This window comes from Tenrec ecaudatus, chromosome 8 (assembly GCF_050624435.1).
Source record: "Tenrec ecaudatus isolate mTenEca1 chromosome 8, mTenEca1.hap1, whole genome shotgun sequence".
Classification (NCBI taxonomy): domain Eukaryota; kingdom Metazoa; phylum Chordata; class Mammalia; order Afrosoricida; family Tenrecidae; genus Tenrec; species Tenrec ecaudatus.
In genome coordinates this window covers 5,168,719-5,292,950 of record NC_134537.1, presented here as the reverse complement: position 1 = coordinate 5,292,950, position 124,232 = coordinate 5,168,719, and the positions used below count along the sequence as shown (strand labels likewise).

At 42.4% G+C, this 124,232-nt stretch overlaps 2 protein-coding genes across 3 annotated transcripts; one reads left to right on the top strand and one right to left on the bottom strand.

Moving 5' to 3' along the window:
- Positions 1-13,178: 13,178 nt before the first annotated feature.
- EIF2A (eukaryotic translation initiation factor 2A) lies at positions 13,179-47,895 on the bottom strand. 2 transcript variants are annotated; one of them, XM_075555933.1, is made up of 14 exons: positions 47,755-47,895; positions 41,356-41,425; positions 38,074-38,148; positions 32,140-32,258; positions 30,792-30,891; positions 30,343-30,425; positions 28,247-28,320; positions 28,018-28,162; positions 27,698-27,814; positions 23,665-24,236; positions 17,741-17,854; positions 16,252-16,380; positions 14,324-14,389; positions 13,179-13,590 (listed from the first exon to the last, which is right to left on the bottom strand). In XM_075555933.1, exons 1-14 carry the CDS (start codon positions 47,780-47,782, stop codon positions 13,525-13,527), a joined length of 1,758 nt encoding a protein of 585 aa, XP_075412048.1. In that variant the 5' UTR covers positions 47,783-47,895; the 3' UTR covers positions 13,179-13,524. The 2 variants fall into 2 exon arrangements, with proteins under 2 accessions (XP_075412048.1, XP_075412049.1); XM_075555934.1 differs by lacking the exon at positions 47,755-47,895 and adding an exon at positions 47,350-47,447.
- A 203-nt stretch (positions 47,896-48,098) lies between these two features.
- Positions 48,099-50,232, top strand: SERP1 (stress associated endoplasmic reticulum protein 1). The gene is made up of 3 exons (XM_075555935.1): positions 48,099-48,548; positions 48,775-48,850; positions 49,947-50,232. Exons 1-3 carry the CDS (start codon positions 48,465-48,467, stop codon positions 49,985-49,987), a joined length of 201 nt encoding a protein of 66 aa, XP_075412050.1. The 5' UTR covers positions 48,099-48,464; the 3' UTR covers positions 49,988-50,232.
- The last annotated feature ends 74,000 nt before the right edge of the window (positions 50,233-124,232 follow it).

The following is a 124,232-nucleotide window of genomic DNA, read 5'->3' as shown; positions in this document are numbered from 1 at the left end:
AACATCTACTTGAGCCGTTATCAGCTTTTCTTCCTCCCTCCAGAACCCTTAATAAATTATATTTTTTCACATCATACACCATCTGCTGTATACCTTCCCCACATTTCTGTTCATCCTCACTGGGTGGTGTGTGTAGTGTGGTTACACATCCATCATTGCTATTGGTTCTCATTTTCTCCCCTCCCCCTATCTTCATGGTGTTGCTATTCCCATTCCTGTTTCTGAGGGGTTTATCTGTCCTGGCTTCTGTATGTCGTAAGCACTTACCTGTACCAATGTGCATACTCTGGTCTAGCAGGATTTGTGAGGTAGAACTGGGGTCATAATAGTGGGGGGAGGAAGCATGAAAGAACTTGAGGGACGTTGTGTGTTTTGTTGGTGTTTACTAAGTCTCCTTAAGCCTTGCTGTGTGTTTTCTCAGCTGGGACTTGTTTGCTTGCCTAGGTTTACATGACTCATCTTAAAATTGGCATTCTGCTTCAGCTTTTAACCAAAGTAATTCTCAACTTGAGGGGAGAGCTCCGATGTCATGTTGTTTTGTGCATATGTGGTGGGGTGCAAGAGTACATATACACAAGCTTAATATATATTAGAGGACCTTTGGTGGTATAGTGGCCTTTTTTCATGTCCTAGAATAAGCCTGGGAAATACTGTTGTGTTTTGAGACTTTTGAGTCAGAATTCAGGCCTTGGAGTGAAGTAATTCTATTTTTACAAAGAACCTGGACTCCCTTTTTGCCAATACTTAAATCCTTTTAATCCTTTCATTACTCCCCCACCTTTTCCCATGTGTGTTCTTGGAACATGTAGGATGAGTGATTTAGAGCTCTGTTACTGTACTGTGAACTCAATCTCAGAACAGAGGAATTAGCCAGTCAGAAAATAAGAATGTGTGTTCATTTTCCAAATTCTAAGGGGCTATTTTAAGAGATGTACAAGAGCATTGGTTGAAAACTCATTAATGATAAAATGACTCAATATAACTAAAACTTTACCTATTTAAATTTTCTATTAATATGAAGCAGTATTAACGGATTGGATATCTTGTCAGTGGATTTTTTTTGGATCACGTTTGAGAATCTAATTCATTCTTTGAATACTGTGGCTTCCAGGGGAAAGTTGGATTTTCCAAACCACATGATCTCACAAAAGGCTGATGCTCTCGCACATCTCCGATAACTCCTGCCAAGTAAAGACTTCCTGGGAAGTCACGTCACCTAAACTTCCTTCCTATTTTGTAGTTAGCCTAACTGTGTGCCACAGTTTTGTGCCCTACCCCAGCATTCTTCAAAGTGTGTATTCATGACTTTACATTGTTCTAGAACACACATTGTCTATAACATTTGGCCGAAATAACCACCCAAGACTGTTCTGACCACAGGATAATTAAGGCATCTAATTAAGCATCATAAATGCTACTCTTATTGCTTTACCTAGTTACTATAGTAGACATTTATATTTTGTGATTATATGGTTTTTATTTATTAAGATAATTTCAATTGTTTGGATTTGTAACTTGTTCTTTTTAAACACATCTACTTATCCACAAGCTTAAATTTTACCTTTTTAACTTAATGCCTTTTCCAATTATTATATGCCTTCTTTGCTTTAAAATGTATGTCATATTCAATTAGTAAAATGTAACATTTTAGGGCTGTGAGCCCAGGTAAAATGATTTATTGTATCTAGGCAACTACATGACAACCACCTAAGAACTGGAGTTAAAGGTAGGAGGGTGGGGGAGGGAGGGAGAAAAGCAGAGCTGATACCAAGAGCTCAAGCAGAAAGAAAATGCTTTGAACATGATGATGGCAACATATACACACATGTGATTGATACAACTGATGATGGATTGTTAAAGGAGCTGTAAGAGCCCCCAACAAGATGATGGGGGGTAAAAAAAGGACTGAGGTAAATATATATTTTAAATTATTTATTTTAATTTTTTTGATAACAAGATTTTAAACGTGTATGCAAATTTAGTGGATGTTTTTCATTAAGTTGGGTAAAAAGGCTGGTGAATCACCACCAAATGTCATATGAGTGCAATACTATCTACTAAAATAATAATGGGGTTATAGTCTTAAGTAGACATAATGCCTTATATCAAGTTTGATTTATAGTGATCAGTTCAATTGTAAAGAATCAACATCTAAAACACACAAAAATGACCAAAAGTATCCTTCAAAAAAGAGTTTTGTCAACTCATAGTGACCCTATAAAGCAGTGGCTCTCAACCTTCCTCATGCTGTGACCCTTTTTTCCCCCATTTTAAATTAAAAAAAAATTCTATTAGGGACTCATATAACTCATCACAATCCATACATATTAATCAATTGTGCAAAGCACATCTACACATTCTTTGCCCTCATCATTTTCAAAGCATTTGCTCTCTACTTAAGCCCTTTGCATCAGGTCCTTTTTTCCCCCTCCCTCCCTGCTCCCCTCTCCCTCATGAGCTCTTGATAATTTATAAATTTTGTCACATCTTGCCTTGTCTGACATCTCCCTTCACCCCCTTTTCTGTTGTCCAATCCCCAGGGAGGTCACATGTAGATCCTTGTAATCGGTTCCCTTTTTCCAACCCATTCACCCCCTACCCTCCCAGTCAGTCAGAGTGTGATGTAGCACCGATGAAGAATACAGCTTTCCTCCAGTTCCTAAATGCTTACACACACCCACACACTACCATGATCCGAATTCTACCTTGCAAGTCTGGATAGAGCAGAGGTTGTACACTGGTGCAGATAGGAGCTGGAGGCACAGGGAATCCAGGGCGGATGATCCCTTCAGGACCAGGGGTGTGAGTGGCTGTGACCCTTTAATACAGTTCCTCATGCTGTGGTGACCCCCCCCCCATGCATAACATTATTTTTATTGCTACTTCATCACTGTAATTTTGCTAGTGTTATGAATAGTAATGTAAGTATCTGATATGCAGGTCTCGACCCACAGGTTGAGCACCGCTGCTAGAAAGGGTCTCTGAGGCTTTGTAAATCGTTATGGAACCTATAAAGGGCTTCTGAGATGAGGGTTTGAACTTGAACCTTGAGACTAGCAGACCAAATGTACCCAGAACAGCAGCATGATTCCTTGAAAGGTACCTTAGAAATCTCCTAAATTCTTTCTACCGAACTTTTCTTTCATTCAAAACGGCTTTATTTTTCCCCCAATTACAAATTTTTCAAAGGAAACCCCATTTTAGTCTTTTGTACTAATTTTTAAAAATCAATTTGACAGCACCTAACAACAATCAACTTTAACAGTTCTATTAGCACTTTATTCACATGTGAGACAATTCAATCATACCAAGAATTTGCTGTGGGGGACCACACCCGAATGGGTCCAAGGGCCGGTTGTGTAATGGAGGGGTAAATTAGAGATATCAGACAAGATAAAGCATGCAAGGGCTCACCTTTCCAATGATGATGGGAACCAGAATAAGACGGAACTTTATTAACGCACAGATTTATACAATCTTACGCAAGCCAACCACAGTAAGCACGTACTGTAAAGGTGAAACTGAGGTACAGGGAGGACAGACAGACATAACTGACAGGACAAGGGAGAGCAGAAACAGAAATAGCTTTATTATGGGGAGCTCCAGAAAAGGTTCTGTGACTTCAGCATCTGGGGGTGCGGGTTTTTTAAAGGGGTGGTGAGGAATGTAGGGCAATTGTGGCAATTAGTATATGGGGTCTGGAAACTGAGAATTGCATGTCCCCTCCTTATGGCTTTCTTCAAACCCAGAACATCTGGTTTCACTGGTTATCTTATCTGGCGCCATCTGCTGCTGACCTTAAGGGATCTGCAGGGAAGCATGGCCCTGATATGCTTCAGTTTAGTGGAAACATACATATTAGGAAAGGGTTGTACAAGAGGCATGCATGCAACAAGAATGGGACAAGTAAGGGGGGTCCACGCAATAGGAAGGGGAAGAGGCATACATGTGACAGACTAGTCATGTAACAGTACAGCAGGCTCTAGAGTCAAGATGGCAGCCTAATCTTGGTTGTTCCTGAGTTGACTTTGAGCTCTTCTCCAGGGAAACAATCTATTATTCTTTTCAGAAGGGAGTGGGCTGTACTTAGGGTGGATTGCCTATTGTACAATAGGGTCTGATTGCTTTTGGTGGCAGACAGCCTTCAAGCAGTTGACCTTCAAGAGTCTGTAGTAAAGGACCATGTGTTTGCAAACAGCATCATTGCAGGGGGACATCATGGGGACTAACTTTTACTTTGGAGAATGTGAGTGGGACGCAGTTCCAACCCAAGAAAGGGAAGGTTCCCTCCACAAGAGCCCTGGCCTCCCAGGCTCCTTAAGGTATGAGTGTTGACTTTGTCCACATACACTCTTCTGGGTTTTGTTTCCCACAAGCTGCCGACTTTATTTTTCAGTTCTTCAATGTAATGTTTTCATGGACTCACCTCAGCACTAATCACCATTCTAAAAAACGCTACGGAAAAAGAACTTCCATTTTCTAACAGGTTCGTTTGCAGACCACAGGAGATACAGCTAGGGAACACAAAAGAACAGGAATGATGATGGTGGCAAGGGGATAAAGAGGGTCCATTCAAGGAGTTTGGTGAAGAAAGAGCAGTAACCTAAATTACTAAAATGATAAGCTATATCCAAGTGAACATCTTTTTCTATTTTTTTAATTTCTAATTTTGCATCAAATGATATAATTTCCCTATATCCTGTCCTTTGTCACCCTCTACTGGCCATGGGAGGCCTTTGCTTTTAACTTAAATATAAATTTGAAACACACACCAACCCATTGCTACCTAGCCGATTTTGACTTATAGCGACCCCTCTGGGCAGCGTGGAACAACTCCACAGCATTTTCGAGACCATTTCAGTCTTCCACTGTGGCAGAAAGCCTCATCTTTCTCCCGAAAAGCAGCTAGTCAGTCACGATGCCTGTGTTCGTTAGATACCATCGAATTGGTTCCGACTCAGCAACACTATGTAGAACAGAAGGAAATACTGCCCAGTCCTGTCCCATCTTCTCAACTATTCTTGTTTGAGCTCATTGCTGCAGCTGCCTTCCATGTTTTCTCTGCACCTCTAATTTCCAAGCACGATGTCCTTCTCCAGGGCCTTCTGATAACATGTCCACAGTTATGGGACACAAAGTTTTGCCATCCTTTCCTCTAAGGAACATTCTGGATGTATTTCTTCCAAAACAGAGCAGTTTTCTTTTGGTAGTCCATGGTACTTTCAATATTCTTCGCCAACACTGTATTTCCAATGCACCAATTCTTCTTTGGCCTTCATTATTTATTGTCTACCTTTCACATCCATACGAGATTACTAAAAATACTATGGCTTCAGTCAAGTGCACCTTTGTCCTCAAAGAAACATCCTTGCTTTTCAACGCTTTAAAGCGGTCTTGTGCAACAGATTTACCTAATGCAATGCATTTTTAGCATTGATTGTGGGTCCAGGGAAGACAAAATCCTTGACAACTTCAATCTTCTGTTAATCATGTTTGTTACCCATTGGTCCAGTTCTGAAGATTTTGGTCTTCTTTCCTTTGAATCGTAACCCCTACTGAAGGCTGCTTACTCTTTGATCTTCATCACCAAGTGCTACATGTCGTCCTCACTCTCAGTAGAGTTGTATGAGACCCATACTGAAGGTTGTTACTAAGCCTTCCTTCAGTCCTGATGCTGTTCTTCATATAATCCAGCTTCTCTATTTACTCCCCAAACAGATTGAATAAGTATGGTGAAGGATAGAACCCTCAAACACACACCTTTCTGGATTTTAAACCATGCAGTATTCCCATGTTCTGTTTCCCAAAGTGCCCCATAACCCATGTACAGCTTCTCTATGAGCACAATGAAAAGTTCTGGAATTCCCATTTTTCTCAAGTCTATCCATAGTTCGTCATGGTCCACAAAGTCCAATACCTTGGCATAGTCAATGAAACACAGTAAACATCTTGTATTCTCTGCATCCAGTCAAGACCTACCTGCTATCAGCAACAAAAGCCCTTGTTCCACTTCCTCTTCTGATCTAGCCCGAACCTCTGTCAGTGTACTGTTGTAACCTCTGCAACTGTTGTTGGATGATCCTTCAGCAAAATTTTATTTGCATGTGGTATTAACGATGTTGCTTTATAATTTGAACATTCTATGGTGTCTTTATTTGGAATGAGTACAAATATGGATCTCTTCTAGTCAGCTGGCCAAGTCATCAACCTTCCAAATTTCTTGACATAGCACTCTCCCCCCTGCCCCCAGAAGAATGCACTTCAGAGGACAGCACTGAAGCTACAGCTTGGGGCGAGGGACACGTCTGATCAGAGCACACAGGAGCAAACAAAGCGGGAAGAAAAGAGTGGAGCACATCCTGACCAACCAAACCCAGAGGACAATATTCCTGCTCAGAGCAGCCAATGCACAGAGAGGACCGGCCACACCATGAGACACAGACACAGCGTCCCTCACTGAACACTACGGGGCCAACACTGGAGACAGAGTGCGGGAATTGTGCCCAATCTGACCCCATCACATTGAGGCGAAACACTAAGGGCGTGCAACAGAGCAGCAAGGGGAGCAAAGCAATGAAGTCCCTGAGAGCTACCAAAAATAGACTTTGGGGCCAGATGTGGCACCTCAACAGACTCCCCTGGAAAACACTCTTAAAGGTCAACAAACAGACCTGGAAGTAGTCATAGGCTTTTCTTTTGTTGTTGTTTTGCTATCCTATTTGGTGCTTATTATTGTCTCTGCATGTCTATCTGGATAAGATACGTGGGATAAACAATCTGGAGGAGAAAACAACGGGAATGACAGTTCTGGGGGGACATGGGATGGGGGAAGCAGGGGAAAGGAAGTGGGTGTTAGCAAACCCAGGGACAAATGAACAAGTGATCTAAAATAGATGGTGAGGAGGGGGTAGGATGCCTTGTAGGGCTTAATCAAGGGCAATGTAACCAAGAGGAATTTCTGAAGCCTGAATGAAGGCCGAACTTGGTAATAGGATAAGAGGCATGTACATATGTAAATATATTTATATTTAATGAAAGGGAAATAGATCTATGAATTTATATTTAAGTATTAAGACATTGGGCTTTTACTCAGGCACTCCCTCAACACAAGAGCATTTTGTTTTAATAACCTGATCTTCTGTGATGCCCACCTTCCCAACACAATCGCTGAAGACAAAATGGCTGCATAAGCAAATGTGGTGAACAAAGTTGATGATGCCCAGCTATCAAAAGATATAGCATCTAGGGTCTTAAAGGACTGAGGACAAACAAGCAGTCACTTAGCTGAAAAGCAACAAAGCCCACATGGAAGAAGCACACCAGCTTGTGTGATCATGAGATATCAACAGGATCAGGCATCAAAGACTCAGAACAAAAAAATCTTATCATTGTGATGAGGGGAAGTGCAGAGTGAAGACCCAAAGCCCATCTGTAGACAACTGTACATTCCCTTACAGAAGGGTTGCGGGTAGGAAATGAGACAGTCAGGGTGCAGTATAGCACCAATTAAACATACAACTTTCCTCTAGTTCTTTAATGCTTCCACCTCCCAACCCCCTACTATCATGATGCCAATTTATCTTACAAATCTGGCTAGACCAGAGCATATACACTGGTACAGATAAAAGCTGGAAACACAGGGAATCCAGGACAGATAAACTCCTCAGGACCAATAATGAGAGTACAGATACCAGGAGGGGAAGGGGGAGGTAGGGGAAGAAAGGCAGAACTGATCACAATGATTGACATATAGCCCCCTCCCAGGGGGGTGGAAAGCAGAAAAGTGGGTGAAGGGACACAGTGGTTGTGTAAGATATGAAAAAAAGATAAATTATCAAGGGTTCATGATAATTTATCAGAAAGGAGGGAGGGTGGGGGTAAATGAGCTGATACCAAAGGCTCAAGTAGAAAATGTTTTGAAAATGATGGCAACATATATACAAATGTGCTTGGCACAATGGATGTACACATTGTGTTAAGAATTGTAAGAGCCCCCTCCAAAAAATGATTTAAATATATCTATATATCTTGGCATAGACAAGTAAATGCTTCCCTCTTGTTAAAATATTTCAATTGGTATTCCATCAAGGCTGGATCTTTGATTTTGGTTAATGTTTTCATTGTAGTTTAGACTGCTTCCTTCAGTGCCCTTGGTTCTTGCTCATACACTACCTCTTCAAATGGTGGAATGTCAAATTAATTTCCTTTGAACAGCCACTTTGTGTATTTTTCCATCTTATTATGATGTTTCCTGCATCATTCAATATACTCAAGGTTTGAATTTTTTTTTTTGAGTTCTTTCAGTTTAAGAGATGCTACCCATGTTCTTCCTTTTTGGTTTTCCAATTCTACATCTTTGTATATTTCATTGTAATAATTTTATCTTCGCGAGCTGCCCATTGGAACATTCTGTTCAACTCTCTGGCTCCAATTCTTCCATTTGCCTTAGCTACTTTACAATTAAGAGCAAGTTTCAGAAACTCTTCCAACATTCACTTTGATCTTTTCTTTTTAATGACCTTTTGATTCCTTTATGTATGATGTTCTTGGTACCATCCCAGAGCTCACCGGGTCCTCTGCATTAGTGTGCAAGGCCGCAGTCCTATTCTCGAGGTGTTCTCGAAAACTGGGTGGGATATACTTAGTCATATTTCGACTTGCACAGACTGTTTTTCAATTTCTTCGGCTTCAACCTGCACTTCCACATGAGCAGTTGATGGTCTGCTTCGCAGTTGGCCTCGTGGCCTAGTTTTAGCAGCTGATACTGCGCTTCACCATCATTTCTTCCCACAGTCAATTTCATTTCTATGTAATACACCTGAAGTCTGAGTAAGAGTTGCCTTTTGTGTTGTTGAAAATAGGTATCTGCGATGAAGTTGTTGGTCTTGCAAAATTCTATTGTGCAATCTCCAAATTTGTTTCTCTCAGGATCCAGGCTATACTACTATGATCCTATTCCTTACTTTGTTCCCACCTTTTGTATTCCAATCACCAATAATTATCAATGCATCTTGATTACGTTTTATCAATTTTGGACTGAAGATTTTGGTAGAACTCTTCAATTTCTGCATCTTTTAAGTTTGACTAATAATTGTATCAATTGGATTTCCTTGTAGGGGGATTGATATTATCAACAGACAGCACTGTACTTTCAACCTCATTCCTCAATTGTGTCATTCCTAGCATAGTAAACAAGCTATGGTTTGACAATAGACATTTTACTTTTATTCATGCTACAATCCAACAAGAGTCAGCAGGGGGACCTGGCTGTTGGTGGGAACTCAGAGACCATCAGGACACTGGTATCTTACCCTTGGACTTCAAGGTCCACAGGACAGGGCAGAGGCATGTCATTCTTGCTCAGAAATGACACGCCTCATTCCTGATGCAAATTAAACAAACCTAGCCAAACAACAACAAAACAGTTGTCCTTGAGTTGATTCTGATTCAAAAAGATTATTCCTAGATTTGGTTTATTTTCCATATTTGATAGTATCGAATGACTCAGAAAGCAGGAACTTGCAGTGAGCTTGTTCTTCTATTCTGACTTCTTTCCAGATCAAAACCAAATACTTGCTAAATGATTTGCTAAGATTGCAATAGCAATGGTGTCAGTTATTCCTACCGTATTTTACTTTTGTTGTTCATTTCCTCTGGATACTAAGTATTTTCACAACTGGGTGAACCTATAAACTGCGTTAAGAGCGCACTTGAATTCCATTTTTCTAACTATTTCAAGTAATTCACCAAGAAACATTCTAAAAATGACCACCAAACTGAGCATCGAGGGAACAAATTGCCCAGAACAGCCTACCTAATCCTAAGACATACTTACACATTTTGCCTGTGTGTGTTTAACTAAAGGTTCGTGGCCTTGAATGTGTTTCAATGTGGAGCTGGTTTACATCACCTTATTTCCATCAAATGGATCACTGTGAAGTCATCGTACATTTAAAAAGGGTGACATACTGATATGGAATGAACTATGTACTCCAAAGATACAAAATAGTGTGTACAACATGCTGCCATTTTTGAATGTATAATTGAACACACATAATTTTGGATCTTCAGAAAAATAGACAAGAAATTGATAGTAATTGTACCCTCTAGAACAGTACTTTCCACTGCATGGTCCCTTGCACTGTTTGAATTATATTAAGTGATGTGCATGCACTTTCTTTTTATAAATAAGGATATTTTTACGTGTTATCAAAGGATAATCTTAGTTAAAAAACAAAAAACAAGCAAATAGAAGTAAAGGAAAAAAAACCCAAAATAAATTCAGTAAAACTATAAATTGATAAATGTGAAAAGTACATTAACTCATCTACTCTCCATCTTATGACTTGTTTCTCCAGTACCCCACTCCCAAGGTACTTTAAAGAAGCAAATCCACAGAACTCATATGTGAAAGAGTTTTATATAAAGGCTATGTGCACATCAAGAAAATAGCCCAACCCAGTGCTGCTCAAGACCACAAGTCCAACATTAACCCATATGTCCGACATCAATTCACAAAGTCCTCCTTCATCTCACAAAACACACACAATGACGCCCACTTCAGGAGGAAAGCCGAATCAGTGTGTTAAGCATCTCAGCACATGCTGGGGTCTCCACATGGCTGCTCCAGCACCCAGGGCTGCACTGGGGTAGGTCCAAGTGGCTTCTCCTCGGAGATGTCTTGCAGGAAGTGAGCCTTGCAAGCTGAAGCAGGAAACTGGTTAAGGCAGCTGGCACCCTGGTCTGACCACCAGAAAGCAAGAGACCCGAGAACTAGAAAGGCAAGGCTCACTGAGCCATTCATCCCTTCCCCCTTCAATTAACCCATATGTGTTTATCAGCCAGGTTGACACAATAAAGTTTAACTATCTCACTAATAAAAAGAAATGTACACAGTGAGGAATATTATTTCCGCCTTCTCAATTTGACAATTCAAAAGCCGCACAGCATCCAATGTTTATAGGTTTAGAGGTGGAAGTATACACCGTGAGTGATTTGGCTGTATCTTTTCAAGAGTATTTAAATGTACACAGTCCATGATCAGCAGATACTCACAGAAATCTATCCTTGAGAAACACTAAGTTGAGTCTGTAAGGAGATCAAGAGTACTTCACGAAGTTCATGGGAATTGTTTTCCCATGGACACTTTGACATCCTTAGTATCTCGGAATACGGAAGTGGTATATTACCCTTGGGTTTGATTGCTAGCGTTTGAATCTATCATTTTCTAGCTTTGTGATATTGGCAAATTTCGTCATTCTATACTTTGGGTTGATTTTTCATTTTTATAGCCTTGGTTTCTTCATTTAGAGTGCAACACTACTTCTATTTACCTAATGGGGTTGGGCTCCCACTGTTTCTCTACCAGCCTGTCAAACTGTGGTGGCTTGTGTGTTGCTGTGATGCTGGAAGCCAGGCCACCAGCAGGGTCGCCATGGTCTGACTAGGAACCAGAGAAAGGAATCGGCTGTCCACTTGGTGGGATTAGCCAGAGCAAACCTTATGAGCAGCAGTGGAACTTCAACTGACAGACAGACCGCCAGAAGATGAACAAGTCAGGATGAAAGACACGCAAGCAAGACCCGTGAAGAGCTGCGTCCTCAAAGTTCAGTAGACCTTCATGGCCTGGGTGGGGCAAAGTCTTTGGACCTTCACGTTGGCATGACTCCCAAGGAGGAAAACCAGCTGCAGACATTCTTTAATAACCAGAATGTGTAAAGTACAAGGTATTAATCTAGGAAGAATGGAAGGTAGCTAACAGGAAACCGAACATATAAATACCCTAGACATTAGTGAGCTGAAATGAGCTGCTACAGATCACTTTGAATCAGGCGATCATGTAGTTTCCTATGCCAGGAACACAGAGAAGTCTAGAGAAATGGTGGTGACTTGAATCACCTCCTCTCGTAAGATGGTGACACAAGATACGTACATGTACACCTCACCGGAACCCTGTCTCATTAGTAAAATGAACAATTCATTCCAAAATGGGACCACAGACATAGGATTAGAGTGTAGGATTTACAACAAATCACAAAATGAAGCCGTATCATTAGCAGGGTCATGTAAGTATCCACAGTGAGTGTGGTGAGCCATCACACACAGAGGCACTGACCCTAAAATAATTAAAGCAATACTCGCACTGTATATATTTTAACGCACTATGTCTTTTACCACCTCTTATTGAAAGTTTTGGGACCTCAGCCAACTCCATTATCTGTTTGTTTCTCATGATGCTTCTAGTTCTTTCTCTCACTGAGCAATTTAAGCATTAACTCTGGAAAAAGAAGCCCTCTACTGGGGCAAACCATATGTGCTTAACTAGTAATCGAAAGGTCGACAGTTTGAACCCCACCAGTGGGACCCTGAAAGAAAAACATAGCGACCTGTTTCCATACAGTGTGCAGCAAGAAAAGCAAATCTGTGGAGCGGAGCTGTACTCTAACACAGGGTCATCAGGACTTCGCATCTAGCTACTTGACAGCAACAGGCTTGGATTTGGGATTTTTATATCCATGCAAGTGAAATAAAATTTCTAATACAACCTGATGCAAAAAAAAATTGTAAAAGACTCCAAAACCAAATTTAAATCAGTTCTAACAGCAGTCATGTGTCTTACATCTTTTTAGCCCCAAGAAGAGACAAAATAAAGACTTGATTATAACAATGTAACCATATTTCATTCATTCTTAAATTACTAGGTTTGATATAGCAAAATGTTTTTTCATCTTCTATTTTTAATGTCATTATTTACTTCAGAACTAATCAGAAAAACTTTATTTCAAATATTAAAGAATATAAACAATTTAATACTTTTAACATAATCTGATTTCAAAGCTTTTCTTTAAAATTTGACAAAAGTCACAGAATAATGTTTTAGAATTGCAAAAGACATATTGTCTATTGAAATGGAAACTTCCCAACTCACCTGGTAAATAAACAACTCATCACTGTTAAGTCAATTCCCGTTGCTAGGAATCCTCCAGGAAAGTGCAGAACTGCCCCGGCGGGTTTCAGAGGCTGTACTCCTTTCCAGAAGCGGAAAGTCTCATTTTCCTCCTGCAGAGTGGCTGCTGGTTTCCAACTGCAGACCTTACAGTTAACAGCCCAAACGAAACCCCCTGTGCCACCAGGGCTAAAGGAACTCTTTTTTATTTATGGATGTAAAGCAACAACAATTACACTTAAAATGCCTTTATTTATGGTGAATCCTGGTTTCTTACCGGAGAAACAACCACCGTCCACCACCAACAGAAAACCAAGGCCACAAGTCTTCCAATCTGTCAAGTTCATCTAAAAAATTCATGTCTCTTTCTATATCACGAATGAACATGATATATAGGATGTTAGGGAAATCAATTTAGTAGACATTATTAAATAATTCGACATATGTCAAATCCCTGTGAAATGGTTAAAATTATAGATGATCAATAAGTGTGAGCATACAGCTCATGTAAGACAGAGGGTTTAACAAGAGATGTATTTGCTTTGAATTCTGGTAGCCAACTTCCTTTCTGGGACTCATTAAATACCTAATTCCAAATCTTCCAGTTCTTGGAGGAGGGCTTTCTCCTTCTGAATTTTTTCCATCTAGAAAAATAAAAAATACAGTTATTAAATAGGAAATGAAATAATTCCATGTTTCTGGATCTAAGAAAAATATGTCTGACATTTTATCACACCATTGGTAACACATTTTAAAAAATCTAATTGCTCTCTATGAATCCAGGTGGCAAAAGCGAGTAGCAATCTTGCTGCATTTATTGGGGACCACTAACTTTTCATGTGGGCTAAAGCAGCGGTTCTCAAACTGTGGGTCACAACTCCTGTGGGGGTTGTGTGTCAAATGACCCTTTCACAGTGGTAACCCGATCCATCACAGTAGCAAAATTATAGCGATGAAGTAGCAACGAAAATAATTTTATGGTTGGTGGGGGGGCTGTAACCACAACATGAAGAACTGTATTCAAGTGTCATGGCGTGAGGATAGTTGAGAACCCCTGGCTAATGGTTCTTAGGAAAGAAAGAGGAAAGGGACAAACAGGGCAGAGGGAGGGAGGGAGGGAGGGAGGGAGGGAGGGAGGGAGTCTTGTCTAACTGAAGAGCGGGCCATCATTCCAAGCAGCAATGGCATTAGTACTCAGCACAGGGCAACAAGTGTTTCATTTCCCCAGGATCCGCAGTTTCTTCCCTTTAACCCTTCTGCTTCATGAATAAAAACCTTAAAATAGAACATGGCATTTGGCTTTCCAGTGCTCACAATGAAAAGGAGAGGGATGGTGGTGGCCAGAAGCCCAAATGAACAACGCAGACAAGACAGTACCTGGTTTTTTTCTAGTTGTTTTCCAGTTGCTGCTTGTTCTTTCAGTTGTTCAATTGCTTTCAGTTTCTGCAAACATCAAGTTGAGGTTTATTTTAGACTGTGTATTTCCAAAATCACAGGAATGCATAACCAGGATAAGGAGACTAAATGACCTAGCATCTGTATCAAGAATGGTCTGAAAACCTATATAATTAGTGTTATTCCTGTAACTTATTTTCATGGGGACTTTTTAGAGTCTGTAGAAAAACTTCATTAACTTCTCATTCCATTTTCTATAAAATTTATGAAGCATCCTTATATATTTTATAAGTAAAATAAAACAAAAATCAAAACACACCCATATATAAACCAAAAAATCCACTGCCATTGAGTCAAGTAAGATTTCTGAAACTACAAATCTTTGGGAGAGCAGACATCTTCATCTTTCTCCCTTGGGAGTGGCTGGTGGGCTTGAAGTACTGACCGTGTGTCTAGAAGCCCTGTCCTTAACCCATGTCACCACCATGGCTCCTATATACACAACAAATTCTCACTCATCAACTATCCTGTTTCCTGACATTCCTTGTTGATGACAGGAGTATAAGACTGTTCAGCTACTATGTCTATGCCTGTCAGTATAGAAGGATGAGGTTTGAGGCTGTGATGGCTATGGGTCAATTTGGCTGGACCATGATTTTCAGTGGTCCTGCACAGTTCTGTAATGATATAATAAAGTTGATGTAATAATGTGATTTGACAGCTATCGACAAGTGCAATTCAAAAAAGTTTGTGGAGAAATTCTATTTTCTTTTAATTTCATCTTACCACAAGCTTCCTGAAGTGCTCTCGTAATGATGCCATCATCTCCCAGTTTGTGATCTAACATGATTACCCTCCGATTTAGCACAATGCTACTTTTGGCATGACATCCTGATCTTTGAAACCTAATGAGGTCAATAAGCAAGTACTGAGTGTATACCTACCAGGGGATTTCAAAAACGTCATGGAAAACTGAATTAAAAGATAATGAAGATGTTCCAACACTATTTTTTAAGGCTTTATTACACATATGTCATACTTGGATGGGGTCTTTATTTCAAAGGAAACTTGGCACTGCCATCTGAGATGGCTCTAGATCAGCGGTTCTCAACCTGTGGGTTGCGACCCCTTTGGGGGGTGGGGTGGTCGAACAACCCTTTCCCAGGGATCGTCTAATACATCCTGCACATCAGATGTGTACCCGACGATCTGTAACAGTAGCAAACTTACAGTGATGAAGTAGCAATGAAAATAATGTTACGGTTGGGGGTCACCACAACAAGAGGAACTGTATTAGAGGGTGGCGGCATTGGGAAGGTGGAGAACCACTGCCCTACGTAGAATGGTAGAAAGAGGCAGGCAGGACTAGAAGGGCTGTTTTAATCCCCAGAGTTACCATCTTTGGGTCAATAAATGATTTTTGTCTCTGCTTCTTCATCTTCTAATTCGGGATAAATTTCACCCTCCTGATGCTACATGGAGTGCCTAATGAAATACTAACATGTTCACCATATTTCTGTTAAAACTCAGTAAGACAAGATAATCATAATTTATGAATGATGAAGGGTTCATGAGGGAGGGGGAGTGCGAAGGGAGGGGAAAATGAGCAGCAGATATTAAGGGCTCAAGCAGAGGGCAAATGTTTTGAGAAAGATGATGGCAACAAATGTACATATGATCTTGATACAATGGATGTATGTATGGATCGTGATAAGAATTGTATGAGCCCCCAATAAAATGATTTTTTAAAAATCAGTAAGAAAAAGACACCATGTAAGTGAACAGAACAAAACTCAGTGCCATTCTTAAGTTACAGTATTTCACAGTGAAAAACTAACAATGAAACTGTTACATACAAGCTTTGTGTAATTCTCATTTACTTAAAAAAAAAAAAAAAAAACACATCTCACCTTCTTTAGGTTCTTAATTTTTTTGTCCACCTCAGGGTCTCCAGAGATTGACTGAGGGGCAGGGTTTCGTGGTGTGTTCTCCGGAACAGGAGGAGCTGCCGGATCTGGACTCTTGTCACTTCTTGCTTCCTAAAGAAAAACAAAAAAGTAATGCAGTTTTCTAACGTGAAAATGCTGAATTACTTCAACCATCATAACTCTCGTGCAAAGTGCAAAAACCAAGCATTTCATTTTACAGCTTATACTACAGAAAGGATCTGAACGGAAGGGCTCATGAATGTCACACATTCCCATGATAGGTATATAAAATCCAAAGTATAATGAGTTACCCCAAAGATATATAACAAAAGGTAGAACTGTCATCAGGAGCACTGTGCTAGATCTAGAATTTAAAGTAATCAAGTAAGTAATAAAACGAAAAGTATATGAAAGACACAAAAGGACCTTAGCAGGGTAAGCTAGATTTCCGTCCCAGCTAACAGGGTTTTAGATAGATAATAGGGCTTTTCAGATCTTAAAGCACTGTTCTATGGTCAACTTTTAAAGACAAGCCTTAAAAGCCAGATGGTATCGACGCATTTCTCTTCTCTGTAGCAGGGCCAGGCCACCAGAGGGCACCACCTACCCAGACAAAAGAACTTGTTTTGCTTTCATACAAATCTGTTATGAGTAGATTATTTTACTTACAATGACCACACCTACCCAGCCTCTTTAAAGATATTTTTGGCGATTAAATATATTAACTACAATGATTTTTTTAAATCTCACATTTCAGAAGCATGTGGCTACATGATGCAATTCTAGACCTTGAAATGGCTCAGTGCCTACCCAAATACATCAGCAGCCTTGTACTGTCCAAATTCAAGCACTGCCAGCAAGCCTGTATGGATGGAATAGCCATCTACTGCCAGATTCCTACTGTAGCTCGTCTGAATTTCAAGCATGCCACCATGGCCCCACCAACCAGAGCTCCAGGACAGCTATCACACTGCTACCAGGAGGCCAAACTATCACTATTTCTTTATCAACTTTTGCCTAGGTCTGGTTTTCCAACTGCATAACCAAAAACTGACTTTAGAAGAAGTGTCCATTTGGATACTTCTGATGTGTAGATGCCCAGAAGAATAATGTCCTACAATGATAAAATACTGAGGTGACAAAATAGCTTTGTCACTGTCAGTTGCAACCTCTCCAAATAAATGCACTTTAAAGAAGCGGACCATGCCATTCCACAGAGGACCCAGCAACAGGGGAGGCAGCAAGTCATCTGCAACGACTCCACCATGCCACTCCAGCCTCCGATTTTCAGGTTGGGATTGGATTCCGCACTCCAACACACATGCAGTACCAACTAGTGAGTCACAGGCAACCATACAGAAGGCAGCAATCAAGCGCCCAGGGCCCCGGCTCCTGGCATTTGAAGGCTTAAAGGAGAACCTAACTGGCCTGTTTGCACATGTGTTGTTTTGAAGAGATCATATCCACATACCTGTTTTGCAGCTTTCTTAGCCTCGTGCCTTCGTTGGTTTTTAAGGGCTGTTTTTGATAAGGGCTTATCACTTCCAGACTGTGGTTTCATATTCTGAGGTGGTTCTTCCTCATGCTACAGAAAATAGAAAAGAAATGATTTTGAAACGTGAGTCCATGCTTTTAAAGACATCCCACTTTTGGGTAGTATGGTATCATTTTAGGCACAGAATAGTTTAACACTTTTATTGGTAGTGACATACTCCACGTGTCAGGTTGGGTTTAACAAGGATCTTCCCACAAACTGACCGTTCAGCTCACAGAGTGGGGAAGCCCATTTCCTTCAGTTTACTCAAACCATGGACTTTCTTTAGTACCGCTACGGCCACAGTACTCTTAGGAAGTTAGATAACAATGGCATCTCATGATGTCTTTTTGGATTTGAAGAATGCCGGAAATTTGTTTCCTCACATTTCTTTGTTTGATGTAGAACAGACTCATTGGGAAGACAGGCATCTTTCACCTCTTTTAAATTTCCATCAGCTAGCATGTTAGGTAACTGTATTTGTTGAACATCTGTTTTGCACATAAATATACAAATATTCTCTGAACAGACTTTTCTCTAAGACTATGCTTTGGCTGAAAAGGTTTCTGTTCATGAGAATGTCTTTAAAAAATGGTAAATTCATGAAAAGCTATACAAAGAGAAAGAATCAGTTACAAAAAAACAAACAAACAAACAAGTTACAAGTCTGTCCCACACTCATGAGTGTCATGTGGTCAGTAACAAGACTTTTATTCTGAACAAAAAAATGGAAGGAAAAACTCCACATGACCACTGGGGGTCATGAGCTTTGCTGGCTTTCAAGCTCCATGCCTCCATGCACAATTCAAGGGTTTCAGCTGTTAGTGGATTTCGTTTCTTTGGTATACCAGTGGTTACTAAAACAGCAGTGACGGACACATTTCAAAAGTGAAGGATTTTCTGAAAGCTAAAAAATACTTTTTAAAAGACTTAAATTCTTATTTATAAAAAATTAATTTTCAAAGGAGCCCTCGTGGCCTAATGAGCTATGTGCTGGACAGCTAACCACAAGGTCAGTGGTTTGAAACCACGAACCATTCTGAGATTGAAAGATGAAGTTTCTGTTCCCATACAGAGTTACAGTCTCCAAAACCCATTGGGGCAGTTTTACCCTGACTTACACGGTTGCTGTGAGTCAGAATTGACTTGATGGCAGTGGTTTTTTTAAAAAGAAAAAAAAAATTAATATTCTTCAGAGTTGAATCCCAAAATCATTTCCCCTTCCTTCTATGCAACCCTTCTCTGTGAAGTTATCTAACCACACTGTCCTTCCTTTAGTCATCTTGTCACAGGGTTCTCTGGTCAGCTTTGCCCTTCCACTATGTTCAACAGTGGTTCTCAACCTTCCTGGTGGCCTGACCCTTTAATCTCCCTGGCGGTCTAATTATGTCAGTAGTTTTATACCCAAAGTGGTACATTATTTTGCATAAAATTTGTTGTTTTATATTGTAGGCCTGCAATTCTTAAGAAATTACTCAATTTAATCTCTCTAGTAGACATTCCAGCTATGATAAACTTTAATACACAACTCTGCGAGTAATTCTAAGTCACTGTCGCTGTCATTTACCTGGTCTAAACCTCCTTTTGTGCTAAAGTGACATTTTGATGTCACGGGAAAAAAATTTCCAGGCAAAATTTTTTTCCAAATGACATAAGGGCAGGCAGGGCACTGGAGAAGATCTAGGGACAATATGAGGTGCTTTGCTTTGATATAATGTAATCCTCACAGGTTACACTGTATCACTGTTTGTATGTGTGTCTATGTCTCTTTTAGACTTGCAGTTTTGAATTTCCCGCCCAGTTCCGCCCAGCAGGCACTGCCCGCAGGGAACAGACTGCTCTTTGATCATTCTTTGATCACAGCAGAGGACACTGCTGGACCGGGGAGCAGATAAGGGACTTCTCTGCAGTGTAAGCACAAATGTGGCTTGGGGTTACCGCTTCTGACAGTTAACATTTACCCCAAGCCACACTCGCGATTACCATCAGGAAGGTTAATACAGTTCCTCACGTTGTGACGACCCCTGAACCACAAAATTATTTCCATTGCTACTTCATCACTGTCATTTTGCTACTGTGATGAATCAATCAGGCGACTCCTGTGAAAGGGTCATTTGACCCCCAAAGGGGTCACGACCCACAGGTATAGAACCGTTGAGGTATGAAGTGAGCCCTCGAAGAAGTTAGAACAAGGAATCCCCCAGGCAACAGGAGCTAAGCAGGAGTGAGGCGGGTTTAAGGTCTCTGTAGGAGGGGAGGCTGAGGAGCAACATAGAGACTGGGAGGCAGAGAGGAGGGGTAGGAGTAGAGCAGAGTGCTTTGGGGCAGGAAGCTGGTTCCAGAGTGGCGTGTTCTCAGGGCATTCATCCAGTAAAGGAGCTCTAACACTTGCTAGAGTAGGGCAGAGGCCACGTGTCCACATGGCTGAGAGACATGCTTGCCCCTGCGGCTGAGAAGATGTGCTGTGGACAAGAGAGCTGTATCCTTAACCTACCAGCTTCTTCCCTAATAAGCCCCACAACTGTGAGTGTTACACTAGCTCTGTGTGGTCACTGCGGCGGCTAAGAGCACCCTGTGGAGAAGCACAGTACTGTGGGCAGGTGGCTGGTGTCAGAACAAAACGCAGCTGGAGAAGCGTCCTCCCTGGGCAAACATGGAGCTGGAGTCGCCTACTCTCTGCTGGAGCCTTAGCAGGTAGGCCGGGGTCCTGCGCCCTATCTTCACAAACTGGTCAAATATGATTAGTGATTCTGTATGATCATATACCATGAGTACAAGTAAACATACAGGAGAAATCATAGCTGTTAAAAAGTTGATTTTAATAAATTCTTACCTAATTTTATAATTTTCAAAATACTGTATATACTCATGTACAAGCAGTGTTCCAGCACATTTTAATGCAGTTAAAAAAAAAATCATTTTCTTGGGTGCTTGTACAACTCATCACAATCCACACATCTATCCATTGTCTCAAGCACATTTGTACATATGTAGCCATTTCAATTTCAAAGCATTTCCTTTCTACTTGAGCCCTTGGTATCAGCTCCTCATTTTCCCCCCTGCCTCCCCACCTTTCCCTCGTGAACCCTTGATAACTTATTAATTTTTTTCTTTACATCTTGCACTGTCCAATGTCACCCTTTAACCCCTTGTTTGTTGTCCATCCCCCTGGGAAGGGGTTATAGTTAGGTTTTAATGCAGTTTTTTGTGATAAAATTAGGTGCCTCGGCTGATATTCGGGTCGGCTTATACTCGAATACATAGGCACCTTCTTTCTAGATTAACTCCCTCCTCTGTCCCCCTAAACAAACTTGTTTTATTACCAGAGAATAAAACCATACAATAACCCACAAAGTTTTCCAGTGCCATCTGCACAGATTTAGAAATCAGGGTGGGTTGAGTTACTTGTTTTACCTTTCATAAGGAAAACAATTAAGTGTTCTTTTCTGCACTAAGGACAAAGATCATAAATGGGGTTTGTCACGTATCTTTACTAAATAATGCACATGGCAAAAATGCTTAAACAGAACCTTTCAATAGGAGTCACCCATTACAGTGTGCTCACAGAGGAGGAGGGTCAACTGGCTATTTATTTACTTGTAGGAGCGAGGCGTTGTGGAGGTAGGCCGAAGACGATCTATTCTTTAATAAGGCATCTTGGAAATATTACCTACTTATAACTGCTACGTGGTCACCTTTCCAATGAGAGCAACACTCCTCCATTATAACACAATTATAGAAACCGAAGACATTAATAAACACCATCCTCTGAGCTCTGAATGGTTAGCATTTTAAGACAACGGTCTTCAACCTGTGGGTTGCAACCCTTTTTTTTGGGTCGGGGGCGTCAAATGACCTTTTCACAGGGGTCACCTGATTCATAACAGTAAAGAAGTACCAACGAAAATAATTTTATGACTGGGGGATCTCCACAACATGATGAACTGTATTTAAAGGGTCTTTACGAAGGTTGAGAACCACTGTTTTTTAAAAAAAAAAATTATTTATAATCATTTTATTAGGGGCTCATACAACTCTTATCTTAATCCATACATACATCAATTGTGTAAAGCATATCTGTACATTCGTTGCCCTCATCATTCTCAAAACATTTGCTCTCCACTTAAGCCCCTGGTATCAGGTCCTCATTTTTCCCCCTCCCTCCCCGTTCCCCCCTACCTCATGAATCCTTGATAATTTATAAATTATTATTTGTCATATCTTACAATGTAAAATGTCTCCCTTCACCCACCTTTCTGTTGTCTGTCCCCCAGGGAGGTCACATGTAAATCCTTGTAATCGGAGAACCACTGTTTTAAGAGCAAGGCTAGCCCCTTTTAAATAACAAAAAAAGGAAGCTTCTGGTCTTAGTCTACAATATGAAGTTACACCATCCCGACACGATCACTGAAGACCAAGAGGGTGCATAAGCAAATGTGGTGAAGAAAGCTGATGGTGGCCGGCTATCAAAAAATATAGTGTCTGGGGCCTTAAAGGCTTGAAAATAAACAAGCAGGCATCTAGCCGAAAAGCAACAAAGCCCACATGGAAGAAGCACATCAGCCTGTGTGACCATGAGGTGTCGAAAGGATCAGGTATCGGGCATCAACGACCCAGAACAAAAAAATTTTATCATTGTGAATGAAGGGGTGTGTAGAGTGGAGACCCAAAGCCCATCTGTAGGCAACTGGACATCCCCTTACAGAAGGGTCATGGGGAGGAGATGAGCCAGTCAGGGTGCAGTACAGCAACGATGAAACATACAACTGTCCTCTAGTTCTTAAATGCTTCCTCCCTGCTACTATCATGACCCCAATTCCACCTTACAAATCTGGCTAGACCAGAGGATGCACACTGGTACAGGTAAGAGTTGGAAATAATGGGAATTCAGGGCAGATAAACCCCTCAGGGCCAATAATGAGAACAGCCATACCAGGAGGGTAAGGGGAAAAAGGTGGGGGAGGAAAGGGGAACTGATCACAAGGATCTACATATAACCCCCTTCCCGGGGGATAGACAACAGAAAAATGGGTGATGGGAGACATGGGTCAGTGTAAGGCATGAAAAAACAGTAATAATTTATAAATTATCAAGGGTTCGTGAGGGAGGGTGGGGGAGGGAGGGGAAAAAACCTGAGGAACTGAAATCAAGGGCTCAAGTAGAAAGAAAATGTTTTAAGAATGATGATGGCAACAAATGTACAAATGTGCTTGACATAATGGATGTATGGATTGTGATGAGTTATACAAGCCTCCAATAAAATGATCATAAAAAAAAGTTTTGGAAAGATAATAAAAACTCCCCCAAAACTCTTACAAGCAAGGAATTGATAGCCTAAGGACTATAAATATTTTATTTGACTAATACAGTTTTTTTTTACAAGCTTAGAGATTTCGCATTCAATGATCAGAGTGGTTTGGTCTTGAAGAATCAAAGATTTGGGCAATCTGGGCCTAACATCCCCTTTGGCAGCAATCCTTTGAGGTTGCTCTACCACTTTCGATGGGGCATAAGATCCCCCTTCACCACTCATTCTGCGCTACTCACACTGCTGGGCGCACCTGGGAGCACAGAGCACAGTCTGGGCCCTACTGGGACAGCACACTAGCTTTTCCACAGTTTTGAAAACGTGAATCGTCTTCAGTTAACTACCTTTTCATCCTAACAGTAAGAGCTGGTCTTTATCTTTAACAGTAGGTCCTAGAAGATTTGTGGCCCTCCGTTGATATTCCAGTAAGGTATTATGTAACTTAAGAAAACACACACACACACACACACACACACACACACACACACACACACGAGAACTTCACACATGGACAAACCTTGTTTTTCTACTAAAGTATGAAAACTTTACTTACCAGTTTAGAACTAGTGACGGGTTTATTTCTCAAGGCTGGGGGTCTGTAAGCTGTTGCAACTTTGGGTTCCTCACTGGGCACTTCACTTGGAACTGCTTGGTAAACTATTGCTTTTGCTGGAAATATTCCATCTAAAAATGGCTGCCAAGAAACCTGCCACATTTCCGCACTGGATGGCACCTCATACTTGTGCAAGACAGAGCCAGTGTAATGCCACACCTTGTAGCCATTATTAACTCGCAGCCTGGGAGCACACGTAGCCGTTAAAATGTGCTCACCATCTGCACACCAGGCAAAATATGTAGAGTCAGAGGCCACTGGCTTAGAAATAAGTTTGTAGTTTTTAACATCCCACACTTCCATTTGTCCTCGCAGATTTCCAAATCCAGCCAATACTAATATATGTCCATGAGGGCTGTAGTAAGCAGCATTACGGGGACCCGTTCCAAAGTCAAACACCGGATCACATTTCAGGTTGAAAATTGTTGCTTTGGCAGGCATAAAACCGTATACAGCACAAAACTCAGTAGAACTAGAATTCCAAACTACATCGTAAATGGGGCCATTTTTTGCTAGAAAAAGAATACAAAATCCAAGTAAGCAATCAATTATACAAATGTACTTTCCAGCATGTTATAAACACATAGCAGTCAAACAGTAAGAAATTAAAACACTTTAAAATATTCTTACATGACATATTTATTAAGAAACAAATTAGTTTTTATTGGAAACAATACTATCTGCACATAATAAAAACACCAACTCTATTAAAAAAGTAAGTCCCTCTACACAAGGAAAATTCTATTATACTTCTTGTACACTTTTTAGTTTCATTATTGAAACTAAGTATCTCAAACAAATAAAATAGAAAAATTTGTAGACTGCTTGTTATTGTTGGTTTCTTTTATTCTTTTTCAATTCCATTACAAACCTTGCTGCACACCTGGGTGCACAGGACTACATCTGTGCAGAGCTGCAAGGTTACAAAGTATGTTATTTACTTAAGAATATGTCATCACATTCCATGATGCTCACCTTCCCTACACAGTCCCTGAAGACAAAGCGCGTGAATAAGCAAATGTGGTGAAGAAAGCTGATGGTGCCCGGCTATCAAAAGATATAGCATCTGGGGTCTTAAAGGCTTGAAGGTAAACAAGCGGCCATCTAGCTCAGAAGCAACAAAGCCCACATGGAAGAAGCACACCAGCCTGTGTGATCATGAGGTGCCAAAGGGATCAGGGATCATCAGAACAAAAAATCATATTGTGAATGAGGGGGAGTGTGGAGTGGAGAACCAAAGCCCATCTGTAGGCAACTGAACATCCCCTTAGGATCGTGGGGAAAAGATGAGCCAGTCAGGGGGCAGTGTAGCAACGATGAAACACATAACTGTCCTTTAGTTCCTAAATGCTTCCTCCCCACCCACTATCATGATCCCAATTCTACCTTACAAATCTGCCTAGACCAGCAGATGTACACTGGTACAGAAAGGAACTGGAAACACGGGGAATCCAGAGCGGATGATCCCTTCAGGACCAGTGGTGAGAGTAGCAATACCAGGAGGGTGGAGGAAGGTGAGGTGGAAAGGGGGAACCAATGACAAGGATCTACATATAACTTCCTCCCTGGAGGACGGACAACAGGAAAGTGGGTGAAGGGAGATGCTTTACATTGTAAGATATGACAAATAATAATTTATAAATTACCAAGGGTTCATGAGGGAAGTGGGAGCGGGGAGGGAGGGGGAAAAATGTGGAGCTGATGCCAGGGGCTTAAGTGGAGAGCAAATGTTTTGAGAATGATGAGGGCAATGAATGTACAAATGTGTTTTACACAATTTATGTATGTATGGATTGTGATAAGTTGTATGTGCCGCTAATAAAATGATTTTTTTAAAAATGAGATGCATTTGAACTTTAAAGAGAATAAGGATGTCTTTGAGAATTAAAGGAAAATGGAGATTAAAAAAACAACACATGCCATCAAAATGCCGTCCACAGAAACCGTGCCAGTTTACGCCCTCCTACCAACGATTTTCTGTGAACACAGGTTTCCCCTCACTCTGACCACACCGCAGTCATTTTTACGCTTGCCAACTATGGAGTCAGACAGTCCAGGTTTTCCCTTCTAGTTCTTTAATTACTCTATAAACTAAGCACTTGGAAATAAGGCACGCTCTTTTCTTGTCTCGTGACTACTCTTTCTTATGATTGGTCTTTTATTTCATTAACTTGATAAAGAAAACCTGTCCTTTCTTAGTACCCTCCCTTTTTAGTTTACTTAACGAATGGACTCATTTTTTGCCCCCAGAACAGAAATTTATAATTTTTATATTTTCTAATTTATAATTCTTTCCTCTTACTTCTGTGTCTTCTGTATTGTTTAGTTTTTTCCTACTCTTTGATAGAAAAAAATCTTCCATATTTTCTTCTAGTTCAATTGTAGTTTTGAAGTATAAGTTTTTGGCTTATTTGTTATTTAGTGAAGCGATACATACCAATTTTTGGATCCAAATGAGAAACAGCCAGCTGCCCATGACTACTACTTTCCTAATGATTCAAATGCTGAATCTACGATATAGCAGTGCCTATAGAAATATGGAGCTCTTTCTGAACTCTGTTCTGTTTCGATTTATCTGTCTACCCCAAGCCAAAATCAAACTGCCTTAATAACAGTAATTTTAATATATGATAGGGTCACTATGAGTTGCAAAGTTTAGCTTTTTAGTTTGGTAGTTTAATAATTTCCCAACACTGGGATTTTTGCAAGTTTCCAAATATTCTTGCTAGTTTCAATATCAATTTCAGAACCAGCACACACACACACACACACACACACACAGACACACACACATTTTAAAGAAAGATTTTTGTTGCAATGTTTTTTAGATTAGGATGGAAAGAGAGGATGTCGTTCTTTCTGGCGTTTTAAAGTCAAGGACATGGTTTGTCCCTCAGGAAAGCTTTCCTTTCATAGGTCTGATGTAATTCTTGTGTTTGTTAAGGATTGAACTGTGTCTCCACATAATATGCATTGTAAATCCTAATCCCCAGAACTATGGTTATAATCCCATGTGGGTTTTCTTTGTAACACTAAAAGGTAGAAAGAGTGCCAGGTAGGAATAGAGAAGCAAGCAGAGATGGGGTAAGTCAGTCGCCAAGACACATAAATAGCACTGAGAACAGAAGACACAGGACCCTCCTCCAGAGGGCTCTGAATTCAGACTTCTAGCCTGTTAAGCGATGAGACAACAAATCCGTCATAGATTTTGGGGGAGTATTTCTTTTGATCGGGTTCACAGACTAGGTCTTTCAGAATGGCAAATAACAATGGAGAGAAAGTCTTCCTTGTTTCTGGTTTCAATAAGAACACATTTTTTGTAAGAAAGTTTAACTTATTTTTGTACAGTCAAGTTAAAATAAAAAATTAGGGACACACCAGAATCTTTTATGTTTTAATTTAGCTCATCCATACAAGTGAAGTCGTAACATTCTCGTAATATCCTGAAGTTCTGAAGACAGTGCTAAATTTGGGACAGCAGCCTGCTGTCGTAAGTTATATAAAGCCCAGGAGAGCTCATGAAAAAAGACTTCATTTCTTCAAGTCTATTCCAACTCACAGCAAACTACAGGACCGAGTAACACTGGTCCTTGGGGGTCCTGAGACTTTACATCTTTCAGCCTCATCTTTCTCCCCAAGAATGGCTGGTGGGTTTAAGTCGCTCGTCATGTGGTTAGCGACTCAATACACTATCCAGTATGCTACCAGGACCCCTAAAGCAATGGAATTGCCTCATTCAACAAGCTTCCCACTAAAATTATAGCACGACTCAGTTACCTAACTGGATTCTGTCCAAATAAATGATGTCTACAGATTATATCAAGTTCCTCATTTAAGAGCACTTTTATCTTGCAGGTCATTTAAAATACGTGAATTCAATCACTCAATGAAGAAGATCCGTTTACACTGTATTGACGGAGCAGAACTGATATGATTATTGTTTCTATCCTAGGAAGATGGCTGGCATACTTACGTAATTGTACAACGGCACTTTCTCCATTTGTTGCAATATAGTGCAGTGTTTGCTCCCCATAGTAGGACGCTCCGGTCTTGTCAACTTCTGTACTCGCTATTACCAACACAGCAGTAGCTAGGACAGTAACAAACTGCATTAGATTTAAAGAACAGATTAACCTAATAGTGACTTACGAGAAACATCGAAAACATACTGGCCCTTCCGAATTTCCATTAGCTCACAAACCCAGACACTCTTTTACACTGGCCCAGACACAGCAAAAGTTAAGTCTAAATTAACACTAAACAAAATAAGGTGCAAAATATCTTTTTTCATACCTTTTTTATTCCACAGCATTGTAACTTTATCAGCCTTAAAAAAGCTTTTGTTCGCTAAAGCAGCATGAGGTCCACCAAAGTTGGGGTACTGATAGAGTCTAACAAATGAAGGTGCACCTTTACTTCCTGGAACATAGACAGCCACCTACAGTACATATACATAAGTCAAAACTCAGGGAAGAGTTTAATTTCACAGCCTTCCCACGAGCAAACAAAATACAGCAGTTACCTTGTATGGCTGGGGTCCAGGGGATAACACAAAATCATTAATTTTTTGCAAATGCAGTTTATTTGCAATTGTATCTAAAAAATAAAAAAGAATGCTGTTAGGTTGATGAGAGAAGACCGCTAGAAGGATGCATTGAGTATCGACAGTTAACACAGCTACACATGAATATTGCTCACAGCATAGGTGAGGCAGGTAACAGACAATAACTGCAATGGATTTAAACTTATCAGCTGTGTCTAAATCTATGCATTCATAAGCTAATAAGGGGCAATTGAGAAACATTAAATTACAACCAGCAAAGGAAAGAATATCTATATCTAGTGTGTTTCGTATACAAATAGGAGTCGTGCTAATGCTGTTGGGTAAACGCTGGAGTGCCACCCACAGGCTGGTGATTCAAGTTTACCAGATGCTCTGCGGGGGAACGATGAGGCTATTCGCTTCCGTAAAAATATGCAGCCGTCGAAGCCCTACACAGGGTCGCCATGAGTCAGAATAAACTCAATGGCAGTAGGCCTGGGTCTTTTCCTGTTCAAATATACTTCTATGTAACCAAATAGTGGTAGGGGAAATTTCTTCTTATATTGTACCCTTGCCCTCACCAAACCTCACCAAAAATAAGCCTAAAGCTGTCATCCATCTAGAAAATTACATCCATCTAGAAAATTACAAGGGACAGGCGAACATACTGGATTACCATATGGGATCCAATAAACCAGCAAAATGAAATTCACTGCCACTGAGTCAATCAATGCCAGCTCACAGCACCCCCTCTGGTGGATGGTATGAATTTCAAACTGCTGACCTAGCAGCTAGCAGCCCAAAGCGTAAGCACTAGGCTACCAAGGCCCCCTCCCTCAGGACACAATCCACAGTTTACACAGGAGAATACAAAAGGCAACCAACATTATTCTTAAATAATTAAACTGCAAGGGGGTGGTGTGGCTGAAGAGGAGATAATATATAAAAGACAAATCAAGAAAGGGCAATGCTTAGGGCCTTATGAGATCCTGAATTAGATAAAGACAAAGCACCATTGCAATTATTCGAAATTTGAACAGTGACCAGAATTTTGGCACGAACAGTGATCACATATTTAATTTAAACACAGGATAATGATCTGTGATAATGGTACATAGCTAAATTTCAAAAATCAAGAGCCCTAATCCTCAGGAATATAAACTAAAAATATATATATTTTAAAAATCATTTTATTGGGGGCTCACACAATTCTTATCACAATCCATACATACATCCATTGTATCAAGCACATTTGTACATTTGTTGCCATCATCATTCTCAAAACATTTGCTCTCCACTTAAGCCCCTGGCTGCTTGATGAGGGCAATGAATGTACAGATGTGCTTTACACAATTGATGTATGTATGGATTGTGATAAGAGTTGTATGAGCCCCTAATAAAATGTTTAAAAAAAAAAAAAGAAAAAAATATCAGTTGCTCATTTTCCCCTTCCCTACCCACGTCTAAACGAAAATATTTCAGAGTAAAATGATATGCCGTTTCGGACTTGTTTCAGCATATTGAGAAAGACAAACTGGAACATATGGGTAGAGTAGGATCCACCCTAGGCAAATGGAGTTAGGATGAGGTCTGTTTTTATGTTTGAAATCCTCCACACACAAAAAAGCAAATTTAATTGCAAAAACTTCAAAATTGTTTGCAACAGAATGTCCAGGACAATTAAAATTTAAAAAGCATTCCCTGGCATTACTTGAGTGGTCGTTATCAAGTGATAAGATATAGAAGGAGCCCTGATGACACAGTGGCTACACGCTAGGCTGCCAATTGCAAGATCAGTGGTTAGAAACTACCAGCTCCTCGGAGGGAGAAAGACAGGGCTTTCTACTCCCGTAAACGTTACAAGTCTAAGAAACCCACAGGGGCTATAGAGGTGCTATTAGTCAGCAACAATTCAATGGTAGTAAGATTATAGAAGTATGGAAATGAATTAATAGAAGCAATCAATGATTGACAAATTAACACCACTTAAAAGAATCCCATGATGCTATGTAAGGTAATATAACAATAGACATTTATAATAAACAATAAAAACGATTCCATAAATCTTTCCATACTAAAATCATTGTTTTCAAAGAAGTGAACTTCATTGTTAACATTTCTGGCACAAATAACTTCATCTTCTGACCAAGATGGGCACCTGAAAAGTAAGCATATAAAAAAATGTCAATAGAGGATTTAATATCACATTTCAATATGTTTAACTATTGTGCTATTAAAGAAAAGTACTTATAAATATGATGTTAAGGCCATTACTATTGACAATCTTAGTGTGGATAGCAGAAAAATATTGTTTCTGTCCATTCAAATATCAAGTAAAAGAAACAATTAAAAAAAATCCATTAGCCTACAAGATGATTCCACATACAGTAAATATTCTTAAAGAACCAGCTTTTGGTCTGGCCATTATTTTTGAGATTACTATCGAAACAAACAAACTATACTATACAATGATAATTAAAGTATAATATCTTATTCATAATAAAAATTTAAATAATAAATCTACCAATTTTGCATTTTTTTCTGGATGAAAGATTTCAAGCACGTTCCAGTTTTCATGTCATAAAGTTGTAGATTGGGTGCTCCCGCTGTGCCATCTTTCGAAGCTGTAATAAAAACATTTTTTGTTGTTGCAGTAATTGTTTCTTAACACCTGTAAAAAGATCTCACTCCTAGAAAAGATTTGAACAAGATTATAAAAATCAAGTAAAAGGGTTGCTTTAAGTCAACTTTCCCCTTCAAGTAATCACCCACTACTAAAGTCATGCCAACTAGTGATAACAGAGATCCATTATCTCTAAAATGAGTTCCCTATCACGGACTCGTTGCTGTCAAATGGGTTAAATGTCTTTAAATATCTTATCATGAAAGCTTGTCTTATATGTTAACACCCCCCCCAAAAAAAGTGCTCAATAAAACCACTCATGAATCTCAATGTCCTTTTATTAGTATGAACAAAAAATCCATTAGAAACCATGTCTCTTCAAAAAATCCAAGAAATTTATCTTTTATCAATTGAATTAGTATCACAGTCAATTTAACAATATCCATTACCATTAGAAAATGTTTCTTAAAAATAAGCTTATACTAGTTCTCAATATTTCATTATTCAGTTATGAAGCACAGCTACATAAAATAAAATTTAATTATTCGTGTATGCAAAATTCTTAAAATATTTAAAACATGAAATTATAATGGTATGTGACTTATCTGTCAATGAAACTGTTATAAGATACAAAAAAAACTGTTATAAGAAAACAAAACATTCATATACACATAACAACAAAAACCCACCCAAAATTCCATCTAATGTGCTAAGTTTTTTTCATGTGTTGTTAAAAGCGGCACATTTTGTATCCTCTGTTGTGCCCCACACATCTCTTAAGATGCTGTGTCTATTACACTTTGTCCTTCACTCACAGTCATTGTGTCACACACTCATTTTTAAAAGGTCATTATAGACCTTTCTTATCTACTTGTTATTTTTTCTAAATTTCCCCTTGAGGTTTCCCTTTTCCTCTATCTCATAATGGATCTTTGCACTGATGTATTATAAGTCTCACAGACAGCGTTTACTATCACAATAGACTAACCGCTTGCTAACAATATCCATTACCATTAGAAAATGTTTCTTAAAAATAAGCTTATACTAGTTCTCAATATTTCATTATTCAGTCATGAAGCACAGCTACATAAAATAAAATTTAATTATTCATGTATGCAAAATTCTTTTTAAAATATTTAAAACATGAAATTATAAATGGTATGTGACTTATCTTATTCATTCATAGGTTTTCTTTTAGTGAAGTTAATTGGCCCTCTTTGAATATTTTTTATAATAGCAAAATACTTACTAGTATACGGCTGCCACGTTGCCAAGACAGTGTTTTTGGGGGAGAACTCAAGGCAAACTGTCTTTGGGAGGTCGAAGGAGTGCAGCAGTCTCTTGTTAGTGACACTGATAATATTTACTCTGGTTTCAAAAGAAATTACTTCAGCAGTGAAATACTGTTTTATAACAGACAACAGCAACCAAAACATTCATACTTCTTTTCCAATACAAACTACGGTGAAGTGTTTGTTTTTCACAAAACCCAGTTTTCAGGTTGTTTTATAAAATGTTAATGAAGTACTCAGAGAAGGTCACATGGAAAAGGACTGAGCAGTTTTGAGCAAAGGGAGCAACAGCAGCTGGGACACACTGTTATACTTTATATACAAGGACACCTGTGATACACGTACTATGTCAACAAGGAGACTTCCACTTCACATACATCTTTAATTTAACTCTCACAGTAGTGTCACAAGATATGTATGGGGCTGAGTAAAAACGGAATGCTATGAAATCAGACATGTTTATTTAAAAAATCACAATGTGAAGCCAGTATTTTTGACATATCCTCCATCTAGCTCTATCCACTTCTCTGTCCCATCTTCATAAGCCTTCCTCTGAGCCCTGGTGTGCAGGGGCGGGCTGCTGACCGCGATCAGCAGTTCAAAACCACTGGCGTGTCAGTGGGACAAAGATAAGGCTTTCTACATCTGTAAAGAGTTAGCAGTCTTGGAACCAACGTAATAGCAGCGAGTTTGGTTTCGGTTCTGAAATCCTGTTATGCACCAACCACTAAAGCCAGTAGCCAGCCATGAAGAGACTGAAGAATTCTACCGCCAGTCTGAAGCGGACCAGTAGTTGGAAAATGTGGCCTTGGCCACAGTAACAACAAAGGAAAAGCTCAGTATCATCAGCCAAACAAGGCCATGGGTGGCTCTGCAATAGACCAGGTTACAGCTGATGAAAATGAAAAAAGCCCATGAGAGCCAAAGGAGAGAGACGGGCTTTCTACTTCTGCAAAGTTTCCACCTCAGAAATGCAGAGGGGCAGTTCCACCTCTTCTGCAGGGTCACTGTGAGTCCACGTGGACTCAATGGCAATCAGTTTGTTTCTTTAATGAGTCAAAAACCAACTCTGCGTATAGTCCACCTGAATTCTGAAGGCATTTCAAGGACAGATGTGACACTGAACACTAATGACCAAAGCTCAGACAGGCTGTGGGTGACGCCAAGAATATCATGTGTGGAAAAGCAAAATGCCACCAAATTGGATGTCAGAAGAGACACTGAAGCTTGGTTTTGAATACAGAGTAGCTAAAGCAAGTATGAGAAATGATGAGGTTAAAGAGCCAAAGAACAGAGAATTTCAAAAGTCAGCTTGAGGAAACAAGGCAGAACATAATTATGAAACATGCAAAGACCTGGAGTTAGAAAACCCAAAGGGAAGAATATGTCCAGCATATCTCAAGTTGAAAAATCTGAGGAAAAAGCTGAAGCAAACTGAAGGATTCTAAATATTGAACGATACAGGAAAGATCAATAGAAGTTGGAAGGAATTGTCATTCTTCAAAAAGCCATTGATGAATGTTCAACCACTTCAAGAGGCAGTCTTTGCAGAACCTCTCAATAGAAAGCTTGATTAACAGTCTGACCTGGTGGAACGAGCTCCTAATGCAGTACTAGTCAACATTGTTGTCCTTTCAGGAAGTTGATGGACGTCCAGAATGAGGTTTGTCATCAATCGACAGTTCACCTTTTTTGAAATAAGAAACCTACTTGGACACTCCTTGTTCCCCCACAGCACTGTCCTTCCAAGCTGGGTTCAACATCAGTTTCTGCGGCATTTTTCCCAAGCAGGAAACTAAATTTCACAGCCGCACACTGTTCTCTTAAATTGGCCATCACAAAAAAACAAAGTTCCAGCGAAGCTGCTTTTACTAAAAAATTCACTGTGACCAAAAAGAACCTTCTCAGGTGAGACTACTGGGTGCACTAACTCAGAGCGAGCTGCTCGATGCTGGCCTAGTGGGAAAAATGTTTACTAAGAAAGCTCTGCCCAGTGGAGCTTGTTCCCGTTATGGGGGAGAGACCCCTCATATATGAAGACTGCAGCATCAGGACTGGAGGAAGGCTCACCACCAAAACCTGAGATATGCTTACTGAAAAGCAAGGAAGACCTGAAGTACTTACCGATGAAGGTTAAAGAGTATAATGTTCAGTATGGATTATAACTCAATGAGAAGTAAACAGATATCCTTACGACTAGACATGTTAAGTGGCAGTGGCAGTCAAGAAATCAAGCAATGTATTCCAGTAACCAAATCTGCTACACAAGACCTCTTTAAATGTGAAAGAGCACGGAAGCCACTGAGGTGTGCCTGGCTCAACCCAAGGTAGGTTCAGCCCTCTCAGATGCATGTGACTGATGGCCAAGAGGAAAGACTGGAGGCACTGAATTATGGTGGGGGCGAAGACTACAGAAAGTACTGTGGATAGCCAGAAAAACAAACAAATCTGCGTTGGAGGAAGTGTAGTCAGGACAACGTTTAACAGTGAGGATGGCGAGATTTCTTACTAACTATAGTCAAGTTTTCAGTAGCTACAACCATGGGCTCAAATCTGACAATGTGAGGATGGCACAGGACCGGGCAGTGCTTCGTTCTGTTGTATGCAAGGTTGTTACGACATGGAGCCAATTCAATAGCACCTCACCACCACCAGCCTCTCCTGAAGAATCCTGTGCTGTTGTTTTTACACTACGTCACAGTAAGGTTTGGCAGCCAGAAACTCAAATATTGTTCCTTTTAAGTGTTCTTTGAATTTGGGGAACAAAAAGAACTATCAGGGTTAGGGTGGATAAGGCTTCCCAATGAAATTCTCACAGGACAGCCTCACCACCCTTCAAGGATGAGCGGAAAACCAGATTATGGCTGATGTAGTTACAATTCATCTCTTATCAGTGATCTCCCCTTTGTTCTAGTTTTTTAATATTTTCTACTTTCTTTTCAATTGAGGGTATTTTGATTTATTGTTGTGGTTGGTTGCTTTTATTTTGGTGGGGGGATATGATTTTCTGTAAACGCAATCCAAGACAGAAGTAAATTTATAAAAACAGTAACTGGATTAATGGTTTCATGGGGGTATGGCAGGAGAGGTTGAAGGAAAATGGGGAGCCAATCCCAATGAGTACAAGAAAGAAGAACATTCTAATATTGATTGTGGTAAGGATTGTACAACTCTTCTTAATATGATAAGCTATTGAATTGTATGATATGTTGACTATTTGCCAATAAAACTTTTTAAAGTGAGAGTTTAGATATTGTCATGATGGAGAAAAATTTCTTCACATAACTCCCCTGGTCTTTCTTTACACCAACAAGCTTGCTGTTTTCTAAAAACTTCTTCCTAATAAGCTCCCAGGAATTTCCTGCATCCTTCCAGAAAGTCAATCAAGATTATCCCTTTGGAATCCCATGAAACAGTTGATATCACATTCCAAACTGGCCTCTCTGCCTTGGATTTAACTGGAGCTGCAAAAGCTACCAGGAGGCACTGCCATAAATGAATCCTCTTTGGGAAGCACCCTAACAAGATGAAAGACTGACTGAACCTGGCTACAGCTATCCACTGGTCACAGACACACATTTAAACATGTTTTCCTTGGGATCAACCTGTGAATATATGAACTAAAACCCCGGTAAACACTAAAACCAAACCCATTGCCATCAGGTTGATTCCTATTCAGAGTGACCTTACAGAAGTAATGCAGTCTACTTCTGTCAAGATAAACCGCTGGCCCATGAGCTGGTTCCAACTCATAGTGACCCTACAGGACAGAGTAGGACCAGCCTCCTAAGTTCTCCAGACTGTACATCTTTCTGCAGCACAGCGGCTGGTAGGCTCAAAGTGCCAACATTGTAGCTAGCATCTGAGCGCTTTAACCTCTGTGCCCCCAGAGCTCATTTCTGTAAAGATTAGTAGCCTTGGAAAATGTATGGTAGTTCTACTCTGTCCTATAAGGTTGCTATGAGTCAGAATTCAATCAGTGGTAATAAGTTTCTTTGCTTTAATTATAGAAATTGTGAAAAAAAAACGCAATTGTGAAACAGACTTAGAAATATTATGACCCTTGTCTAAGATGATAATATTGGCAAATTGTCCTCATTGGGTTAAAAGAAAGTAACTATCTAATTCAAGAAATTGTTTAAATCTGTAGTATTCAAGTTTGAGGACATCAATGTTAGGACAAGTGGCAACTGGGAGGAGTGATTAGTACATGTTGCTTAAACAGACACGCCTCACATTCTACACAACTTACTGTAAGCTACATGGTTTACGATCAAAGAGAACCTTGTTTTTTGCTGTGTTGTTAGCAACTAATACAGCGGTTCTCAACCTGTGGGTCACGACTCGTTTGGGGGGTAGGGGGTAAATGACCCTTTCACGGGGATCGCCCAATTCATAATGGTAGCAAAATTATAGTGATGAAGTAGCAACAGAAATAATTTTATAGTTTTTTTGGGGGGGTCACTACCACATAAGGAACTGTATGAAAGGGTCACGGCATTAGGAAGGCTGAGGACCACTGCTCTAACAGTTACTCCTAAGTTTAATGAAAGGTTTTTATTTCTAACATACCCCCCCCCCCACACACATACCATAGTACTTCAGAAAGTCAAGGAAAATGGCATTAAAATATAAAAATTTTCCAAAACTTCTGAAGTTTACACACACACACACACACACACACACACACACAAAACTTTAATAGGAGTAAAATCAGTTACAGTTTCTCACCAAAGACAGCAATTACTGTACATCTCACTCACTTGTCCTCTGAATAATATGTACCTTTATGGTCACCACATTTTAAGAACCACATGCCAAAGCCAAGGACAGAAAGAAATATCAACTACAATGATGGGCACAGCAAATGGTGATATATTAAAAAGATCACAAGCCAAGTCAAAAGAGAAGGTAAATATGGATATGAATGAAGTGTCATTGTTAATAATAACTGACTAAGCGAAAGCACTTAAACAAGTTCAGCTATTTAAATAACAGATACTTCAAAAGATTATTAGCAATAACAAGAAATATGGTATATTACATGAGAGCTGGGATCAACACTTGTCTGTTAGGACTGCACAGAAAACCCAATAGAATTCAATAACTTTAAAAATGTTTATTTTAATTATGACATTTTCATTATAAAAGTATATTCTGAAAACTATAGCCAGAAAAAGCATAATCAAATAACTGCATATATTCTTTTAAAGCTTATTTTTTAAAAATCATGTGTTTAATCCAAACGGATCTGATGTTGAAAAACTTCACATTACTACTGGGTAGAGAAGTACAATTAAAAAGTACTTTTCAAAGTAATATAAGCCACTTTTTTCCTTGCGAGAAAGATGAAATGCTCTAGTCTCATACAAAGTTATGAGCTCTACCTTGTCCAAATGGGGTCACTATGAGTCAGTATTGACTCAATGGCAGTGAATTGTTGTGTTTTTTAAGAATATACTAAACGTTCTTTTGAATAATCTATCATGAGATGCTGTACATTTACATCCAACAGTAACAGCCTCAGCCTAGTTAGTTAACAATGAAGATACAAGTACCTAAATCAAAGGTAAACAAAGAGAATGACTCAGTGTTAGTACAGAAACTAAGACACTCTAGAGAGCACTATTTAACACAATCTTTCAACTTGTTCACAGGAAAAAGAGAACACTTCATTCCCCCCCTTTCTACCTAACTAGCTACCTCAAGTCCTAGTGCAGAAACAGACACTGATAATGTTGGAGGCATTCCGTGGGCTTTGCACTATAGCTACACCAAGCTATTACAAGACAGACTTTATTAATGATATTCAAATACACATTACTCAAATGTCAGAATTTCATTCCCGTAAGATACACACGAAATATAACATCGTATAGATGAACACTCACTTTTCTCCGTTGCCCCAGGCGAACAAGGTCCCATCTTTACTAAAGGTATAGACTTTACAATTTTTCCCGGATTCCCTGAAAATGATGAGAACAAAAAAGTTTAAATTAGTATGCATTAATCCTTCACACACACACACACAAAGATGATAATATTCACGATCTTACCACAAAGAGTTTACATAAACTAAAAAGAAAAAATTCAAAGTGCCTTACTGTCCTTCTTAGGAGCCTTCAGTCAGCCCCGACCCACAGAGACCCTGTCACAACAATGAAACACGCCTGTCCTCTGCCATGCTCAGTGCGCAGTCTGTCAAGACGGAGTCACTCAGAATGCAGGGCACAACCACTGGAAAGGAGCTGTAAACTTATACCACCAGAGCCATCTGAAGAAAGATTCAGTCCTTTTGGGCGAATAACTAGTTATGTGAAAATCTGACAGGGTAAGTAAGCGTGCAAGTTACCAGCTGAGCCTGAGAAGGCGGAAGGGTTTCAGCACAGAAATGCACTAGGCCACCGGCATAACCAAATAATAATGGGAAGAATCTCTTCGTGGGGCCAACAAGTGGCCCTGGAGCTGAATGACAAAGACCTCCCATTAATTTCTCTTGTATAGAGAAAGAGAAACATTGGCAATAATAGGAGCATCTTGACATTAAAGAAAGGTTGATGTGCACACTGTTGATGTATCAGGTGATGGCCAGGCCTAGGCAAAGCACTGCTCAGTGTCAGTGCACTCGGACCAGACTATGGATGGCCTTGGCTTTGGGTGGAGACATTGGTACTTGGGTCCTGAGGAACAGGATTGGAGGTGTGGGGAATACAAGAATCCATTTTCCTATAGAAAAGAGCCCTCTATTTAGGAAATGGTAAAGGAGGGGAATGGGGAAAAAGGGGGGTGGGGAGAGAGCAAGCTATGAAGAGGGCTGATAAGTTGTTTAAGCTGTTGAGTGCTAAAATTCTCTGATCTGTAAACTTCTGGTTTGCAGGCTATGGACAAGAGTGGAAGCCCAAATTCCATTTCCACGTCCACACGTAGATTAAACCTCTGGTGGATCTCACAAAGTCGATTACAGTAGATCTAACTAAAAACTCACCACAGCCGAGTCGATGTCGACGCATAGTGGTTAAGTTAAAATGTAATATTTTACTTAATCTCCCCTCTGACTCATTTAAAAGCGGTTTCAGTTAAACAAACAAACAAAGTGAAGGAGAGATTCAAGAGGATTAAGCCTCTGGTAAATTCTCTCTGAGCTTGTCTCCATATTTGTAGTTACAATATCAGATTAGAACTTCATGGTTAAGAAAAACTTGAAATTTTAAACAACAAACTGGCCTTGAGAACCGACCAGTCTATCTCCCGTAAGCTAGACACTCTCTTAAAGATGACACCTGTGTTTCTGCAGTCACACAGTAAGGGTATCCTGTACATGTGATCTGCTGTTGGTATAAAGTTACCTAAACATTTCTCTCTCTCATTTAAACAGCCGCAGCCATTGTTTCTATCTTATACTGTGCAATTCATTTCTGAACAAAGGGCCAATATTTCCTTATCAAGTTCCATCCTTTTGGCTTTGACCTATCATTTCTGCCTACTGAAATTCACTTAAATCTTGATTTTTTTTCTTTTAAAACATGGGTCATTCCTCACAGATCTATATAATGTATAAATTATAAAACAATTTCTAAGCTGGCATCTAAATTAGTGTTGCTAAATGTGGACCAAACAGCCCCTTGGGGAGCACTGGAATGATCTGGCAGAGGGTTACAGAGGAAGCAAACGCAGATACCTTCACTGTATTCTGGATTATGGACTATAGTACAAAAGTTTTAATTCCCAGTGGAGATCTAAATGTTTTTGTTTTTTCTGAAGTTAGTAGTAGACCAAATAAATTTGGGAAACAATGACTTAAATTATTTATAGGAATTCTGAACCTTTTTGAGGTTAAAAATAAACTCAATCATCTGAATTCACAGCCCTTAGCTAATGACCGAGAATCAGCAAAAACAAGACCCTAGATGAGATGCCAATGGTTCACACCTAACAATTGTGAGGATGGAGCAGGACCAGGCATAAGGTTGCTGAGTCAGATCTATCTATCTATCTATCTATCTATCTATCTATCTATCTATCTATCTATCTATCTATCTATCCATCCATCCATCCATCTATCCCCCACCCACCCATCCATCCATCCATACACACCCCATCTATCTACACCCCCACCTATCTATCTATCCATCCATCCATCCCCATCTATCCATCTACACACACACACACACACACACACACACACACACACAGCAATAACAACTACCAATGACCACTCTCACTATCATCACCCAACCCCAAGATGCTCTTGTTTCTCAGATATTTTAGTCAAGTCAGGTTTATAGTTTTACTATTCTGATGTGTCGAGAAATTATATTGAGTAAAGAATGTCAACTTGAAGGAATTTGTTTTCAGCAAGCTTGATTCTAATAACCACCCTCTTATCTTAATGCTTATACGATGTCCTTTCAAAAACTCATTTAGGCAATTGGGAAACTAGCTGATCAGTTCCTTTTCTTTTTCCAGAACATAAAAACACAACAATAATTTACGATGTATTATGTAGTTCTCTAAAGGCATCCTCATGGAGTAGTGGACTACACATTTGGCTGCTAACTGCAATGTACAGTTTGTGGTATTTACATAATCTGTTGTCAATTTAAGACTTAAGAGTGAAGGGGTGGAGTTTAGCCTGTCAATCAGGTTGCAGCCTGACTCATTAGGAAGCACTAAGGAGATAGATTGCTGGTGGCTGGACACATTCTTAACAAGCCGCATGGAGACCCACACTAGTGCTGAGACGCTTCCACTACCACTGGATCCATAAGACTTTCCACCCACTGGCCTGTGATCTTCCTGCATTTGGCATTATTGCACGGCTGTGTGAATCTAAAGAGGAATTTATGGACTAGTATTGGACGTATGGACTTGATCTGGACTGGCGCTGGGACGTTTTCTTAATGTGCAATTACTCGTTATATAAAGTTCTTTCTTATACACAGATGCATGTCTATGAATTTGTTTCTCTAGGCTACCCAGACTAATACACAGTTCGAATCCATCAGGTGCTCAGCAGGAGAAAGAGGAGGCCCTCTAATCCTGTAGCGTCACGGCCTCGGAAACCCACAGGGGCAGCCTTACTCCGTCAGACACGCTAACTAGCAGTCGGAATTGACTCGATGGGGGCTGAGTGATACAGTTCCCTACCTCCTCAGCAAAAAAGTACACCATACCTTTGAAACACAGTGCTTTCTGTAAAATGTGGTGGCCCATTCACCATGTAGAGTCCTTCTGACCCTCGGACTAAAGAGACAAAATGAAAAGAACCACCATTAATTTGTAATAAAGATTGGCTTATCACAAAAGTTTACGAAAATTAAAGTATTGATGAGTCCTTGGAACATTTCATAGGGTTATGTGGCATTAGCATTAAGAGAACACATTTGCTTACCCTGCGCAGGGACTACAGAAAGCAGCTTCTCTCCCCACTACCTGACGTCCCTTACAACGAAACTACGGAATTCACCTAGAATGATGTACACGATTAACTGCATAACTGCAAGCTAGCAAAATCAAACCTTAGATCGATCGCAGATGAGTTGTAATGCTGCTTCCTTGGACACCATCCAAGCCGACCAGAAGATTATCACACATCTTGACCCCAGACAGCTTCCCTCTCTGCCCTTTCTTTCCCCTTTCCTATGTATACAGACCTTCCTGATTTAAAGAACAGAAACCAAGGGCCCTTTGGTCCCTTTATCTACAACATGAGCTGTATGGGCAAAGGAGATTTCTTTGTATCCACTCGCCTGGGAACAAAAGACTTTTTTGGGTGACAGGAACAAATGAGATGAAATTTTACCTTTTCCTCTCTGTCCCAATTATTGCATAAGGAATGAAGCTTATGAAATACCTCTGAATGTCAAGTATTCACTGAGAACTGCAACTCCAAACACTTTCACTTTTCATCTGTACCTCATCACCCTCTACTGTATAAAAATCATATAGCTGCTGAGAACTAAGTAGGTGGTGGTGGTTAGGTACTATCTAATCAGTTCTGACTCATAGCCACCCTGTGTTCAACAGAACAAAACACTGCCTTGTCGGGTGCCCTCCTCACAACTGTTCTTATGTTTGAGCCTGATATTGCAGCCATTAAGTCCATCCACCGTGAGGACCTTCCGCTGTTTTGCTGCCCCACTGCTCTACCAGGGACTAGTCTTTCCTGATGACATGTCCAAAGTATGTGACAAGTCTCACCATCCTTGCCTCAGGGGAGTATGCTAGCTGTACATCTCCCAAGACAAATTTATTTGTTCTTTGGGAAGTTCATGATACTTCAACATTTTCTGTCAACACTAGTGTTAAAATGCATAGATTTTTTGGTGTCTTCCTTATTAATATCCAACTTTCAAATTCATATGAAGTGATTAAAATTACCATAGCTTGGTCGGTACAGTCTAGTCCTCTCAATAGCATCTTTGCTTTTCACCACTGTAAAGAGGTTGTGTGCAGCACATTTACCTAATGCAATGCATCGTTGGATCGCCTCACTGCTGCTTCCAAGAGCACTGGTGGGGGATTCAACAGGATGAAATCCTTGGCACTGCTACCTTTTCTTCATTTCTCAGGATCTTACCTACTGGTCTAGTTGTGAGGATGTTTGTACTCTTCACATTGAACTGTAACCCTCACTGAAGGCAGCAATCTTTGATTTTCATCAAGTGTTTCAAGTCCTACACACTTCCAGCAAGCCAGGTTGTGTCCTTGGCATGTCTCAGGTTGTTAATGAGCCTTCTTTCCATGCTGCTGCAGTCCAGCTTGTTCATTTGCTCAGCATACAGACGGAGTAGGGAAAGAACACAACCTTGAAGCGCACCTTTCCTGCAGCATTCCTTTGTCCTCTTTGCACAACTGCCTCCTGAGTCCATGGACAGGCTCCGCACGAGCTAATGAAGCGGTCTGGAATCCCCTTCTTCGCAAAGTAACCCACACTTTGTTAAGATAGGTAGTATCCCCCTTTTTAATTAGTTTAGTTTCATGTTTCCTATTTACTTTCTGATCTCATTTTCAAAATTAAAGGAGTTATTAGCTTTGAAACAGAATTAGAAGTTGGATCTAAGTTTAGTCTTCTTTATATCAGTTTCTCCTCTCAAGTAACCTTCATGAATAGACCCTCAAGAACTTAATTGTCACTTATGAAAGGTAGCTGCGGTATGTGTCGAAGAGAACATAAACTCACAAAGCAGAGGGGGTGTGGCTGTTACATCATCTGCGACCAACTTGAGTGAAGGGGTGGAGTCTAGCCTGTCAATCAGGTCATAGCCAGCGAGCCCTGTGTGGGCATGGCTTTCTCCTGAAGATTGTGAGAACTACTGTCTTCCTTCCTGGAGACTGGACATACACGCTCTTCCATCTTCCATTTGAAAAGACACATGGTGCCATGCTAATGGCAGCCAGCGCCCTGGAGATGCTTCCAACGCCACTGACTTTCCACCCATTGGTCTGTGATCTTCCTGCATTCGACATCATTGCATGTGCTGCGTGAATCTGAAGAGGAATTTATAAACTGATATTGGACATATGGGCTAATAATAGACTTATGGAGTTGATCTGGACTGGGCCAGGATGTTTTAATATACAATTTCTCTGACATAAAGCTCTTACACACATATTGAGTGTCGCTGGATTTGCTTCTCTAGTCAACCCAGATTAACACAGCTGGGGAGTTCATACCTTGGCTGTGGAATCCTGCATATATCACTATCTCTAATGTATGGCTCGGTTTGCAAACCTGAAGCGACTCTAGAATACAGGGTGACTGTGTGGCTTATGTAAGATTTTATTTGAAAAGATAGTGTGTTGGGGAGATGGAAGAAATATACTGCATGTTAAAAATTATTTAATATATAAACATCATATATAAATTGTTTAATATAAAATATTTTTTTAAAATATTAACTATAATATATTATTATGGTAATATATTCATGTTATCTCAAAATCTGAGAACAAGGAGGATCACACACATTCACTTACTAACCCCCAAATTATAATCTGAAATACTACATGGGAACAAAGTTGAAGATAAGTAAACAAATAAAGCATCTATAAAACGAAATTATACTTTTTAAAACTGATTAATTAGATGCTTCTAAAGAAATCAACCAATTCATTCATTCATTCATTCAAAATCTTTATTCGGAAAACAAATCTTTCAGACCCAGTGTGGGACACTGGAGACACAACACAGAAGAAAACTTCCTTTTTTCTGACCACACTGAACTTATCAAATGTTATTCAAATGGCGAGTGAAATAAATGGACCCGTGTACCTCCTTTTAGTAATAAAATTTATATAAGACTATATACAATAGGGGTTTCTGATCAGAAAAATGGAAAAGTTGGAGAAAGTTCTCTTAAGCAAGTGAACTGGGAGCTATCTTCTGAAGGATGAATCAGAGTTAGCAAGTGAGACAAGTCCCTGGAAAGAGGGTGCCACGGTCTCAGAGGAACGGGGCTTGAAGACGAAGCTGTGCAAGTCAGTCAGGCTCAGAAAAGGGTCTTAGAACCAAAGTTAATCAACATGAATCTGTATCCGAAGAATGGTGGGAATGTTCAAAAGGGTTATAAGCCTATTTTTTGAAACTTGGCAAAATATAAATACCATAAAACGTACATCATATCCATTTTAAGTGTGCACTTTGGCACACTCATTATGTTGTCTATGAGAGGGCTTCAAAATTTCTCAGAAATTGAATGAAAAGATCATGAAATTCTTCCATAAATCTTTTGAAGTCCCTTGAATTCATTGCTATTATTTCCAGAATTTTTTCATCATGCCAAACAGAAATTTCACCCCTATGAAGTAATAGCACTTCATTCCCACCTCCCCACAGCCTCAATTCTCCTGTCTCTGTGAATCTGCCGGCTCTATGGTTTTCACTGCAACCTCATGCACACCTAAAGGAAAACCTGCCGAGCCTGGGACCATTCCCGGGAATGGTTGTGAACTAGACCTTGTGACCCACAGGGTCTCCATGAAATGACTATTCTTTTAGCGAGCTCTCCACTAAACATTTAAAGTCCTGTTTACCAGGCCCACTGCTGGTACATCAGTTTTGACTCTGAGGGACACAGAGGGCAAAGTAGAATTGTGCCACAGAGTTCCAAGGCTACAAATGTGTATGGAAGCAGACTGTTGGGTTTTTGTATCAAAAGTGACTGATGGATTCAACCCAATGACTTTGGGGGGGAGGGGCAGCCAAGTGCTCAACCACTGTGCCACCAAGGCTCCTCTATTGTAAGAAGACAGACAATTAGGACATTGCCCCTGACATTAAGCTGCTCAGTCTAGCAGGTAAAAAAGGCACACACACAAACTAATAACTATCCTATGGGATATGTGGGGAAAGATTTTTAAAAAAGTACATGATGAAGAATAAAATCAGCAAGGGAGGTGACTGACTTTGGTAAATCAGGTAAGGTTTCTCAGAGAAATTGTTTCTGAAATGAATTTAAACAATGAAAAGAAAAAAAAGATGAAAAGTTGTTTGCAAATCAACACAAGGATCAAGATCAGGTTAGGCTGATGGAAAGGGATTTGTAAGTGGCTCAGTACTGAGGGGCACACATTTGATGGTAAGTAAATGAGTGAGGTTGGAGAGTTATTAAAACATACAGCAAGTTCTACACACGAAGCCATACAAGATAGAATCGTTACAGCCAAGAAAAATGAAGAGCTGATACCAAGGGCTCAAGTAGAAAGCAAATGTTTTGAGACCGATGATGGCAACAAATGTACAAATGTGCTTGAAACAATGGATGGATGGTGATAAGAGCTGTATGAGACCCCAATAAAATGATTTTTTTAAAAGGAAGAATTTAGTTATGGCAAACAAGAAGCAACAACTGTAAAGATTTTTACAAGGGAGAAAATATATCAGCCTTGTGTACTAATTTTTTCTAGAGTTCAAATGCACAGTACCCCAAATAGGTGATTAAAACTCAATCTACCATGATAAAGCTAGAGAAATAAACCGATGATGTTTAGAGAGTCTCTGCAGAGCCTATTTTCTTGCGCACTGTTGCGTCAGTTCCGACTCAGTGGCCCTATGTACAAAAGAAGGAAACACTGCCAGTCCCGGGCCCTCTTCACAATTGTTCTTATGTTTGGTCCACTATGTCAGTCCATCTAGGGCCTTCCTTTTTTTTTTCTTGCTGCCCCTCTACTTTAACAAGCATGATGTCCTCTTCCAGGGACTGGTCTCTTCTGGTAACATGTCCATGGCATGATGAAGAGATAAACTGAACAGGGGTGGGGATGGCACCTAACACCAAAGATGTTAAAATATAGAATGGGAGAAAGCTCCCTTTTTTTAAACTGTGAGAAAATACATATAATAAAGCATATCACAAAATATTTTTTAGGATTCCTTTCAAGTCTCCCTTGAAAAGGATGACCAACTTTCGCCTTTTTACCCCAAAAGAAACAGAACATTTACTAAATAAAATGAGCAACTATAGCATCTGTACGGAAAGCACATCAGAGTACATAGAAGCAGATGGGAATTACTAAGCCACGTGAAACACGTTATCAATTATAGGCAGTAATAGGTGGTAACTTGTCCCCCCTCTAATCTTTAGTAAATCCTTATGAAGAACTCACCAAAAAGAAAAAAAGGCAACGATTCTCAAATGATAATTCTGAGAAGTCTCATATAGTGTGTGACCAACTTTCTCTTAACGATTTCTTTCTGCTTTTATATATTGCAGATTAAGCAGTTTTCTTTTCCCCTCTGGATTACCCTCTCCTCACTCTAAACTCTTAATTTACACAAGAGTCTCAGCCTGATTCTCGGTTATTGTCTTCCTCGACATTGTCTACCACCAGGTTTATTGCACAAACTGGGCCTCCGCTCCTAAACCTCAGAAGTCCTCAAATACGAATTCTAAAATGTCCACAATCATCTCAATACCAGACGTTACTACAGTTTCTGCAATCATGCCACCAACCCAGAACAAACTTTCATCGCTTGATATCTGCACCGTCCTACAACTCTCGTCTGATTGGTTCTTTGTAACAAGTCTCTCTTCGTCAAAACCCAGCTCTTTCCGGCCAGGAGTTGGCTCATCGCGACCCTGGGTTCCAGTAGCTTCCCTCCATCTCCGTGAAGAAAGTTAGCACCAGGAATACACAATTTCGTAATTAAGTTCAAGTGCAGTTACCGTGAGGCGTGCTTATCTCTTAACCTCACTACCGAGCTAGAGGACTTGTCACCAGATACGGGCACACATACCACCGGTACTGCAGACCCCGGTAGTGATGGCAGTGATGCATTCGATGCACACTTTCGGTGGCTATCCCGTCCCGCCCCTCCCCCACCCCCGCTCCCGGCTTTTTTTTTTTTTGAACCCGACAGAGGAAAGACTGGAACCCAGAGGCGGAGGCTTCACTTCCGACTGCCACGCTACTCCACGAAACCCAAAAGGCCCCGCAACCCTTCAGAAAGACACAAAAAAAATAATAAAGGAGCAACAGCTGTCAGGGCTTCTTGGCTAACGCCCAATGGCAAAGTCTCGAAAGCAAACGCCCCTGAAGGAACAGCAATGCCCCGCTGATCCAAAACTCACCTGCCAGGAGTGGCGTGGACGGCGCCATCTTGTTCCGGAAAGAGAAACGCAGAGGTTCGGGTCAGAGTTCACGGCGGCCGAACCCGACCCCTACACGTCTGCTCCGGCGCGGAACGCCGAGGGGGTACTTCCGGAGCCGCGAGCCTCGGGGCCAATATGCTTCCGGTTTGGAGAGCAGCGCGAAGGGCGCCTCCCCGCGCACGCGCAGTTAGAGGGCTCCAGTCCGGAGGCCGGGGGCGGGCTGGCCGAGGATCGGTGCGCCCGCCTACCGCGTCCTCCGCAGCTTCTCCCCAGAGGGCGGAGCCCGCCCTTCCGTGGGCCGGGGGCCCGCCCAGTGCTGACGTTGGCAGCGAACACGAAGTAGTCCGAGGCGGCGGGCAGCACCGTCCGGCTGCTGCGTCGATCTTCCTTCCTCTTTCACTCCACGCTCCCGGCGGCGGTGCGCGGACGTCCCGGCGGCCCGCCGTCTTCCTCGCGCGCCCGCCCAGCTCGGCCGGTAGGTCCGGCGTGCCCAGGCAGCCGGCGGCCCGCACCGCTAGTGCTCAGCCCCGTGGGCGCTGCGCCCAGGCCCAGCGGCCGGAGCTCGCGCCCCGCCTGAGCGCCTGCCTGCTCCGCCGGCGCGGAGCCCGGGAGCGACGCGTCGCCGCGGCCCGCGGGGAGACCAGCCAGGCAGTCCGAGGGGTGGCCGCGCAGGTGGCGGCGCCGCGAAGATGGTCGCCAAGCAGCGGATCCGGATGGCCAACGAGAAGCACAGCAAGAACATCACCCAGCGTGGCAACGTCGCCAAAACCTCGGTGAGGAGAGGCCGGCGCCCCGTCCGCTCCGCCACCGCGGCTCAGGCCGGGCCCCGGGGCGTGGAGGGCGGGGACCCGGCCAAGTGGGTGCAGGAGCTTAGTGGGGTGCAGGGGGACCTGCGAGGTCAGGGTTAGGGGGCTGGGCGACCGCCCGGGGTGCAGATTGTGGGAGCCCGGGCCGAACGGTTTCTCTGCGTCTGAAACGGTGCCTCTTGCCTTTTTGCAGAGAAATGCGCCCGAAGAAAAGGCATCTGTAGGCCCCTGGTTATTGGCCCTCTTCATTTTTGTTGTGTGTGGCTCCGGTAAGTCTGGGGTTCGGGCCGGGTGCTGGGTGCCGGGTTTAGGATGACGTGGTGACCTCTCAGTGGCGAGTCCCTCCCCGCGCCCTTCCCTTCCCACCTGCCGGGAGCGCCACATAGCCCTCATTGGGACGAACCCCGAGTATCTGCCCCACATATGCACCGAGCCTCCGACGCGTCTCGCATCGGATCTGTGCCCCAAGAGATCTGAAAGGAGGTCAGGCTGTGGGTAATGATCACAGCGGAAGAAGCCGAGGTCTAGACGATTTGAAAAGCCACGCAAAAACACACGCACCCCCAGTGAGATTTTAGAATGTGTTGGAACCTCAGGGTGAAAGCGCTTGATGCACGCATGGATGCTCGAACTCGCTCTACCGCATACCAGAGTGTTTAAGTGCAGACGGTTGCGTTTAAGGAACCTATTATGGAAATATACCTGATTTGCAAATTTATTGTGGGCGGTAAATGTTTTGAGTGGTGTAAGTTTAACATATGGTAGGAGAAATTAGGGCAGCCTCCGATGGATTTCAGATCCTCTCCTCCTCGTTTATTATTTTAATATTGCAAGCTATTGATATCGACGGGAATATTGATTTTTCGTGTTCCAACGAGCGAACATCACTGATCCTTGTGTTTAACTTTCCTCTTTTCTTGCGAACTTACCAATTGGAGGCTTTTACAGTAGATGGCTAAGCGCCAAGCAATTTATATAACCTTAAAGGTTATTAAATTTCAACCTTGTGAGAATAAGGAAAGGTGTATGTATTATGTTCCAGGTCTTCAAAAGGGAATTATTTGGGGATAAACCAAAATAATTCTGTACTAGAAATACCTGTTTACCCTGATGCATTCATTCTGTTATATCTGCATACTTTTTGGTCACTTAAGATATAAAATTCAGAGTAGAGATTTTGGATTAATAAGTTATGCACATCCTGTTTAAAATTATGGTATGCCTGCTGTCGCTTTCCTTCTGTCGCCCCTTATGAAACTGATGTTACATAACATTCTCGAACTACTCTGATATCCGTGAGAGATTATACTCACCAGACCCATTGCATTTAAAGCTTGTTTTAATGTCTGTTCTTTCTCGTTACAGCGATTTTCCAGATTATTCAAAGTATCAGGATGGGCATGTGAAGTGACTGAACCCTAAGATGTTTCCATTCTCCTGTGAATTTTAACTTGAACTCATTCCTGATGTTTGGTACCCTGGTTAAAAACAATTAAGTAAAGCATCCTGCCTCAGAATGACTTTTCACACCATCCCTCATGTGTCATTCCAAGGTCTCTTCACGAGTCATTCCAAGTTTTCTAGTCCAGACCACAGTGCCTTGCAAAAGCACCACATGAAAAAAGCAATAAAATTTGGTTGTTAAGCTACAGTAGTGGACCTTACTTTTTCAGTCAGTAAAGAGTAAGTTTTTCTATGTGGTTTAAACTATATGCAGTATGGATAATTATTTCAAATCTGTAGACCAGGTCTAGAATTTGTTAGCCCTAATATGTACATGCAATTCGTCTAAGTTAAATTTTGGAATCTATGGATTTTATATAGCTAGGCACTTGATTGCTATCTTGAATTGAAAGCACACTCCCACATAGGGTCATGTAACTGTCCTGTAATTGTGCTTTTAAATGGAAACAACTATACAGTTAGCCTAGTTACCACAACCGTTAGCCCCTAAATATTTTTTAAAGGCTTCCAAATGCCTAATATAAAGGGGGATACTTATAGCCGCAACATCTGTTTTAATAATACTGTTTCTATTACACTACCTTGGATTTTGCACGAGTGGACATACTAATCTAAGATGCCATAAAAATAAAACAACTTGGTTGTTTTGTAATTGAGTCACTGCAGATTCAGTAAAAGCTACCACGGTGGAGCACAGTCAGGAAGACAGTCACGGCATCCTGGATGTCACCAGACTTATTTGACTACATCAAAGGGGTTTACTGTGCTAGACAAACTTGTAGGGAAGGAGTCCTGTTAAAAACGAAGGCCTCTTCAGGACATGCTGCCAAGTCCAATGTGGCCAAAGGCATCTCAGCATGCTCGTAGTGCTCTTAAACCCGAAAAATTAACATCCACAAAATGAACAGTCACACTTGGTTTGACATGCTTCTATATTTATGATCAAAACGCCATTAGGTTTCTAGATCACCAGTCTAGAATGACATCCGGAATCAAATGAGCATGCTGATAAGGATCAGTCTTCAGTCTTCCTTTGTTGGGTGATTCTGTAGGTTAGAAACAATAGATTTTCTTTTTACTCCTGGTAGGTAGGGGTAAGAGTGGTTGGTATAAAGCAGGTTTTGGGTTTTCAAAGACTTGAAAAACTCCAAGTATTGGTTATTCATGTAGGCACAACTTGGGAAAAGCCTGAGGGGTGTCTATGTAGTAATGAATTGGGAAGAAAGTGGCTTCTGTTTGCTTTGTTAATTGCCTCAGGATATCTCTTAAAAATAAGCCGTTTTAAGAGGAGCAGGAGGGAAATCTACCTAGTGTACACACACAGTATGAACCTCACAGCTGACAACCCCTGAGTGGCGGGGGGGAGGGAGCGGTGAAGAACTTGTAGGTTGGGACCTTGACTACTCAGGTTGGCTAGTTGCTCATCAGAAATAGGAAAGGAATCAGCTGACCCGTGGGCTATTGGGCTTCTAACTGCAATGTTACCTGCCTTTCTCACGGGTAAATCAACCTCTGTACATGTTTCCTTCCTTGAAACAGTTGTCTTGGTTAATTCTATTTTATTATGACTTTCGAAATGAAACTCATTGCTCGAAGTTCATAGCAGGTGCCTTAATTTTTGCTTTGGATCAAACCATTCCATATCAGCATTTCTCTTGATTTACTATTAAAAAATTGGCTTTGAAATGTTTTTTTAATGTGTAATATCTTGATTGATTTGATTAAAATTGCTATCGATGGCAATCTTTACATATGTAAAATTGCATTCCCTTTGTATTTCACATGTAATTTACCAATCGAGTACCTTTTATATTAAGGGTGGGGTATGCATGTTTGGGTAAATGAAAGTGATGTCTTAATTTTGAATTGTCCTTTAAAAATAAAGTTCCCTGGATATTTGATTTTATTCTAAGAGAAAATCATTTTCGCAGTTCTGAGTGTATTTTTTTAATAGTTAAATGGAAAATGACTTTGTTCTTGAATTATTGAAGATGTTCTTGAATTAAGTGCATCCAGAGGCCCCCATGGAAGGCTTATAACAAGACAAATGTACTATGAGTTCAGTAATTCTCCACTGAAGATGCACCCTTATCTCTTTATTATCCAAGCCCGGTTTCAGGAAAAATCCCATTTCTTTGATTGCCCTTTACAATTGAATGTTATATATCACCTGATAGGAAGCACAGTATAAAAATTAATTTCATTAAGGTGTCTTCCTTATCCAATAATTTTGTAATGTAACATTTCGTAAGATTGTCAGTTAATTCATTGTATCTGTGGGCTGTGTATAATGTTGCTCAAACTAATCGGACTTCCAAAGTAAGCAGACATGTTCCTATAAGAGCAAAGGCTTGAAGGTACATTCAGTGCATGCTGCTCTGCAGGGCTGCAGTCTTTGATGCAGGTCCCTGGCGTTCTGTTGGCATAAAGGACTGCCACAGCAATAGACGCTGTGCCTGGCGTTAGCAAGCGCATTAGCAGCATGCTCTGCATCAGAGCACGGACTAGCCCTCCGGGAGGGAATTGTTCTGAAATCTGACTTGCCGGCCTCCTTAGTGTTCTAATGTTTTGGAAGCAAGCAGCTTTCAAGAGGGAAGTGTTTCGACAGCAAATGTCACTCCCCTGGAGATTCTTTCTAAACTCTGCCCTAGCTTGTACTGTTTTAGCTGCACATTAGATTAGAGCAAACCTGCCCTAGTTTGAAAGTAGTGCTAATAGGCAAAGGGGAAAAAAGTACTAAAGACTAAAGCTAGAGGAGGGAAAAGGCAGCTCTTTGAACTTGTAAATTAATATGTATCAGAATCATAAAGGACAGTCTAGTTCACCTGCTTCAGTTTCCAGAAATGAAGATTTATTTATCCAGTGGATATTGAATAATTTAAATGCCAGGTGTGGAGGATAGAAGTTCTCAAGATTCAGGAATCTTCCCAGGTGTGGGAGAGCAGGGAGTATGATGGAAGCGTGACCGTGTTTGTGGTCCGTGCTTGAGCAGGAAATAGAACCAGATAGTGTGTCTCTGCTGTCAACAGAGCTAGATGGGCTAGAACAGAAACGAGAACCCAGGTTTCCTGGCTCTGCTTTAGCGGAGTCCCTGGGCGGTGAAATGGTTCAGCTGCTGAGATACTGGAAGTGTGAGCCCATCCAGTTATCCTAGGAAGAAAGGCCTGACAATCTTGGAAAAATCCGCCTCTGACGGTGGTTCTGGTGCTCGGGGGTTGCCCTGGGCTGGAGGTGCTGGTTGTTTCCTACAAGAACCTTGGGGTTGATCAAAGAAGATCTCCAGAAGGAACACTTCTGTTGCCATGGAATCTTGGCTTCTGCTTGTATAGAAAGTTCATTTTCTTTTTCAGTTGCTAGTTCAAAAACAGGAAAAAAGGCATTTGTCCTTTTCTGAAATTTTTTTTAATGAGCTTAGGTGACAAATTTACCGTCCGCATTCCCTGTGTAGCACGAAAATACGAGCATCCAATCAGTAATGACGGCTGCTGTAACGTTCGAGAGTAGCCAAACTGACGAGCGGTGTGCTGGGTGGACAGACATGCCTGGCACACTGTCAGCCCAATGCCAGAGCACTGCGAGGAAGTGGATGCGGCAAAGACGGTGTCACAATGTGTGTGTGGTTGTCTTCGGAGGTGGCCGGATAATGGTACTTTAAACAGTCACTCACACTATACTATAGTCTTAAGAGCAAGCAATAGCATGACAGTGTTGGACTGTTGTGAGAAATACCAAATGTGACGCAGACACGAACTGAGCACGTACTGTTGGAAAAGGGGTGCCGATCGACTTGCCCCTAAAGGTTCTGAAGTTCAGGCAGTGAAACCCAAATCAAACAGGGTCTTCCCAGGCTTAGAACACCAACAAGGACAAAAAGGGGGGTACCTGCTGAAGTTGTCTATGTCCAGCCAAACACTTCGGGAGATTTGGCTCTTTGGGTTAAGTCATAGTTTATGGGACGTTCCATTGATGGTTGGATGAAATGTTCAGTGCTTCTGTTCTACCTTAGATGGACTGCGTGGTGCCTGGGGACTTAAAAGCTTGCCAGCAGCCCTCAAAGGCACCATAGCTTCACTTCTTGTCACTTGGGGCAACAGATGGAGAGTCAGGAATAGGATGTGGAATTTGGCTTATTGTCTCCTTTTGCCATGAGACCAGAACTGGATGGTGCTCAGTTTGACCAAAGATTCCATTGAACTCCAGTCAAAGTGGGGGGGGGGGAGGGGAGTGCACAGTAAAATTTCTAATTCTCATGGAATATAGATTTTCAGGAATCACTGATCAAGGGCAACCCCCTGAAACTATTGCTTGGAGATAATATTTAAACCAAAATTAACCGTTGAGTTCATCTTAAAACGGAACACTTGTTCGGATTAACTAGCAAAAAGAGCAATACGTTCTTTGGAGAACATGTCGATTAAATTGAGAAAGCAACGGAAAAGATTAGCAAATAACTTTGGGGGCATGGAGAGTTTATGTTGAGGAAGGTGAGAAGGTCCGTGTAGAAACTGCCAAGTTGGTCTGTGTATTGATTTGAACTGGTGTATGTGTTTCCAGCAACCACAAAATAAGATTTAGTGTAGGAAACACAAAAGGTACATTTTTCCCACAGCAATTCAGCTGTAACTCATCATTTTCTTGTATCACTGTTTAGAAACTTTCCGTCCATGATGTTGAAAACTACAGTCCGATCAGGTTCCGCAATCGGCCAATAATACAAAGGGGATTCCAAACGTTTGTGGGAAAATTTTGTTATCTTTCTGGTTTTTTTGTTATAAATTAGCCTGCACGCCACGAAAGTGCTGAAGCCGGTGCAGGATTACTTTTCCCCCTTTCCTGACCACTCAGACCAGTGAGCCGACCGGGAGGGAAACCAGAGGCTCTTCAAGACTGTGTCACTTCTCTCTTATGTATGGAGTGGAATACATGCAAAGAAAACCGCCCCAGGGATAGTGGCACGGGGCATCTCGGCAGAACCGGGGCAGGCTGCCTGCCGGGGACACTCCATACCTGTGGCTTTTCCTTTTTCTCTCACCCTCCTTCCTTTCTTCCTTCTGTACTCCCCCCGCCCCCACTTTGTCATAGCCTTCGAAGTCTTTTCCTTTGGTGTGAAAATAATTTTTCTTGTGTGCCCCCCACTCCCCCTGAGCCCCTTTTATAGGCCTGGAGTCGTGAGATACTTGTCTTGGAGAGTTTGAAACTTGACTGAGTATAATGTCCAGTACTGCCCCTGTCATGAGGTGCTCGACGGCCTGCCTCGTCATTGTTTCTTCCAGACGCCTAAGGTTCCACTGTGTATCGGGACCCGAGTTTTATCTATCCATGCCTCCACAAAGTGGGTGGCTGTTTACATCTTTCGGCTCTTAATGGCTATGATAAACATGGGTGTGCATGAATATCCATTTGTCTTTATGTTTGGGGTGCACACTGAGTAGAGAGGTCACAGAGCACATCCTGTTTATATTTACACTCGATTATGAATGTGACACACTTTCCCATTCCATTATGGTTATTCCATTTTTTTCTAGGAACTTTTTGAAGCACCCTGATAGTCTCCATAGATATTTTTTATAGCTAAGGTTCTGTGAAAAGCTCCTTACTTCTTTGTAAGGACCCCTAGTGTTGCTGCTAATCACAAGGTGGGGTCTTCAAACCCACCAGTTGGTCCGTGAGAGAGAGAGAGAGGCGGCCATCTGCTCCTGTCAGATCACAGCTCAGAAACCTGAGTCTCGGGTCACTAACAATCAGAGTGTATTCTCAGGACAGCAGGCTGGGGGTGGGCGGCGGGGGGCGTCTTTCGTGGGATGCACATTTCTACTTTGAGAGGCATGTACGATTGGAATTAGTAAGTGAAATGATACTGCTGTCGTTCAGTTGTGTGGTTTATTCAGTGTGACAGATGCTGGGTGCTCTGGTGGCACAGTGGGATAAGCTTTGAGTTACTAGCAGGAAAATCGGAGGTTCTAGCCCACCGCTGCTCTGCAGGGGAAAGGTGAAGCCAGGCCTGGGGATTTAGTCTATACTAGACCTTGTGGTCGGAAACCCCATGGAGCAGTTCTCGGTTCTGCAGGGGCACGATGAGTTGTGGGTGGGTTTTGGCCAGTGTTAGTAACACGTTTTTCTCTTGATCCTCGCTGATTAGGAGAAAGACTTGTACGTGGAAGTCAATTCACTGTCGTTGAGTTACTTCTGACCCATAGCCACCCTCTCAGAAAGGGTGCCACTCTGTGCATTTCTGAGACTGTAATTTATGGGAGTAGAAAGCCTCGTCTTTCTCCTTCAGAGTCATGGATGGTCTCGAACTGCTGGTCTTGCAGCGAGCAGCCCAAGTATGAAAAGAATTCACTTTAGACCTGGGAGTTTAGAAATAAATGTGACTGACCCTTTATTTTACATTCGAGGAAAGGATGGTATAGAGAGATTCTCTTTTGCAACACCAGTAACCAGTAGCAAACCAAAGATTTAAAAGCTGATCTTTTAAGAAATTTTTTTCCAACGGTTTTATTGGCAAGTAATTTACATAGTGTATAATTCAATAGTTCAATCATTCAATCATATCAAGGAGAATTGTACAATCACCCCACATCAATTTAAAAACTAGTCTTGTAGTGGCCAAACTAGCTCTTCATCATACTGTGTACCCCGGGTTATGATCCGTTAGGAATGCCTTCTTTGCTGGGACTTCAGTGGCTTCCCGATGCCACCAGAACGGCAGGACACTTCATCGTATAGCCTCGGGCCACCTTTCTGGCCACAGAACCCTGTGGAGGGGGCTGTTGACATTTTTGTTTATCTTTTCAGAGTCCGTGGGCTGTTGGAAGCGCTCACCTGCGTTTGCCACGCAGGACAGTACTGCTGTCCTTTCAGGCCCAGCAGGAATCTGCCCCAGCGGCCAGCACAGCCCCTTCTTCCTGCCACCACCTGGCAAGACCTGCTGGGGCGGAGGGCTCCTGAGCGCTTGCGTTGGCTGCCTTGTTGATCCGAATGCTGTCTCTTCGGCCCCGAAGTAAACTCTGAATCCTTTGACATACATTTCCTTTTCTTTTCCGCACCGACCTACCCCAGACCAGTTTGGCTCTTGGCCGCATCTGAAGTGTGCGCCAGAGGGCAAGAAAATGCGAAAGCAGATTCATCGTGTTATTCATTATCCTGATATCTGTTGATTTTCATTTTAGCTGATCACACGGTATTGAAGTCTCCTAGTTATGATCACATTAAGACCTATTTATCGCTTCAGTTTTGTAAGAATTTGATTAATGTATTTTGATGGTCTTTCATTTTATGTATATACAATAATTGTGATTATGGTTTTTATCAATTAAAGCTTTCATTATTATATAGTGGGGGGGGGGAATGCCCTGGGAAACCAGAAACAAACAAAAACCACCTTTCAGAAACGTGTCTTTAAAGTCCCCCCCACCCCCCTCGCCTGCTCTCCTGGCCCCAGAGTTCAGCTCCTGCGCCCTTCGCCAACGCGCCCCGGGCAAACACATCAACCATGGCTATTTGATCTTCAGTCCCGGTTGAGAACATTCCCAACGGAAGAAACCCGACAGCTCGCCCTGCCAGGCGTCCCGTGGAAAGGGTCACCCAGCCAGGCTCGCGCGCGCCGGCAGCCACGGCAGCCACGGGGATGCGCCCCAACGCCCCGCCGGCGCGCCCTGCTCCAGGCCAGCCCAGCGCAGACCCCGCGCCGCCCGCCTGGGAAGGGACAGGCTTGTCCCCTCGCAGCAGAATGCACCCTGCAAGGCGGCGCCAAGTGCAGGCTTCTGGAACATGGTTACTTCTGGCCCCGGTTTCATAGATTGGGCCGAGAAGCTTACCGGAGCCCGCGTCCGTCTGTCCGAGCAGCCTGGCAGAGCGGCTGACTCGCAGCATGCGGGTGACCAGGATGAACCGCACCTGTCCAGCGACTTTGTGTTTTGCTTGCTTAGGAGGCGCCAGCAAAGGCGTAACTGCGAATTGCAAGACGCACGGGCTTCGGCGATGGAGACACGGTAATTTCCAGCAAGGCCCAAGCCACCCGGGTCCATAAAAACAGCCGCAAGGATCATAGCGGTCCTGCCTAGCCCCAGCTTCGGCTCTCTGGACACAAATGGCCCATAATCACGATGGGTTCCATGGAGAAGCCACGGGTGCCGCAGAGCATGAATGCACCGGGCACTCACTGATAGGGTAGCAGCACCAGTATGCTTTTCGAGGCAAGAACCTTCTGTTTGCCTAAACCTTTCGTGGAAATCCATCTGTGCTCCCCAGCACCTGCGGGGAAAGCTGACTAGCTCAGTTTCATCTGCTCCACTATGGATCATCCAGGGACCCGGAGGAACCTGAAAGTCTGCCACCCACAGCCATCCAGTCGACTCAGACACGGACCAAGCCCGTGGAAGGTTTCTGAGAGTGTACTGCTTTCCAAGAGCCTAGAGCATTCCCTTTCTCCCTCGGAGCAGCTGGTGGGCTTGGACCCCGGCCCTGCAGTGAGCACCACGAGGGATCCGGGAAAGCCTGTTAGAAATGCTAATCTCAGGCTCCACCTCCAGTCCGTGTTACCAGAATCTGCGAGTCAGACTTTGGGAAGAACTGAGGAGGACTCGGAATTCTAGTTCCTCTGAATAGTTACTTGGCCTTAAACACATCTCGCAGGCTCCCCGGCCTTCATTCTTACCTGAATTTAAAAGAACACTCCCTCTCTACGGGACTATTAGGAAAGCAAATAGTGGTAAAGTCTCATTGAAAAGTTAAAAATACCCGTGGCAAATAAAGAAACCACTCACGGTGTTAAGTGGCCAAGCCTCTGCTTGAGAGGTGGCATGCGGCTCCTTCACTGCACACCACCAGGAAATGTGGCCTTTGTACTTGACTTGGCCCGAAGTCACCAACTGTCTTAGGACCACCTGCTTCTTATTTATACATCTTGAATTACAATATTTCCTGCCTGAAGGTTTGCATTTTGAATGGCTTCTCAGAATTTATAAGACTGTGAATCATATTGAGCTTTTTGACACTCGCCACGAAATGCTTTGCATAGAGCAAAATCCTCAGTGCGAATCTGTTGAGTTGGGGAAAGTGAAGAGAAACTTACAGGTCTATTGGTCTCAAACTACTCATCCACACTGGGAGCTCTGCTTCAGAGACCCCGCTTCTAACTCCTCCCACCAGCATCACATCATTGGGGAAACACAGTAATCACCCCCACACTTAACACCACCTTGGCATTGGCAAGGCCAGTCTGTCACAGTTCTGCCTCACGAAACTTATCGTTGAAATAATGAATCTGCAAAACATCTCATAACATGGATGGACTGGGAGGGCATGCCGTTGAGTGAATCAGTCGATCACGAGAGGGCACATATTATATGAGGCCTCTTTTGTTTAAAAAGCCAAGAAACGGTTTCACACCAAAAAAACCCCATAGGTTGAGGGTAGCTGGGGGTAAGTGAGAAAGGGAGGGAGGGGAGCCACTGGCAAGAGGGTAAACAGGTGTTATCTTGGGCAAGTGAAAAATGATGGCAGCAAGACATTAGGTGGTTTGCAAGCAGCGTTAAAGACAACACAGGCCAGTGCTGTCGACACAGCCCCCAAGAACGGTGATCACAGAGCTGCTGGCTGAACAGGGGGGGCAGAGCAGGGGCATATGCACAGATCGATGGAGATCTCACAAAGGATGTTTGGCTATGTCTGTGTACCTCTGCTGCAACTGTAACTGTGGTAGAACATTACAAAACCAAACCCAAATCCTTGCCTTTGAAAAGTTTTCAATTTCCGTGGAAGAAAAACAGAACATGCCACTCACCTGGCTGTTATCAAGTCGTTTCACTCAGAGCTGGAGCCCATGGGACCGAGTCGTGTCCTTCCTTTGGGTTTCTGAGGTTGTAACTCTTTACGAGAGCGGAAATCCCCAGCTGTCTCTCTTGGCGGGGCTGGTGGGTTTGAACTGCTGACCTTTGAGGCAGTAGAAACTCAATGCATAGCATACTGTGTCAACGGCACTCCTTAGAGGAAAATAGAGGGAGTTTGGTTTCACTCATTCGCTCATTTTCAAAATTATTTTAGTTACAAAAATGGTAAATGGTTCCTCTGTGCCCTTCAGTCAGCTTCCGCTAAAGTGAATATCTACGATCTCTAAATGTCTAACGCATCATACAACTACAGTCTATTTGTCAAAACAAAGAGATGACATTGGCGTGATCGTTTAGCAATATTCTTCATTAAAATTCTATTTTAATTTCTCAACATATTCAACTAAGATCTTTTTTCTGTTTTAGGATCGTATCCAATTTCTCACATTTCAATTTCACTTTCGCTATGCTTTTTTGAAAAGCAAATTATGTCTGATACAGATTAAACTTTAGATTTAAAAAACAAGTTATTAAAAAACCCTTAAGTGATACATGAAATAAGATGTCTATACACCCTCATTGTGTTGCTGCAACTTTGTCATATTTTCTTGAAAAATCCTTTTTATTTTAAAAAATTTATTATTTTTTATTAAAAGATCATTTGCTTGGGGGCTCTTACAGCTCTTATAACAATTCATACATCCATTGTGTCAAGCATATTTGTACAGAAGTTGCCATCATTGTTTTCTAAACATTTACTTTCTTCTTTTCTTTTAAATCATTTTATTAGGGGTTCATACAACTCTTATCACAATCCAGACATACATCAATTGCATATAAACATTTACTTTCTATTGAGTTCTTGGTATCAGCTGAAAACTCCTTTTTAAAATATACCTAAAAGGCGCCCTCTCTTTGCCCCTCTGAAGTCAAGGCATGGAAATTTATATGCATTTTTGTACTTTTAAAAATAACATTTTTCAGAGTGTTGCTGAGAATAGACACAGCACAACATACACCGACGCAGCAATTTCTACGTGAACGGTTGAGAGGCCTTGCTGACAGTCTTCAAGCTGGGCAGCCACCTCCATCCTCCTTTCCTGAGAGGTTGTTGCTCCAGCACCGTCAACTTACTCAGCCCTAACTTTCTTATCTATTTCCTTGAGTCTGATGCCAAATAGATCACATGCTCGCTCACAGCTCCCTCTTCCCTCCGATTCCTCCCTTCAAGACCCTCTAGAACAGTCCTCTGGTGCTTTCAGGCAACCTCACCCACCGCTCTCATGACCCAGCCCTGCCTTTCAGTTCTGGCTAGATCGGAGCATTTACACAGGTCCAGATAAGAGCTCAGGACACACGGAATCCTGGTTAGCTAAACCCCTCAGGAACAGGAATGGGAGTAGCAATACCAGGAGGGGAAGGTAAAGGGGGGAAAGATGGGGGAATTGATGGCAATGAATCACACATAACCATCTGCCCTCCCCCTGCCCCCCCTACCACTAGGGTGACAAAAAATAGAAACCATGGAGCAAGGGGTAAGATAAGAACATAATAATAATAACTTAAAATTTATCAAGGGTTCATGAGGGTGGGAGGGTGGGGGAAGAAGAGCTGTTACCAAGGGCTCCAATAGAAAGTAAATGCGTATAAAATAATGATGGCAACTTATGCACAAATATGCTTGATACGTTGGATAAATGGATTGTTGTAAGAGCTGTAATAGCCCCAAGTAAAGTGATCTTTAAAAAGAAAAAGAACCAGGAGGAATTGCTGAAACCCAAATGAAGGCTGAGCATGATAGCAGGACAAGAGGAATGCGTAAAAAAAATGGAGGAAAGAACTAGGAGGCAAAGGGAAATTATGGAGGTCTAAATACAGGCATGTACATATGTAACTATATATGATGATGGGGAAATAGATCTATGTGCATATATTTATAGGTTTAGTATTAAGGTAGCAGATGGTCATTGGGCCTCCACTTGAGTACTTACTTAATGCAAGAACACTTTGTTCTATTACAATGGCATTCCATGATACTCACCTTCCCTACACAATCGCTGAAGACAAATGAGTGCATAAGGAAAAGCGGTGAAGAAAGCTGATGGTGGCCGGCTATCAAAAGACATAATATTTGGGGTCCTAAAGGCTTGAAGGTAAACAAGTGGCCATCTAGCTGAGAAGCAACAAAGCCCACGTGGAAGAAGCACACCAGCCTGTGTGATCACGAGGTGCCAAAGGAATCAGGTATCAGGCATCAAAGAACAAAAAATCAAATCACTGTGAATGAGGGGGGTGCTGATTGGGGACCCAAAGCCCATCTGTAGGCAACTGGACATCCCCTAACAGAGGGTCGCAGGGAGGAGACGAGTCAGTCAGGGTGCAGTGTTGCAACGATGAAACATACAACTTTCCTCTAGTTCCCAAATGCTTCCTCCCCTCCCACTATCATGATCCAAATTCTACCTTACAAATCTGGCTAGACCAGACGATGTACACTGGTAAAGATAGGAAGTGGAAACACAGGGAATCCAGGACAGATGATCACTTCAAGCCCAGTGCTGAGAGTGGTGATACTGGGAGGATGGAAGGAAGGTGGGGTAGAAAGGAGGAACCAATTACAAGGATCTACATATAACCTCCTCCCTGGGGAATGGACAACAGAAAAGTGGGTGATGGGAGACGTCGGACAGGGCAAGATATGACAAAATAATAATTTATAAATTATCAAGGGTTCATGAGGGAGGGGGAGTGGGGTGGGAGGGAAAAAAAGAGGAGCTGATGCCAGGGGCTTAGGTGGAGAGCAAATGTTTTGAGAATGATGAGGGAAATGAATGTACAAATGTGCTTTACACAATTGATGTATGTATGGATTGTGATAAGAGTTGTATGAGCCCCTAATAAAAATGATTTAAAAAAAGATCTTAAAAACCCACAAAAATTATAATCATTTTTAATATTGTAAAAAATGTCTCTGCTGACCTTTGAATATCCTTTTTATTAGGAAATATACACTAAAAGATTGAGGGCTTAAAAAGCCATTAGATATGTAATATCTGCAAATGGGTCAGGAAAATAATAATATATTCATTTTTTTTCTGTACTTAATTATCATGTCTTTCTCGGGGAACAGAGAAAGAGCAGACCATGAATATCAATGGTATAAAATGTTAACAATAGGTAAACCTGGGGAAAGGTTATCTGGTTTTATTTAGTACATTTTTGCAACTTTTTGTAAGTTGCAATTATTTCCAATGATAGTACACAAATTCTAGTGATGATAGAAAAATGTTTTAAAGATAGTCCCTTTAGCTTATGATTTGCACTTTAAACAAACAAACAAAAAATGAACAGCTATATTAGTAGTTCTGATGATAATTGGGTGCCACCCAGTGTTCCATTTCTGCAATTACTACCACCAATGGAAATCCAAGTCCAGGTCTGTAAAACTGTACTTGGACACAGCTTTTAGTTATTTCCTTGTATGGGCAACATCACATTATCAAAACAATGTGAATGCTTTCAGAACTAGGATTAAACAGCCACGGGTGACTAAAAGATGGACAATGGAGCCACGTACTGTAATGTCAGCTGCAGATTTCTGCCTCCCTTAAATTGTATCTCAGTCGCAAGTGTGGACGAAGGAGCGTATATTGATGTTCTAATCATCATGCAGACTAGTGAAACCTGGGATTTATACACAATCCACGATGGGTGAAGGGTAAAAAGTCTTCATTCTAAAGTAGCACTTAATGTGGGTGAAATAGTGATAAGAGAAAAATTAATAACCCATTTCCCAGTTTTCTCTAAATAGTAGATGCCGTGGTCCTTCACTTAAGTGACATTAACGTTTGACTTCTGATCAATCAGCTTCATTAGATTTTGTTCTTTTTTTAAACATCATACTTGAAAACACCAAGTAGAATTGGTCTGGTTTACCTGGCGACACCCATGCTGCTGGCATTCTCTGGTTGCCCTCGTGAGGTGCTATCGGGTGGGTTCCGACCCGTAGTGAGCCTGTGCACAACAGAAAGGGCACTACTGAGCCTGTGGTTGCAGCCCCTGCGTCAATCCATCTCATCTGGGGCCGCCCCTCCACTTTGCCAGGCATGACGTCCTTCTCCGGGGACTGGTTTCTCCTGAACACATGTCCAAAATATGCGAGATGGGGCCTTGTCACCGTTGCCTTCTTTGTTGTCTGTTCTTTGGGGTGACCCTGCTGGCGTTTGAAATACCAGTGATGTAGCTTCCAGCATCACAGCGACGCACAGACTGCCACTGACCAAACTGACAGACAAGCGGTGGAATGACACTTTAGTTGGCTGCCATTTCAGTCGAGGCCACGAGCGTAACTCAGATTATACAACAATCCTCAGAAAGATTGCGTGGAATGTTGAATTCAATGAAAATATTCTCGTCGTCCTCTCTAATGTCATGCAACTGGATTTTGGCCTTGATCTCCTTACATGAATGGAAGCTGCATAACTGGCCCTGGAAGCTCGTCATCTGTGGCTCAGATGCCCACTTCTTCAGCACACATCACTTTGTTGATTCAAGAGTCTTGTAGGCCTATCTGTGTCTGGCAGCTTTATTCAAACTTATTTCCCCAGTTCCCTTCTGATCATGCAAACACTTGGCTTCCACCTGCCCGCTAGGGTTTCTATGCCTATGGCCCAATGGTAGTGAGTTTGGTTTCAGTGATTTAGCTCATCCGTCCCTCTCTCCACGAACACGATTTCTCCTATGTCAAGTTCATTATCATCCTCACTGGTGCACCTAGTTTTACCATCATAATTGGGCATGGCTTGGGTAACAGTTTTCAAACTCATCTGTTTGGATGGCTGACAGCACCTCCTCATTTTTGCTTCGCCTCTTCTATGTCGTCAAATCGCTGTCCTTTCATGTCCCTGTGCATTCACGGAAACAAAAAGAAGTCAGTCACACGGCTCTAGGTCAGGTGAGTAAGTGTGTAGGGCAGGAGAGGCATGCTGTTTGTTTGTTGTTGTTTTTTTGCCAAAACTGGCACCCTGAGATGGCCGTGAGAGCAGGTGCATTGTCATGGTGGCAAAACCAGTCCCCCACCTGGCACAGATGAGGCCTTTTTTTGTTGCATACTGTTACGCAATCTTTACGGAACCTCTAAATAGAAAGCTTGATTAACAGTCTGCCCTGGGGAATGAACTCCAAATGCACTCTTCTCACATGAAAAACCCCAAAGCCCTCAAACAAAAACAAATCAGCATTGTCTTGGTCTTTGATTTCACTGGGTCACTTTTGGGGGCAAGGTGACAATGGCGTCTTCCAGTGACTTGATTGGTTTGCTTCTGGGGTCCTAAGAATAGCACCACATCTCCTCACCAGTGATCACCTTGGAGAAGTCTGGGTCACTTTGGAGCTGTTCTTTCGAAGCACAGCGTGTTTCCACCGGACCCTCTTTTTCCTGGTCAGTCAGAACTTGAGGCTAAATTTCGTAGCGACCCTTCTCATTCCAAATCTTCCACTGAAACTCGCTGAACCCGAGCTCCAGGATCGCCCACATGACTTCCCCATCTCTTCAGTGGTCCGTGTCGACAGGCTTCAAGCACAAGTGCACAATTTTTTCCTGTTCGAGAAGTCGACAGGCACCCAGGCTGAGGCTTGTCATCAACAGACATTTCACCGTTTTTGAAATGAGAAAACTTGTATACTTGAGCTTGTCCCATAGCTGTCCTCACGGACTGTGTTCACCATCACAACCGTTTCTGTGGCATTTTTCCTGAGCAGAAAACAAAATGTCACAGCCATACTCTGTTCTCTTAAATTGGCCATCACAACACACCAGAGTTGCTGGGTGCTCCCCAGAGGGAAAAGTGCACACTATGAAAGCTCTGCCCAGACGAGCTTTTTCCTGTTTGAGGGGGGGTACCCAGTCATAGTAAGGAGCATATTTTTACCCAAATAATGTGGGAATTATATATTTTTTCCTTTCAAATCACACAGCTCCTTCATGCATTATGTGTCCGTGGGCATGTTATATGTGAAAATATGGCATTTGTCTTCTAGCTTCATATTAATTTTGTTTAATGGGTTGGTTGCTTGTCTCCTGAATTTTCAATATCAATAACTATTTCCACCTTTTAAACTTTCTATTTACTTTTTTTTTTTTGCCAAATATGCTTGCTTGCTTGTTTGCTTCCCCTCACAGGGCTTCGTTGTTTTCTTCTGTTTTGATTTTTTTAGCATGATTTTAACTGTTTAAAATATTTATTTTCACGGGAGCAGATGAAGGGGCAGGAGGAGAGAGTGGAGCACAGCCTGGCCCACCAGGCCGTGATGATGATGTTCCTGAGTAGAGCAGCCAGTCCACAGAGAGAACAACATGGCTGGCCCCACTATGAGACATGATGCCCCTCAATGACTAAGGGCGATACAGGGGACAGCACCGGAGACACAGTGTGGGAATTGCACCTGACCTGATCCCACCACACCGAGGCAAATCACTGGGGGAGTGCAGCGGAACAGCAAGGGAATGGAGTGGCAAGGTCCCCAGGGAATGCTGAAAGTGGACTTCAGGGCCAGGGCGTGGTGCCCCAACAGACTGGACTGGAAAATGCTCCTAAGGGCCAGCAAACGATCCCTGAACTAACTACAAGCTTTTCTCTTGTGAACTGTTTTATTCTGTTCTTTGTCAGTGGTTTGTTTTTGTTGTTTTGTTGTCTGGTTGTATACTGTTGCTTTGTTTTCCTCTGTCTAGTTTTCGTGCATGTTAGTGACTCCACAGGTCTGTCTGAATAGGACAGGCTGGATGAACTATCTGGAGGAAAAACAACGGGACCGACAGTTTTGGGGGGACTTGGGGTGGGGGGGTAGGGGGGGGTAAGGAAGTGGTGTTAACAAACCCAGGGACAAGGGAAAAACATGGGACCCCAAATGGTAGAGAAGTGGGAGTGGCAGGCCTGGTGGGAAATGATCAAGGGTAAGGTTGTTTAGAGAAGAGGTATACTCTAGCCCAGGTGGCGATGAAGCATGGTAGTAGGGCAGGAAGAAAGTCAAGGGAGATGGAGGAAAGAGCTAGGAGTCAAAGGGCATTCATGGAGGTCTAGACAAAGACATGTACATGCAAATATATGTAGGAGGATGGGGAAATAGACCTATGTGTCTATATTTATAGGTCAAGTATTAAGGTGGCGGAAGGACCTTGGGCCTCTACTCAAACACTCCCTCAATGCATGAATACCTTCTTTTATTAAATTGGAACTCTATGATGCTCACTCTCCCGACACAACGGCTGGAGCCAAAGTGTGTGAACAAGTAAATGTGGTGAAGAAAGCTGATGGTGCCCGGCTATCAAAAGAGATAGTGACTGGGGTCTTAAAGGCTTGAAGATAAACAAGCGGCCATCTAGCTCAGAAGCAACAAAGTCCACATGGAAGAACACACCAGCCTGAGTGAGCGAGTGGTCCCAAAGGGATCAGTTACCAGGCATCAAAGAACAAAAAATCATATCATTGACTGCACACCTCCATGATAGGATCGCTGAAGACAAATGGGTGCATAAGCAAATGTGGTGAAGAAAGCTGATGGTGCCCGGCTATCAAAAGAGATAGTGTCTGGGGTTTTAAAGGCTTGAAGGTGAACAAGCGGCCATCTAGCTCAGAAGCAAATAAGCCCACATGGAAGAAGCACACCGGCCAGTGCGATCACGAGGTGCCCAAGGGACCAGGTATAAGGCATCATGCAAAAAAAAAAAAGATGTAAGTGTGTGTATGTATGTGTATATATGTGTATATGTATATATGTATGTATATATATGTATATATATATATCATATTAAATGAAGGGGGAAGTGCAGAGTGGAGACCCAAGGCCCAAGTGTCGACCAATGGAGATCCCCTCATAGAGGGGTTTAGGAGAGGAGATGGGTTAATTAGGGTGTGAGGTAGTATCGATGAAGAACACAGCTTTCCCCCGGATCCTGGATGCTTCCTCCCCCCAACTACCATGATCCGAATTCTACCTTGCAGGGCTGGATAGGACAGAGGCTGTACACTGGTGCATATGAGGGTTGGAGGTACAGGGAATCCAGGGTGGATGATACCTTCAGGACCAAGGGTGTGAGGGACGATGCTGGGAGAGTGGAGGGTGAGTGGGTTGGAAAGGGGGAACTGATTACAAGGATCCACATGTGACCTCTTCCCTGGGAGAGGGACAGCAGAGAAGGGGGGAAGGGAGACTCCGGATAGGGCAAGATATGACAAAACAACGATGTATAAATTACCAAGGGCATATGAGGGAGGGGGGAATGGGGAGGGAGGAGGGGAAAAAAAAGAGGACCTGATGCAAGGGGCTTAAGTGGAGAGCAAATGCCTTGAGAATGATTGGGGCAGGGAATGTATGGATGTGCTTTATACAATTGATGTATGTATATGTATGGATTGTGGTAAGAGTTGTATGAGTCCCTAATAAAATGTAAAAGAAGAAAAGAGAAAAAAATGATTAGGGCAAAGACTGTACAGATGTGCTTTATACAATTGATGTATGTATATATATGAACTGTGAAAAGAATTGTATGAGCCCCAATAAATTGTTAAAATTAAAAAATATATATTTATTTTATTTTCTCTGATTGTCTTCTTCTTATTTCAATTTCTGGTTGTTGTGCTCGCTGACTGGCACTTATGTGGGTTATTTCCTGCACGTCAACAATTTTTACAGTCAACTTACCCTTCGTGGGAGCTGCATTTTCCGTGAAAACTGTCTGTAGCCTGAATCGTGAAGATGTTCTTTCACAGAAAAGCACTAGTGCTACTAGGAGCCCACGAGCAGCACAAAGCTCACACCACCTCGTGTCAATTTCTCACTCTGGGGCTGGGTTGAAGTTCCCAAGTCAAGGAAACTTACATTAAAATTGGATGAGATGTTCTTTATTGCTTCCTCCCCCCACCACTATCATGATCTCAATTCTACCTGACAAATCCGGCCAGGCCAGAGCATGTACACTGGTACAGATCAGAGCTGGAAACACAGGGAATCCAGGACAGATAAACCCCTCAGCCCTAATAATGAGGGCAGAGATACCAAGAGGGTAAGGGGAAGGTGGGGGAGAAAGGGGAAAACCGATCACAGTGACCTACGTATAGCCCCCTCCCTGGAGGACAGATAACAGAAAAGTGGTTGAAGGGAGACATTGGACAGTGTGAGACATGAGTTTTTTAATTTCCCTGAAAGATTTGCTTTAACTCAGACCCTGGAGTAGAGACAGACAAGTGCCTGTGATGCCGCCCTGGCCTGGTGAACACATTTCATTCTGCCGTATACTTTCCCTGAAGGGGGGCCCTTCGAAGGTCTCCATCGAGCGACTGCCTCTTCTGTACTTGTTTTGCTTTCAGTAACTTTGCTGCTTCTAGAACAGTCGAAGGATTCTGTCGTGCTTACAGCTTCAGTTTGCCATTGTTTCTTCATTTGGGCATTTGGAGAAGTCTTCTTTCTAACTCGAATTCGTTGCTGTTAAGGTGCCACTGAGTCAGGTCTGACTCATAATGACCCTACCGATGCACAACAGCCCTGCTCCATCCTCACAATAGTTTCCAGATTTGAGCCCATGATTGCAGCCATTGTGTTAGTCCATCTTCCTCATGCTCACTGACCTCTTCTATTTTATTAAGCATGATGTCCTTCTCCAGAGACTAGTCTTTCCTGATAACATGTTCTAAGTATGTGAGATGCAATCTCACCATAATCTCAAACATCCTCGGCACTGAGGACCATTCTGGTTATAATTCTTGCAGCAAAGATATTCCTTCTTCTGGCAGCCCATTGCATTCTCAATAATGTTCACCAACACCATCGTTCAAAGGTGCATTAGACAGAGAAACCAGGCCAGGACACTTATGATTTTATATCTATATCTACAGATAGAGATACAACATTAAAAATAAACAGCTAATTAGTCCACAGAGCATTACAAATGGCTCAGTGTTACTCACTTCCTTGAGACAGCTAATACACTGGCAGTCCTTCAAGTCACGAGGGCCACTGGGTGCAAGTCAAGGAAGTAGAAAGCTGGGGTCTCTGTAGAGCAATTCAGGCAATCTGCCACAGGCAGCAAACAGCAAGGCAGGTCACCAACAGTCAGCCAGATGACAGGGTCTGACAGTCCCTAGCTCAAGCAATGTATACTCCAGTAGCGTGGCAAAGCAGATCTTGAAGGAACCTCAAATTACAGAGACACAGTCCACGGGTTGGGTGTTCCACAGGTAGTATAGCTTTCAAGTTGAGGCAGAGAACCAGCTAAGGCAGCCGCACACTGGTCCCACCATCAAAGAGCAAGAGACAAGAAAGGTGAAGCTTGCGGAGCCATTTATCTGTCCACTCTTCAATTAAACTTCCCTTCAATTAATCCCACACGTATTCATTGGCCAGAGTGGCACAAAAACCTGCCTATCACCAAAGGCATCAGTTCTTCGTCAGTTTTCCCTGGTCATTGCCCAACTTTGGAGGCAGTTGAGTCCATTGAAAATGTCTTGACTTGGCTAGGCACATCTTAGTTCTCAAAGAGACATCTTTCCTTTCTAGCATTTTATAGAGGTGTTTTTGAATCAGCTTTCCCCAGTGTAGTATGTCATTTGATTTCCTGGCTGCTGCTTCCATAGGCATTGATTGTGGATCCAAGTAAAATGAAGTCCTTGATAACGATCTTTTCTCCCTTTATCGTGATGCTGTTCCTTGTCCCAGTTGTAAATATTTTTGCTTTCTTTACATAAAGAGTAGTCCACACTGAAGGCTGTATTCTTTGATCTTCATCAGTAAGTGCTTCACGTCCTCTTCACTTTCAGCAAATAAAATTGAGTCATCTGCATATCACAGGTTGTTAATAATCCTTCCTCCAATCCTGAAGCCATTTTCTTCTTGACATAGTCCAGGTTCTGGAATTATTTACTCAACATCAAATTAAATAAATATTGTGAAAAACCCTGATATACATCTCTCCTGGTTTTAAGCTACACAGTTGCCTTATCTGTTAGAATGATTGCTTCTTGTCTGTGGACAGATGCCACATAAGCACAATGTAGTGCTCTGGAATTCCTACTATTTTCAGTGTTATTCTTTTTATGATCCATGCAATCTCGACCGAATGCCTTCAAACTGTCAATAAAACACAAGGAGACATCTTTCTGGTGTTCTGTTTTCAGTCAAGACCATTTGACCTCAGCAATGATATATATTCCTTATTCTATGTCCTCTTTTGAATCCAGCCAAAATTTCTGCTGCAACCACTTTTTAAAATTCTCTTCAGCAAACTTTATTTGGGTATGGTATTAAATATATCATTCTATGATCTCTGCATTCTATTACATCACTTTTCTTGGAATAGACACAAATATGAATCTCTTCCACTCAGTTGGCCAGGTGGCAATCTTCCAAATTTCTTGGCATAGATAAATGAGTATTTCTATTGTAGCATCCACTTGGTGAAACATCTCAGTTGGTATTTCTCCAGTTTCTGAGCCTTTATATATTTTTGCCAATGCCTTCAGTGCGGCTTGGTCTCTTCCCTTCGGTACCGTCAGTTCATGATCGTGCACCACCTCCTGCAATGGTGGGACTCCAGCCAGTTGTCTGTGGTGTGCTGGCTCTGTGCACGCATCCATCTTTTTGATACATTGTTCCGTAGACTACATCATATGGAGGTGTCAATAGATAGGCCATCCACAGAACCCATTGATATTTTAACTCCAGGCTTGAATATTATCTTCCATCCCTTCAGCTTGACAAACGCCAGCCGTGCTCTCCCCGTTTCGTTCCCTCACTCCCAGGTTTTCCACATTTTATTATAATAGTCGCCTCTGTCTTCCCAAACTGCCCTTTGACATTTTTCGGTTCAGTTTTTACTTCATCCTTTTTTGCCCTTTGCCTTAACTACTTTTTTTTCATGACTTGCACCAACCACTATCTCCCTTCACCCACTTTTCTGTTGTCTGTTCCCCTTGGAGGGAGTTATATGTAGATCATTGTGATCGCATCCCCTTTTTCCCCCCTTCCTCTCCTGGTATCTCTATTCTCATTATTGGTCCTGAGGGGTTTATCTGTCCTGGATTCCCTGTGTTGGGAGCTCTTATCTGTACCCATGTACATGCTCTGGTCTAATCATTTTTGTAAGGTAGAATTGAGGTCATGATAGTGGGGGGGGGGGAAACAATGATGAAGCATTAAAGAACTAGAGGAAAGTTGTATGTTTCATAGGTGCTATTGTGCACTCTGACTGGCTCATCTCTTCCTGTGACGCCTCTGTGAGGAGATGTCCAGTTGTCTGCAGATGGGCTTTGGGTCTCCACTCTGTGCTCCCCTCATTCACATGGACATCATTTTTTATTCTGGGTCTTTGGAGCAATAGTTTTAAATTCAGCAATCCATACACATGTTGCATCAATTCACCCACTGCAATGTCCCCCTTCCTCCCTGTGTTTCCTGTTTCCATTTCCCCTCTGTCCCAGCCCTCTGTATTTTACCCTTGAGTAAAGGCTGCCCTTTTGATCTTAGGTAGATGATTCTTTTAACACAGGGCTGAGTTCAGTTTCAGACCTTGAAGGTAGCTAAGTGCCACAGTCACGGGGGGATCGAACTAACCATTTCAGAAGTTACCAGGGGAAATTTCAACGCCACCAAGAAAAGCAGAGCTAGGAGGGGAGTGTTCCCTTTGGATCCCTGCCCATTGAACTTCCTGAATCCTAGAATGGAAGGCTTTAACCCTAAAGAAGGGCAGAGGCAGGGCAGCCGCAGAACCAAGAGTCAGAGTATGGGCTTCCTGCTCCACCGAGAGAGAGATGCTGAGTGTTTTGTGGGAGGAAGCCTGCTTGTGAAGTGGGCTGCCTCTAGGCACTTAATTGGGAAGCTAGGTTTGCTTACTCATGGGGCTAGACTAGAGCTGAGGGCTTGTGTTGGAGTGGAGTGCTGTACCCTAGACATTTACCAGCAAGGATAAAAGAGCTGGGTAACCTTGCCTGAGCAGGGCAGAGGCCAGGAAAAGGGAATGAGGACTGGACAGAAGCCTGCCTCTGGGCACAGCAGAATAGAGGCTGTCAGATGAAAGAGCTGTATCCTGAGCATTTCTGATTCTGCATTGTAATCTGCTGACTTCCCCCAATACACCCCATCACTGTGAAGATCATCTGTGACTTCTGTGTGGCCACTGCAGTGGATTACCAAACCCAGTTATGAAGCAGAGGGTGCTGTGGGGGTGGGGTGAGGGGGCGGGGTGCATGGTAGGTGTCTGAAAGGGTAAGAAGGTCTGAGAGTGGAGCACCCATGGCTTGGCTTGGACAGCAGATGTGGATAATGATGAGTCTCTTCCTCCCCCACTGGTGAAGTTAAAGGAGATCAGATACAGCCTCCACAACCCCTTTCACAGAAGAGTAAGCAGATGGTGCTCATATTTATCCCAAGGCTTAAATGACTTTGGGGACTGTCCTACATGCCTTGCTGAGGGAGCTGGGACCAAAGGAGTTGGATGGATAGTGGGATAAAAGGCAGGAACAATGATCTTTTCCCTACAGTCATGGCAAGCCGCTGGCCTTGCTTTGCACCGATTCCATGCCTTTGTTCTGTGAGGAGGCAGGAGCAGTGGCCCAGACAGAGAAGCACTTGACTGGGGTGGTTCATGTTTCAAGCAGAAGAGAGAACGGGGTGGGGGATTTGTGTGGAAAGCCTTCTGCTGACTTAACATGTGGGAGGATTGAACACTTTAAAAGGCACAAAATATCGGCTGCTCCAACACTACTGTAAGTAGAATTGCTAAGTTAAAAAGTATATTCCTATACTATATATATAATTTTGGTGAACATATTCATATCAAGCTATAGTCCAAGCAACATTTTTTTCACACATACAATTCACCGATCGTGGTCACATCCCGCATATTTTACTTAGTCAGTTTTATGGAGTCCACAGCAATCAGCTGGGTAACGTTGCTGAGCTAACATGCGCCATACTTCACCCCAAGCGAGAGAGCGAATGAACGTGAGGTCCCATGGTGTAATGGCTGGCACTCTGGCCTCTGATAAAGCAAGTGCAAGCCCACCAATAGATAGTGCTAAAGTAAAAAAAGGAATCTGGGTAACAATATCTTGGTGGATTATTTTTATAGGTATAAGATTGACTTGTAGTTACAACTTTAGCTGCGGTCCTCCATTTTTGATGCTCACCTCCCAGGGGAAGTCAAGTCCATACGGTGAGAGAGTTCTAGTTCGTAGATCAAGGAGTTTGTCCCAGGCTAGATGTGTTTAAACATGTCTTGGCGGTGAGAGCATGGTGGCAGACAAGGTCTTCCAGTAATTGGCTTGTTTTGTCTCATGACGGTTTCTTAAAAAGTGTCCAATCGCAGTGAATGTATAGAGGTGCTTTACACAATTGATGTATGTATGCATTGTGATAAGAGTTGTATGAGCCCCTAATAAAATATTTTTTAAAAAGTGTCCAATTGAAATATTGACTTCTAAGGGGACCTACTGACTAGAACAGTTCAATTCAAGGCACGGAGGTCAGTTCTGAAGGCTATACAATTTTTTTTTTGAGGAACCCAAAAGGGTAATCTTGATAGATTTTCTTGAACACAGGCTGAACATGGAGGAATATTATAAAGAAGTTTTAAGAACACGGAAAACTGAATTTGGTGAGAAAAAGGCCAGGACAATTGTTTGAGGACTGTTTTGCTTTTTTTTTTCTCTTTATTATAAGTAAATCATTTTATTGGGGGCTCTTACAGCTCTTCTTACAATCCATACCTCAATTGTACCAAGAACATTTGTACGTATAATGCCATCATCATTTTCAAAATACTTACTTCCTGTTTAAGCCCTTGGTATCAGCTCCTCTTTTTCCTCCTCCTTCCCCCACCCTTCCACCCTCATGGACCGCTGATAAATTATTATTATTTTCATATCTTACACGTGACTGTTTTTCATCCCCCTGGGAAGCGGGGCGGGGATCATACATCACTGTAGTCGGTTCCTGCTTCTGCCCCTGCCCTCATGGTATCACTACTCCCACTGTTGTTCCTGAGAGGTTTATCTGTCCTGCATTCTGGGTGTCGAGAGTTCCTATCTGTACCAGTGTACATGCTCCTGTCTAGCCGGATTTGTAGGTAGAACTGGGGTCATGATTGGGGTGGGTAGGGGACGGGGAAGCATTAAAGAACTAGAGGAATGTTGTGTGTTCCCTTCCTGGGGACATCCCTTCCTGGGACCCCTCTGTGAGGGGTGGAGGACTGCTTGTCAATCATGATAATGCACCCACCTATTCTTTGAGTGTAGCAGAGGCTGTCCTGCCAGCACTTCCCTGGGAAAGCTTACCCCACCACCCGATGGCCCTGATCTTGCCCTTTCTAACTTCTATTTGCTCCCCAAAGGCATTTTAAAGGAGCATGGTTTGTATCCCCGAAAAATGCCAAAGCTGACCTTTTGACCTGGTGAAAATGGAAGAGCTCACAATTTGTCAGGAGGGTTAGAGAGCTGGAAACGCCGCTTTCTGAAGTCGACAGAGCTGGAGAGAAGGTCCACCGAGGAACCATAACTTTGTGCTTTCATATTCTTGTTTAATAAAAGTTTCTGTGATATTTGTAGTAGTTCGTCGTCTTACCCTCATGTTTACATATATAAACACTTAAAATACACATATCGTGTGTTTTCTTCATATGTTTGGAATGAGCTTGCCTGTCACTAGACTCCAAGTCCACTTCTGTCTTACTTTCCTCCTTAATCACTCAGACCAAAGTTTAGATCTGATGAGTTAGGAATCTGGAGGATAAAAATATATATATTATTGTTATTTACATTTATGTAAATTTCTTTCATCTTAATGTTTTCCCGTTAAACTCTCCATATACATATATATTGGCCACTCCATTCTTCCCCTCCCCCGTTTCCTACACCTATAATATATAGCAGATTATTTAAGTGATAGTGGAAGACACTTGCAGCAAGCTGGATGATTCCATTGTTAATTTGTGATATTCTCTTTAAATTTCAGGTCCTTGTGTCATTTAGGTGTCAGGGATTTTTCAGGGTTATATGCGGAACTAAGTCAAATGTTCTTGCTTTGGGAAATCCCAGGGAAATTATCAAACCAAAATTGTGGGCTGTGGGCTGTGCAGAGGAAACGGAGCCCTGGGGTGGGGAAGTGGGCAGGTAGACAGCTCTCTGGGACTGGCCCTGGATGCATGTGGGTGAGTGGACCTTCGGAGATTTTCCAGCCCGTTCAGAGGTGCGGTGAGCCTCCCTTCCAAGACTGGACTGAAAGGGAGACCCCATTTTCAGACTCGTGTAGACCACCAGGAGGGGGGGCAGCCCTTGAGGCAGAAAGAGAGCCTTTCACGCCTGAGGTGGTTTCACTAAACCGACAGCCACTGAGTGAATTCTAACTCATAGAGACCCTCTCTAGAAAGCACCATGAACTGTCAAAAGGACAAACAAATCCATCTTGAAGGAAGCCTAGACAGAGTGCTCCTTAGAGACAAGACTTGGTCTTGCATACTTTGGATGTGTTGTCAGGAGGTATCAGCCCCTGGAGAAGGATTTTCTGCTCGGTAAAGTAGAGCGGAGACAAAGAGAGGAAGCCCCTCCAGGACATGGACTGACACCATCACTGCAATGAGTTCAAGCCTAGGATCAGTTGTGAGGACGGTGCCGGACCCGGGCGTGCTTTGTTCTGTTGTGCACAGGGTAGCTATGCGTCAGAAATGACTTGATGGCACCTGACAACAAGAGTGTAAAACTCGACAGGAACAGCATCCTCATCTTCCTGCAGAGTAGCAGCCTGTGGATTAGAACCTCCCACCTCACAGTGATCTGTCCAATGCCTAGTTCCACACAGAGAAGGAGGGTCCAACTTAGGGTGATGGGAAATAAAATAAACTCCCATTTGTGGCCTGAGATTCATAATACACAAGAGATAAGCCAGCCAGGGCAAGAAGGGTTGGTGTTGGAAAGTTTATTCAGGGTCTCCAAAAAGTTTGTGGGAAAATCCGGTTATCTTTTTTATTCTATTTTCCCCCACAAACTTTTTGAAGTCCCCTTATATTTCCAGGACATGGAAACTAAAGGTAAGGTGTTTTAGATCATTGCTCATCCAAAGCCCTTCTTACTCAAAGTTGGCTACATCCATGATTCTCAAAGCTGAAAGTACACCAAGATGACCCTAAGAGCTCCGGGACAGATGGTTGTGCTTTGTGCCCAGAATTTCCCTGGGGTAAGTCTGGAGAGGGCTCTCATAACTTGCATTTCTAACAATGATGCTGATGCCGGTCCCAGAGAGTCCAAGTATTCCCAAGAGAAAAGAATTTCCAAGTATTCTTATACCCAATCTAATTCATATTGCTGCTCAGTGTTTACATAGTAACAATTTACCCTGAAACGCAGCTAATTTGTGATGCATGAAAACCAAGACAGATAACCCTTCAGAAACAGTAATGGGAGCAATGATTCCCTGAGAGTATGGGAAGAGAAGGGGGAAGGGAAACTGGTAGCAGTGAAGACTGTATAACCCCACTCGAGGGGAACAAATAACAGAATTATAGGTGAATGGATACATTGGATGGTGTATGCCATATCTTACACCATCCAATGTATCTATCCACCTATGATACAACTACATACATATATATATATAGGTTCTGGGGGTAGGGTGGGGGAGGGAGTGCATAAAGGGGAGCTGATATCGAAGAGTTTAAGAAGAAAGAAAATGTTTTGAAACTGATGGTGGCAGCAGTTGTACAATTATGCTTGACTGAATTATGGATTGTTATAATATTTTTAAGAGCTTCCAAAAAATGATTAAAAAACAAAACAAAACTGCACTACAGAGATAATTCTTCAGAAGAGCACATTGCCCAAGGCAAAATAGTCTTTAATTAGCAAGACTGTTGTTCAATTTAAAAGGGACATTTAGTGATGATGGCAACATATGTACAATGTGCTTGACACAAAGACTGTATGTATGGGGTGTGATAAGAGCTGTACAAGCCCCCAATAAAATGATTTAAAAAAAAGTGACATTTAGAACACTCCCAAGGGTCAAGTTTCAAAAAAAAAAAATCTCAGGAAATGGCCTGAGTAGATCACCCCAACTCCGTGGAATCCGGAAGTCTCAATTCTGGGATTCTTTAAAAAAAAAACAAAAAACATTAGTTCTTTAATGCCCTTTCAAGGACCCCTGATGGTGGAGTTGTAGTGACCCTGTAGGACAGGGTCGAACTGCCCCCGAGTTTCCGAGACTGCAACTCTTCATGGGAGTAGAGAGCCCGTCTTTCTCCCAAGGATTGGCTGGTGGTCTACAACTGCTGGCCTTGCAGTTAGTAGGCCAGTGTGTAACCACCACACCACCAGGACGTCGGCAGGATTCTTTTTTTTTAAAAAAATCATTTTATTGGGGGCTCATACAACTCTTATCATAATCCATACATCCATCAATTGTATAAAGCACATTTGTACATTCGTTACCTTCATTATTCTCCAAACATTTGCTGTCCATGTAAGCCCCTGGCATCAGCTCCTCATTTTCTCCACTTCCTCTCCACTTCATGAACCCTTGATAATTTATAAATTTTTATTTTGTCATAGCTTACACCGTTTGACGTCTCACCTTCACCTACTGTACCAGTGTACAACCTCTGATCTAGCTAGATTTGTAGGGTAGAATTGGGATCATGATAGTGGGGGTGGGGTGGGGGAGGAAACATTTAGGAACTAGAGGAAAGTTTCAATATTGCTACACTGCACCCTGACTGGCTCTTCTCCTCCCCACGACCCTTCCGTAAGGGGATGTACAGTTGCCTACAGATGGGCTTTGGGTCCCCAATCAGCACTCCCCCTCATTCACAATGATTTGATTTTTTTGTTCTTTGATGCCTGATACCTGATCCCTTTGATACCTCGTGATTACACTGGCTGGTGTGCTTCTTCCATGTGGGTGCTGTTGCTTCTGAGCTAGATGGATTCTGGGATTCTGAAGAACAGTTTCTCACTCACCGGCCATGTTTTTGAGGTCCATCCATGGTCCAGAAGCACTGCAGTATGTTTTCTCTGAACTCTGTTCCTTTAGATGCATGAGTAATATCCTGTTGTGTGAAGACACCATATTTTGTTTATCATCTATTGATAGACATTTTTGGTTTATAGGTAGCTGTGGGATTATAAAGAGACTTTTGTCTCCCCCAAAGACATGCCAAACATTATGCCAACATATGGTGAGAGGTCAGATGCTTAGAGACATCTTCCCTGAAGGCAGTCAATTGCCAGACTACTCTCTGGTCCCACCACAGGTAGGCCCAGCTCCCTGCTGTTAAGGACAATGGGCTACTTCTCCCTAAAGGCTTGGGACCATTAGCTTGGTTCCTGTAGGTGGGGTTTACACCCTACTGATAATGGTCTCTATAGTGAGCCAGAGAACAGGACAAACCGGCTCAGTAACATCAAAGTTAGGCTGCCATCCTAGGATGGCACCACCCTTCTAGGATCCACCCTTCTTGTAACATGTACATCCCCAATCCCTCCCCTTCCTGTTGTGTGTATATCCCTGGATTGCCCCCTCTCATTGCTGTATAACCTATAGTGCAACCCCTTCCTGTGATGTATGTCTTTACCTGTAATTAGTGGGCTTGCACTCCCCGCCAAAGATTTATAGGCCTGGGTTAGCAATAAAGAGCTCGCTCTGGCTCCCCTCATAGGTTCCTCTCCTTCTCCCATCCTCCCTCCCCTGTTTTCTTTCCCTTTGTCTTCCTTCCCCTCCCCATCTCTCCATGTGGACCACCAACTGGGGCTGAGGTGAGCATGCTACTATGAAATGTGTCTGACTCCATTATTTCAATTTCTCTTTTTCTCTCATGCTCTCGATGACTTTATTTTAATCTTTACATATCTCAACGGTACAATTGCGCCTATCGAACCCGTGATTAGTGGTGGGGGCTGGCGTTTTTCTATGATGAACAATGCTGCTGTGGACATTCACATACAGGTTTTGCGTGTGCGTGAATTTTCAGTTCTCTCAAGGAAATACCTACAACAAGAATTGCCAGATGATATGGCAACTCTGTTAGTTGCTTGAGAAGCTGCCGACCTGTTTCTGAAAGTGGTTGCAGCCATTGTAGTTCGTCGTCAGCACTGTGTGGGTTCCAGTTTCTTCACGTCCTCAACAATGCTTGTCTTTTTTTTCTTCTTTAAGACTATAGCCAATCTGGTGGATGGGAGGAGCACGTGGGCAGTGGAAACAGTTAGATACCCAATACCAGTGTGAACCCAACCAGAGATGTCTCGGAAGACTGGTCTGGTGTGTTAGTCAGGTTGACTCGGGAAACAAATCCAGGGACATTCATATACGTATAAGAATGAGCTTCATCGCAAAGAGCATTTGTATATTAAGAGAACAGCCCAGTCCAGATCAAGTCTGTGAGTCCAATAGTTGTCCATATATCCGATACTAGTCCTTAAATTCCTCTTCAGACTCACGTAGCCATTTGCAATGCTGCCTTTATGCAGGAAGATCACAGGCCGGTGGGTGCAACATCTTATGGATCCAGTGGCAGTGGAAGCATTTCAGTGCTGGTGTGGGTCTCCACATGGCTCCTCCAGCTCTCTCAGTGTGGCTCTTCAACAGGAAGGTGAAGCAGAGAAAGAGCATGGCCCACTTCCACCGAGAAAGAAGAAATTCCCAGAATTCTCATGAGAAGGCCACACCCACCAATCAGGAGACCTGGTTGACAGGCTAGACTCCACCCCTTCACCCTTAATATCCTCAAGTTGACATGATTATGTACTTACCACATCTGGTAGTATGGTTTTCAAAAGTTATACCTTTAAAAACTCTACAGAGCAGCTCTCTTCTGCACATATCAGTCACTATGAGTTGGCATCAACTCAGTGACAACTGGTAACAGCTGTGAGGGTGCAATGACACCACATTGCAGTTTTCTGCATTTCCCTGAAACTGAACAATGCTTAGCATCCTTTCAACATTTTTTTATCGCTATTTTTATATCTTCTTTGAAGAAATGCCTATTCAAATTCAATACCCATTTAAAAGTGGGCTGTCCCTTTTTATTGACTGATAACAATTCTTTGTGTGTTCTAGAGACCAGCCCCTGTCCCATTCTTTGGGTTACACTTTCACTTTCTGACGACAGAAGTTTCTCGCTTTCATGGTGTCTAGTTTACTTTTCCTTCTGTGGCTGTGCTTTGGGTTTCGTTTCTGAGAAACCCAACATCATTAAAATTTATGCCTGACTTCTAAAGAATGCTATAATTTGGGCTCTTAGAAGAAAACATGGGTGTGCATCTAAGAGTGCTATCGTTGTGACTCTTACATATAGGTCTTCGGTTTATTTTGTATGTGGTTTGAGGTAGGGGTCCAGCCTCATTTTTTTTCCACGTGGCTATCCTGTTGTCCCAACACCATTTGTTGAAAACACGGTCTTTCCCCTAGCGAGTTAGTGTGACACCCTCGTCAAACACAAAGGAAGTATAGTTGTAAGAGTATTTTTCTGGACTCTCAGCTTATCCCATTAATCTATACTTATCTAGCCTATGTCAGCACCATACTGCTTTGATTACTTATAACTCTGTAATCAGTTTTGCAACCAGTAAGTGTGTATTCTCGAACTCTGATTTTTTGCAGAATTAATTTTGCTATACTGGGTCCCTTGACTTTTTATAGGTGTTTGTCAATTTCTCTAAAGACGTTGGCTGGGATTTTGATAGGGATTGCACTGAATTTGTAGGTCAATTTGGGAAGCACTGTTACTTTAACAATATTGTCTTTATATTAAAGACAACCCATGGCTGTGAGGTGTCTTTCTCTTTATTTAGCTCTTCCGTGTTTTAAAACAGGTTTGTAGTATTCAGATGTAAGTTTTATACTTTCTTTGTTAAATTTATTCCTAAGTATTTTATTTCTGAGAGTATTGTCAATTGAACTATTTTCTTAATTTCATTTTTGGCTTGCTCACACCCACTAGATATAAATGCAATTGCTTTTTGTATATTGATCTTCCATCTTGCAAACTCACTAAACTTACACACTAATTCTAATAGTTTTTTCTTTTTTTTAGTTTTAATAGTTTTTTTTTTTTACATTTTATTAGGGGCTCATACAACTCTTATCACAATCCATACATATACATATGGTTTTAATAGTTTTATAGTATATTTCTATCCACTTAGGATCTTCTATATTCAAGACAACATCATCTGCAAATAGAGATAGTTTCCCTGTTCAGTTTGGATTATTTAAAAAATCACCTTTTCCTCTTAATTGCGCTGGCTAGAATCTCCATACAATGTTGAGTAGAAAGGGCAAGAGATGATGTACGATTTTGTTCCCGATCTTAGGAGGAAGATCCCAGGTGACATGGTAGGTTATGTACCAGGCTGATAAAGGGAAGGTCAGGATTCGAACCCACTAAGCCCTCCACGGGAGAACGATGAGGCTTTCTATTACTATAAAGAGAAACAGCCTTGGAAACCCACAGAGGAGGCTCTACTCTGTCCTCTAGGGTCACCATGAGTTGGAATTGATTGAATGGCAGTGAGGTTGGTTTGGTTTGGATCTTAGGAGGAAAGCATTCAGCCTTTCACCATTAAGTATTTACTGTGAGTTTTAAGTAAATGCCCTTTATTCAGCAACCCTTTTGAAAGATCATTTTATTGGGGGCTCTTACAGCAGCCCACACATCAATCGTATCAAGCATATTTGTTGTACATATGTGGCCATCATTATTTTCTAAACGTTTATTTTCTGTTGGAGCCCTTGGTATCAGCCCCACTTTTCTCTCTCTTCCCCTGGAATTCCTTTTTCTTCCTAATTTGTAGAGTATGTTCGTCCTGAAAGGATGCTGAAACTATGAACATTCTTGCACATATTTTTGGTAGCATCCACTTCTGGTGGGCGCCCGCCCAGGAGTGGGCATCCTGAGTATTGGTGGGTATGCTCAAGTTCAGTTTTGGCAGGCACTGGGGAACTGTTTCCTGAACCGTCTCTTTATCAGCAGACTCACAGCAGCAGAGTACAGCGGGATTCCGTTGTGCTGGTGCCTCATTAAAGCACCAGTGGAGGGCGCCTCCTCCTCATCTCAGGGGTTCCCTTCCCAAGCTGGTGCTGGGGGCGAAGGTGCCCAGAATTTAGCATCTTCAGGAGCTACCCGATGACTCCCAGGGCCAGTTTGGGTAGTAACTCAACTTGTGGAGTAGAAAAAGGTGGAAGGTCTAAATCTTTGCCAATATATGATGTGGAAAATAACAGCTTATTTTGAAATGCCATTTATTTTACTATTATGATCAATGTATGACCCCCATCCTAGGGGGACAGACACAGAAAAGTGGGTGAAATGAGATGACAGTTGGTGTAAGGCATGGGGAAAAAGGAGAATCATTTATAAACTATCAAGGGGCATGGGGGATGGAGGGGGAAATGAGGAGCTGATGCCAGGGGCTCAAGTAGAAAGAAAATGTTTTGAAAAAGACCATGAATACATGTAAAGATGTGTTTGACAAAATGGATCTATGTACAGATTGTGATAAGAAATGTAAGAGCCTCCAATAAAATAAAAATTAAAAACAAAACCAAAAAACTCCCCTAGAGTTCATAGGCGTTTGAGTCATTTATCTTCTGTGATGTGTTCTATACCTGACCTTTACATGTAAAACACATAAGATACTTCACTTCCCCCTTTATTGATTTTAACCACTCTCTCTTAAAGATATCTAAATAAAATAAAATAGACATTCTATTATGTGAAACATTTAAGTATATAAAATAATACTCTTTTCTAATTCTTCTTTAGCTCTGCTCGTGGTAGATTTTCATTTTTGTGGTCTCCTTTCAGGTTCTGGGCATCAGCGCCCTAGTAGGGAAGTCTTTTCGCCATGTTAAAGAAATGGCCCCCCCCCCAAAAAAAAAGAAATGACCACTCTGCTTACACTAGAAGTCTTTTTATTTTTTAAAGTTTTATTAGCATTTCATCCACATGTCATACAACTCAAAAACCCAGTCATACAAAGAAGAGTTGTACGATTGCCACCATATTCAATTGTCAAACATATTTTGTCTTTGTTTTCTTTTGGTCAGTTTTTAAAAATCATTTTATTAGGGGCTCATACAACTCATCACAATCCATACATATATCAATTGTGCAAAGCACATGAACTTAAAGCCGGTGTCAGAGACAGGCTCTGGGAAGCTGTAGGTGAGATAAGCCATAGCTAGCCTATAAATTGCAGGGGCGCAGTAGTAGTAAACCAACCCTAGCCGCCTTCTGCCAGTTAACTTAGTGACGACCGATCAGTTTTGGATTTTCCTTTTGGGCGATCACTAACGGGTTGTGCTGTGTAGAAACTAAACTAATTGTGCTGTCATGGGCTCAGCTCTTGGGAGGGGCGCTCCCTCTTCCGGGACAGCGTTTTTCTGCCTGGTGAGACTTTTCACTGGAGCTGACATTTTTCTTTTGACACCATGAAGAAATAGAAGAATGGTCTAAATTTCTGCTACTATTCTGTGTCTTTTCAAACATTTACGTTTCACTGCAGCTAATGCTTATGTCTCCGTATGGTGTAAAGTAGAGATTCATGTTTTCCTTCCACGCAGGAAGAACAGAGAAGATTGACTTTTCACCAACGTTGGCAAGGCCCCTTCTAATCTTTGTATTCTGGTTGATTATAAGGCAGCAGGGTTGTGGAGTCGGCAGCCAGCCAAAAAGCTGGAGCTGCCTCAGAAGGAAGTCTGGGGATCTATTTCCAAAAACCCAGCCATAGAACATCCCGTGGGGGCCAGTTCTGCATTAGCAAGGACCCAATGGCAACTGGCTTTCAATTATAGTCTCAGCCCTCAGCTCTGCTGTGTATGACACACCTGCGGTCTTCAGTGACCGGTTTCATCTCCCCTCCCCTCCCCACCCCACGCCCAGCCCCATCCAGCGAATGCATTGCCACAGGGTCTCCCGCTGATATGACCTCAAGTTCCAGAGAATGCAAATAACCTCAGTTTACAAAAGAAATCCAAAGTGAAGAGACATCTTGATGAGTTTCCCTCCCTTGTCCTTCGGGGCTTGCACAGGATTGTATCCAAAGGTCTCTGGAAAAGTGTTCTTGGATTGAACCTTCACCGCCCCTTCGCTTCCACTGTGAATTCTGCAGATGGTTGTTCTTACAAACAGATCCATCCAGCGTCTCAGACAAGATGCAAACTCACCTCTTCGCGTCCCATTCTCAGATATCAGTGGGTCTCAGCCTTCCTAATGCCGTGACCCTTTCATACAGTTCCTCATGTGGTGGTGACCCCCCAGCCATACATGACTTTTGCTGCTACTTTATCACTGGCATTTTGCTACTGTGATGAATGGGCAACCCGTGTAAAAGGATCATTTGACACCCACCCCCAAAGGGGTCATGACCCACAGGTTGAGAACCGCTGTACTAGATGGAAGCTGCTCATGTCTGTCATGGAATGTTCTTCTTCTTTTTTTAAACTTTAATTTTTATTTTAAAAGCATTTCCTTGTGAATTAGGTAAAGGTGCAGTGAGCAGATCGTCAGGATCACACTCAGGAATTCATACTCATTTTGTTTAGGCTTCTTCATGGCAACCCCCTTCATGTGCCAGCGCCACACCTCCTTCCTCACAGAATTCCCTGCTTCCGTGCCTCCCCCTTTCCTAAGTCCTCAGAGAAAAGCCACCCTTTTGATGGGAAGGGGTTGATTATTCTAACACAGGGGCCATTCAGCTGAAGGATGATTAAGCACCATAAGTCTTGGGGCTCCCCCTGTCTATCTGACTAAGGAGCTTAGTCTCTCTCTTTTTTGTTAAGCATGTTAAGTGATTTGCCTTAATGTGAAAAATATAAGACTGAAAAATTCAAGGTAAATCTTAAGTAAGTTAAGAAAGTCTTAAAAACGCTTATGGGCAAGATACCAATTCAATTAAAAGAATATTAAAACATTATTAAAAAACACACAAAAACATTATCAAATAAGAAAATTTCTAAAATGCAAGTTTGAATCATTTCTAAGAAACCTTTTTGGCATAGTGGATGATATGCTGGATTGCTAATGGCTAGATCAGTAGTTCAAACCCACCAGCCATACCTTAAGACAGTGGCTCTCAACCTTCTTAATGCCGCGACCCTTTAAAACAGTTCCTCACCAAAAAAAAAAATAAATAAATAAAACAGTTCCTCATGTTGTGGGGATCCCCCAACCACAAAATTATTTTCATTGCTACTTTATCACTGTAATTTTGCTACTGTTATGAATCATCGTGTAAATATCTGATATGCAGGATGGATTTTCATTGTTACAAATTGAACATCATGAAAGCATAGTGATTCATCACAAAAACAATATGTAATTCTATATTGTGAAATATTGATTTCTAAGCACAGAGAAATGAAATGTTGTCTTGAAGCATGGTGTAGCACAGGTAACAGTCTTCACTCCGGGTACTCGTCTGTGGGCGTATCTGCATGCGGGCAGATGAAAGAGGAGCAGTGTCTCAGTTCCTAAGACCATCAGAAAGGGTCGTTCGATGCCCCCCCCCCCAAAGGGGTTGCGACCCACAGGTTGAGAACTGCTGCCTTAGGAGAAAGCTGAGTCTTTCTGCTACCATAAGATTTATAGCCTCAGAAAGGCCAAGGGACAGTTCTACTCTGTCCGAAAGGTTGGGAAGCGTCTGGCTCTACTCCATGGTCGTGGAGCACCCAGTTTGCTGGCGATACATAGTCTTGGATTTGGGGTATAGCTCTGCCAAAGACACAGCATATCACTATCTTCAAAATGTGGAAGAAAGTTCCCACACTGTTGAGTCAAGGGCATTTGAAATGGTTTGATCTTTGTAGAAGCTGTTTTGTTTGGTTGGTTAAATTTCAGCAGATAGGATTCAAGCTCTTGTGTTGAAGCAAGCGCCATTCATTTCCCCACTTGCTCTAGACTTGCTTCTCTGGGAGGGAAGCAGGTCACTGCCTTGGCATAACTCCCAGACTCCTGCTTCAGTGAGAACCCAGAGCAGGGGCTGATTCAAGGAAATGGGGAATCTCTCAGTAGCCAAAGGAGCAATTATTTGGAATTTTTATCATCAATTAGATAAAGGTTCCCAGATCAGACAACCAGTTTTAGATTCAATAATTCATGTATATTTCATTTAATCTAATTTTTCTTGCTGGGACTTATGGGTGGACTTGAACTGCTGACTTGGAGGCTTGGTGGCGGTGGCGTAGTGGGTTACATTTTGGGCTGCTCGCCAAAGTGAACAGTTTGAGCTCCACCCTATGCTGCCCAGGAGACAGAGGAGGCATTCTGCGCCCATACAGATGTACAGCCTGGGAACCCCAAAGGGCAGTGCGGTTTGTCCTCAAGGCCACGTTGAGTCAGAACTGACTCGAAGCCATGGAGTTGTTGTTGTAGGCCTGCCCATTTCCCTCTACTTCTGAGAATAAGAAAAAAAACACCCTCAGCTATTTGTGGAGACAGATTTGAGGAAGCCTGTCTCCTGACTCCTTGCTCAATGCTTTGCAAGAAACCTATTTTCTCAAAGACCAGTGTCCTCAGATCGAATTTCTGCACACACACACACACACACACACACACACGGTCCATTGACAAGTTTATCAGGATCATAAACGTCCTCTGGGGGAGGATGTACACTGGTAGATAGGAACTGGAAACACAGAGAATCCGGGACACATGACCCCTTCAGGACCAGTGGTGAGAGTGGCCATACCGGGAGGGTAGAGGGAAGGTGGGGTAGAAAGGGAGAATTGATTACAAGAATCTACATATAACCCCCTCCCTTGGAGACGGACAACAGAAAAGTGGATGAAGGGAGACTTTGGATAGTGTAAGAAATGATAAAATAATAATAATTTATACATTATCAAGGGGGAAGGAGGGAGTGGGGGCAGGAAGGGAGGGGGAAATGAGGAGCTGATACCAAGGGCTCAAGTAGAAAGCAAATATTTTGAGAACTAGAGGGCAATAAATGCACAAATGTGCTTGACACCATGGATGGATGTATGGATTGTGAGAAGAGTTGTATAAGCCCCAATAAAATGATTTTTTAAAAGTTCTCTGGGGATTTATCATTTATTCCATTTAGTCTTATGTCCTGCCTGAAAAACTGACTCACCAAGAACACACGCACAGTGGCCATTGATTCAAGACCTATTCGTGAAGTTCCGTGTGAATCAGAGTAGACCTTGCTCCACAGGGCTTCCAATGGGGCGGGAGTCGAGTGACAGGACTCTCTTTCTGAGGTGTTGCTGAGTAGACTCGATCCTCCAGCCTTGCAGTGAGCGGTCCAGCAGGTGGACCATTTACACCCCTGTTGGACCATTTGAACCGCTGTTTGAGGTTGTCAAAGTGCGAGATCTCCAGATCTAACCTGTCAGCGTTGGAATCGACTTCATGGCAAGGGGATCAGGGAGCATGAGGCAAGAAGACCGCACAGACAGGAAGGGAAAATATGGACCGGCTAGTAGGCCAACAATTCTTCAAGAGCACAATGAACCTGCAAAGCCAGCAGCAGGACACATGGCTTTGAGCCTCCCTCTGCCCAAGGTTCAGGAGCCAGGCTTTGCAGCCTTCAAGCAACCTAGTGAGGACCAGCCATCTTTGTCAGAGGAATGTCACGGAGTGGTAGCCAAGGGCCAGGCATTTCTAGCCAAACCACCAAGAGAATTAGCTCCTGGTTTCTAGGAGGGGATTTGACCTCAGAAAAGACGTGCAGCAGTGTCAGCAGTTTAGGGCAGACTGCCGGCCTTGCCAATGTCTTGGTTGTCAGGTAGCCCGGGTTTTTAAAGGCCCTGACCCTAAAATTCACCAATCTCACAGACATGAGTTGCCCGATGGGAGCGAGGAGGACCACCCAGCATGTTTTGAAAGCTTCAGATTTTACAGAGACAGACTGTCACCTCTTTGTCCTGGACAGGGGTTGGGGAGTTGCAATGTCAGGCCTTTTGGCTATCAGCGGACCACTGTTACCCAGTGCCCTGCAGACTGCCCTGCCAGGGGCACTCCCTAAGGAGTAAGTAGAGGCAGGAGTACTACTCACCATCTCCCTGTGCCCTGCTGGGGTGGTACATTTCACAACACACCTGTCTGGGCATCTCTCTCACCATTTCGTCTTTGTCTCAGTCTGTCTGCCTGCCCTTGCGGGGGTGGGGTGGGTGGGTCTGGAAGCCGCCTGTTCACATAATAACCTGCCCATCCAACCTTCTCCGCTTTCTACGCTCCTCATGCAGCACGTTTAGCATTCTAGGTTTCCTGTTCCTTTGGAATCTTCTCTTGGTGCAGTCGGATTCTGACCAGGGCTTTCTTGCTCATCCCGTGCCCATTCCAGTCTCAGCACAACGTTATCAAGCCTTTAGGAGCTTTCCTATAGAGGACTGTGAATGGACCCAGTACCTCTCCTGGCTCTGCTCATGATGCTGCGGGGCAGGAAGCCGGGAAGTCAGAAAGGGAAGTTTAGGACATCACCTGCCAGAACCATGTGCCATCCTGTGGGTTCCAGCCCACGGTGACATCTGTGTGTCAAAGGACGCTTGTGCTCTGCAGGGTTTTCAAGGGCTGAGTTTTTTCACAAGTGGATCACCAGGCCTTTCTTCCTAGGTTCCTCTAGGTGGACTCAAACGCCCGGCCTTTCCTGCAAATCATCTCGGGTGGCATCCTAGTTATGTGGTGGGATGCTAACTACAGGGTCAGCAGTTTGAACCCACCAGCCACTCCTTGGGAGAGGGAAGGGACGTTCTCCTGTAAAGAGTCTCTTTACAAGTCGCAGGGGCAGTTCCTCTCTGTCCTGCAGGGTTACTGTGAGTCGGCAGCAACTCGATGGCAGTGAGTTTGATTTTGGGAGGGGCTCCAGAACACCACTAGGAACAGGCTTTCTCCTAGGGCAGGTGTTCTCAACCTTGAACTTGCAGGAACCACATACCTGCTTGTTAAAACACTTTAACGCTAGACTAGGTTCCTACAGTGTTGGATTGAGTTGATTGGACTGGGCACAGATTATTTGCATTTAGAACAAGTTCATAGGTGACTTGGGCACTACACTTTAGGGAGCTAATGAAACAGGCTGTTTGTTTTTTAAAATATCAGAAAGAACTTCACAGTTCTACACATTTTCACTCTCTGCTCCCCTTTATCCCAAACTGCACCCCCAAATGATAAAGAGTGAAGTGCATCCTAACACAGCCATTGAAAATTCAAGGAAAACTCACCTGTCAAAAGGAGGCATATTCAGACATATTTAGTTCTCCTGTCTCATTCTTGTGGATTCCACCTTCACGTAATCTTCAATCATAGTAATATTTATCCACACACTTTGATAATCACTGAAGATGTGACTTATTCTTTTCTCCTGGAAGAAAGGCCTTCTATCGCTCTCTCTTTCTCTCACTGCTCCATTGATGCTTTGATCTGGGCTTTTCCAAGAGCTCAAACTGAACATCGATTTGAGAGTGTGCTCCTGGGACAAATTTTGTTCCTCTTGGGTCTCCACATCTGTGACGATGACACTTTAGGGCAGAGAGGCTTCCATGTATTGCATAGACTCTAAGGTGCCACTGTTTGTAGGAAGGATCATCAGTTTACATATCACTAAGAACAAATACGATGGGCTGCCAAATAAACTAGGGTCTTAGCTGTGCGTCTTCTGAAATCGTCACACTGGTGTCTTATTTCTTTGAAAATCTTTCAGAGACGTTCAGTGAATATTCCTTCAGGTGCATTAAAATATATGTATTTTAAAAGTTTTGTTGATGTTTTTGGCAGTTATATAATCTCCTGCCAATTTGTGAAGGGGTGGAGTCTAGCCAATGCGGCCTCTGTGTGGGCATGGCCTTCTCCTGAGGATTCTGGGAACGCCTGTCTTCCTCCCTAGAGTCAGGACACACTCTCTGCTTCATCTTCCTGCTGACAAGCTACATGGAGTTATGCTGATGGAGGCAGAGCCCTGGAGTTGGAGGAGCCACATGGAGACCCATACCAGTGCTGAGATGCTTCCACCCTCACTGGATCCACAAGACTTTCCACCCACTGGCCCGTGATCATCCTGCATTCAGCATCATTGCATGGCTGTGTGAGTCTAAAGAGGAATTTATGGACTAGTATCGGCATATGGGGTAATATAGGACTTATGGACTTGACGTGGACTGGGCTTGGATATTTACTTAATGTACAATTACTCTTTGATATAAAGTTCTCTCTTACATGCCTATGAGTGTCTCTGGATTTGTTTCTCTAGTCAACCCCCATTAACACAAAATTATTTACGTAGCATACAATAGTTTCAATAAATTAAAGAGAGTTGTACTATCATCATGGCAGCCAATTATAGACGATTGTCTTTATTTTTGTACTCTTGTTATTAGCTCCTATTTCCATAAACTATCAATCTAATTCTGTTGCTATAGATTTATCTATTAGGGATTTCAGATGAAGAAAATCACACAAAACAAAAAACAGACAAACCCTTCAACAATAACAAAATAAAACGCAGAAAAACCTCAATCCAAAAGAAATCAGAAAATAATAAAAACCACAACAAATTAAAAAGGATCAAGAGGGAAAACAAATGATCGGATGATACGACTGAAGTGAACAATATCTACATCGACTCACGTTCCGATGCACTCGGAATACAAGGCTATTCCTGTCCCTGCTCAATGGTCTGAGAGGTTTCAGTGGAAGCTTCATTCTCCTGGGGACTCTGCAAATGGACTCTGGGCGTTCACTGTCATCCACAGATTCTGCAAACACAGTGCTCAGCAGTTAAGCTCTAAGACAATCCCTCCTTGGATCTTGGGCTTTATTATTTATAATCCTTGGATCACACAGGGTGGTATGCTTCTTCAGTGTGGGCTTAAATGACGCCTTACTTAGATGGCTACTTGTTTTAAGAACAATGTTTAAGACCTCAGATGCTATTCTTTCAGTTAACTGGGCACCATCTGATTTCTTCACCACACTTTGCTATAGCACTCAGGTGTAATTTTGGGCAGGGAATCTTGTTAAGATGCAGATTCTAATGTAGCAGGACTGGGGTGGATCTGGGATTCTGTATTCCTAATGAGCCTCCAGGTGATAGCAATGATGCTCATTGTAGACCACACTTTCAGTTAAGTCAAGTGTATCTTTACTTACATAGTATGTACTTTTTATAAAAAGCACTCATACTTTCAAAAGGTGGGAAAAATCCGATTATCTTTCAATTCCTTTTTCCCATGAACTTTCTGTTGCTTACTCATAACTCAAATGTATCTCCTCATCGTCTGCTTGAGAGTAAAATCTTTTTTCTTATGTCGTATAAAACCCTTGCTTGTTGTTTTACAAGAAAACAACCGTGCCAGTTGCTGTTAAGTTGATTCTGACGCATGGTGGGTTCCACCTTCTGTGTTAGAATAGAGTTGTGCTCCCAGGACTTTCTCCCCTGCAATCTTGTGTGTGTTGTTGGGTATACACACAGCAAAGCATACACTAATCCCACTGCTTCACCATGTACAATTTAGTGACATTGGTGATTCCAGAGTGGGCAACCATCATACCCCCAGTCTGAGCTATTCCTCTCTTCTGCGGTTCCTCTCCAGTCTATCAAGCGGCTATGGTCAGTTTTATCCCTTCTAGATAGCCTGTTAAAGGACATAATGCTCAAGGCAGACTTTCTTTTTTCACTAGATTGAACTGTTGCTTGAGTTTAAGAGGAATCATCTTTAATCCTTAACCCCAAAATATACCCTCTTAAGTGATCTCATAGCAATACTTTCAAAGGTTCGCTCACCCAGCATGCCTCCAGAAAGTCCGGAGTCTATAAGCCTGGAATTCTGGTCTGCATTTCTCCCCTTATGATCAGGATTTTTCTACGGAATAATTGATAGAAATATTCAATCATGATAGCTGAGCACCATCCAGTTCTTCTGGTTTTGTGGCAAAGTAGGCAGATGTTCATGAGAGTAATTAGCCACACACAGGGTTTTCAAGGATTGATTTTTTTTTTTATCATTAAATCATTAGGACTTTTCTCCACGGAGCCTCTGGGTAAATTTGAACCTGTGATCTTTTGATTAACCATTGAGTGAGTTAATCACTTGAACCACTCAGGAACTCCACAAAGAAACACAATGTTGCAGGAACTTCTCCAATAATAAATATTTGCCTTATAAATATCTCCCTCAAAAAAAAAAAAAAACAACTCCCTGGAGGAAAGAGCTAGGAGTCAAGGGGCATTTATGGAGGTCTAGACAAAGACATGTACATGCAAATACATATATGAGGATGGGGAAATAGCTCTATGTGTCTATATTTATAGGTTTAGTATTAAGGTGGCAGAAGGACCTTGGGCCTCTACTCAAGCACTCCCTCAATGCATGAACACTTTCTTTTATTAAAGTGACACTCTACAATGCTCACCCTCCCAACACAACTGCTGAAGCCAAAGTGGGTGAACAAGTAAATGTGGTGAAGAAAGCTGATGGTGCCCGGCTATCAAAAGAGATAGTGTCTGGGGTCTTAAAGGCTTGAAGATAAACAAGTGGCCATCTTGCTCAGAGGCAACAAAGGCCACAAGGAAGAACACACCAGCCTGTGTGATCATGTGGTCCCGAAGGGATCAGTTATCAGGCATCAAAGAACAAAAAATCATATCATTGGCTGTACACCTCCATGATACGATCGCCAAAGACAAACGGGTGCATAAGCAAATGTGGCGAAGAAAGCTGATGGTGCCCGGCTATCAAAAGAGATAGTGTCTGGGGTCTTAAAACCCTGAAGGTGAACAAGCGGCCATCTGGCTCAGAAGCAATAAAGCCCACATGGAAGAAGCACACCAGCCTGTGCGATCATGAGGTGCCAAAGGGACCAGGTATTAGGCATCATGCAAAAAAAAAAAAAGAATATATATATACCATAGTGAATGAAGGGGGAAGTACAGAGTGGAGACCCAAGGCCCATTTGTTGGCCACTGGAGATCCTCTCATAGAGGGGGTTAGGAGAGGAGATGGGTCAGTCAGGGTGCGATGTAGTGCCGATGAAGAACACAGCTTTCCCCCAGATCCTGGATGTTTCCTCCCCCCAGCTACCATGATCCGATTTCTACCTTGCAGGACTGGATAGAGCAGAGGTTGTACACTGGTGCATACAGGAGCTGGAGGCACAGGGAATCCAGTGGGGATGATACCTTCAGGACCAGGGGTGTGAGGGGCGATGCTGGGAGAGTGGAGGGTGAGTGGGTTGGAAAGGGGGAACTGATTACAAGGATCCACATGCGACCTCCTCCCTGGGAGATGGACGGCAGAGAAGTGGGGGAAGGGAGACTCCAGATAGGGCAAGATATGACAAAATAACAATCTATAAATTATCAAGGGCTCATGAGGGAGGGGGGAGCGGGGAGGGAGGGGCGAAAAAAAAGAGGACCTGATGCAAAGGGCTTAAGTGGAGAGCAAATGCTTTGAAACTGATTAGGGCAAAGAATGTACGGATGTGCTTTATACAACTGATGTCTGTATATGTATGGATTGTGATAAGAGTTGTATGCACCCCTAACAAAATATAAAAAAAAGAAAATGATTAGGGCCAAGAATGTACAGATGTTCTTTATATGTATGGATTGTGATAAGAGTTGTATGAGCCCCTAATAAAATGTTTTTTAAAAAAAGAAAATCAGAATGGACAATACTGCACGGAGGGCTCTCAGAACTGAGCTATTTTCCTTCTCTGAAATCAGTTCAAGGAACTGATGGTTTTCACTGATGGGGTAAATGCACCAATGGTACAAGTTAATGCTAGGGTATGAAATTAAAGGCACTGATTTGAGATAAAAAAAATCCCCCTCACAACTGACACATTTCCTAGTAGACTTTTCTTTGTCCATAATGACTTTTTTGGCGTCAGTACTAAATTATAGTGTGAACTTTTAAAATAGATTTTACGGTGCATTTAAGCCGAACATATCCAATAGGAACTCTGCATGTAACTCAGCAGAAGTGGCAGGGGGACAGCTGAGGTGAAGCGTTTGAATGCTCACGCAATGGCGACTGCATCACAGCTGTAGCCTCGGCGCCAGTGAGCACAGCCATCATCAGTTGTAAGACAGATCCTGAGAGAGATATTTAAAAGTAAAATCATGAAACCTAATATAAAAAGGCAAGAACTGTGAAGGGGCGAGGGAAGGCACAGGCAAGCGATATAGAATGCCTTCGTTCAAGATACTGTGTATGTATTTACTGTGCACTTACAATACTTAACGGCGTGCGTTCTGAGGAAACCACAGTTCCTGCTCTCATGGAGCTTACAACTGAACAGGGAGCCTGCCACTAAAGAAATATGATAAGCCAATGGTGGTCAACAGAAAGGCGATACGCAACATGGGGAACCCAGCCGGACATGACCAGGACAAGGAGAGACACGGAGAGGCAAGCGAGATTAGAGATCAATGGCAACCAGCAACAGGTGCTGTAACACATACCGGCCTGCAACAATAGTATTAACAAACAAGTCATTGAAAAATCGATACATGCATAGATGCTATGCTAAACAGATTTCAAAGGGGGTTAAAGAGAACACTCAACTGAAAATATAGGTGTGATTGTAGATATTTCTACAAACGTAATTGCAGTTACTGCAGGTATATTAACACAATCTATAGAACACACAAGGGGAAGAGTCACAGAAAGATCATAGATGCAACTGAATACTTCATGGGGCAAAGTTCCTAGGGTCAAAGATGAGGACCACAGACTCAGGCGACACCTCCATCAATTGGCACTATATAATCCATAGACAATGTTCTGCCTCTTACGTTGGTGATTAGTGTCTGGGCCCTTAAATGCTTGCAAGTGGCCACCTAAGTCATTACCATTCGTCTCTTTTCATCTAGGGCAAAGAAGAATGCAGAAAGTCCGAGGCTGGAGGGAGCAATTAGTTCAAAGATTGCATGTATTGATTGATACACAACCCTGAAACCACAAGAACCCAGAGGTAGCTAGGTATCTCACTACCAAGTGCTCTGACGGGGATCACCACCAAGGGTCCTGACATGTCAGGAGTGAAAACATAGGATCCAAATCAAATTAACCAAAAAGACAGATCTGACAGAGACTGGAGGAGCCCCTCAGATTATGGCCACCAAGACTTTTGTGATGTGGAATTGAAGCCGTTCTGGAGGCCAACTTCCCGCCAAACAATAGATCTCATGAACAAACAAAACCAATAAATCGATCGGCACATACATCACAATACTGGAGAGGAGCATGTTTGTTGGAGCAGTCAATTGCACAACATGAAAAGGACGCTCACCCAGAAACAATAAGGAGGCAGAACATGGCATAGGTGTTGGATGGTGGCTGCTCTGGTGGCCCCACATTTTACCCATCTGGGTGCACTCAGGTTGTGCTTTGATAAGCATGACTGAACTTGGAAGAACCAGTCAGAGCCCCTCTTTAAAGTCAAGGTCAGCAGCTATTGACTCTCAACCAGGAACAGGTAGAATTTCTTTCTTTTTTGATTCACAGACCTCTTACAGGGCAAGAAAAAAAAAATCCCCTAGAGCAAAGAACTCATGAGAATTAAAAATAAACACAATCTGGGGAAGAAAACCATAATGTGTTCAAATCAAAGGCTTTTAAAATGAAGACTGAGCTACGAGAACATTTTAAGCAAGTTTGACAAGAATGTTTACATCTCCATGGTACATGATGACAGAGGCCAGGGTAGAGAAGACAGGGGCAGGAGAAGAAAGAAAGGGAGAAAAGTAGGCGCAGACGCGCACCAACCGATCGGAACATCGCGTGGTGGAGGAGGAGGTGGAGCTGGGGTGTGACACAGAAACAGGGAGAGGGAGCCGAGTCAGATGGTCTTCTGCCGAGCCAGCTTGGTTTTGCTCCTTTTGTCCCAGTGAGCCCACAGAACCCTTTCAAAGACCGGTTAGCCTGAAAGCGCCCCAGTCTGAACTGGGCATGGGGGCTGCTTTTATTTTCCCTTCACAGTTTAATTTTATAAATGAAGCTTTCCTTTCCCATCAGACTTGAAAGATTTCTATCCTATGTCAAGAACTTAATTGGGTTTCCCACCCCACCCTCCCAGAGTATTTTCTCTGTAACTTCAGAGGCGCTGTCTTTGGGGGTGAGATATTTAATACCAACAAGCAGCCAGGTGGCCTTATCTCCATGTTTTATTTTTTAAACTAAAGATTTCTCAGTCTACCATGTATGGAATTCAGAATCATTGTGTTGTTGCCAATGCTGTTCATGTTGCTCTTAGTGGATTCTGACTCCTCGCAATCCCATATGTGCAGACTAGAACAAAACTACTCCATAGGTTTTCAAAGATGTGAACTTCTACAAGCAGGTTACCAGGCCTTACTTCTGAGTTACCTCGGAGGGTGGGTGGTGGCTTGAACTACTAAGCCAATCTGAATCGATCATGGTCATTGAATCAATCCTGACTCACAGTGACCCTATAGGGCAGAGGACACCTGCTTCTTAGAGTTTCCAAGGCTGTCAACCTTTACTGAAGTTGACAGACTCCTATTTCTTCCATGCGGCAGTTGGCATGTTTGAACCGCTGACCTTTTTGTTAGCAGTTCAATGCCAAACCCACAATGCCAGCGGGGCTCCTGAACCACTAAAAGCCAAACTTACTGCCATCAAGTCAATTCCAACACATAGCAACCCTGTAGGTCTGGGTAGTACTGCCCCCGTGAGTTTCTGAGACTACAACCCATCTTTCTCAGCCTCATCTTTCTCCCACAGAACAGCTGCTGGTTTCGAACTGCAGACCTTGCGGGGAGCAGCCCAATACATAACCGCTATGCAGCTGGGCCTCCTTCCTAAACCACTAGTGGCTGCACCACAGCAGGAAATCATTCCGATCATTTGTGCCTGTTAGTCCAAACCCTGTGAAGATGTCCTGCGATAGGAACAAAGTCAAGATTTTCCCCTGGAATCAAAGGCAAAAGCAGATCCTACTTTCTGCTCCTTGACCACAGAGAGGGAAGCAATGGTGCTGTGGCTGGATCTCACTTCTTCTTACTGACCAGGAACTGGGTCCAAGGAAATTAGGAGCCAGATCCTAATAATGAGCAGAACTTCTCCATGAAGTCTCACTGCTCAGAGGAAATGACTGGCAAGCTGTAATGCAAGTGGAAAATAACGCGCCTGTGCGTGTGTATGTGTGTGTGAGTGTGTATTGGAACCTGTCTTCCGTTACTTCAGATATGCTCACTGTGTAAATGCTTACAATGAACACTCAGCATTTACCACATTTAGGTTTCTGTGAATTTACAGCATAAGAAAGTTGGTAGTCTTTTAAGAAACATATGACCATGTTTACAATTCTTCCAGTACTACTTAGGGATTAAGAGACCACCCTCTCCCCCCCCCCCCAAAAAAAAAAAAAGCTAAAAAGAAATGACATGATTCTGGCTTTAACAAGCACCTACTTTCTTTTCAAGGGTTTTCAAATAAGTAGCCCCACTGGCAACCAAGAGTGTGACCCTGGGAGACTCCTTCAGCCTCTGGGTTGTCTGAGCAAGAACCCAGCTAGAGAAATCCTTGAGAATTCAGACGCTAACGGAAAGGTCAGAGGTTCTAAGCCAGCAGCAGCTCCAGGGGAGAAAGATGGGCGGTATGCATTGGTTGATATTTACGACCTTGGGAACTCCAGATGGCCGTTCCGCTCTGTCCTCTAGGGCCACTATTAGTTGGACTGGATCCGTTTTGATGTTGCATGCCTGGATTTTGGAGGTGTATCATGCACCAGGGTCAAAGTGTACAGAGTGATTCACTGGAGAGCTGGGGGATAAAAACAGTAGAGCCTTTATTTCCCCCCCTCCCCCAATCTACAATTTAAGAGATGGGGAAACCTTTAACAGTATTGATATGTGAGTCAACAAAGTACAAGTAGACAATTTGTAAATGTCCAGATTTGGGGGGCCTGTACTCAAATAAGCTTTACTCTTCCTGGCATATGTGATTTGTTAAAATGTAGGGGGCACTAATCCACACCTTTCAAAGATTAGACTAGATTCTGTGTTTGTTTGTTTTTAAAATTGCTGGTCACAACCTGCTAGGTTTCACCATCAATTTAGCAGACTTTTAAAGAGCGTCTAAAATACCAAAAACGAGTGCATTTCCCCTCCATGAGGAATGAGGATTTAATACTGTCTGTGAAGCGTTCGCTTCCCACACACACACACACACGTCTGGGTCCTGGGCTATGATGTCAAGTGAATTTCTTACGAGGGCTGTGGTTAAAGAGTAGAAAAGGGAGCAGCCAGTGAGAGCTCGTGGTTGTTACAGCTGTTGCGTCAGCTCTGACTCACGATGACTCCAGGAGCAGTAGAATGAAATGTCACCCCGTCCGGGCACCGGTCTCACAACCATTCCTGGTTAAGCCCATTACTGCAGCCATTGTGTCAATCCATCCCACTGAGGGTCCTCTCTGCCCCTCCAGTTACCTCGCATAAGGTCCTTCTTCAGAGATTTGTCCAGATAACATGTCCAAAGTACGTGAGAGAAACTCTCCCCACCCTTGTTTCCAAGCAGCATTCTGACGGTCCTTCTTCCAGGACAGATGGAGTCAGTCTTCTGGCAGTCCACGGTACGTTCAGTGTTCTCTGCCAACAGTCATTCAACTACGCCCATCCTCCTGTGAGCTTCCGTGTCCATCAGCCAGCTTTTGCAGGTCTGTGAGGTGATCAGAAATACCATGGCTTGAGCCCGGCACACTTTAGTTTTCAAAGTGACGTTTGTGCTTTTTAAGACTTTAAACAAAGGGGTATATTCGCAGATTTTCCCAATGCAGTACATCATTTGATTTCTTTTTTGTTTGTTTGTCTCTACTTCTATGATGGTTGATTGTGGATCCAAGTAGAATGAAATCCTTGACAATTTCAATATTTAGTCCATGCACCACGTCGCTGTTCACTGCTGGCTGAAAGAGGACATGAAGCACTAACCCATGAAGACCAGATTCCAGCCTTTAGTGCGGCTTCCACCTCAAAGTAAAGGACAAAACGAAAGCAAACACACCACCACACAGGCCACAGCAGTCTTCAGAGGGCCCTTGGGCTGGCAGCAGCAGCAGCACCCTGTGTTCGTTTGAAATAGGTTTCTAGTCACAGCCTGTGATAGTGACATACTCTGTTGCCAGTTTGAGAGGATTAAGAGTGAAGGGGTGGAGTTTAGCCTGTCAATCAGGTGGCAGCTTGATGACCTCATTTGGAGGCACTAAGGAGGTAAATAGCTCGCTGGAGGCGGGACACAGGCTCACTCCCTGACAAGACTGGAGGAACCCCGTGGAGACAGCTGCCAGCACTGAGAGGCTCACACCGCCACTGGATCCACAAGACCTCCCACCCACTGACCTGTGATTTGGTATCATTACATGTGTTTCATGAGTCTGAAGAGGACCTTCTAGTTTGATATCAGACATATGGGCTAATATCGGACTTGATCTGGGCTGGGATGTTTTCTTAACGTGCAATTACTCTTTATATAAAGCTCTTTCTTATATACATATGAGTGTCGATGAATTTGTTTGTCTAGGCAACTCGGACTTACACAGAACCCCCCAAATCCAGGAATTATCTGAGCATCTCTAAACGGGATGGCGTGGTGTTTCTTTCATTTTGGGTGAGCTGAGACTCAGCGGCTCCCTCCTGCAATGGTGGACCACATCACGTGTCCAGAAGGACACTCCAGGCCCAGCACATAGTAGGTGCTGAAGAAATGCTCATTGAAACAAGCTGTGCACACCCACAGTGCCAGTCCTCCGATGTCAGGCCCCAGCTCCTGGGCTTGGAGAGCTTGTGGGGCAGGAGGTGGGGAGATGCTCTGAAACGCTCTGTGTGGATCAAGCCAACCTGAAGCCTGGTGGTGGGAGAGAGCTCGCATTCAAAAGTCATCACCCCCCCCATGGCTAACGCCGCGTTGCTAGTTCATTAACACTGGAACATTACAAAAGTACACAATAAAAATGTATATAAAAAACTAAACCAAACCCACTGTCAGAGTCCATTCGACGCGTAATGACTTTGACGTCCCCTAGGGTTTCCAGGCTCTAAGTCTTCACAGAAGGCGGATGCCCCATCTTTCTCCTGTGGAGGGGCTAGTGGATTTGAACCATCAATCTTTTGTTTAACACCTGAGCACTTTACCACCATATACATGTGTTTAAATCTAAAATTCCCCTGATCCCCATCTCTGTCCCAACTAACAGGTAATCATCACCAAGAGCGTGGAGGCATTTTTCTGACCTTTTAACATACGTACACATATTAAAAGCAGTTATTGATGTGATTCTATACCTTTCTAGTAAACAGTCCATTATATCTGTGCATTACATAAAATTTAGCCAGTTCTTTGAACAGCAGCCGGTGGTAACTGTTCAATTTAAAACTGACTCAATTTATGTGACCAGCGAACATATTTTTAAAACAGACTAGAGTTACACACTCATATGTAATTTTGAATTTGTGCATTGGGTGAGGGTTTACAGAACAAATTAATCTTCTATTTGCCCATTCATGCCATTGACAGCAATCCCCACAAGGTGCAACCACGTATCCCACCTCCTCCCTGGGTTTCCTGTTTCCACTCCCCATTCTTTCCTAACCTTTCAGAAACTTTCTCCTTGGGCAAATGCTGCCCTTTTTGATCAGATAGAATCTATTGGCTGATAATTCTAAGGAATGTGGGATTCCCAAGTGTTACTGATGCACCTAACAGACCTGTCTGTCATTTAGCTGAAAACTGAGATGTGGGAGTTGTGGCAATTGTGTAATCTCCTGTTAACTTGTGGAAGGGTGGAGTCTAGCCTGTCAATCAGGTCACAGCTTGATGACCTCATTGGAGGCTAATACGATGGTCGGAAGGGCTTCTCTTGGGTGAGGCCTGTGATGTGAGCTAAGGCTGAGTATTTTGCAGATCTTCTGTGGCCCTCAGGTCGGCCACTGTCCACCCGTCCTGGATGTTCATCCTCATTTTCACTGACAGTCTACTTTGCCAAGAATGTTGCCCTTTTCTGGGCACAGGTCTCTGATGAGAATGTGTCCAAAGGACAAGAGCTAAGTCTTGCTATCCGGTTCTAAGCAGCACATCTCTTTGTACTTCTTCCAAGACAGATTTGTTTGCTCTTCTGGCAGTCTGTGGTCCTTTCAGAATTCTTGGTCAGCTCCACGGTTCAAATGCATCAGTTCTTCTGTGGTTTTCTTCATTCACTGGCCAGATTTCAAAAGCAGGGGAGGCCACTGAAAATCCCACGGCCTGGGTCAGGCACACTTCCGTCCCTAAAGCGACACCTTTGTTCTTTAACACTGCAGCGAGGTCTTACGTAGTCGCAGATTTATCCAATGCAATGTCTTTTGAATGTTGTTCCATGAGCATTGGTTGTGGATCCTAGCAAGATGAAATCCTTGACTATTTCAATCTTTTCTCCTTCATCAAAATGTTGCCTATTGGTCCAGTCGTGAGGATTTTTGTTGACTTTACATTGAGTTGAAATCCTTATTGAGGCTGCAATTCTTGATATTTATTAGCAAGTGCTTCAAGTCCTCCTCACTTTCAGCAAGCAAAGTTGTTTCAACTGCATATTGCGTGTTGTTAATGTAAGAAGCATTTTGGAGTCATTGTATTACATAGTTAAAATATCATTATGGAGTTCAAAATTTTATTCAGTTAAACATCAAATCTGCTGCTGTCATCTCATTACATATCCCATTTTCTAAACTATAAGAACAATGGGTGGACAACAGAAAAGTGGGTAAAGGGAGATGTTGGACAGAGCAAGATATGACGAAATAATAATTTATAGATTATCAAGGGTTCATGAAGGAGGGGAGTGTGGGGGATGAGGGGGAAAATCAGGAGCTGATGCCAAAGGCTTAGGTGGAGAGCAAATGTTTTGAGAATGATGAGGGCAATGAATGTACAAATGTGCTTGACACAATTGATGTATGTGTGGATTGTGATAAGAGTTGTATGAGCTCCTAATAAAATGATTAAAAAAAAGAACAATGGGAAGAAGAGCCTGAATGGAGTACACACATTTAGCTATCTTCATGCATTCTTGATTCATATGCTCTAGAAAGTCTTTATTATATCCTAGTTGAGGACTTGCTGCTGCTTTTTCTACAAAATCTTGGGTACCATTGTTCTTTTTGATTTTTTTCAATTACTTTGCTCATTCAATTCATACATATCTTGAACTACAAGAATTTTTTCATTTGGATGTTTCTTTGTCAATGTTAGATCCCCAAGGGACATGTTTGTGCATTATAAAGGTGTTTTTAAAAAGCTATAAACAACAACAATTAAAATTAAAAAATTAAAAAGCCATAAATATCAAATATTAGTATCAAATCTGGGTGGCCATTATACGAGCTACTTAGCACAAAACCACCCACCGAGGAGAGACTGTGCATCTGCTTGTCAAGAATCTATCCAATCTATATATATGTATATGTATATATGTGTGTGTATGTATATGTATATATATATACAATATTGAATGAAGGGGGTAGAGCAGAGTGGAGACCCAAGGCTCAAGTGTCGGCCACTGGAGATCCCCTCATAGAGGGGTCTAGGAGAGGAGATGGGTCAGTCAGGGTGCGATGTAGTACCGATGAAGAACACAGCTTTCCCCCAGATCCTGGATGCTTCCTCCCCCCAACTACCATGATCCGAATTCTACCTTGCAGGACTGGATGGGGCAGAGATTGTACACTGGTGCATACGGGGGCTGGAGGCACAGGGGATCCAGGGTGGATGATACCTTCAGGACCAAGGGTGTGAGGGGCGATGCTGGGAGAGCGTAGGGTGAGTGGGTTGGAAAGAGGGAACTGATTACAGGGATCCACATGTGACCTCCTCCCTGGGAGATGGACGGCAGAGAAGGGGGGAAAGGGAGACTCCGGATAGGGCAAGATATGACAAAATAACAATGTATAAATTACCAAGGGCACATGAGGGAGGGGGGAGCGGGGAGGGAGGGGAAAAAAAGAGGACCTTATGCAAAGGGCTTAAGTGGAGAGCAAATGCTTTGAGAATGATTGGGGCAGGGAATGTATGGATGTGCTTTATACAATTGATGTATGTATATGTATGGATTGTGGTAAGAGTTGTATGAGCCCCTAATAAAATGTAAAAAAAAAGAAAATGATTAGGGCCAAGAATGTACAGATGTTCTTTATACAATTGATGTATGTATATGTATGGATTGTGATAAGAGTTGTATGAGCCCCTAATAAAATGTTTTTAAAAAAAGAATCTATCTAATCATCTACTCATATCAGAGATATATATATCCTGCAACTTTCTGGGATTCTGGGTTAGCTGTCACTCAAAATGTTCTCTGAAGCTTTAAGGTTTATAACACAATCGCTATATTTAGCACAAGCTCAGCTTTTGGTAGGCTACTAGCTGAAAGGTTGTTTGCGACCTGTGGGTTCAGACCCCTTTGGGGGTCGAATGACCCTTTCACAGTGGTCACCTGATCCATCACAATAGCAAAATGGCAGTGATGAAGTAGCAACAAAAATAAGTTTATGGTTGGGGGAGGGGTCACCACACATGAGGAGCTGTATTACAGGGTCGCGGCATGAGGAAGGTTGAGGACCACTGCTCTAGCAGATAGTTCTGCAACATCAGCAAATTAAGATGCGGACGTATCTCGTTTGAGGACTACCATTCAGCTAATTACAATCAATCAGTTTGAACAATGGGCACATACAAAGGTTAGTTTTAGATAAGCAAGTAAGTTTTCAAAATAAAAAATGTAAGATTTCTATAAAGGAAGAAGGAGTTCCTTAAGAGGGAGAAGATAGATCATGGAGGGCAGTCTGGGATGGAATACAGGGGTGGGGTGGATGAGTGGTTTGAACTGGTCAATGAAAGACTTGCAGTCTTACATATAAACTCCCTACTAAATTTACAATAAAAAATCCATTAAGAAACACACATACACACACAGTTTCCACTCTGGCAGTGATAAAGTCATTTAGGTCAGATTTAATATCCTGTCATAAACAGGTAGAAAAAATGGATGAAAGAGTTGTTTTCAGATATTGGACAAATGACAATACAGACAAATGACAATGTGACCTGAGACTGAGGGAAGGTAAATGGGATGTGCCCTGTGATCCCTACCTTTCTTTCTAGAGGCAGTTTCCAGACTATGATCCAGTGAACTCAAGCAGAGCACAGAAGTTTCTCTGAGCTGAGAAGACTGAGAGTGGGGTTGGCACCGGCTAAAGTGGCTGGGCCTGTGTTGCGCAGTGCTGGAGAGGAGAGAGATGCACTGAGAAATAGCTTCAGAAAATGACACTATGGTGCCCTTGAGAAAGGTGCTCAACACCAGGTGGCATATGATCGGGGTGACATCTCATGCGTCTGGGCACAAAACCATAGGCTGCTGAAAACAGAACAGTCTCATAGCTCACTGTGAATCAGCAGAGGATAAAATATTCATTAAAGGTCTGAGCTTTCATGTAAATGACAGGAGAGTCATACTTTAGAAGGGGGGGGGGTGAAACTAGCGCCAGAACTGTATTAAAAAGTCAGGATACTCCAGACTTGTCTTAAAAATAAACAAACAGTGTAGGAATAGTGCACAGTCTGGTCCCATCACACTGGGGCGAGGCACTGAGGGCATGCAGCTGAGCAGCAGGGGGAGCAGAGTGATGAAACCCCTGGGGAATACCAAAAATAGACTTGGGAGACAGAGTGTGGCACCCCATCAGACTCCACTGGAAAACACTCGTAAAGGCCAACAAGCAGATCTTGAACTATTTATAGGCTTTTCCATTTTTGTCAGTGGCTTTCTTTTTGTTATTGTTATTTTGTGTTTGTTTTGTTGGTTTTGACTTCCTTTGTTGTTTTATTTGTCTTTGCCTGGTTTTTGCACTTATTAATGTATCTGCATGTCTATCTAATAAGATAGGCGGGATCAATAATTTGGAGATGAAAAGAAGAGGACCAATGGTTCCAGGGGGATACGGGAGAAGGGGAGGTGGGCGAAAGGAAAGGGAGCGGGAACCAACCCAGGGACAAGGGAACAACAAGTGAACTAAAATCAATGGAAGTAAAGCCATAGGATGCCTAGTGGGGCTCAACCAAGGGGAATGTAGCAGTAAGGAATTACTAAACCTGAATGAAGGCCAAACATGATGGTGGGAAAAGAGGGAAGTAAAAAGGAAATCGAGGAAAGAACCAGAAGGCAAAGGGCATTTATAGAGGCCTAAATACAGATATGTATGTATGTAAATATATATATGAGAGGGGAATAGAACTAAGTAGTCATATCTATATGTTAAGAATTAAGGTTGCAGATGGACATTGGGCCTCGACCCAACTGCTCCAACACAAGAACACTTAGTTCTAACAATCTGGCATTCTGTGATGCTCACCTTCCCAATATGATCACTGAAGACAAAATGGGTACATAAGCAAATGTGGTGAAGAAAGCTGATGGTGCCCAACTATCAAAAGATATAATGCCTGGGGTCTTAAAGATAAAGAAGGGATCATCTAGTTTAGAAGCAACAAAACCCACGTGAAAAAGCACACTAGCCTGTGTGATCATGAGATTGTTGATGGGATCAGGTATCAGGCATCTAAGACCCGGAATAAACCTACACCCAAGGTGAATGGGGGAGGGGGCATGGAGTGGAGACCCAATGCCCATCTGTAGACAATTGGACATCCCTTCACAGAGGAGTCACAAGGAAGAGATGAGCCAGTCAGGGTACAGGATAGCACTGATGAAGCACACAACTTTCCTTTAGTTATTTGGTGCTTCCTCCACCCCACTATCATGACCTCAATTCTATCTTACAAATTGGATTAGACCAGAACATGCACATTGCTACAGATAAGAGCTGGCAACACTGAGAATCAAATATAGATAAATCTCTCACGGCCAACAAGGAGAGTAGAGATATTGGGAGTATTAGGGGAGGGTGGGGGGAGAAAGGGAGAATCAATCACAAGGATAAACCTAGAACCCCTTCCCAGGGGGACAAATAATGAAAATGTGGATGAGTAGCATAGGAGGACCATATAAGATATGGAAAAAATAATTTATAACTTATCAGGGGTTTGTGAGGGAGGGTGGGTGGGAGGGAGGGAGGGGGAGGAAATGGGGAGTAGATATCAGGGGGTCAAATGGGAAGAGAATATTTTGAAAATTATGATGGCAGCATATGTGCAAATGCGCTTGACACACTGGAGGAATGTATGGATTGTGATAAGAGATGTAAGAGCCTCCAATAAAAGTATTTAATAAAACAAACAAACAAACAAGAAACTTAAAAATAAACTGATTCTCAATTTAAGTAATTAACTGGCCATCAAATCATTATCTAACACTGGTTTAAGGAAGTCAATAAAATCTAATACTCAAGAATATAAGACTCACAATGAGTGGCATCCAATAAAATATTATTAGTCATGTGAATAGCAAGAGACTAGGACCCATAATCAGGAGCATCAATAAACAAAAACAAGGAGTCTGGGAATAATGAGGAGTGAATTATAATAGGTACTAGAATGAAGAAATTATTCTAAAATTGATTGTGGTGATGAGTTCACACCATTCTTTCATATATTTAAATAACTGTTTTATATGGTATGTAAATTATATTTCAATAAAACTGTTAAAAATAAATGACAAAGAAATTGAAGAAAAAAAATTAAAAAAAAAAGAAATTGAAGATGATTGTATCCGCAGGCAAAGGATTAAACATAGCTATTAAAATAGTTGTAAATACAACTTAAAGATTTGAAACAGAAGAGTAATATAGTAAAGAGAAAATGGAAAGTAGAAGAAAAAAAGGAATGTTAAGAGATAAAAATGACAATATCTGAAATGGATATTTTATTTGATGGTGTAACAGTGAATTATGCACCACAAAAGAAAAGATTAGTGAACTTAAAAACACAGTAATGAAAATTATTTTAAATGAAATACAAAGGGAAAAAGGACTAAAATAAATGAAAAACCCTCATTGATCTGTGAACTAATATCAAAGAGTCAAAAGCAAGTGAAATTGGATTCCTAGAAGTGATGAAAGAGAAGAGACAAAAAGAAAAAGGAATCATAAAGAAATAAGGGCTGAATTATTTCTAATTTGATGAAAACTATAAACCCATAATCCCAAACTAATCAATGAATGAAATCAAGAGAAAATCATATAAAGGCATATTATAATCATATTGCTCAAAAACAGCGACAAAGACACTGATAAGATGAATGCTGCAAGAGAAAAACAGTACAATCAACGTTTCCACCAGAAGCAATGGCGGTCAGAAAGAAGTAGAATTATCTATTTAAGTGCAGAGAGGGGGAAAAAAGCCAACCAATAGTCAGAAAAATGATTCTTAAAAAAAGAATGTGAATAGACATATGAATGGATTTTGAGTACACAATCATAACCCTAATCTAGGAACAGTTACTTGCCATACCCTGTACGTGTCCTCATGAAGAGATCACTGAAGATATAGGTGCGATAGCAAGGTGTGGTAGAGAAATCACACGTTTTCCTCCTACCAGAAAGAATAGTGTCTGGGGTCTTAAAGATTTGTCTTAACACAAGCAGTCATCCAAGTGAGGTGACAGCAAAATCCACAGAGATCCTTCTCACACACCAGCCCGTGTGAGCTGAGGATGTAAATAGTAAAATCCAGAGGAGGGAGTTGTGTTAGAGCTTAAACTCTGAGCACCCATTTGCAGAAGGCTGTGGCTGGGTGATAGGGAAAGCGCACAATCCATTGTCAGAGCCTCCATGCAGATTAGGGCTCTGGTGAATTGCCTCGCATCATTGACTAAGCATGTGAGCAGAATTGCTATTAGGGTGCCTGGGAAAGTGGCTGAATGCAGATGTTGTTAGATTAAAATTCAACACCTTATCATTTATTACCCCCTTAAATTTGCTCGTTTTTATTATTTTCTGCTTTCTGTAGAATTGGTTTTCTGTGTGTGTTTGATTTTTTTTGTCCTTTTTTAAAATATGCTTTCTTTATATGAAATCTAGGATAGGTAAATCTTTGGAGAAAGTAACAATAATTTCTTAGGGTATGGCAGGGCGAATGGGTGAAATGGGAAGCTTATAATAATAATAGATACAAGGATTAAAGAAAACTATTTAATATTGATTATGGTGATAATTACACAATTTTTCTTAATATATTTAAACCATTAGATTGTATGGTATGTGAATAATATGTCAAAAACAATGTTAATATTAAAAAAGAAGAAAAAAGAGCCACCTGCATGGGGGGCAGAATTTACTGGAATATTGTCATTATTATGACATGATGGGCTATAAAACTGCATGTAGTATGTTTTCCTGTGTGTGTGTTATACTCTACAAATAAAAGGGGGGGAATTAAATAAATTTAAATTTTAAAAAAATGAAGGCAAAACAAAGACATTCTCAGACAAATAGATCCCAAACCTGCCTTTTATACAAGACTAAGGATGTGCTTTAGGCTGAAAAGAAATGACATCAATCTACATATAAAAATCAAGAGCACAGGAAAAGGTAAACATATAAGTAGATATCTAGGGTAGATATTAAAGAATGTGTATATATATTTCTCTTTTCATCTTTTAACTTCTTTAAGTGACACAGTTAAAATGCCCAATTATTACAAAAGAAGACAGAAATGGAGCAAAGTAAAAGAAAGAGGCAAAATACATGGAAAACAAATAACAAAATGTCAGTTCTAAATTTAACCATATCAATAATTATTACAGAATAGTTGAACTGCAATGCACTCAGTAACTAACCAAAATGCTGATGGTTCAAACCTACCCAAGTAACTGTAGAAAAAAGACCTAATGTTCTAGTCTAAAAGCTACAGGCTAAATACCCTAAAGTATTGAATACCCTAAAGTATTCAATGGCACCTAGGGACTACAACTTAGTACATTAAATGTGAATGGAATGAACACACTTATAAAAAGGCAGAGATTGTTAGATTAATAAATGCAAGATCTAACTATATACTGCCTATAAGTGTCTGTAACAAAGTTGGGCAGGCATCATCTGGTCTTTCTCTAACTTTACCAGGTGGAAGGAGGTGAATCACCAGCATTAGCACAAAGTTGATTCCTATGAGGTGGAGATTAGACGTACCTCTTCCAAACTTTACCAATTCTAATACCACCTATCCTTCCCATGGCACCTTTTACTTCTGTGCTGGGTTAAATAACTTCTTTCAATGACCACAGACAGTACTCAGAGTTTCAAGGTTTAGTTGGGAAATAATGCATCACAATTCAGGTTCAGGAATGCTCAGAATACAGTTCTTCAATCAAAACAGCTTCTTCTCCACAGTGCACACAGGCACAACCAGGCCTCAGCTTCTGTACATGTCTTCTCAAACTTTGTCCTCCCCAGGAAAGTGTTACAAAGGTCTTTTAGCTTTTCTGACAAATACACATTCTTCAGTGAGCCCAAAGACATGCAACTCTAGCTCTGTGAGTCAGCAAGCCTAGCTACCACTGATTAAGAGTTCACAGTCAACCCATTGTCCCAGCAAACCTCTGCCCAAAGGCACTCAGCTTCCTCACTCTGTGGGACAGGAAGCTCATCACCCTTTCTCTTGCTGGTATCTTGACTTGGCTGCCTCTGCTCTACTACTTCTCTGTCATCTCTTAGCATCTCTCACTGTCTCTGGAATTACAGGTCTCTGTGTCCTGAACCTTGGCTATTCAGGATCTAGGCTATTCAGGGATCTAGAGACACATTGCACTTCTGGCTCTTGAGATTCCCTTTTCTGCCTGTGACATGGCTTATTTTATTTTATTAATAAATTATTTTATTAGGGGGCTCTTACAGCTTATAACAACTCATACATAATTATATCAAACACATTTGTACATATGTTGCCATCATTTTCAAAACATTTTCTTTTTGCTTGAGCCCTTGGTATCAGCTCCTCATTTTTCCCTCCACCTTCCACCCTCCTACCCTCGTGAACCCCTGATAAATTATAATTTATTATTATTTTCATATCTTACACCGTCACTGTCTCCCTTTGCCCACATTTCTGTTGTTCATTCCCCAGGGGGTGGGAGGCTATATGTCGATCATTATAATTGGTTTCTCATTTTTGTCCCTTCTCATGGTATCACTACTATTACTGTTCCTGAGGGGTTTGTCTGTCCTGGAGTCCATGTTGTGAGCTCTTATCTGTGCCAGTGTACATGCTCCGGTCTAGCCGGATTTGTAAGGTAGACCTGGGGTCATGGCAGTGTTGAGGGGGAGGAAGCATGAGAATCAGAGGACTGTTGTGTGTCCGTCGGTGCTAGGCTGCACCCTGGCTGTCTCATTCTTCCCTGTGACCCTTCTGTGAGGGGATGGCCAATTGTCTACTGATGGGCTTTGGGTCTCCACTCCAACCCCATCTTTTGTATTGCTGTATTTGTTTGTTTTGGGGCTTTTGATGCCTGATACCTGATCCCGTCACATCTCGTGATCACACATGCTGGTGTGCTTCTTCCATGTGGGTTTTGATGCTTCCATGCTAGATGACCACTTGTTTATCTTCAAGAGCCCAGATGCTATATCTTTTAATAGCCAGGCACCATCAGCTTTCTTCACCACATTTGCTTCTGAATCCATTTGGACTTCAGCGATCATGTTGGGAAGGTGAGCATCACAGAATGCCAGGTTATTAGAACAAAATGTTCCTGTATTGAGGGAATACTTGCTTAGAGACCCAGTGGAGATAAGCTTATTTTAAACCCAGTGGGCTAACAAAAATGACCGATCTCCTGACAGTTTCTTTTCTTTTCTTTTTTTTACAGTTTCATACTTCTTATTTGTATGATCCCACCCCACAAGAGTGACATGTACCTTGTTTACATTATTAGCAACTTATCCAATCCCCTCTACTGGGCCACAAGAACATCACATTTTACATAATCTTACCTATTCAAGTGGTGGTACTTACAAAGACCATAGCTAGAAGAGTCATATCAAGTAACTTACTATCCTGCACATTCAGTTCCAAGACAAAAAGAAGTTGAGAGTAAAAGGATATAAAAAGATGCAGCATGCCAGCAGTAAGCATTAAAGGAGCTGGAGTGACTATATGAATAGACCTTAAGACAAAGCAGACTACTAGAACAAAGACGAGCTTTTTATACTGATCAAGAGACCAACTCAGATAGTCGTTAGGACTGAGTAACAGTGATAGATATACACCCATTCCCATCACGTTGATTTGGACAGAATAGAACCACTTCGTGTGGTTTCTGTGACTGTAAGTCCTATGGGAGCAGAGGGCCGCCTCTTTCTCTTGCAAAATGGTGGGTATGAAGCACCAGCATTGTGGTTAGCAGCCCACTGCTTAACTGACTACGCCACCAGGCTTCCTTCACGTAACAGCAGAGTCCCAAAGTACGTGAAGCACATGCCGATAGAGTGGAAAAAAGGAGAAAGAGGCTAATCAAAACTGAGGAGCTGAAAGCAAAGGGCTTTCAAGCAGAAAGCAAATTTTTTGATAACGATGACGGCAACAAGTGTACAAATGTGTTTGACACAATGGATGGATGGATGGGTTGATGAGAGTTGTATGAGCCCCCAATAAAATGATTAAAAAGTAATTAAGAGTTTGGTTGTTAACCGAAAGGTCACTAGTACAAACCCACCACTTTCTCTGTAGAAGAGAGATGTGGCAGTCTGCTTCTCTTAGGATTTACAGCCTTGGGAATCCCAAGGGCAAGCATGACAAACCCCCAATTAAAGTTCTGTACACGGACTCCATAAGCTTTCTGGTTGGTGAGAAATATCGGCTTGGAAGAGTGACATGTATCATTTAGGGGCATGGAATCTCTCTGGAGGGACCCTCTCAGATCTTCCACTATGTGTGTTGTGTGTTTTATCATTTGTATCTGTTTTGCTATAATAAATCTGTTACCATAAGTATTGCACTTTACTGAGTTCTGTAAGTTGTTTCTGTACATTATAATACCCAAGGGTGGAATAGAAATTTCTGAATTTGCAGGCCTAAAGTGTGAGGAAGGTCCAGAGAACCCCCACACTTGGCAGACATTATGATGGGGACAGAGTAAATCTCCAAATTTGTACCAGCAGTTCAGAAGCGAGGGTGTCATGAGGACCCCTCTCCTGGCAGCTGGAATTTGAAGTCTTGGGCAGACTTGTAAGCTCTGAGCTAATTCTGATGCTTAGGGCCAGGTGAGTCACACTCCTGCAGCTGGTGTCAGAGAAGCTCTCTATGTTAGAGTCAGGTGGCGTGGGTTGAAGAAAGTGCATACATTAAGAGGCACACCTTGTACAACAAAAGGCACATACTCTCGAAAGCACACAGACACTGTTCTCCAGCTTAGACTATAGATACCAACTCATCATTCAAGTCTCGATAACACGTAAGATATTGAGATCAAAGTATGCTCTCTGATCACGATGGAATGCCATCAGAAATCTTCACCAAAGGAAAATTTTAAATCCCCAGATATTTGGAAACTGAATGCCATACTTCTATATAGCCCGTCTCTCTCTCTCTCTCTCTCTCTCTCTCTCACACACACACACACACACACACACACACACACACACGAAAGAAAGAAAAAAAGAAAGAAATCATGATGGAAAGTTAATATTTTGAATGAGTTTTAAAACAATTTTTGAATGACTTTTTAGTGAAAATTTGTGGGATGCAGCAAAACTAGTATTGTGTTAGACAGGGTTCTCTAGAGAGACAAAACTAGATTGCTAATAATTATATATATTCATACAGATAAATATATAACACAAGAAATAAACAGTTAAATTATAAAGCAGTACACATGCTCTGTGCAACTCACTCCCATGAGACAGTTATGAGACATTGGCAGTCCTTCAAGTCTTGAGGGCTGCCAGGTAGTCCTCTGTAGAGCAATTCAGGCTATCCGGGCAGAGGCAGCAAACAGCAAGGCAGGTCACCCTGTCAGATGACAGGGTCCGACAGTCCCCAGCTCAAGAGATGTAAATTCCAGTGGTGTGGCAAAGCAGGTCTTGAAGGAACCTCAAATTACAGTGACACAGTCCACAGGTTAGGTGTTCCACAGGTAGTGTAGCTTGCAAATTGAGGCAAAGAACAAGCAAGGCAGCCACACACTGGTCTGATGATCAAAGAGCAAGAGACAAGAAATGCGAGCCTCGCTGAGCCATTTATCTCTCCTCCCTTCAATTAATCCCACATGTGTTTATCAGCCAGGTTGGCACAATAAGCTGACTCCCTCAAGTAGAGAAAGGGAATTGCAGAGCGCTACAAGAAAAAAGAAGAAATCTCAGATAAATGATCTCAGCCTTGTCTTCTAAGATCTAGGAAAAGAACGGCAAAACAAGCCCAAAGCAAACCGAAAATAAGGAGGCTCTAAAGAGTAGAAATCAATGCAACGGATAAAAGGAAAACAGTAGAAAAAAATTAAGTTGCTTTTTAAAAAAAAAGTTAACTAAATTGGCAAATCTTTGCTTACAGTCAACTAACCAAAAAGAAACAGCATTGCTTCCTATCCATTTCAGTGCTTATTTTTTATAAAGTTCCCACAAATACTGAATTAGTGACAGCCCTGTTTGGCTTCAACTGGGAAATTTTTGCTACTCTGCATGTGTGAATGCCTGTGATGACTTTTAGTGAGCAGGTAAATTCACAAATATGAATCCCTGAACATGCAGGACCAACTGTATTACCAAATGGGAAATGAAATAATTCATCATTGCCAACCCTATAGAAATGAAAAGGACTGTAGGAGAATATTAGTAATAGCTTTATGCTAACAAATTAGGCAATTTGGATAGAATGGGGAAATAATTCAGAGGACATGGATTACCAAAGGTGATGCAACACGCATTATTCAATTTGGGCGTGTTTAGAACAAGCATAAGATTGGATTAATAATTCAAAGCTTTCCATACAGAAGACTAAACCCAGCTGGCTTTGAATTCGTTTCCCACTGCTGTGTAAGAGATCATCACACAATTAGCAACTTGCAGTAATCCCTGTTCATTATCTCCCAGTTTTGTAGGCTGGCAGTGTCAAGGAGGATCCTGTGCAGGGTATCTCAGAACGGACACCAGGGTGGTGGCCGGACGGAGTTCTTGTATGGGACCTCTGGGGAGGAATCCACTTTCAAGTTAACTCAGGTGATTGGCATACTTTTCCTACTAGCTGTTGGAACACAAAGGTTCCTGTTTGCTTGCTGGTTGTCGGCTGAGGTCTGCTCTCAGCAACTAGAGACTACTTTCGTTCCTTGCAAGGCAGTTTAATTGATCGTCAGGCAGACAACAGAAAAATACTCTGCTTTTAAAGGATCCGTGTGGATCCTGGATAATCACCTGGATGATCTCCCTTTCTTCACGTCAACAGTGCTATGTAACACCCCCAGATCATGGGAGCAAAATTCATCATACTCACTGGTGCAGGGATTCGGGAAATCTTGGGGTCTATTTTAGAGTTTTACCTAGTGCAGCGTCATGATCAATTCCCCTAAAATTAAAAAAAAAAATAATAGCCATCATTCACAGATTCCTTTAGGATGTAAGAGAGGAGAGAAACATCCCTATTCATTTACGAGGGTAGCATGATCCATGTACCAAAGCCAAGAAAAACATCAAAGAAAACTGACACGCAAATCCACAACAAAATAAAATAAACTAAATTAAACTACAAAATAAAAATAAAGTAAATCCAAACCAAAAATATAAAAATCGAGTCAATTTCGACTCCAAGTCCCCTGATAGGATAGAGTAGAACTGCTCTGCAGGGTTTTCGAGATCGCAAGTCTTTACCAGGGAGATGATCTGAGCCTCCTCACAAGAACCAGCTGGAGGGTCAGACTGCCCAGCGTTGGGTTGGTCAGCAGTACATCACTCAGCCTCCTACACCCCTAGGGTTCAAACGTAGAACAAGGGTTATAAACTGCGACTAAGGGGCTTTCCCCCACTCGTCTATCAGTCTGTCCTACCACAGTGGCTTGTGTGTTGCTGTGATTCTGGCAGCTCTATCAGTGGCATTTCAAATGTCAGCAGGATTGCTCAAAGTGAACAGGTTTTAAGCATAGCTTCCAGACTAAGAACAGACTATGAAGAAGGAATAGTCTGTCCGCTGCTGAGGAAAACCTATGGATAGAATAAAAACATTATCAGATACCGACAACTACATGAAAAAAAATTGAAGAATTCTACCATTGTCTTCAACCTGAAACCGAGCAAACATGCAATCAAGATGCACTGATAATTTTCGGAGATTGAAATACAAAAATTGAGAACCAAAAGGAAGAAATCGACGGTAGCTGGGAAATCTGGCCTTGGTGAGAGAAAGGAAGCCAGAGATCGCGTGATAGAAGTTTGCGAGACTAATGACTTCTTTATCACCAATATAAGTTTTTCAACAACACAAGGGTGACCTGCACTTCTCTAGATGGAATACACAGAAATCAAATTGATCAGATTTGTGGAAAGAAATAGTGAAGAAGCTCAATAACAGCTAAAACCAGGCCTGTAGTTGATGATGGAACAAACCATCAATTACGCATATGTAAGTTCAGGTTCAAGCTGAAGAAAATTAATACAGTCCACAGGAACCAAGGTACGACCTTGCGTCTATCCCACTTGAATTTCAGAAAATCTCAAGAACAGATCTGAACATTAATTATAGAAGACCTGATGGGCTGTGGTAGGACATCAAGAACATCATTCATGAAGGAAGCAAAAGGTCATTAAAAAAGCTAGGAAAGCAAGAAAATGTCAGCGTGGTTGTCAGAAGAGACTCCAAAACTTGCTCTTAGCTAAGCACATGGTACAAATGATGACGTCAGAGTTGAGCAGGACATCTCAAAGAGCAGCATGAGACGACACAGCGAAACATTCCCACGGGACGTGCAAAGGCCCCGAGTGAGAAAATCCAAAAAGGAGGAGCACACTCAGCATGTGTAAAACTGAAAGAACTGAAGGAAAATTCAAGCCTTGAGCTGCAGTCTTGAAAGATTCTATGGTCACAATATTGAATGATGCAGGAAGCGTCAAAAGAAGATGGAAAGAATACACAGAGTCCCTGCACCAAAAGAACGTGTCAACATTCAACCATTTTAAGATGTCGCACATGAGCAAAACCCGATGGCGCTGAAGGAAGAAGTTCAGACCAGTGGAAGCATTAGCCAAACACACGGCTCCAGGAATCGATGGAAGACCAATATGAAATGTTTCAACCAGATGATGAAACACTGGAAGCCCTCATCTCTACCAGGAAATGTGGAAGGCAACTGCTGGGCTAACCGACCAAAAAAGATCCACATTTGTAACCATTCCAAAGAAAGATAACAGAATTATAATTAATTGGGATGAATTGTTTCCAGGGGACTTTTAAAAATTATTATTAATTTATTTTTATTAAATACTTTTATTGGGGGCTCTTACATCTCTTGTCAAAATCCATACATTTATCCAGTGTGTCAAGCACATTTGCACATATGCCGCCATCAACATTTTCAAAGTATTCACTTCCCACTTGAGCCCCTGATATCAGTTCTCCATTTCTTCCTCCTCACTCCCCCACCCACCCTCCCTCACAGACCCTTGATAAATTGTAGACTATTATTTTCATATCTTAAATCATGCTCTGTCGCCCCCCCGCCACTTTTCCGTTGATCCCTGTGATTGATTCCCCCTTTCTGCCCCCACCCTCCCCTAATCCTCTTGGTATCTCTACTCTCACGTTGGGGTTCATCTATCCTGGATTCCCTGTGTTGCAGGCTCTTATCTGTAGCAGTGTACATGTTCTGGTCTAATCTGATTTGTAAGCTAGAATTGAGATCATGATACTGGGAGGAAGGAAGCACCAAAGACTAGAGGAAAGTTGTGTGTTTTATCGGTGCTATACTGCACCCTGGCTGGCTCGCCTCTTCCTTGTGACCCTTCTCTAAGGGATATCCGATTGCTACAACACTGATCTTGCTCCTTCAGACTTCTTTGTTTCCAAAGGTCAAAAGAACATTTAGAAAGAACACAGTATATGTCCCTTGGGCAAGCCACACCATAGCTGCCATACTGATCTGGTGTGGATCAAAGGGAGCAGAATCCTTGGAGGGAAGATTAGAGAGAGAAGCACCATTTTAGAAGTATTGACCTAGATGAAAGATATGACAACAGCTTCCTGTTTTGGTAATGCTAAGAAAGGTTTCTGAGTTTATGCTCATACTTTTGGACTGACCCTGACATGTAAGTCTGCTATGAGTCAAAACAGACTGGATGGCACCTACCGCCACCACCAAACATGTTTGAACAAAATGCATAGGAAACCGGGGGCTGTACACTCACCCAGTGTGGAATGTAGCCCTTCTACTGCTAACCAGATCTGAGCCCTTGGGCAGGTCACAGCTCTCTGGATTCGGAGAACCTGTTCTACATCTATCAAAAGAGTCATATATCTGCATTCCCAGGACTTACTAGGCTAAGTGTGACGACCAAATGAGATAAGGGAAACAAGCTTGTTTTTATTGTTCAGAAGTGCAGTAAAACTTAATAGCATTATTATCTGAAGAAGGTGGTTTGACTGGACTTCAAACTCCTAGTGACCACATGTGATTGAGCAGAATCTCCCCACAGGGTTTTCTTGGCTGTAAGCTTCACAGAAACAAAACCAGTTGTCTTTCTCCTGCAAAACCAGTGAGTGGGTGGGCTCAAACTGCCAACCTTTCTGGTAGTAGCTGAACGCTTAACTGCTTCACTCCCAACAGTTTCTTCAAACTCATCTGGGTGATTGGACTATCACGGGAGCTATTCCTAGGGCATTCTGAAAAGCGTCGTTCTTTTCTTAGGGCTTCTGATCAAAGGTGATGCGGTACTTCATAATTTCATGTCAGCTTGAGAAATAAGTGTAGGCGCGGAGTCTAGTCTGTCCATCAGGTCATAGCTGGATGATGCCTCCTTGTGGGCTTGGCCTTCTCATGAGGATTCTGGGAACTTCCTCTCTCTTTCTCTGCCTTCATCTTCCTGTTGACAAGCCATGTGGAATCTCGCTGAGACAGGCAAGAGCCCCGGAGATGCTTCCACCGCCACTGGATCCACAGGCCTTTGCACCTATTGGCTTGTGATCTTCCTGCATTTTGCATCATTGCATGGGACTGCATGAATGTGACTAGTCCAAAGTAGTATCCGACTTATGGGATAATATCAGACTTATGGATTTGATCTGGACTGGGCTGCGGTGTTTTTTTTAATAAATCATTTTATTGGGGCTCATACAACTCTTATCACAATCCATATATACATCAATTGAGTAAAGCGCCCTTATACATTCGTTGCCCTTCTCATTCTCAAAATTCACCTTTCACTTGGGTTCCTGGAATCAGCTCATTTTCCTTTTCCCCTCCCCCTCATCCCTGCTTCCCCCCCCCCTCATGAACCCTTAATAATTTATAAATTATTATTTTATCTTGTCTCCCTTCACCCACTTTCCTGTTGCCCATCCTCCAGAGAGGAGGTTATATGTAGATCCCCGAGATCGGTTCCCTCTTTCTACAGTCCCTTCCCTCCCGGTATCGCCACTCTCACCGATGGTCCTGAGGAGTTCAACTGTCCTAGATTCCCTGTGTTTCCAGATCCCAACTGTACGGCTGTGCATCCTCTGGTCTAACCAGGCTTGCAAGGTCGAATTGGGATCATGATAATTGGGGGGGAGCGATGTTTTCTGTATATAATTCCTCTGATATAGACCCCTGTCTTACACACATGAGTGCTTCTGGATTTGTTTCTCTGGTCAACCTGACACAGGCAAGAAAAGAGTATGATTCTGACCAGATGCCTATAAAGAAATTTGGAAAATTAAAAATGAAAGAATCTCTAATATAGTACAAAACCTCATTCATCTGTTCTTGCATCCAATGATAGTAGTACTAGGAACCAAGAAACCTTTAGGTATAAAGAATAGATAAAATTTCTTTTCTAAATGGGTGAAGGGAGTCATAGAACAGTGTAAGACATGACAAAATTATAATTCATAAATTATCAAAGGTTCATGAGGGAGGTGGGGTGAGGAGGGAGGGGAACATGAGGAGCTGGTACCAAGGGCTCAAATAGAAAGACAATTTTTGAGAATGATGAAGGCAACAAAGGTACAAATGTGCCTGCCACATGAATGTATGTTTGGATTGTGATAAGAGTTGGACAAGCCCCCAATAAAGTGATTTTAAATATGTATATATATATATTTTTTCTAGGTGCCAGGAATATAGCCATAAATAAATAGGTGGAAGTACCTTATCTTTTAGAGATCTCTGGCCTCCTAGTTATCAAAGGATAGAGGGGGTTCTCATTCAATTGTACACCGTGTGGCTTCTAGCTTTAAGTACTGATGACCTCTTGTACCAAGGTTCCTAGGCTGTTCCATGTACAGGTCAGCGACTCCTGGGAAATGACACCTTAGGGAGGCTGTACCCAAAACTTTTCCCGGCATTTTGGAATATTCAGGTACAGAAGCTTGCGTTGAGTAAACTCCCCCCCGCCCCCATGTGATGATGTGAGCAGAGGAAGCCTAGGAAAAGTGCAGACCGATGAGTCAGCTGTCATCAGAGTCATTACCTAATGCTGAACGGGGAAGCTGATATCAGCGGAAAAGCTGAGATTCAGAGGTTTGGAACTCAAGGGTTGGCCGTGTTCCTACAGGCCTTGCCAAGTCTTCTTTTGTCCCTCGCTCTAGAGAACAAGGAGAGCAGTCTTTAAGAGACCCATTTAAAAAGAGGTCATTATGGCCGGGAGGCGGCTGTCTCTTAAACCTTGCTCTTGCATGAATAGTCAGCAAGGGACAGACTCACTCACTCACTTATGAACTCATTGCTATTGACTTAATATGCACTCCTAGTGACCTTATAGGACAGGGTAGAACTGCCCCCAGGGGTTTCCAAGACTGTAACTTGAAGTAGAAAGCCCCATCTTTCTCTCACAGAGCAGCTGGTGGTTTCGAACCCCTGACCTTGTGGATTGCGACCCAATGTGTAACCAGGGCCAGGATGGATAGGGGAAAGGAAAGAAGGAGAGTGCAGGGGAGAGAGGTAGATGAGAGGACTGGCCACTAGGAGTGCCACATACACCTGACGCTTTTTAGTGGCGTCATCCAGTCTCTGTGGGCACTTACGGGAGCCATTTAAGTTAATGTTTCAATAACACTGGAAACTCATGTGTTGTCCTACGATAAGACCAGGACCAGACCATACAACTGGTAGAAATGAATTCTCACGGAAAGTAAAGACCCAAGAAACATGGGCAATAGGATGGGCACATTGGTCCCAAGACTGCTCTGCTCAGAACCAAAGATTCAAAGGCTGTATGTTACCCACCCACAGCTATCCAACTTCCGGTTCCTCCCTGGCATGCATGGAAAGTCTCTTCAGTCTCAATTTGGCAGAAAGAACGCACTCAAAAGCCCACTGCTCATTGGTGTCACACTTGACTCCCCTGATCTGAGGATCATACTGACCTACTTTTTCTGTCTATAGCCATTGCCTTTGAATCAGCTCCCACTCTGCCCTGCTCCCACTCCGCCCAGTGACGGACTTCTGGTCCCTATTCCCCAGGCTCTGGGGACACTTATGAGAGCCAAGCGACTCCCATGGTCTGCAATACACAGACACGTCTTCACGTCGCCATTTCCCGTCAGCAACTTGTGGGGTTACTGTTTCCTGGCTTCTCCCTACCACCCTCTGAAAGACTGTGCCCGACATCAGCTCACTGCATTTTCTCTTCCCTTTTCCCAAAATAAAATGTCAGACCAAGCCTTCCTCACCACTTCTTACATTTTTAAAAAGTTATTTTTATCCCTTATTATCATTTTGAAAAGTGAGCAATGAAAGGAAAACGTTCTTCGCGTTTCTTTCTTTTTTTACTCATTTTGTTGGGGGCTCGTATAACCCTTATTACAATCCATCTATCCATCCATCCATCCATCCATCCATCCATCCATCCATTCATCCATCCATCCATCCATCCATCCATTGTGTCAAGCACATTTGTACATTTGTTGCCATCATAATTTTCAAAACAATTTCTTTGTACTTGAGCCCGTGGATCAGCTCCTCATTTTCCCCTCCCTACCCCACCTTCCCTCCCTCATGAATCCTTGAGAGTTTGTAAATTAGTATTTTCAGTTCATGTCTTACACTGACCAATATCTCCCTTCACCCACTTCTCTGTTGTCCATCCCCCTGGGAGGAGGTTACATGTAGATCATTGTGATCAGCTCCCCCTTTATCCCCCTACCTTCCCCTTACCTTCCTGGTATGGCTACTCTCAATATTGGTCCTGAGGGGTTTATCTGTCCTGGATTCCCTGTGTTTCTAGCTCTTATCTGTACCCCTGTACATGCTCTGGTCTAGCCGGATTTGTAAGGTAGAATTGGGGTGATGGTAGTGGAGGGAACCATTAAAGAACTAGAGGAAAGTTGTGTGTTCATTGATGCTACAATGCACCCTGACTGGCTGTCTCCTCACTGCAACGCCTCTGTAAGGGGATGTCCAGTTGCCTGCAGATGTCTCCACTCCGCACTCCCCCTCATTCACAATGATATGATTTTTTGTTTTGTTGTTCTGGGTCTTTGGTGTCTGAGACCTGATCCTATCGACACCTCATGATCATACCGACAGGTGTTTCTTATGCTTCCAAGTAATGGAACAGTCGATAAGGGCCAGATTCTCTTGGGAGAATTTTTTACTAATGCGTGAGAAGCAACGAGAGTCTGAACAGGCTAACGGGTAAGGCCAATGCTGCTGACATCACAGAGACAATCCTAATCAAGTACAGAAATGCACACCTCGGCCCGCCCAGGTGCCAGTGGGGCTGTGACCTTTCAGAAGCACATTCCCCAGGCCTTTCAACCATCCATGGTGCCTCCGCGTGGCTGGGAACCATTAACCTTGGGCTTAGTAGCTTCATGCTTAACCACTGGTGCCTCCTCCAAACCTATCCAAACTCGCTGACACTGAATCAGTGCTCAGTGGCTCCCCTCAGAGACCAACTGTTGACGGGAGTAGAGACCCAGTCTTTCTCCCACAGAGCGGCTGGTGGCTTTGAACTGGCAACCACTTGGATCCGCAGCCCAACGTGTAATCACTACGCCACCAGGGCTTCTCTACTGGTGCCCCACCTGCGCCCCCGCCCCCGCCCCACAAACACAAACACACACACCACCACCACCACCTCCACCACCCTCCAAAATATATAGCATCCCTTGTGAATGTGGTGAATGGGGAACTGGAACCTAATCAAACTTCTAGATTTAGATACAACATAGAAACTTAGGGGAGAGAGGATTGGACGGAGAGGCAGTCGGTAAAACCCACACTTTGGGGAAAACCTACAGGACAAAGAACCCTGGTTCTTAAATATTATGAGGGGGATAAAGGGAAAGGAAAAACTACTGATTAAAAGAAAGTAAAGAGGCCCGACAGCCAACTGAAATGAATGGACCTTATTTTGATCTGAACTCAAAGCCAAACTCACTGCCATTGAGGCGCTGCCGACTCAGAGCCCCCTTCACAACAGGCAGAACCTCCCCTGTGGGTTTCTGAGAGGGTGACACTTTACAGGAGGAGAAAGCCTCTTCTTCCTCCCGAGGAGCAGCTAGTTGTTCAGAACTGCTGACCTTGCAGTTAGCGGCCCAATATGCCACCACCAGGGCATCTTTTGATCTAGATTTAACAAATACACCATAAAAATGTTAAGACAACCAGAGAAATGTGGGCATTGACTGTCTTTTAGTTAATATAGGAATGGCTAATTTTGAGAAAGGTTAATGGCCTTACGGTTATGTGTTAAAGAAAAAAGGACCCTGACGTGTGAGAGATACATTCTGGAGATAATATGTCTGAATGAAATGATATCTTAAATTTTCTTCAAAATAATGCAGGAAAACCTGGCAAAATGGGCGTGAGATTAAATATTACCAGGTTGGCCATGAGTTGGTAGTTATTTTAACGGGGTGACTAGAGAATTCATTACAATGTTTGTTTGCTTTTGCATATGTTCAAGAAATTTTGAAATAAAAGTATTTAAAAAATCTAACCACTGAAAGAATGAACATGGAATGTGCTACTTTCAAACTATGAGAAGTGAAGGGTAAAAAAAGAAAATTTAATGAATTGAATAAACATCAGGAAAGAGGGGATTGAGGGAAAAACAAACAAACAAATGCTAAAATCATTTAAGTAAATAAAACAAAATAAGGCAGCAAAATAAATTCAGATATGCCAATAATTTGAGTAAATGGGATGAATTAAATGGATTAAGTTCACCTGTTAACATTGACTGGGTTAAGAATTAAATTTTCAGATATAAAGATTTATAAGGGCAATCCCTAAAAT

What these genes read in the sequence shown, in the direction of transcription:
- SERP1 (XM_075555935.1), top strand. Translation starts at nt 48,465, where the DNA reads ATGGTCGCCAAGCAGCGGATCCGGATGGCCAACGAGAAGCACAGCAAG. An exon ending in GCAACGTCGCCAAAACCTCG is followed by an intron (nt 48,549 to 48,774) that starts GTGAGGAGAGGC and finishes GCCTTTTTGCAG; the next exon opens with AGAAATGCGCCCGAAGAAAA. An exon ending in TTTTGTTGTGTGTGGCTCCG is followed by an intron (nt 48,851 to 49,946) that starts GTAAGTCTGGGG and finishes TTCTCGTTACAG; the next exon opens with CGATTTTCCAGATTATTCAA.
- EIF2A (XM_075555933.1), bottom strand. Translation starts at nt 47,782, where the DNA reads ATGGCGCCGTCCACGCCACTCCTGGCAG. An exon ending in GAAAGCACTGTGTTTCAAAG is followed by an intron (nt 38,149 to 41,355) that starts GTATGGTGTACT and finishes CATCATTTTCAG; the next exon opens with GGAATCCGGGAAAAATTGTA. An exon ending in CCGTCACTAGTTCTAAACTG is followed by an intron (nt 17,855 to 23,664) that starts GTAAGTAAAGTT and finishes TATTTTCTGTAG; the next exon opens with CATGAGGAAGAACCACCTCA.